The 144,179-nt window shown below is 31.2% G+C and overlaps 8 protein-coding genes across 9 annotated transcripts in view; 3 read left to right on the top strand and 5 right to left on the bottom strand.

Moving 5' to 3' along the window:
* Positions 1-3,372: 3,372 nt before the first annotated feature.
* LOC134684703 (retinal homeobox protein Rax-like) lies at positions 3,373-22,880 on the bottom strand. The gene is made up of 4 exons (XM_063544008.1): positions 22,718-22,880; positions 4,874-5,061; positions 4,349-4,465; positions 3,373-3,549 (listed from the first exon to the last, which is right to left on the bottom strand). The coding sequence occupies exons 1-4, from the start codon at positions 22,872-22,874 to the stop codon at positions 3,373-3,375; spliced, it is 639 nt and encodes a 212-aa protein (XP_063400078.1). The 5' UTR covers positions 22,875-22,880.
* Positions 22,881-27,564: 4,684 nt separating this feature from the next.
* LOC134683041 (uncharacterized) lies at positions 27,565-29,550 on the top strand. Its single transcript, XM_063542063.1, has 2 exons — positions 27,565-27,687; positions 28,432-29,550. Exon 2 carries the CDS (start codon positions 28,671-28,673, stop codon positions 29,526-29,528), a length of 858 nt encoding a protein of 285 aa, XP_063398133.1. The 5' UTR covers positions 27,565-27,687; positions 28,432-28,670; the 3' UTR covers positions 29,529-29,550.
* Positions 29,551-37,488: 7,938 nt separating this feature from the next.
* Positions 37,489-56,470, bottom strand: LOC134683040 (transmembrane protein 117-like). Its single transcript, XM_063542062.1, has 6 exons — positions 56,396-56,470; positions 49,669-50,729; positions 46,623-46,858; positions 45,953-46,210; positions 43,437-43,560; positions 37,489-41,366 (listed from the first exon to the last, which is right to left on the bottom strand). Exons 2-6 carry the CDS (start codon positions 50,687-50,689, stop codon positions 40,795-40,797), a joined length of 2,211 nt encoding a protein of 736 aa, XP_063398132.1. The 5' UTR covers positions 50,690-50,729; positions 56,396-56,470; the 3' UTR covers positions 37,489-40,794.
* A 111-nt stretch (positions 56,471-56,581) lies between these two features.
* LOC134683039 (endoplasmic reticulum-Golgi intermediate compartment protein 2-like) lies at positions 56,582-72,017 on the top strand. Its single transcript, XM_063542061.1, has 11 exons — positions 56,582-56,680; positions 57,523-57,646; positions 60,655-60,763; positions 61,301-61,347; positions 62,323-62,551; positions 63,061-63,156; positions 66,806-66,864; positions 68,161-68,259; positions 69,615-69,712; positions 70,749-70,911; positions 71,811-72,017. Exons 2-11 carry the CDS (start codon positions 57,532-57,534, stop codon positions 71,987-71,989), a joined length of 1,194 nt encoding a protein of 397 aa, XP_063398131.1. The 5' UTR covers positions 56,582-56,680; positions 57,523-57,531; the 3' UTR covers positions 71,990-72,017.
* Positions 72,018-76,802: 4,785 nt separating this feature from the next.
* Positions 76,803-84,566, bottom strand: LOC134683038 (probable methyltransferase-like protein 15 homolog). The gene is made up of 6 exons (XM_063542060.1): positions 84,548-84,566; positions 82,922-83,117; positions 81,642-81,778; positions 80,598-80,792; positions 79,720-79,911; positions 76,803-77,261 (listed from the first exon to the last, which is right to left on the bottom strand). The coding sequence occupies exons 2-6, from the start codon at positions 83,099-83,101 to the stop codon at positions 76,832-76,834; spliced, it is 1,134 nt and encodes a 377-aa protein (XP_063398130.1). The 5' UTR covers positions 83,102-83,117; positions 84,548-84,566; the 3' UTR covers positions 76,803-76,831.
* Positions 84,567-85,964: 1,398 nt separating this feature from the next.
* On the top strand, positions 85,965-118,773 carry LOC134684702 (uncharacterized). Its single transcript, XM_063544007.1, has 9 exons — positions 85,965-86,065; positions 96,018-96,610; positions 97,564-97,616; positions 102,413-102,483; positions 102,994-103,092; positions 108,062-108,394; positions 112,811-112,891; positions 115,291-115,361; positions 118,046-118,773. Exons 2-9 carry the CDS (start codon positions 96,067-96,069, stop codon positions 118,771-118,773), a joined length of 1,980 nt encoding a protein of 659 aa, XP_063400077.1. The 5' UTR covers positions 85,965-86,065; positions 96,018-96,066.
* A 9,817-nt stretch (positions 118,774-128,590) lies between these two features.
* On the bottom strand, positions 128,591-140,654 carry LOC134683037 (uncharacterized). Of its 2 annotated transcripts, none has more exons than XM_063542058.1 (9): positions 140,090-140,654; positions 137,075-137,242; positions 136,173-136,282; positions 135,572-135,713; positions 134,517-134,636; positions 133,926-134,111; positions 132,597-132,749; positions 132,130-132,205; positions 128,591-130,318 (listed from the first exon to the last, which is right to left on the bottom strand). In XM_063542058.1, the coding sequence occupies exons 1-9, from the start codon at positions 140,142-140,144 to the stop codon at positions 129,976-129,978; spliced, it is 1,353 nt and encodes a 450-aa protein (XP_063398128.1). In that variant the 5' UTR covers positions 140,145-140,654; the 3' UTR covers positions 128,591-129,975. The 2 variants fall into 2 exon arrangements, with proteins under 2 accessions (XP_063398128.1, XP_063398129.1); XM_063542059.1 differs by lacking the exon at positions 128,591-130,318 and adding an exon at positions 130,827-130,936.
* Positions 140,655-143,225: 2,571 nt separating this feature from the next.
* The window catches only part of LOC134684701 (uncharacterized), a 10,147-nt gene continuing 9,193 nt past the window's right edge, over positions 143,226-144,179 (bottom strand). The window contains exon 9 of the mRNA XM_063544006.1: positions 143,226-143,763. Within this exon, the coding sequence (XP_063400076.1) occupies positions 143,439-143,763 (325 nt within the window). The 3' untranslated portion in view covers positions 143,226-143,438. The remainder of the gene's footprint in view (positions 143,764-144,179) is intronic.

Below are 144,179 nucleotides of genomic sequence, written 5' to 3'. Positions count from 1 at the left end.
ACCGCAATTCAACTTTTGTAAAAAAATGATCGATTTCTGTAATTTAGTAAATTTTTATTTTGATATTACCTTTTTTTCTCCTATTAGTTCAACAGAAAAAAAGTAACTTTACAAAAATATATGCTTCTTTCGAATGTAGATTGTGAGCGTAAATAAAAGGTGTTCCCATCTTTTTATTTTATTTTTGTAGAAAAATATAGCGAAATCCTGTATAAAATAAAATTTTGATTTAGATATGCGAGCCACCTTAATGCAGCATACAATGAGTTTAGGTAAATCTCAATGGGATAATTATATTTTGTGGCCATATAATTTTGATTCCAATGATACCATATTCTAAGTGCTTAAATTACAGGATAAAATTAATAAATCATTGTAAGTTTTGTTCAATAATATTTGGTTATCGGTAATATATTTCAAACGGGACACACAGACGATTGCTTTTACAATTGCTAAAAACGAAATATCATATTATTCATTGCAAAAACGAGTCGCCTTTCTTGGTTTGAACTGTCATTTTTCTTAATGTAGATGTAAGGTTACCTGCACTATGGTAGAATATTCTTGTAATCGGTTTTGTAATAGCAATTGCTTGTTTTAATGTATAGTTTAAACACAATGCATGATCGGTAGAAAAGTACACGTATTAAGTTTCCATACGGCCTTCAACAGTGTTGATCACTTGCCTACAGCAACATTTCGCGTGTTTGGTGATATTACTTAAATTACATATCAGACTGTTTAATTAACACATATCATCTTTATTTCATCAGCCAAACTGCATATTAGAAGAAAAAGAGAATGATGATGTCCGGTTTAAAGTACATGTCATGGTCAAATATAATATAAGTCGCAATACAACCATTACATATAGTTGCGTGTGCATACTATTCACCACACATGTCCGCTTATAAATTAAGAACTTACAGAAAAGCGTACAAACTCTCTCTGGAAATGTTGACATTTGATCAGTTTTTGCGAATACGCCATTGTAATCAAATAGCTGTTTAAGTGTTTAGGCAGTTATACATCTTTTGATGGACGTTTCTGATGAAAATAAATCCAGAAAAGTGCTTTGGACAAATTCATAGAGTGGTATCAAATTAAAGTTCGGTTCAGCAAGCGCGCTCGATATCAAATGTCATAATTAGATTGGTTGCAACACCTGTTTTTGGTAGAATTCGTTTATATCACATGTCTTTATTAGATTGATTGCGGCACCTGTTTTGGAAGAATTTGTTTATATTACATAAAATTGAGAATGGAAATGGGGAATGTTTCAAAGAGACAACAACCCGACCATAGAAAAAACAGCAGAAGGTCACCAACAGGTCTTCAATGTAATGAGAAATTCCCGCACCCGGAGGCGTCCTTCAGCTGGCCCCTAAACAAATATATACTAGTTCAGTGATAATGAACGCGATACTAATTTCCAAATTGTACACATGTCTTTATTAGATTGGTTGCAGCACCTGTTTTTGGTAGAATTGGTTTTGCTCAATCTTTATTTTGATATGTCATACAAGTGAGAGGTTTAGCTAGCTATAAGACCAGGTTCAATCCACCATTTTCTACATAGGAAAATGCCTGTACCAAGTCAGGAATATGACAGTTGTTATCCATTCGTTTAATGTGTTTGAACTTTTGATTTTCGCCATTTGAGTTTGGACTTTCCTTTTTGAATTTTCCTCGTAGTTCAGTATTTTTTGTGTTTTTACTTTTTATATATGAAGCGTCTTTTAAACTTTTTGTGTTTTTGTGATTTTGTTTTTTGTCATGGCATTGTCATGCTGTCTTCAATTTTATAAATGCTGATTCTTTTCTTTGCATCTCTGGCCTCTTTTTTTTAACCAAACCGATTTGAAGAGCTCAAAAAGAATTCCTCAAATTAAATAAGCAATTGAAATTAATTATTTTATTCGTGCCAGTATAGATTTCTACTTAGTGAATGGTATTATATGAAAAGGAAATAATCATGCTTGTAATGTTTTTGCATATTTGTTTATTGAAATCAAATCTAGAAGAAATAAAGAAGTGTAGAAACACATAGTATAGGTGGGTTTAGTTTGTAGTTGCTTATAAGTGGGTGAGTAATGTTAAAGTGGTTGCATATACGATAGGCAATATAAAAGTGGATAAATTTTCATTGTTTTAAAAAGTAAAATTGAGAATGGAAATGGTTAATGTGTCAAAAAGACAACAACGCGACCATAGAACAGACAACAGCAGAAGGTCACCAACAGGTCTTCAATGCAGCTGGCCCCTAAACAAATATATATACTAGTTCAGTGATAATGAACATTCTTTATAACGACACATGTTTTAGAAACAGATCTAGAACCTAGAGTTTTAACGCTCCGGTCCACAACGACAGAAAGTTTAATGCAGTTCAGTGTATCAAACATAAAAGTCAACCTTGGCAAAGGGAGCTGCAAAAAATAACTTATAAATCAAGCATTCATGATCAATGGGAGTTATTCAAAACATGCCAGTATGTGGTTCATAAAAGTACTTTTATCTTGGATGACATTAATATACTAAGCAATTGATTTTAACTAGACTACAAAAAGACATGTTTCAATCAAATTCAATGCATTGTTACTAATGTTAAATTAAAGTACATGTATTTAAAGCATCCCACTATCTACCAACTTTGAATAAACTAATTATCCACATCTTCCTCAATTGAGTGTTGACCTTTTTTTACATGTTTACCGTCTTCGTGTCTCATCAATAAATTAAGAAGAAAGATCAAAGTACGAACAAAAGAAAGGAAATCGAATACTTAAACAGAGGCGGCGTCGGATGCAAAGACTCAGACGTTACACTCAACTAATAAAAATCAAATGGTTAAATAGAATAAGCAATGAGAAGGCAAAAATCCTAAAATATTGCCAAATACAGCGTAGGTATTCAATTTCTTCGGAATAAAATCCTCCGTCTTTCGAAAGATTGTTAATTTATTATTATGACCATATCTATGATAATACACGTCAACACAGAAGTGCTGACTATTGGCTGGTGATACCCCACAGGAAAAAAAAACAGCAGTGGCATCGACCCCGTTATAGTAAATATAATCATCATTTATACCAGGATAAAAATTGCATATGCCAGCGGCGAGTTGTTTTGTCTACAAAAAGCTCATTATTGACGGTCGAATGAAAAATGTTGAAAAGACCAGATAAACAACGAAACTGAAGAGCAACGAGGATCGACCAAAATCCTCAATGTTTTGCCAAATACGACCAAGGTAATCAATTAATGTGGTAGAACCGATAACACAAAATGTATTTTCTGAACTTTGTTCATATTTAATTAAGTTATCAAGGACGATCATTCTCCGTTCTTAAGGCACTATATATTGTTTATCTAGATTTTAAAACTCTTCAAGGTCTGTGGCGATGGTGGGCAGTGTTGAACAGCATCAGTTCTTGTAGCCATACTCTCCCGTCTGACGGCTGAAGTATATTTAAATAAACTAGATATGTGAGGGATTGGAATTCTTGTCGTCGCATCCAACTGTGCAGTCATCAGTGTATACGGATTCTGAGAAAAGATATATAATAGATATAAATTGTTTAATCAAGTAGCTAAAATACGTATAAAGAGGAGTATATTCTCATTAGTATTAATTCAAATGCCTTTTGTTATCAGTTAACTTCGATTACAGTCTGAGATAGTTTTATCAATATAGTATGTTTCCCTCTGTGCATTGAATTTTTAAACCAGTGCCATTTTTATATACCTTTCGAATTTTGTAAAAAAAAAAAGTACAATACCACAGCCTCACAAATATATTTAATACATTTAATGAGTTGTGTCTTATTTGCAAGCAAGTATGAAACAAAAGAAGTATACTCATAAGTGGCTCAATTTTGGAATTGTATCAGATGTCAGACATTTTGTTTGTTCAGAAACACTAAAAAACTCAGATTTACGTAATAATGTTCAGATGCAAACTTATCATTTTGGTACTAGTTGTACCACGCTTGAACTATGATATTTTACAGGACATTTTTTTACTACGGATATATGTAGAATTATATAAAAGATTATAACTTATAATACATAATATGTACTCTTTGTCTCGTCTGAAACCACAGTCTCGTTCCTGGTTTTTGAAATGTGTATTGATGTATCAGATGCTGATGTTTCGTCCTCTTTTTCCTTTGTCCTTCTTCGAATTAGTAGTTTGTGTTGTTTACGAGAACTTTATGAATAGCACAAAACATCACGCACAATTAGTATTTCTATTTACACAAGCAAGAATCATTAGAACAAAAACTATTTATGTACATCAAAAATTATAACAAATGTCAATTTATAAAATTTAACAAATATTTACCATAAAAGTTCTCCCAGAATTCCAGACAGGAAACTGAAGATTACACGAAAAGGTACTAGGAGAAGAACAAAACTTCTCTCTTTTTCTCCACTTTGCTCTTCTGTTCTGGAACCAAACCTTAAAGTACAAACAATATTGTGTGCAGTTTTGAATACTGGAAAATAATATATATATAAGAGTTAAAAGATAAACTCAATTAAAAATCAAACATGAATTAAATTCTGTTGTTTTTTTAAATGTCCGATTGTATTACTATTACTGAGGTTTTTTTTAATACTTGTCGTTTCTGCCTCAGGGATAGATTTCTTTAGTTTTATTTAGCCTTACAATTGGTTTGTCCCAAATAATTTGACCAGTAGAGCTATTAAAAGGACTTGGAATTATAACAAATATGTAATATGTTATTGTATTTACTTTTCGTTTGTTCTTTAAAGAACAAACAATTAAAAAATGCTTTACAAATGAGTAAAACAGACATCAGGAAACACGTCATTTCTACACAGCATACATGTATATGTGACATACTTGTATTCTCGATTCTGGAAGTTTAACTTTTGATGCTAATCTTTCTCTTAGGAAAACATCTGGATAATGTGTCTTTTTGAATACTTTTTCAAGTTCTTGCAATTGCCTCGTGGAAAATGTTGTCCTGTTACGTTTATTCTTAATACATACTTTAACCTCTGGTGACGGTTTTGGTGTTAATACAGTTTCTGAAAGATAATAAATAGAGAATTGAAACTCTGGAAGCACAATAGAGAAGAATTTATTTCGAAAGTGTCGCTTTGTAACACAAATAATATTACTATTAGGGTAAATCGGTCCTACCTTGATCAAATATTAAATATGTATTTTTCTATCTTACACTGTATTTTGTTTTACTGTTATTCAAAAGACCATATATCTAGTTTAAGAGTCAATATCAATTTTCATTTAAAGTATACAAGATCTGTTCATTACATTGATTTAATGACTGAAAAGAAAATCATATTATTTTAATTTTTGAAAACATAATAAATTTTCTTGATGTTTGGAAAAATGGTTTCAAAGTTTGGAACACATTTTTGATAGTGAATATATTTTCATCTAAAAGTATTGTTTACACCAGAAACATACGTTTTTTTTATTTGTATGTAAAAACATATATGATCACAACAACAGCAAGGTAATAAATAGCGAGCGGAAGGGTTTTCATTTTCAAATATGTTTTTTGTTTGTCAAGATATATTAATATCAATATATCTGTGATTTACATAAAAAAAAATTGCAAATGTAAATGGTCATCAAAACATGACCATGGTGACGGCTGTAAAATAACAAATGTGAAGTTTCCGTTTAAAGATTACAAGAAACATTTATATAGAGTATACAACGTGCTAGGGCACACCAATTGATATTGAGATTATTCTGAAAGGCCTTTATTGTTCATAGAAAATAGCTTGTGCTTTTTTTTAATTTGAAAGTACAAATGGCATATGAAAAAGAAACAAATCTGAAGAAAAGACATTTCTTAGGAATTTGTAAAACAAAAGTCAACAACGATAAAAGTATGCAATAGAACGAGACAGAAAACGACAAAACATTAAAATGAAAAAGAAGAACGATGCCCTTGGATCATATTACGACTACCAACAATAGACCTTTATTAATGTTCGTTCAATACTATTTGCATACAGTAGCAAACGATTATCACTTGTTGTTGTGTAGTAAAACATAAAAGGGTTAAATGTTTAAATCCCTTATTAAAGAAATGCATTTCAATATCATAACAAGCAATAATTGATGTTGATAGAAAAAAAGTACGACAATATATTTGATATTCATGTCAAAACCGAAGAAGTGCTGACTACTGGAGTGATGATACCCTCGGGTGAAACATTAACCAACAGTATCGATCATAGACCCAGTGGTGTAAATAGTTATCAAACCAGCCTTATATTTTTTACGCAAGACGCGCGTTTCGTCTACATAAGACTCGCCAGTGACGTTCAGATCAAAATAATTAGATAAGTTTGGTATCATTGGTCAGTTTCTCCTATATAATAATATATATTTCTTGTGATATAAGATTTAACTATAATGTTCAGCTATTATATATATACCATGCTCTTTTCAACAAAGTCAATACTTGTTAACCATGTTAACAATGATTCATATAAAAGATAAGTTGATCTATTTTCAACATATGATACAGACCAGTATTGATATAAGGATTAAACTTAAGTGCGTACACGTGTTGCTTTGTCATGTCAATTTAATATAAATCCTCAGAATATTTTCTTTCGTTTTAGATATCAAATGTGAATAAAGACAAAAATGCGTGGTGAATGAAACCAGACAGAGGTTAAACAACGCAAAGTTATTTCATCTGCTAACGGAAAAGTTATGTGATTTGAGACAGGAATAAATGGACATAGGCATATACAATATTAGGTCAATGACACAAAAATATATATTTTTTTGTATGAGGCTGATAAACTGGGGAAGGGCGGGGTTCTACTGAGTCCTTTCTCAGTTTTGCGCCGAAAACAAAAAGGTTTATTTTTTCTGACATTGACCTTATATTGTTTTTATACTGCAACTTAAAATAATACATTGATTGCTATTTTAATTGTAAAACTATTATTTCAAACTTATGTTCATCATTTATTTTTCAATTCATTGACCTACTGTTCTAAGTCAAAACGGAAGTCACTTTTGTCTTTGTAGTGAATGTATTTCAATTATTGACTACACTCTTTATTATACTTTGGCAGTTTTGGAGAATTTTCCATATAATTTCAAAAAGAAGATAAGATTATGACTCATGGTACCATTGCTACAAATGCTGTTTTGTAACCACTGAACCAGGACCATATAAACATGGTATCTACTCTTTCGTGTGTTCTTTTCTAGATTTTAATATAAAGAAATAACATTTGTTTTTAAATATATTTTACTTTTTTTAAAGGTTAATCGAAAGGTCATATAATAAAAAAAAACATCTTGACAGTTCGACAGTAGTATATCATCTCAAAATTCATGAAACGATCAAACGAAAACAAATCCGATCACAATCCAAGACCGAGGGAAAAACACATCAACTATATGAAGAAAACAACGGAACAGAAGCACTGAACTGCTACAAAACCAAACGCCAACATACATAGAAACGCAGTGTTTGATAACCGCTGTCATTGTCCTGACTTGTTACATGACAATTTAAGAAAATTAGGCTGAGCCTGGTTGTTATGGCTGGCCAAACATTCCGCTGATAGGGCAATATTAAAATTACCACTAAAATAACATCATTACGTGAAAGGAATACAGAACAAATAATAGCAAAAACCACGCGGGACAGAAAAATACACAATTGAATAATAGAATAGTACATGTAAACCGCAGAATAACAAATGTAAATTTATAAAATAAGTATAAATTTGGATTACGTTAGTAATGGCATTATTTCATGTATTTTAACCTTACAATGAAAATAATATAGAATTGTGTAATGGTGTATTTTTTTTGTATTTCTGACCATACAGATGTGATTTTTATTGATTGGTAGATAGACAGTGTTTAAATGAGCAGATGTGAGGCTGTAATGTTAGGTTTGTTTCATACGTTTTGAAAAGAGAAAAGGTCAAGTTACTGATAACTTACTTCATTGGCAAAAATCGTTCAATCTTATCATTTTTTTTTTACATTTTACAGATTCATAGCTTCTTGGGTGTACTTTAAGGTTGTAACAGTATTTCAAATTATATCGAGTCATGTTAAAAATAATTGAAGGCTTAAAAATGTCTGAAATGTCTAAAAACTGCAGTTTTGATTATCTTGCACAATGTTCAGTATTGGTAAAGATAAAACATTCATTCTAACCAAAAACCAAACGTTTACAGTTATAGTATATATGTATAATTTGAAATTATGTCTAAAAACGTATTTTCAGCAGCTTTTAACAGATTTGAACCACGTATTGAATGTTGTGGTATACATAAAATTGCGTCAAATTCGTTTACAGTAAATCGTTGTGTAGAAGAGGGACGAAAGATACCATGCAGAGGGATAGTCAAATTCATAGATTGAAAATAAATTGACAACGCTATTGCTAAAAATAAAAAGACAAACAAACAAAACATACAAATCTAAAGACTAAGCAACACCAACCCCACCAAAAACTGGGGGTGATCGCCTTGATCATCCGTCGACAAATTCAGAAGTTCTTTAGACATTTGATTGTATGTGGATTTGGCTAATCTTTTCATATTCATTTTAGCTATGTTGAGCTAACATATTTACAAGTACCTATAAAACCTTTTTCTAATGTGGAGGTTTTAGTCCTTTCTGTGAAGATCAATCCAGCTAGGCACTTCATTTGCATCAAATTAATAAAATTATTTTCATTTAGCTCTATGCTATTCTGATTCACTACGTTGTTTTCTATTTATGAATTTTGATCTCTAAGTCGTGTGGGGACCAAATTTGCTGGAAATTACGAGAAAGTTTGTAAATTATATGTCTTCCTAAGATTCTCTTACGTAACAAATTTGATTTATATTCATTCAGATAATTTAAAAGAGATATGGTTTACAGTATTCATACAACAATCAAATAGATATCTTAATGGTAACCTCAATTCTACATAAAAAAGTTTACACGTCCTTGTTAATAAATATTCCGTATCAACTTCTCAAATAATGCACGATGGTCTTGAAGAATAGATTATGGGTACTAACGTCGTTTCTCATCTTAATAACGTGTTATACAATTTTTTACTTTTCTTTATATTAGTTATATTACTTTTACTGTTAGTTTGCTTTTATTGGTATCAATTTTACGTGGCTCGGTACTTGTACATCTCGTCATTGTTTTATTGTTATGTGATATTTCCTGTTTTCTTGTCTTTCATTTTTGCTAATGTGCTTTGTCTATATGTCTTTTGATGTTTCTTTGATACGTATGACGTTGTTCTGTGATTATACATCCCGTTATTGTGCTTTGGTAAAACATTTTGGTATGCTTGTCTTTCGTTATTGCTAACGTACTTTGTTCATGTGTCTTTTATGTTTTTTTGATACATATATGGGCGTTTTTCAATAATCTTAAGCGTGGACTAGGGGCTATAAGGGCCATTTTTGGCCCCACCCCCAAATTTCATTTAATTTGTCATGTTGTAAGTCTATACCATAGACCTTCTGAAAATAATCAAATTTTGAGTCTAGCTCGTTTATTCTGTTGCCTAGCAACCACTAAAATGGCGGAGTTAAACTCATCAAATATGATTATTATACAGCTTTAATATATCTATATTTGAAATTGAACCTGTTTAGCATGTAGTGAATTTTACACTTGTACACTATTTAAATATTACATAATTGATTGCACATTTTTGCCAAATTCACTGTTGTTTCTCCCTAGCAACACATCTGTGCCCATGGCAACCGCGATTTGTTTTCTATTTACAAGATTTAATTTTAAATATATTGAAACAGAAAGGCAATTTAAGATCTAAATTGTAAAAAGAAACAAACTCCAAGGTAAATATTAAGGGGGAAAGCAATATTGAAACACCAACAATCAAAACAGAACACCGGGTATTGCTGATATATACAGATTGTGCATCTGATGCTGGGTGGGGTCTCACTTATCAGCGACAAGAAGAATAATATAAAGACAAGACACATTTAGCGCTAAGAAATCTTAATATTGATTATCTTAAATAAATAGATACAGACACATGCATTAAAGGGTGTTTTCAAAAGTCAGTGTATTTCCATGACAGTAGTTATGTTTCAGGAAGGGGTTGGGGTTGAAGGGGGGCACTTCTATTTACACCTTTTTTTAACTTGAATAAGTGAAAAATTAAAAAAACTATCAGATATATATGATATAACTGTTTTTCCTACGCAATTCATGAAAAGGTATATATTTTTAAAATGTAAAACTGGGTAAGGTGACAAACCGGCGGCACCCCTATCAATTAAGTATTGAAGAACACCCCCTCTAGACTTATGTAAAGGATCATTAGGGTTGACTTTTCGAAATTCATCTTATTTTTATTATCTATTTCAGTCATCCAGACCTATAACCGTATCATTCTATAGAATTACAAAACTGGAACATGCTACTATATCAAATAAATCTGCATGTATTCTTAGATTTTTTCTATATTCATTATGTATATACATGTATATGAGCCAGTCCATGCGAAAAGGTACATGTATAAAAAGTCCTTTTGGTAAACTTTACAGGACACGTTATCAAAGTTTGTTATAGTATTTTTGAAAAACGGTTTTATCCGATAAAAATTACATTAATGTAAACATTCATAAAATTGTCAATTCTATCCCGAATTTGTCAATCAAAACAGAAAAAGACATAGAAATATCTAAATTTTTTGTATGTGAGCAAGAGTAAAATCATTTGTTCCCCTGACTAATGCTTTACCGACCAGAAACTTTAAAAACTACGATACTATACAGAGACAAAAGTCAACAATTTCAGTCAGTTCTACAGGTTCAAAGAAAGTAAGACAACATTAAAACATGAGGGAAAATACAAAAACTATGTCATCTTGTGTTTTAGAAATTGAAATTCATCTTGTGTTTTAGAAATTGAAATTTAAGTTAAGTTAAGTTATTTAATATTATATAAATCAACCTCAGTTGAATGGGATTCGAACCATTGCCCGGTTTAATTGCATTGATATTATATATATTGATATATAAGCGAGAGCCTTATCCCCACTGCTATCTGGGCTAACATTAACAAGTGGCAAATCAAGCCATTTAAACCTTACTTTGAAAATGATTGAAATTTATGAAATATTTCATTAAATTTTTTATAAAACTAAGGGGGGGGGGGTCCCAGCACTTGCAGGTGCGTGTAGCCCACAGCTTGATGATATGAGGAAAAGTAAATGCGTTTTATAAATCACAAGTCTACTACCAATAATTATATGCACACTTTTTAGAATTTCGTAAATTTTTCGTTTTTGTACCTTTTCGCATGGACTGGCTCATATATAATTTGTTTTATTGTAGTTTTTGTCAATGTGACTAGTTTACTTTTCTCCTTCACTCATCTTAGTGTCGTATGACTTTGTCTTTGATCATCATGACAATATTCATTATATATTCGTGAAAATTAGTGAAAACAAGAATGTGTCTTTAGTACATGGATGCCCAAATTGCAAGACTAACAATGGCCAGGAAATCCTAGGTTAGGACAGGCCCAAAAAATCGGCAGATTTAAACATGTTACTTTTGCAATCTCAAACCCCCTCTCCCTTTACCTCTAGGCAAAGTAGAAAAAAATCAAACACACAATACACACAGTAAAATTTACTTCAAAAAAGTTTTGAGTCTGATGTCAGATTCAACTACCTTGACCAAAAACTTAAACCTGAAGCGAGACACAAGGACAACATGACGAACAGACTGACATACGCACGGAGGAACAGACGCATAGACCAGAAAACATAATGCCCACAAATGGGGCTCAACAACAAAGCCGGGTCACATTTTAAAACTTTCACTTAATTTTTACGCATGATTATAAAACTATTCAAAACATAACCTTTAAAAAGGTAACAGACATGTAGTATGCTTACAGACTTCAGGCTCTTGTTTCTATGCATGGAAAGGTCAATTATCCATATATATATACATTTGCAAATTTACAGATCTTACATTGTTGGGTTGATGTTTAGACGAGTTGTATATACATAATGTACACAGCCATGTATCACCATCACTGCTGGTGATCCAATGGATAAATCTGTTGTAGAGTTGTCACAGGCTCAGGCATACTTATATAATTATATATATATACGTGTTTATACGGATATATGGATAGTCTACCTTATGCCGTTTCCGTTTTTTTTACCATCAAATTTTATAGAACTTGTTCTCTATGCACATTACCCACAAAGACACATCCAATTGGAATATAGGTAGTTTCATTTTCAAAATAAATCTCGTGTTTTTCACCAATTATGGAAATTTAAGTACCCCCCCCCCCCTTTCGTTACATAAATCATGAATCTGACCCTAATACCAGAGAGAGAAGATTGCCCCATTCAAACAACAAATTTTGAATTTATAATTAGCAAAAAGATCAGAAATGTACAGATTTTGTTATATTGAAGGTCTATTTAAAATTTCATAATTAAAAAAAAATGCCTTCAAAGTTGTTATTGACTCCCTAACACATGAAGTTCATTGCTGTCGGATTTTTTAAAGAAATTTAACTAGATAAACTTACGGAAATATAATTAGGAATACACTTTTCATTCATAAACCAAAACAATAAGTTTCTATAGGCATAAGAATGTATAAACTTAACTTTGTCAGATGAAAAGGTCCAATTTGGATGGCAAATTTCAGCTTTTTATTGCTCCGCTTGGCTATGAAAAATATAAATTTAACTATCGCACCAACCTTGCACCAAAAAGATTTTTTAACCGAAATTTGATATGTATGAACTTGTCAAAATGTTAAAATTTCTTATTGGTGCAAGCATGGTGCGGTGGTCAAAATTTAGAAAAACCATCAAATTTTCGGTATTTTTGCTTATTTTCCCAATTATGACGTCATTTGCACCTACCATTGTGACGTCATTGAACCTTTTTTAGTTAAATAAAAACATTTTTTTTAAATCATTTACTCATATTCTAATAATTTATGGAGAAAAATCTGCTCTGTTAGAATTTTTATTATCTTGTAAATGTGGGGCCATTTTAGGCCATTAAAGCCCCTACTCCTTTCAGACCTAAAAAAAATGGAAAATCAACTTGTCTAAAATTTAATTTCAAGAGTTATTTTGAATACCTCTATAATAGACCTGTTTGTAAACAAAAAGTGCAATCTTAAATATTCTTTAGAATGATATTATTTTCATAATTTGTGTACTGTTTCGTAGGGGACAAAAATGAAACTTCTTCTAAACACACATTTTTTGCAATTTTAAATGTTTCCTATAGACATTCGAGTTTGTTTATCATTTTTTTCTGAATTGGAAAACCATTTTTATCGATAAAGATTAGACAGTACTTCATATATGAAGGTTCAACTCATGTAATGTAGTGGACATTTTGATGCGTTTCGTAGTGGACAAAAAGTTTCGTTGTTGACATCAACCCTATTATATGTTAATAAAAACATAATAAAAAATACATGAAACTAACCCTTGTTATTTGTTTTGCACGAATATAATTGAAAAAAAAAGATTAAAAAAAGACTGCATGGCAGTGGTAGTGTCCACTACGAAACGTTTTTTCTCCCATACTTGTTTCGTATGGGACCGTTTCGTAAGGGACGTATTCGCATGTTGTTGTTTTTTCCCACAATCCCTATATTGCAATAGTAACAAGACTGGTTGTATTCATCAAAGCAATTATCAAGCTGTACACTGATATTTTTTTCATAATTTTAAAACCAGATCCTGAAGGAGATTTGACCCGTTTCGTAACTGGACATTAACAAAAATACGGTATCACTCTGGTCCATTTGATGTGCTAATTTTTTCTTACCAACAATTTAATTGTCGTTATAAGAGCATCACTTCTTTTGTAAGACCCAAATGTTTATATCTTTTGCAAACAAAAATTACATTGATTCTATAAAACTGTTTATTGGCAATTTTTAATGACTTCGTTTCGTAGTGGACATTTTGTTAGGGACACACCTTCTGAAATTAATAAAAACCTATATTGAAGCTGTTTGTTAAAATATGTTGGCTCTGAACATACTTTTGAATTATTAAAGAACTTATGTAAAGTTAAAATAACATTTATTTCTTCATTTTTTTACGATATTTTAGAGTATGAATGTTGAAGAGGCGGTCTAGGGACATGCCATTTTGGTTGTTTTGGACCATTCAGGAATCAATATCTTATCAATCCATCTAAAAATAAACTGTTTCTTTGCTTAACAATGTTAAATCTAATTCAATGTACTGACTACACAAAATTTTACTTGCAAAGATCAAACTCATTTTTTTTTTAAAGTGGCTGGGACAAGAAAATACGTTTTTATTGAAAAAAACGCCCATATATGGCATGGCTCTGTACATATGTATCCCGCCATTGTGTTTTAATTGTACTATCGTAAATTTGTGTATTCTTGTATTTAACTTTTGCTAAAGTACTGGGTCTAAATACCATTTTGTGCTTCTTTGTTACTTATTTGTTTGTTTTTATAGTGATGAGGATTATACCACAATGTTGACTGCTGTACCCCCTTTATTGACATTTTTTACCTTTTATAAAATTGAGAATGGAAATGGGGAATGTGTCAAAGAGACAACAACCCGACCAAAATAAAAAAACACAACAGCAGAAGGTCACCAACAGGTCTTCAATGTAGCGAGAAATTCCCGCACCCGGAGGCGTCCTTCAGCTGGCCCCTAAACAAATATATACTAGTTCAGTGATAATGAACGCCATACTAATTTCCAAATTTTACACAAGAAACTAAAATTTAAATAATACAAGACTAACAAAGGCCAGAGGCTCGTTTGTTCTGTTCACACATCATTGTATATAATGGAATTTGATGCAAATTTTATACAAGTGAGAGGTTTAGCTAGCTTTAATTTATTAAGAAAATCCCAGTCAAGAATATTTAGCGACACACTCAATGAAATCGGCTCTAAAAGGTCTTGTAAAAACGTTGACACATTTCTGATTATATAGTTCATCTTTGGCATTTGGGAACTTAAAATTGACGTAGGGATTTTCAATCCAGGACTTTTGAATTCTTCTAATATTTAGATGTAAACTCTGAATGAACCTTCTCCTTTTAAGTAATCGTGTTGATTGGCGTTAATACGACAGTAATGTGTGAATGCCTAAATTACAAATGATATTTCCATAATACCCCCTTGATGAATTTGTCAATGAGGCAGCTTACAACGTGTAATGAGATTCATTGATTTATTAATTATTGGTGTATAATTTAATTGTGGATGTAACGCGTCTTCTGATTGGCTGACGTTATTTTGTTATGAACCCATAGACATAATTTAGTCATGTGACCGTGACGTCATCAACGTTTTTTCATGGTTTTCTACGATTTAAAATGGAATTTAAAATTAAATTCTAAGAATTGACTGTAATATTTTTTACATAAGAAATGTGGTGCACACTGTTAAATAACCCGCTACGCGCGTTATTCAGTGAGCACCAAATTTTTTATGTTATTTCATAGACAGAAAAATTAGTACAGTCATTCTTTATTTAACCACACTTGAAACATTTAGCTTTATCGTGGTTGCCAGCTTTTATTGATAGAGCAAACGGTCATCGGAAGGAAATCTTGCTTTTTATAACAATTAATTTAGGAGTCAATATACCTTCGATGAAGAAAGTTCTAACTCACAGCATCTGTTCGTAGAAGAAACACACATATCTCTAAAAGTACATATGTCTCAGCCCAGTAGTCATCACTTCTGTTTTGACTTGAATTATCATTGATATGTTCATAAGTATAAATTAAGGAATTTTTAATTCTCAATGCTCTTCAACTTCGAACTTCATTTGGTCTTTTTGAACACTGTTTTATTTAAGCGTCACTGATTAGTCTTTTGTAGACGAAACGCGCGTCTGGCGTAAATATAAAATTTCAATCCTGGTATATATGATGAGTTTATTGAAATGTACATAAGGTTCTATGGAAACGAAACTGTTTAGACTTGCCTACTTCATTTTAAGCGCCGAGCGCTAAAACTTTGAAACAAATAATACATGAATAAGTAAAAGGTTTTATCACCAAATTGGACCTAGACAGAACAGCAAAGTCCACGTAAGGGCATCAGAGCAGCTGAAATTATCTGCATACAACGTTTACTGGTGTTATAATGAAAGTTGTAGAAAATCATCAAAGACAACAGGTTTATAATTTATTACGCAAGACTCGAGTTTGGTCTATAACAATTGGGCTCTAATCCGAACAATGTAAAGTCAAAGTCAATTATAAGGAAGGATTAAAAAATCCACAAGATTGTGTCAAAATTGTCTAAGGTCGCATATGCATGGGAGTAGAAAAATCCGTGGTGATTCGTGTGGTTTTAAATATTTCATAAACATTAAATTAGTAGAAAGTAACAATATTAATAATACGATCAAAAACTTTATAAATAAATATGTACAATTGCATGCATGCTATATGGACATTATATAATCATTTAATCATGCAACTATGGAAACACTGGCTGTTTGGTGCATGGGACCCTTAGATAAGATTAGATATGATGAGGAAGCAACTATTTTACTTTCAGGGGATATATTTTTATCTGAGTCTGAATTTTATCCGCACAAAGCGCGAACAAATTTATTTAGTTTTTTTACCCTATAGATAAAATACTTTCTTTTTTCAAAATTTTATGCCATAAGGTTTGGGTAAAATCTGCATTTAGAATATTTTTTATTGTCATGTGCTTGACCAGATTTTTTTTCCATCAAATTGAGGATCAAAATATATTTTAGGAAAAATCCATAATCTTCCTTGAACTTAAATGGTCGTTTCCTTAAAATATTACCTTGTAAATTGACATTTTGAGTGAAAAATAGATATTTAATGGTTACAATGGTCACTTACGTTATATTTGAATATTATAATATAAAAAAGAAGATGTGGTATGATTGCCAATGAGGTAACTATCCACAAAAGACCAAAATGAAACAAACATTAACAACTATATAGGTCACCGTACGGCCATCAACAATGAGCAAAGCCCATACCTTATAGTCAACTGTAAAAGGCCCCGATAAGACAATGTAAAACAATTCAAACGAGAAAACTAACAGCCTTATTTATGTAAAAAAAATGAACGAAAAACAAATATGTAACACATAAACAAACGACAACCACTGAATTACAGCTCCTGACTTGGGACAGGCACATACATAAATAATGTGGCGGGGTTAAACATGTTAGCGGGATCCCAACCCTCCCCCTAACCTGGGACAGCGGTATAACAGTACAACATAAGAACGAACTACAAAAAAAAGTTGAAAAAGGCTTAACTCATTAGATAGACAAAATATACAAGTGGACGTGGCCGGGTACTTATAAATCCCGACACAAAAAGACACAATGAACAGATCTGAGAGTACTCGCAGTTATATGACAGCTAGTTCAAAGCCACTAACAACTAATATAAAAATCATGCCTCTAAGACTAAACACTCAATCCGTACACATCCAACATACAATGGATTTAGTGTAAAGACGTCATAAACAGCCAGAGAAAAACATGACCTTGTGCAATGCCAAGTTACAGGTATCGACAAATTGTAGATCCATGAATGCCTTTTTGTTAAAAACATCAAACCAAAAATTATGTACTCTTTGTTACAAATGAATTAAAATATTCTAATGTACTAGTGTTTGTATTCATAAAAATTCTATAATTACAACTTAAAGTTTGACAAATTACTTAGATGTTCGTGTCCATTTGTTTACAGCTGGATTTTTCATGTCTATCGATCTTTTCTGTGTCTTATATACCTCTATACGAGTGTGAAAAGGTTAAATGTACTTCACTACGATTTTTCATGTAATATTCTCAACTCTTTGTAACTATAATGTATTTGAATTTTCTAATGTATTGTTGTTTGTATTCATCTAAATTCTATAATTACAACTTTCATAAGTTACTTAGCTGTTCGTGTCCATTTTGTAAAGCTGGATTTTGCATGTGTACGATCTTTGACCGCTATAAGAGTATGAAAAGATTAAATGTACTTCACCGCGATTTCAATTAACGGCTATGTGTCATATGTTGTTAATGGAATTGATAATTATCTAACATGAAATTAATATTACACTTTATTTTAGCAGTACAAAAAGGGCACCTAGAAGTCACAATATTGGCCTCATGATTTTTTTTTTTTATACATATAGTGTTTATGGTCTCTTGGACTTGCTTGTTTTTCCCTCCGTCTTCAATCTTCTTACTTGGCATAGTGTTGTCTATTCTTATTCGAGTGATTATTTTATTGGCAATTTGCCCTTTTGGGGTTTTTTTCGTGATCTTTTTAAAGGTTATAATTATCGTCCGACTTGCATATTTGAGGGACATACGGTCCTTCTTTCGGAACGTAGTGGTTTTGAGCCTTAGTATTACGGGAATTTGGGATTTTCACCTCACTGATTCACCTATAGGTACTCGGAGTTTAATAAATAATTCGGGATGGTATCCTCTCCTACCATTCCTCAAATGTTTACTTTCACTGTTACTCAATCTTAATGTCAATAATAGTTTATCTGAACAACAAATGGAAGTTTTTAACGACCTTGACTGGCTATACAGCCCTGTACCGTTGGCTTTTATCTGAATAGTTTCATTTCGTGAATAAATAAATTTGGTGTATTTACTGTCTTCTGATTGGTTAAAAGTATTACTTTTATTTTCAATGTTGTCAATTTTGTATGGCGACACGCCCACTCTGACGTTGTGTATTCATACGACAACATGAGTATACGTTGTCATTGTTTTAATATATTATATGACAATAATTAATTTTAAATTTATTGAACCAAAATAAAATTAATTTTTGACTCTCACATTTTACATAATCAGCTTGACAATACGTGGTGTTTTGGTTTCGAAAAAAAAATATATATATATTGTTAGCACTAATTCCTGTTGGATTGAGATTCCATAAACAGTGAAAAAGACCTATAAACGATTTTTCCTTTGCTATTCTCTTCTGTGGACAAAGGGAAGTAACTCAGGTTCAACAGTCGTATTTCAAATAATAAAAAAAAAAAACTAAAAAAATTGACGAACTGAGCGTGGAAGATTAAAAAAAATGTAATTTGGATATTCTAGCCTTTTGGTTTCTAGTGACGGCGTGCACAAAGCTGAGTCCACAAACGTATTCAAATAGCTAAAATCATATACGACGTCGGCTTTTCCCCCCAGAAAACGTAAGCGTAACAAACAAACTGGACACGTAGTTTATCACATAATTTTAAAAATAAACGTACAGCATGTTTAATTTTTTTCGAAAAACAAAGTACAGCAAATGCACATTCTGAAAATCTAATTAAATACATACTAAGAGCGGTGTAAAGGAATGAAAAAGCGACTATATCGTAGACCCTTTTCAGAAAATAGCCTTAAAACGTCATTTCTTTAAACTGTAACATAATCGCTGGACATTTAAAAAAATAAGATTTTCGGCCTGGACTATCGAATCATTCATATTTTGCAGATCTTTTTAAACCTCTTGTTATACACATTTGGAATATCGAGTCATTTCGAAATAAAAAAATAATAGCAAGTACATATTTTTTCACCGATTCTTCCATTTGCTAATATTAATCCTTCCAAATTAGTACTTCTTACACATAACTAACTACATTCCAAAGTCATTCACAATGGCCGATTTTTATTTTTTTAGATGAGGATCGTATGATGTCATAGTCCGAATACGGAAAAAAATATTGTATGAAAATGCAGGAATATACGTTGAATTTTTACCAAATTCAGGTCAAAAACTATACTTTATTATTATTCAATGTTACTAGTTACACATATGTTTGCCGTTTTTTTTCATGTTCATTTCATTCTTTATAGATTTAATTTTGATAATCTTATTAATTATGTGGAGTTGTATAGCTGGCTCTAAACATTTTATCATAAAAAAACCTTCCTATATAAAATATATGTTTAACACGGTTGTATAAAGCTACTCTTAAAAACGCATTTTACAGTGGCCGTCAACTTTGTGCACGCCGTCAGTATGTACTTCGTTAACATTTTGAATGCCCGATGATACGATACAAGTGTTACTAATGTGTGTTATTTCATTGTTAAATCGACAATAAGTAGAGAATGCATTGAGTTTAACATTATAGAAATACACGATGTATATGAAGGTCTGGATTTGGCCCTTATTTTCTATCCTTCAATTTTTACGTATTTTTTTCTATTCTTTTACTTTAGCATCTCGTTATTCTGTATTCTTAAAATCTCCATTTTTCTCTCATTCTTTATATTTTTTTCTATTATTCTCTTTTCTGTAAACTCCCATCAACACCCTCGTATATTGATGACAAAAGGCAATTAAAAAAGCGGTTCTAGTATTAAATACACATATCATTAAAAAAATTGGAAAAAGAAGCACAAAAATGAATGCTAATATTGTTTTTACAAATATGAAATTTGTAGATCAATTTCAATACTATTAATGGCTTACACATTATAACATGACATAAAGAGGACATTCAAGCATGAATCGTTCGTTTTTTCCAGAAACGACCTACTATGTTCCAAAATCTAAACTTTACCAAACATTCTATATAGGACTGTAAAACCATTCAAACGGAAAACCAACGGTATAATTTATATAAAAATTGAGAAACGATGGACTGTACATATTTGCATTCGAAAAATAGTAATAAATTCAAGATAATAAACTTTCATCAACATTTATTTATCATCAGTAGTTTTCTTACAACAATGGTGAAGTGTAATGAATGCAATATTAAAAAAACCCTTTATAACACAAATATATAGATATCATTAATTGGTGTTAACTTTACAGTCAAAATCTAAAAGTTGCTAGTTCCTATAGAAAATGTAGTATCAAGTATAGTGTCTATCATATACGAAAGATTTCTTCAATTTCAAAACATCAAAATATTGTGTATTTATATAGATTAGACCGTTGGTTTTCCCGTTTGAATGGTTTTACACTAGTAATTTTGGGGCCCTTTATAGCTTGTTGTTCGGTGTGAGCCAAGGCTCCGTGTTAAAGGCCGTACCTTGACCTATAAGGGTTTACTTTAATTTATAAATTGTTATTTGAATGGACTGGAGTTGTCTCATTGGCACTCATATCACTTCTTCCTATATCTACTTGTTAGGTGACTTATTTTTCCCTGGCGAATGTTACCTTGTACAACTGGTTTGTTTTAAGAAACGTTACACATTTTTTTGTTTTACGAACTTTTCTGATCTGATCAATAAGCCGGCTTAGTGAGTCAATTGATCTTGCGCACATTACACGAAGCAGGGTTCATATCTTATTTTCAGTAACATATTATCTGCCCAATATCATTGTAATATTTCCCACGGGACGTTGAATACCCGTTATTCAAAATAAATATAGTTATTTGTGGAAGTTCGGATCCATTGCATTCATTTTTTTATAATATGAATCTTATGATATGAAGAAAACTAACACGTTTTAAGATAGTGCTTCCCTATTAGTTTTATCTCTAAAGATGGTATATTCCTATCATTCTTTATCAATTTCAATATGTCGTTTGAATAAAATAAAATTAATGTGTCTTTTGTTTTTCTGCATTGACATTCTATTTTGATTATTATTGTGCACATGATTGTGTCCAAGATCAGTTTAATTGAAAACACTATATGAAATCCTATTTCAGGTTCAGCTATCGACATGAAAGTGTTACTGTATACATATAGCACTATATGAAATACGGTATCAGTGTGATTGAAACAACTATCTACCAAAGTTCAAAGGTGGATTTATGCAATTATAGGCAACTGCTTGAATTTTTTTATATCAGCAGATACCTTTCGTTAGTAAACTGGTGAGATTACAACGGGTATTGCACATGGAATCTCAACGATATCACTACTTCCCTGTTTGCTCGTATGCCTGTCCTTATGTGTTATCTCAAATCTCACATTTTGTTTTCGGCGCATATAGCATTTCTTGTTCAGAGGCAAAATAAGTCAATTAAATATTGTTTTAAAATCTTTGGTATAATTTCTGTATTTATTCACAACTGTTTAAAGACTCGACGTATAAAACAATTTTCGGTTGACGCTTAATGTAAAAAAGAAGATGTGGTATGATTGCCAATGAGACAACTATCCACAAAATACCAAAAATGACACAAACATTTACAATTATAGATCAATGATCCATTTGTGTCGTTGGGTTGTTGACCTATTTCTAATGTCCCTTTCTTCACAAAGAAAAACAGTTGACATATATTAAAGATATGTAAACCAGTATTTGCGTAAATATTGCTGTATTTCCCCCAGATGAATTTAATGTTAATTGACCACGTCCGCCGCACACATTTGGAGATAATAAGAGAGAAAAAAATAGCCTTTAAAAACGAATTTAACATACTAATATTAAGGTGATCTTTCAAACGTGTGGATATGTTTTTCACTCGGTGTTAATTGCTCCTTGTGCATACCTTTCAAACTTGTGGATATGTTTTCACTCGGTGTTAATTGCTCCTTGTGCATTACCCTAATGGCATTTGGGTGATCTTTAAAGGCGTTAAATTGTAAGTCACGCATTATTTTTTATCAAAAAAATCTTTCAAATTCACAGCTGTTTGAACTATAACTGAAATTTAAAATAGGAAGAAGAAATGTTCCTTACCTTTTTGCACTGTTGAAGTTTTGTCGCTATCGACCAGTTGTAAAATGTTTCTTATTGAAAATTTAAGTTCATCTTCGGGAATCTTTTGATCAGGAACACTAAGGTCAACTGAAATATTTCCCCCAGAACCAAGACTTTCTTCATGGTCACTCATCATATCATACTATCGAGCAAAACTGACCGAGGAGTAGAAGTTTTGTTCCTAATGTTATAATTTTAAATCAAATAATTTCATTACAAGAACCCACATTTGGAAACCTTAAGAATTGTATTTAATATCCTCCATATCATAAACAAGTTATAGCAGATACATTTCAAATACATAAATTTAGAAATTAAGAGGAATATTACAACAAATAATTTTTGTTCAGTGCTTCTTGCTCATGTCAAGTAAGAAGAGGACGCGTTTTACCTTATGAATATATGGCTTCCATGAGGATATTTGATCCGAGAACTCTTCCTTTATATGGGAAATTAACTTTCAATACATTATATTTCATTGCTTTAATTATTGAGAAGAGTTGGATTAGAAATTTAGTCAAACAGTGTTAAGATGATGTTGGTAATTAACCGTCCTTGTATGGATTTGCAATTAAACCAGTTTTATGGCAAACTGGCGGTATAATTGTAATAAATATTATATTCTTAAATAAGACGAAAAGAGAAAGCATGACACAATTCTATATTAATATTTATTAATTGTTATGTCATTATAAGTAAATGTCTGTACTAAAGGGACCAGGATTATTTTTTTCTAGTATTTTAGAGCAACATCCCATAGAGTCAACAAAAGACGAGGGCATCAAGGGACAAATAAAAACAGTCATATTAGAACTTGACAAATATTATATGCTGTCTATATAACTCCGATGATATAAGTTTGTATATTTTGTTCTATGCTGATATTTTTTTTAACGTTTGCCAGATCAGAGGAACAGAATTGATATTTTGGTTGGCAAAAAGGACTTCTTTAAGCCGCACATGTATATATATGCAACTGGGGCCTGATGGGTGTGGGGTGGGGTCTCATCACGATTCACGAGTTGATTTTTTTTGTGGAAATGTATAAATGCATGTATTTTTTGCTTCGTATTGATCTGGCTATTTAAACTGATCTTTATATTTTGCTCTCATGTTGTACTATAACACTTCTGTTACAGGTAAGGGGAAAGTTTGGCGCTAGCAAACTAGATTAAACCAACCACATTCTGTATGTGCCTGTTGAAGTCAGGACCATGTAAGTTTTTCTTTCAAACTGATCACGATAGTAAAAATAACCCATCAGGCCCCTCGCATATGTTAGAATCTCGAAAGTGTTTTATTGTTTATTCATTGTTTTTTTTTCTATAAGTAGAAGGTCTGGGGTATTCTTTGAGAAAAACAAAGGCCTTGTCTTTTGATTTAATTAACACAATAGTATATTGTTAAGTATAACATTGAGGATGGAAACGGGATATATGACAAAGAGACATCAACCCGACCAAAGAGCCGAAACCAGGTCATCAATACAACGATCAAATCCCGCACCCGGATGCGTGCTTAAGCTGACCAATAAACAAAAATGTCTTCTATAAAAAAAGAAGATGTGGTATGATTGCTAATGAGACAACTGTCCACAAGAGACCAAAATGACAGAGACATTAACAACTATAGGTCACCGTACGGCCTTCATCAATGAGCAAAGCTTATACCGCATAGTCAGCTATAAAAGGGCCCGAAATGACAATGTAAAACAATTCAAACGAGAAAACTAGTATTTATATAAATATACTTATCTAGTTCAGTGATAATAAACGTCATACTAAATTCCGAAATATATAAAAGAAACTAAAATTAAAAATTATACAAAACTCAACCGACGAAGGCCAGAGGCTCCTGACATGGGACAGGTGCAAAATTGTGACGGGGTTAACATGGTTAAACAGGGTTTTCTATAGATCTCAACCCACTCCGTATATACATCTAGCCAATGTAGAAAACAACCAAAAAGTAATAATACGCAGAGGATAAAAGAAGCCTATAGTTGTTAATGTTTGTGTCATTTTGGTCTTTTGTGGATAGTTGTCTCATTGGCAATCATACCACATCTTCTTTTTTTTATATTACACTAAAATTCACAGTATTTATTTAATTTGTGTACTAGTATTTGATGTTAGAACAAAATTGTTGGTTATTTCTATATATGTGACCGACCGTCACGCAAGGGCTGTATAGCCAGTCAAGGTCGTTAAAAACTTCCAAATGTATGTGAAAATATTATTAGTGTCGAACATGCGAACAATATATCTGATTTTTTTTGTCAAAGTTCAAGTGTTATCAAAAAATGTACGTTGAAGTGTATTTATATATATATAGCTTATAATTCAACAAAAATACTGAAAAAATATGTATTTATTTACCACGAAATCGCCCAAAAAATGTTTCGCCTCGCTCCACTCACCGCTAGTGATTTACACGTTCCTACTGCAGCTCATTATTCAAGATTACCCTATGCATTTTTACATAAATTATGATATATAATGGACCTGTTAAAAATATAGTTCGTTTTTTTAGGGGAAGGGGGGTCTTGCAGATTCTATTGAAAGCATTCTTCTAAAAAACTTGTAATTTAATCTGACGGCTACACAGGCACTTGTCTCAGAAAAAAATAATCCCTATACTAGTATACCTTAATATAACATTAAGGTATAAAGGAAAAAAAATTTCTGGCACTTGTCTCAGAAAAAAATAATCCTATATACCTTAATATAACATGAAGGTATATATAGGAATATTTTTTTTCTGAGACAAGTGCCTGTGGATACGGGGCGCCGAATGGGACTCTTGTGGTTTTGTACAAAATTCAATTCTGTCATAACAAAATCATTTTTGTATTACAAAACTATGTGCTACATACTTGCTTTGTGAGAACTTCAATTTTGTGATGACAAAATTCATTTGTGTAGACAAAATTCATTTTTGTAGACAAAATTCATATTTGTCATGACAAAAGTCAATTTTGTCTAAAAGGTATGCAAATATAAACATATTTGCATACAAAATTGACTTTTGTTACCTGATATGGAAATTAAATCACAAAAGTCAATTGTGTGAGATAAGATTCAATTTTGTGAGACAAAATTGACCTTTGTGAAACAAAATTAACTTTTGTGAGACAAAATTAACTTTTGTGAGACAAAATTAACTTTTGTGAGACAAAATTAACTTTTGTGAGACAAAATTGACTTTTGTGAGACAAAATTGACTTTTGTGAGACAAAATTCAATTTTGTCATTTTTGTTGAGACAAAATTCAATTTTGTCATTTTTGTTGAGACAAAATTCAATTTTGTCATTTTTGTTGAGACAAAAGTCAATTTTGTCAATTTTGTTGAGACAAAAGTCAATTTTGTTAATTCTGTTGAGACAAAATTCAATTTTGTCAATTTTGTTGAGACAAAAGTCAATTTTGTGACGACAAAATTCATTTTTGTGACAACAAAATTCATTTTTGTGACGACAAAATTCAGTTTTGTAACAACAAAATTGACTTTTATGAGACAAAATTGACTTTCGTGAGACAAAATTGACTTTCGTGAGACAAAAATCAATTTTGTTGAGACAAAATTGATTTTGTCAATTTTGTTGAGACAAAATTCAATTTTGTCAATTTTGTTGAGACAAAATTCAATTTTGTCAATTTTGTTGAGACAAAAGTCAATTTTGTCTCACATTGGTCAATTTTGTCTCACAAAAGTCGATTTTGTGTAACAAAAGTCGATTTTGTGTAACAAAAGTCGATTTTGTGTAACAAAAGTCGATTTTGTATGCAAATTAGTTCACAGAAACCAAACTAAACTAATTTGAAAACAAAATTGACTTTTGTCGCTCAATTTTCAAATTAGTACAACAAAAGTCAAGTCTGTGTAACAAAATTGAATTTTGTCATGACAAAAGTGACTTTTGTCCGCTGATAGATAATTTTGTATGACAAAATTTTAAATTTGTTGTATGATACAAATTTTGTTAAACTGAACTCATTTTTGTTGAACAAAAGTCACTTTTGTCCGTACAAAATTGAATTTTGAGTACAAAACCACAAGAGTCCCATTCGGCGCCCCGTAGTGGACGGCTATATTAAAATGACAGTCATCACGGGGAGTCACCATCAGTAATAGAAGAAAAAAACACAATACATGTCTTGAAAATGAGAAATAATTATTATATTCGTCAATGAATGGACCAGTAAAATTCACACATGTAATTCCCTTTAGTCTGCCACCGGTAGGAAATAGAACATTTTAAAATATAAAAAAAATTGTGAAAAGTACCATTTCTGTCATTTAATGAGGTCTTTCACAATCAAAATACAGAATCAATAGCTGGAACTTGGAATTAAAATAAAAATAAAAACTGTAAATATCCTCATCATGAGTCATGATTATCGAGCTGGGCTATATACTTCTCTTATAACTTGAATAAAAGAATCAATCTATTTAAATTAGGTCTCGCAATTCACTGACATATATTTTTTATAAAACAAATCAGCTGATCATTTAGCAACAAGGGTCAATACCTAGGTCATACTTTTGCTGATGAAATACAAAGTAATATTATGTCTATTAATAGAAATTACCGTGTATGTCGAATCTGAAAGTAAAAGATAATTTTCTCGGTATAAAAACAAATTAACAATGACTTTTTTACGCTTCCAATTGAAATTGTATCCTGTGTATTTTTTTTAGATTTTACATTATCTTCATATATATGACAGTATCATAGCGTATTATTAATTACTATTGTAGCAGGTCGATAATAAAATTTCATTTACTTTACATATTCTAAAAATAGATTTCGAATTTATTATAAATATAAACAACTTTGTTGTTAATAACATTATATCTTAATACGGCAGAAAAAAAGACGAAAATGAACGCTTAAAAAATAAAAATAAAGCAGCCGATTGTTCGAAAGAACTAAAGTGAGACAAAGGTAGGGCAATATTATTCTTTACTTAATTTATATGAAAATGAATAATTAATTAACAGGTTTTCTAAAAATAATACTTCTAGTTTAATAACACATATATCACGGCCGTCAGAGAAAAAAAACTGCATCATTTTTTAAAAACTTAACAGTTTTATCTACCCGTTTACAACCATGATAGGCTACACACTGCGCAACTAAGTTTGGAGCTTTCTTTCGTATGAATGAAGTGTCGTACCGTGACTGTCGTAGAATGATTTTTCAGAGATGGAAACATTGGGGAGAGGGGATCATATAATTGTTCAAAAAGTAGTAGAAATATCTCTTGGCAAGTGGGTTTCGTTTGAAATTTCACAGTTTGTATACATTTGTTTTTTCGATGAGGGATTGGGGAATTAAAGAAAACCTTAAATGGGATTTAGACACTAACCTTTACCATTGTTTAAGGGAGCAAGAGAGAGCAGTAGAGTGACCGTAAACTGAGTCATAGGCCTAATGTTCTTTGGGTGGTATATTCCATTGGTGGTTACCCGCTAGGCCATTGATGGTTACCCGCTAGGGACGTGACAGATGTATACATTGTTTTGTATACCATTCTTTACTTATTCATATATTTATAGTCACCGAACAGAATTAATTGGAAAATCATATTTATATCAGCATTTTAATATCACTCAATGATGATTTAACAATTTTCAAAGTTCAGTGCCAGTTATGTAGATAATAATATATATTTTTCTTTATTTATAGATATTAATGTATTTGTGAGTGCAGTTACAAATGCATCACTGTCCAGAAAATGCTGAAATGAAGCATTACTAAATTGTCCAAATGTGGAGGTTTATTCAAAATATGACCATCAGAAAGTAAATGGATAGCAGACTAACCAAATGGTTAGTTTGAGAATGTATCCTGATATGCAACATTGGCCAACGTAGGTTGTTCATGTCGGCTGACCTTCCAGGGTTGGCACCAAATATGCCGCCACCATGGATCGACACGCTAAATCCGGGATGTTGGCCGCTGGCCTCATCTCCGGAGTTACCGCTTTCATCATCTATCGACCTCATCTTCAAAGAGCACTCCGTCGTTTAACTATGTGGCTGATGGAAACTTCAACAAAGCCCATAGGACAAAACATGGACGAACACATCACTTCACCACAAACTGATTTACCATACCGAAAACAAAACGTTAGCGAAAACATCGCATCACCACAAACTACTTTACCAAATCTAAACCAGTCTTCTACAAATAATTCCGAAAGCTCCGACAGCATCAGCGAAACAGATGAATCAACATCTTCAAGCGACGAAGAGGTAGTCCTATCTAATAAGATAAGCCTAAAATCCTCAGTCTTTCCCGGTGATTTACCAGACGAAGGGAAGGAACTTCTTAAAAACTTAGAAAACTATAGTATTTTTACTGAGACTGTTAACTACAAACCTAAGTCAGACCGTAACAGCTCTGATCAAACTGTGTATTGCAAGAACTTGTTTCTAAAAGATAGAAAAGGCAAATTCTACTTCTTTATTTGTCGAGAGGAAAGCAACGTGCTTCTTCGACAACTTAAATACAAACTTAAAGCTCACAGGAACTTTTCCTTTGCATCACAAGTAGAAGTTGAGGAAAACTTGCATGTGTTGCCCGGATGTATAACACCATTTGTATTTCTATCTGAGACCGTCTCGAGAGATATTCCCGTGGCAATTGCACGTGACTTGATTCTTGAGAAACGACTTAACTTTCACCCTTTACATGCTGACTTTGCAACAAGAATTTCTTTCGGACATCTGCTAAAATTGTTTGGCCATCTTAAAAGAAAGTTGATAATCATAGATGTATGAATAAAAATGCTTCTTAAAATGTTTTGATCTTGAAAATTTTGTTATGTATGCGGTTTTGCATATTATTATTTTTTATGAAAAAAAGTTAATCACGAAATATATGAGATAGACACGGGACAGACACAGTGAAATGTTTTGTTACGTTAACTTTTAAGTTGACGAGCGGAAATAGGTTGATGGTAATATGGTAGTTGATATAATTTTGGCAATACAGGTTGTCCCGATCTACTAAAATACCTTCCGAAGTTTGAACGTAAAAGTTTGAAAATATGAACCAACATAAAATAAATTAAAAACAACCACACACAAGTAAACAACATAAAAGAAAGCAAACGTTAGTTTGGACATTGTTGGTTTATAAAGAGATCACCAATTTATAAAAAGTAACGTGCACATGAATAAACCCACATGTGTACGATCCGTATGAAATACATTGATGGTTTACGACAACAATGCTAAAGCGGGTGCAATGTCAGAAAACCGCATTTCTAACAAATTTGGGCAAATTTTAAGTACGTATTCGTAAAATGTATAAAAAAAAGACATCGTTTATAAAGACCAAAATTTCTGTTTTTGTCACTCATAAAAATATTTTCTTCTCATAAACATGTTTTCTTTCGTGTTCTATTGACTCAGAGCATTCTTTTGTGAGCAGGGAGTTAAGTGTTCAATATGTTTTCTTAATTATGGGATATTATTTTTTATTTTTTCAATTCTCTTGTCATTAGAATTTTTTTGGATACTTTTGTCGATTATCAATTCGGTAATTCAAATTTGTTTTGATAACACTTTCAAATATATTAGCAACTTGTATACTTGGATTGACATTTTGTATAGACATATTGTTTATGACTGTTATACTCTTCTCCTAGGTACCTTTTTTTTTGTTAACCATTGTTTGTTTGTGTACCATAATTGATTGTTGGTTGCTTAACGTCCAGTGGCAAGTATTTCATGCATATTTAAGTTAACAATAAATACAATAGGTAGGTTGTTGTAATAGAGGCCATCTAGGATGATGGTCGGGGAAATTTGGACTGCCACTGGAAAAAGAGGGTATATTGGATAGGGACAGACATTTTGCCTTGCAACAGGCCACCTACCATCTTATTGATTGATTGTTGGTTGATTAACGTCTAGTGGCAAATACTTCATGCATATTCCGACAAACAATTTTGTATTTAATCACTAGGAATGTCTTGTTATAGAGGTATTATGGGATGACAGACAGGCTTTAATATCCACTTGAAAATGAGGTTATATTGGATAGAGAAAGTTTGCCTTGCAACAGGCAGCCTACTTAATCAAAGAGCTGAATAGCTCTGAGGGGAAAGACGGACCTTGTTTCTATTTAATTATGTTTTTGGAAAAGGGGGGGGGGGGTATCTTTTGATAGTTTTCATATGAAGAATGAAAAAGAGAACAGCTAGAACATGTAGAAAGGTTGACAATATTGAAATCAATTGTTGTTTATGTAATTTCATTTCCTTAGTTTAGGATTCAATTTGGACCAATGGAAGAGATCTGCATCTTCTAAATCTAAACATTTGATTAAAGTTGATAGCTAATTATCTAAAACTCAACTGAATTCTGTCATTTCGCGACAACTACAATATTTTTTGAAATCTTGATTGTGTACCACTGAACTGCAGGCTAGGGCCATTTTCCATTTTTTGTGACAGTACTCTTGGATTTTAAAGTTTTTTCTTTAGAAAGTGTGGACTGAATAATCTATTCAGTTTTAAATTTCCATTGTTAAAGTTCTGAGTTACAACTCTCATCACAGGGAAACAGGTACTAATAAAAAAAACAATATGAGTGTTGTAAACTGTGTGAAGCTTGTTTCCAAATCTTAATTTTGAAATATTTGTAAATAATAAATATGTTTAAACTACAAAATGCAAATTTTTTTTTTTTTTTTTTTAACCATTACAATGATTATGTAGGTACACAAAATTCAGTTTTAATAGAAGACTACTTATCCAATGAAATGTCACATTTGAAGTGTTTAAATACATTAACTTTTATTTTAGTGGATAATTACTCATTAATTGAGGTGCTCCTGAATTGGAGGAAGATTCTCAGAATTTTTACAGAAAAAAGTGGTCTCACTAATTAGCGACAAGAAGAATTTTAGCGTCAAAAGCGACAAGAAGAATATTTTTTTCTTGTCGCTAAATAGTCTTCTTGACCCTTCGTGTCGCTTTTTGACGCTTCTTGTCTCTAATTAGTGAGACCCGAAAAAAGTAACAAAATCGTTTCTTTCCCCTGTCTCATGTAAACCCACGATCTTTGTTTATTTTGAAAGTTGTTGACCTACAAATTAAAGTATTGCATGTTGATGTTTAAATCATCTACAGTAAACAATATTATGTTATAATAGATTTAACAAATACGAATTTGTAATTAGTGCACGATCTCTAAGAATGATTTAAATAACCAGTGAACTGGTGAAGGATATCCCTGCTTCTTCCATGAATGACGTCACTATAAAATACAATGTAGGTTGGATATATTTAGAATATCTCGTCATACTAATTTTTCCGGATTGTAAAATAAACGTAAATAGTGTAAAGGAGAGTTCAAGGTACGATAATTTCGTGAGAAACAGAAGGGAAATGTGTAAAAAAGTGTTTAAAGTCAAACTATTCATTTCTGAGTCTACTTCTCTTCAATCTAAGTAAGATTTGTTGTGGGGTTTTCCACACTATAACATGTATAAAAACAAAATGAATGATGTGAGGGAGTGTCACTCTGGTCAATCCCATATGGGATTGACGGCTTGAAGCCGTCTTTCCCCAAAAATCACAGAGATTTTAAGCTGCAACGAGTGTGGCCATGACTGCCAGTACTTTTACATCCCAGTCAGTTTGGCAAGATTGTTACAGCCGGTTGTGAGAAGAGTAACTATATTTCTATTCACCGGTTATCCTTGGGAATGTTAACTTCGTATCTCCTGTTATTTAGTTAATGACTGTACAAAGTCATAATGTGCAAAACAATACAATGAAATAGAGGGAGTCTGATTTTTAAATAATTATATTTGTTTGTGCTCAACCGATCCTGTTGCTTTATGTTAGATACTTATTTGATTTTTATACGTTCTACCTTTTAAATGTTTTATATTCGTGTTTGAAGATCTGGTTCTTGGTTCGAAGAAATGAAATCACCGGCGGGAGATCAGTGACAGATCCAGAAATTTTCATAAGTGGGGACCCACTGACTGCCTAAGAAGGGCCCGCTCCGTTCATGCTTCAGTGATTCCCTATTTAAGCAACCAACCAAAAAGGGGGGCCCAGGTCCCCGGGCCCCCCTAAATCCGCCTCTGGAGATAATCTACTCTGGGTCCTTCCTTTCTGTATTCCTTATTAATTATGCCATTTCTATTCTATAAACATTTTACCCATTATTGTCTATTCTTTATAATTGAGCACCACAGAATTCTCTATTTCATATTTTTTGGGTCTATTTTCTCTTATTTTTTTTACCTTTACTAGTATTCTGTATTCTGTAAACTATATTGTCATGGTGGAAAAGGCAAATAACAAAACTTTATACTAGATACCCACATGATAATTCAGCCTATATTTGGTTTAAAAAAGATTCAATGGGTTTAAAAACTAATTGAAAGAAGACAGACAACAAACATTAAGAGATTGAAATGACTTCCATGGCTTCTAGGACACAGTGAGCTCAAAATACCTAAATGATAAAGCTTACTATAATAAATTAGTGTTGCTCATTATTGAAGGCAGTATGGTGACCTGTAGTTGCGTCAATTGGTGGATAGTTGACTCATTGACAATCAAACCACCTCTCTTTATTTTAAAATCAAAATCAAAGAATTTTGTCTCTCCTCAAGCTATTCAATTTTTCTAAGTTATCAGAATTCGATCTCTGTCTTTGTGTTGTGGTTATAGCATTTTGTGTGAGTTTCATATACTTTGGTCAAACAGTGTTAATTGGTAAAGAGTTGGAGAGAAAAAAAAGGCAAACTGTAGAAACATAAAAATAGCAATTTTCCAAGGTATAAAGGGGCATAACTCCAGAACAGTAAATAACTCAATTATGAAAACAATATTTTAATATAACTTCAGTTAGGCTAAGTGAGCCTTAAATCTCACCAGCTGTAGGATTCTCTTCACTGTGTTGAATACCCATTGGTGGCCTTGTGCAATTTTCTGCTTTTTGGTCAGGTTGTAGTCTATTTGAGATATTCATTGTTTCTATTCTCAATTTAAAGACATTGTAACATCAAAAACACTAACTTAGTGTGGCAGATGCATATGAATGAAAAAAAACAATTCTTCTAAACATATTTTTATTTAACTACTAAAGATGGCATGTTACTAGATGTAACCTTGAAAAAATAGATCAGTTTGTTTGAATGGTAGGCACTACAATTGTTTAAAGGAGATCAATTATTAACATTAAATCTATTGACCAGAAAATTATAATAATATCATATGTGTACTAGCTGAGTTATGACAAGAGTGTCCCCTACTAATCCTTTTTGACTGAAGACACTAACATATTGAATATTCAACCCTTCTTTTTATTCAAAGTGGCTTATCAATTTGACTACTTGTAAGGTTCTTGCACAGCAGGTCAAAGTAGGTAATTATCTTTTAGAGATTTATTAAACAGCACTTTTTTTTTAACCAAATTTCTGAAAATCATTTTTTAACCTAAAAGTTAAGATTCATTACTGCCATTGCCAAGTATCTATTTAAGTCAAGATTTTTTCAAAAATTTTGATACAATTTTCATTCATATTGGTTAAACATTTTCAGTTGCACAAGTTAGTCTTAATTTTCCCAAATTTTATAGGAAAAAAAATATTCAGGAAATTTACAGCAAATTAGATCAAATTCTCCAAATAAATAACCAACCGTTACTCTGGCATAACTCAGCTAACAAAAATTTAAATAAATGTGCATTTAATATACTAATTATTCACCTGAAATTATTTATTTGTGATAATTTTTATCTTACCCTGCTTTGTGTAGCCATGTTAAACAAAATTTCAGCATATTTTGAAATACAGTTTTTATGACTACAAATATTTATAGCCGCAAAACAAATATTGAGTAAAAAAATGAGAATCTATCATAACGCAGGATGCTGGTGAAACAGAATTGGAAAAAATACTAACACAAACAAATCACATTGCTTTAGTTTGACACAATTATTGATATAACCATCTGAAGTCAATGTTGTCTTTTGAGATTGATTCTACTAAAATTAGCTTTTGGGTTTTTGTTATTTTGGATTTGGGTATATGCCACCAAAGACCAAAAGTTTGTAGAAGCTCTTGTTGATGGTTGTTATTTGAAAGTTACATGATGACATTTTTTAGACATATATATTTATGCTATGAGAGTATGAATGTTTTATTTACTTCAATTCTTTTTTATATAATTTTACTCCTTTTTTTTGGTATTTTGATACATAAACTATTTGTTCTAAATAATGCATCTGAAACCAACATATAAAGGGTAACACTTTTTCAAAAGCATGCCATGTATTAAGAAGATTGTCCTAAAAAAAATTCACAGTTTAGTAAAAGTCAATAGCACTGATATAAGGAAAATGTAAAAATAGTAGATGTGTGTCAGTGGTGGATCCAGGGGAGGGTTCCAGGGGTTGAACCCCCATTTTTTTGGAGGATCAATGTATTTGAATGGGGACATATAGTTGGAACCCCCTTTGTCCTTGGTTGGGACCCCCCCTTTTAAATGGCTGGATCCCCCCCTGTGTGTTAACTCATCCTGCATTGCAAAAAATTCCCTTGTTTTTCTTGTTTCCGAATCCCTGTATTTCATATTGTATAATTATATTTTGTGCACTTCTTGAAATAAAATATTGTTTAAACTAAACTAATAAATTCCCTTCTTTCATTATTTACAGTTTGCCATTTATTTCTAATTGGTTACCATTTCATAATGGAAACAGAGCTCCATAAATAACTTGAAAATACATATTTATTTTATCACTGTATATTACATTTTAATATTGTAAATAAAAAAAAAAAAAAAAACCAAACATCTACAAAATTGTGTAACTATGACTTAAACTAGCGTGAAGTCATCTTGCTTGCATTAATATCATTGTTTCCTCAAAAACAACTAAATCAAATTGTTGAGAATATAAATTTGTTAATTATAATGACTGTGGAAATTTATGTGCTTTAAAATGAAAATTGATGTCTTTCAAAAAATAAGGACTTGGCACAATCTTATCCTACTGTCCAAATATATTTTATTTTCTGAAAAATAGATTATGAACTACAAGGAATAAACATTTAAATTTCATAAAAAAACGAAGATACAAGGAGAAAAATAGAGATCTCATATACTATCCTAACTATTTCACTAAAATAGAACATGGCTTATATATATTATACATAGTTTTCAAATCAAAAAATATACACATTCTTATCTTCTGTCAAAATCAAATAACCTAAAGATACTTAATGTAACAAATTTTGGCATTCAAACATGTCAAATAAAACAATCTGTAAAATTCAAACCTAGAAAAATATATCTTTGCCATTTTTTCTTTAAGCATTTGACTTGACTTATGGAGATCAGCACTATTTAAATTAAATATTTTAGTTTCTTGCAAAAGAGTTAATGGCTAGTATATCCATATTTTTATAACAAACTACAAAATATTGTGATTCGTTCAGCCAGTTTTCTATATTTACTAAAAAATATCTGCCAATTTGCCATTTTTTATTGATCACTTAATGAATTCTTGATGACAAACATGGGTTTAAATAATTCTGTTATGTAATTTGATAGAAAAACAAAAGATTTGTCAGTAAAAACTTTATACTGTAGTAATCCTTATATAAAGACCATTGGCAGATTCTGAACACTCTATTTTTGTTCATTTGGACTTATCATACCTTTTCCCTAGTCCTTTTCAATGGGAGAACCAGTAATAGTTGGTAGGAAAGGGAAATAACTCAATTGTTTTAGTTTTTAAGTTATACATAGTCAATAAATCATAAATCAATGTTTGTAAAGAGATATAAGAAAATAGAAAGAATAAAATTAAAACCAAAAATAACTATGTTTTTCAGACAACCCATATCAGATTTGTTATATAAAAATAAAAACTTAAAGTCCAAAATGTTGTCAATAGTCCATTTGCCAATTACCAATTAAATTCTGTTATTACACACTTTTTAAAACAAATTACTTCCCTTTGTCAATCGTCAACTTGTTCCATACCAGACACAATTGGCTTTTGCCAATGCACAGCATGATGGATTGTGAGTGATGTATCGTCTGTTTAACTATTTTTTCCCCATAAGGGAGACAACTAAAAAAAGGATATCTAATTACAGGGTAAATTTTTACAGGAATTGGCAAATAACCTATTTCCACAGGTTTCTCTCTATATATATATATCAGTAGGTTATCATACAAATTACCATACAAATAATTCAAGTATATATATATAAATATGTGTAATACTACATAACATGTATCGTAATACAATATTGCACCAATACCATATAATGCTTTTTATATTGTATTTAATATACACAAGATACATAAATACATTGGGTTCTTATTTCATATATTAAAGTTTATACAACAGTTAATTTGACTATATCAAGAATTAATACATAGAAGAGTTAATATAGAAAAGATGTTGGTAAATACTCTACTTTGGACCCGTAAACATAACATTTTGTCATTTTATAATTTTCATATTATCCAATGAAATTTTGCAATAGCCAATTCAAATTTTCTTCAGCTCTATGATTTAGATATTGCAAAAATAATCAAACCATATAAAATGATTCAAGTTCAAAATTGAATTTTTGATCAAATTTAATTTCTAGTTCAAAATTTATACAAAAATCCCTGAACTTAAAAAACAAACCACAATTTAAAAGGACAACTCCCCTCTTCCCCCAAAAAAATTAAATTTAATGGTTTCAGTTTTCTTGGTCCCTTGTTTAGGTAAAGGTAAATATAAATGCAGTACAAATGTACTATTTAAAGTTTTGTACAGTTGATTAACTACAGTAAAAATTAACAATTTTTGTGACTTGGTCAGGTTGTTAATAATACAGTTACTATGTGAGGTAGATCTATGCTTGTGTTAAGTGAAAGGACTTTACTCTATAAATACTGAGGAAAGTCACAGGCCTTGAAATTCTGGTTTGTTATAGTGTATCATACCAGCATACTGTGGATTCATTTATTTTCGTGGGTATCAATTTTCGTGTATTCAGGAAATCTCACATGTTTGTGAATACTTAATTTCATGATTTTGCGGAAGTCAGCATATAATCCTATAGGAAATTTGTCATTTGGTTTTTATTTAATATCACGATTCACTTGTACCTGCCAAATTCACAAAAATTGGAATCCTACGAATAAGAATGAATCCACAGTATATAATTTCCCAATGAATTATACAAATACATTACAACTTTTTGTCTCTTAAATTCAATAATATATTGAGGATGGCACACATTTCTGGGATTGTAAGTTTTATATGCCCTCTAACTTCAGTTATTTGGCCTTCCAATTTGTTTTGATTTGATCCCAGCGAATAAGTGTTTTTTAAGATGAAAAGTGCAACTAGAATACTAAATCTTTGATATCTATTTTCCAGATTTCTGAAAACTATTCCGAAATTAAGGAAAAGGATCTGTTATCTAATTAACATACATGATAGGCTTTTGCTAGGAAAAGGTTATCTTTACCCTCTAACCTAGAACAAGTAGAGCCGTGTTAGAATTATATAATTGTTTTTTGCTATTAATTTTTGGAGAACATATAATCTTAAAAACAGTTAAAAATAAATGATTATGGAATCAGAGTACATATATTTATAAAAGAATTGTAGAAAATTATTTGTTTAAACAAATTTGCCTTAAGGAATTATTATTTTGATGTAGACTTTAACTTTTGGTTATCTACATCCATGAAATCATCAAAAATAAGTACTCTCTAATATTAATGAATTCTACATACACAAAAATCTATACATCTATTCAATTCAGAAAATAAGAAAGGCAAATTTACATTTATATGTCACATAGAGAATGTTCATAATGAAAAATGTTTGAAAATATAATATACCTTTGTCATCTTTATATAATATATAATGACCATATTTCTACTATAGAATATACACATATGAATTAAAAATATATTATATGGGGAACATAAAGGCACATACCATATGAATTTTATGGTTTTAGAATAAAAAATATTTTCTGAAAATAAGGAATAACAAGAAACAAATAAACAAAGCACCAAACTTCATAAAATATAATCTAAAAATACAAGAACACAATAAGGAGTTTCAAGGAATATCCATGTGTCAATTTGTTTGTTTATCTTTTCTTCAACTAATAGCTCTATTTTATATATAAATTTTAGGGGTCAGTTTATTTTAAATAAGAAGAATTTAATGATAGAAATCTAAATATATAATAACAAAAGATTTAGGTAAGTAGACACATAAAAAGCGGTATAAAAAGATAAAGAAAGAAAGAAGTGTAGGGTTGTTTTAGCTAAAAATTAATGTGAAAGAATGTCTTGAAAATGTTATGAAAAATATATAAAATTTCTTGAAAAGTATCAAGAACATGAATAATGTGAAATTAACAATACATATGAAAATGTTTTTTAAATATCAAATAAATTATCACAGGGATAGGAAAGTAAATGAAGAATAAAAAAGTTAAAAAACAAAACAAATATAAAAACATCAACAGAAAAGAATCGTTATGAACATAGAAATAACTGTTTAACAAAACTAAGATTCAACATAATGTTATGTACATGAAAAATAAAAAAAAAATTGGTCTCATTTCTAAATTTCTGTTAGAAAGATTTCAAACATTGTGATACATATTTTGTACTTGACGTTTGACTATAAAATGTACAAGGATGAAATAAATAAATCATATTTATACACGCAAGAATTCATATTTAAATAATCTAACAGTTTCATGATTATCTATGATATAAAATCTTCTGACATACCGTTAATATAGGACAATCAGATGTCAAAAAGTGGTACAATTGTTTTGAACTGTTCACCATGTTCACTGAAACAAGGTTTCTACTCTAAATTTTTACTCAAACATAATTTCCTATTGCAAATTATTCTTTTAACCATTTGATTTTGTAGCTCCTAATGTTTATTTGTCACATTTCTATGGCTTTCTCAAAGAGAAACAATCTAAATGCAGCAAATCTATATGAGTAATTTACATCGGATATGAATAATGCAACAACTTTTGAAGTAGAATTCTTAACATTAAATTTGGCCACATTTCAAATTCTATTCAATACGAACATGAAGGTAATGCTTTCAACTAATTGGCTATACACACAACTTTTGTATAACATGTCAAGCACTAAGACAACGAATGTACTTTTTTTGAATAACTATCAATAGTATTACAATTTTAAATAGTAATTCTATTTTTTGAACATGAAGAACATGCTTCTACTTCTACAAATCTATAACACATATACATACGACTTTTATGTAAACATTTTTATGTACTGTGGATTCATTTATTTTCATGGGAATCAATTTTCGTGGTTTGAGGAAAACTTACATATTCGTGGATATTTAATTTCGTGGTTTTGGCAAAGTCTACACGCATTCCTGTACAAAATTTGTATTTCGTTGAATATTTGAATTCGTGGTTCTCCTGTACCCACGAAATCCACAAAAATTGTTATCCAACAAATATTAATGAATCCACAGTACCATATTATACTATATTTGAACAACTATCAATATATTACAAAAAATTAGCGCAGCAATAAATGACAAAGCATTAAAACAACAGACGAGGTATTAAGATACTTTGAATCTATTTTAAACCCAAAGAATACTGTAAAAGAAAAGAGTAGGCATATTGAGTCCCACTAAAACTATACATCTTATCGATATTAGAAAATCAGTCAAACTTTACCCAAGAATCTGTCCTGCTTGAACTTTCGATGTCATACAACAATCACTTTTCAATTATGGTGTCAGATATTTTCTATTATCATGATTAAATTTGCCTTCAAAATTTTAGGGAAACTTTTGTGAAGTCCAGTAATGGAGGACAAATAGTGATAATGTTCATTGTAAAACTAGATTTTGTACCTATAATAATTTTATTATTTCAAGACTTCATTTTTTTGTCTAATGTATCAAAGTAATATGGATATATACTACGTGTCATGGTAATAAGAAAATAAATTTCATACAATAATTAATTCTATGGTGCTGGATCAGTAGATGGTCGATCGTTTTCTGGGAAATCAGCCTTTGTATTTGTATTACGACGACGAGTAAAAGCAAGAAGTTTTGGAACAGCCTTCACTCTGTTTCTGAGTGAAAACCTCTTCCCAAAACCTGCTGTAAATAGTCTGAATGAAGATTTCTTCTTTGGTCTTTTTAACAGCCTTCCTGCATATGGATCTGTCTTCGATGGTTTGAATCGCCCAAACTGCCAAACAAGTACTCCAAATGTGATGAAAGCCGCTATTGCAGGGATAAAGGCAATTGCCTTCACTGCTAAACTATTATCATAAAACCGTGAATTCATTACGCCATCTTCAGTAATATATGACTGATTGGTCAGTGGGTTGATGGTGGAATTCCTGTAACTAAAACTCATCAAGGTTTCGTTATGGTTGTCTAAGCTAAAATCGTCATTCACGGTATGAATTTTCCCGTCGTTATCAGTATATTGTCCATAATCATACGGAGCGTAAAATATCTGATTCTTCCACATGTTTAGGTCAAGTATCATAACAAGGAACAGGATACCATAGTTGAACCATTTACCTGTAAGACAACATTTTGGGGTTACTGTGGATTCATTTATTTTCATGGGTACCAATTTTAGTGGATTGAGGAAAACTTCCATTTTTGTGGATATTCAGTATAATTGATAATAGATTTGGCAAAGTCTGCATATATATTCCTTAAGGAAATTTGTGATTTGTGGAAAATTTTACTTTGTGGATCCCCTGTACAGACTTTGGGTCAATTACATCGGAATGTAATTAATTAAATTACACATTACATTGCAAAAATGATCAATTACATCAATTACACATTACACTGTTTTTGAAATGTAATTAATTAAATTACAATTACTTTACTAAAGTAATTAATTAAATTACACATTACATTTCGTCATGGTACTTTTTTTAACAATATTATACATGCATAAATAATGCATGTGTAAAATATTCATGTAAGCATAGTTTAAGCGTTGCATTTGATAATCATTAGCTATTTAATGTTTTGTCACTTAGTCTGAATCTCTCTGGTCTGAACACTTTGACAGCAATTCTAAATAGTCTTTCGACACGAGCTAATGTGGCAGATATTTCTTGATCAGAACATGGAAGTTCAATGATCAGAAGATTGTCATATTGAAAGAATGGGGAATTGGTTCCTTTTAACTTGCAAATACATCAAGGGGTATTTTGACATTACAGAAATGAAGTCATTTAAATTTAAAACATAATATAAATAAAGATATTATATATGAAACATAAATATTATTTTTTACACTAAAAATATCAAAAAGTGTCTTGTCACAATATTGAAAATCATTTTTTGGAACAAATAATGCATGTAATATGTCTAAATATTAGCAATATTTTGCTTATTAGATAAAAATACATGTAACAGTGGCATTCCCCCTGGACATTTAAATCTGATTAATTGCTGTTTGTTTTTACAGCTGTTCATTTTTATTTCTTTAATCCTTTTGTGTATACTAATTTGACAAAATGATTGTGTGCAGTGATTTTAAATTCTAAATGAACTGTATAAGAAAGATTTTTCTCAGTGACACTTTTTTTTGGTTTTTGTTTAACAAGGGGATTAATTACTTATCAATCTATTTAGTTAAGATATCTTTCTTTAAATTGAACCCTAATATACAATTCTCAATTTTTTTTAATTTATAATTAAATGATAATTTGAAAGAAAAAAAAACATCTGTAGGTAAAATAAATATAAATATACATTGTAACTTCAGTATAAATTATAGACTTCATATATTAAAAAGTATGTGATATCAATATTTGAAAAAAAAATATTATTTTACAATTTATATTATTAAACACAAATCCTTATTTTTAACACCATAAAAGTATATGTAATTGAAATGTAATTCAAAAGTAATTGAGCATTACATGCTTTTTTCAATGTAATTAATTAAATTACCATTACATGTAATTAAAATAATGCTCAATTACACATTACATTCAATTACATGGAAAATTGTAATGCATTACACTTAATTACCATTACATTTTCAATTACCCCATCCCTGCCCCTGTACTCACAAAAATTGGTATCCAATGAATATGAATGAATCCACAGTTTACATGGTATATTTCTTCATTAAACCAAACAAAATCTATTTTTTTATTTTGTTCCCAGAAGTTACCAGATAATTGTTTTTGTCTATCATAAGTTTCAAATATTTTCACCAAGTACTTGAATAATACTCAATAAAAATAAGTAATATTGGTACTTAATTAGTGATGCTGAAATTTCTAGTTACAGTTAAAGGGAAAATACTATTCAAAGGATGATTCAAATTACTGTAATCCATACCTATATTTCAGTGGCTGTCGTTTGTTTCTGTGTTACATATTAGTTTTTCATTTATTAATTTGTATATAAAACTAGGCTGTTAGTTTTCTTGTTTGAAATGTTTAACATTTGTCATTTCAGGGCCTTTTATAGCTGACTATGCTAGAATTTGCTCATTGATGAAGAATGTACAGTGACCTTTAGGTGTTAATTTCTGTATCATTTGGTCTCTTGTGAAGAGTTTTCTCATTGGCAATCATACCACATCTTCTTTTTTATATACATATTTAAACATACCTGTTATATGGATCTGCCATTTATCTGGTCTGAAGCATTTAGGAATGTCAAACCTGATATGGGCTGTGTTTATACCAGGAAGCTTTATATCGATAGCACTCACAAAATATGGAAAGTCCCAATCCTGAAATAAAAAGATCTCTTATGGAAAGTTGTCTCAATACCAACAGTGTTCCAGCTAGACCGTTTTCAGAGAGCGCAGCGCCCGCCCTTTGCCGAGTGGCGACCTTTGCCCTTTTTACAGTTTCCAGGGCGCCCTGCCTTTTTTGAAGATCGATTGCATATTAATTTGTTCATATTGATATGATACGCTAATTACTAAATTTTACCTGGGGAAAAGTTTATGACTTTGTTTACCACCCCAAGCTAATCAACGGTTACAACTGGTGTCATAATCTGTTGTTATAGGTAATCCGTTTTATATCGGATGGGTCATTAATGATCATAAACACTAATTCATTCAAATAGAATAGGTCTGTCGGCAATTATCTTTGAGGAAATGTGCATACAACTTGGGCACAATTTGCGATGTTTACCGTAGTTTCATGGAGGAAACGTAATGACAGAAAGTTGAAAACCATAATAAACTCGTTGAAGAAATTGTTTACTTGTTTTCCGTGAAATAAACAGAAAATTCAGACGTATTTGTCATTGACTGCCTTCATTTTGGATACGAAAATAACAAAATCGGCCGCCATATATTGTGATCATATTTACATCATATTTATGTACTGTTTATAATCCTCCAAAGAAGGAGCACACCCAAATAAAGAAAGATAACTCAATCTGAGTTTTTCCCTAGCATTGAGTAAGGCAGCAACCATTTGATTTTCTGGGGGGGGGCTATGGTTTTTTTTGGAAAAAAAAGTTTGTTTCCAGGTTTTGGTGAAAAAAATAATTTGTTTTCGACCCTGAGAAAATTTTTTTGTTTGTTTCACCCGCAGCTGCCACTATATATATATGTAATGCTAAAATTGAAAGAAATTTTTTTTTTTCGGTTTGTCGCTAAAAAAATAGATTGTTCTTCGCCGAAGGCAAAAAAAAAAAGTTTGCACAGAAAAAAAAACATAGCCCCCCCCCCCCCCCCAGAAATTCAAATGGTTGCTGCCTAACCCATTTACATATTCTATTATATGTCTACATACTTCTTGCTTTAGAATATATATGTTTAGGTATTTATTTTGAGTTATGGGAAAAGTTAAAGAGGGTCTTAGTAGCAGTGTTGGTAGGGTGCCTTGGTTACTTTTTCTGTATTCTTTATTTTTGATACAATTTAAGCACAGCAGGGGAAGAAAGGTGAAACTGGTAAAATGTGGCAGACCATAGAAACAGTATGAAACATAGCATCTTTCAAAACATGCTGCATATAAAGTTCAACTGTGCCAAGCAATGATAAAAAAACTTGTGTGACAAGCTGCTTGACAAGTTTTTCAGCCTTAAAAGTAGAAAGATAAAGTTCTATATGGGCTAATGATGTTGTTCTTGTATAACCTGTGATTCAACGAATAAACACAATGTTTGATTAACATCTTTTATTAAAATATGCCCTTTTCATATTATCATATCGCGTGTTAAATGCCCTTTTCCAGGATTGGCACCCTGCCCTTTTGAAATCCTAGCTGGAACACTGACCAACCATAACACATCTTATTTTTATAAGAAAAGAATATTGAATTAAGGTTGGTGAACAATAAAAGAATATGATATTTTTATAGGTTAGTTGGTCATCTCAACATGATTGATTTTTCTTGCTTGAGAAAGAGTGAGAAAAACAATCGAGTAACTATAACCAATGATAATCTGTTTATCACTATTTTGTCTATGATGACATCGGTTTACATTGGCAAAAGCACATGCATCCTTAGTTTCTAGCCTTAATTTTTCATATCACTCTACTGTGCTCAGAAAGAAAATTATCAGTCAGTAAGATCAAAGAAAAATTTCGTAAAATAGCAATAAATAATATTATCAAAATTATTAATCAGAATATTTTCCCATTACATGAGTCTGCTCACAAGATGATGTAGGTGTCTTTTGAGATAGTATTAGATCAATTGTTGAGCTGTTTTGATCATTCTGGTAGAAATAGTTTATTAGAATTTTTTTGTAGATCTAATTATGCATAGGAAGCAGGGTCAATTCTTACAACATCTCAGTGGAGTGTCAGCAAAGGACAGTAACATCAGTTACAAGGAAGCTTCACCATAACCATAGATTTCAGAGTTTTCAAATTCAAGTCTTAATGTTAGCTTTACCATTACAACTTTATTTTGATATTTACAGTTTCTTTTATATATTTTTGAGTTTAGTATGACATCCATTATCACTGAAGTAGTATACATTTATGTGTTAGGGGCCAGGTGAAGCATGCCTCTGGGTGTGGAATTTCCTACTGCATTGCACACCCATTTGTGGCCTTCGGCTGTTATCTGATCTTTGGACGGTTTATTGTCTCTTCGACACAGTCCCCATTTCCATTCTCAATTTTATTTGTGTATATTTAAAATAAATATTACCTGTACAACAATTAATATATCCATGACCAATATAAAGGATGCTAAGAAAGCTCGGGAAACCTCGTTGCTGGATAAGAAGTCTCGATGAAGTTTATCCCATTGTATATAATCTGTAGCGATGGTGAACAGAACAGTGAAAGAAGTAACTGATGTCACGATCCAGAACAAAATAATTCTGTTATATTTTCTATTCCACCATTTTCTGACTGGTCTGCCCCAGTAAGGATATAGCTTCTCTTGAAGCATCATATCTGTAACCTGTTGAATTAAGAAAAGTTTGACTATTTACAATTTGCATGCAAAACTTCTATTGAATATACATGATATAATTTGGTTTGTAAAAAGTATATATTAAGAGCAATTAGAGATAAATTCTGTTCAGAAGTGTTTAAATAATTTTGTGAAGAAAACTATCAAGTTCATTTAACATATTGATATATTCAAAGTATTACTATTAGCCTTTACCCTAATCAATACTTATTCTCAAAGTTCAGAATTAAATTTTATTTTAGAATACCCCCCTCCCCCTCCCCCTCTTAAAAATAAATGGTCATTTCCTAAGGAAGAAGCTACATGAACTAGCCTTTTTATATTGGACTTCAAATTCAAACAAGAGCACGCTTTATGTATATCTATTTGTCAAAAACAACTAAATAATGAATACAAGTACCATCCAAGCAGTAAAAAAATCTCCACACCAGGTTCCAGTGGCAGCTGCCTTCATAAAAATAGAATTGGATAATCCTAGTAATCCAGATATTCTATAATCTTCTGTGGAACTTCCTCCAGCTAGGAGGAAAGCATTATACAACCAGGAAAAGATAAATACACTGATCAGTGAGGATAAAAACATAATCATCCAAGATCCTTGGTCTTCACAGAACATCTTCAGTCTCAACAGTTTACCTGAAGAAAAAAATAAGGATGTAAATAAATGGAAAACAAGTTAAAATCAATATTTTGTAATAAAAGATTTTGTTAAGATTTGACAATAATTTTTATAATGACAGGTGCAACAGTTATCTAAGATTAATTTGTTGAGATTTATAATTTTCAATGATCTTCAATGTTTTGTGCATAAAATTCATGTTCATATACATTAAAGATCTTCCTTTTTCATAAAAATGTTGTCTTTCAACTCTAAATTATTATCAATCTCCTCATTTCCAAATTCCCTAAATAAATATAATTTAGTGCACAGATGCAATAAAATTCCACTCCGAAAAAGCGGCAATAAAAGTCAATGTTACCCAAGTAAACAGGTCAAATAACTTTTATAACATGCTTAAACTTGACATATTACATGTCTTATACATGGTGTATTTGTATGCATACTTATTTTATCAAATCCAGTTCACTTGTACACAGAATATAGATTATTTTGAGGCTCATGCAAATGATGATCTATAACCAATTGCAAATGCATGATAAATAGTGTAATCATGGTAATTGAAAACAAACTTAGAAAATGACATGCATTTAATTAAAATACATTTGACATGCCATTTTGTTCCTTATGTTAGATACCTAAATGTATTATGTATTGTACTTAAGAAAATAAGAAAGACTTTCTTCATATAAAAATTATCAAATGCATTGGTTTTTTGGGTGGTATTGCATATTACCACAAACTGATGACAGATTTTCAGTTTTATACAATAAAACTAATATTAAAATTTAGAACCTGATTTAATTCTAAATCTGTGTTATCATTTTACACTGACTGACACTTGATTTAATGAGGAGTTACAAGTGTGCACAGCAAAACAGCATGCAATCTTGTCAATGTTTCGGTCAGTCAAAAGCTAAACAAAGATGTTTGAAAGTTATTTTGAAGGAAATTGAAAGAAATTCAACTTGACTTTATGTTATGCTGTTCATTTCAATTTTTCAATTCCCTTTTTTTAAATGATCCTTATAAGTTACCTAGGTCGATATAACATGAAATTATGCATAGTTTTTTTTTTTAAATTGTCTCCCTTTTTTAAGAACAGTTCACACAAGGTGAATCATTTAAATTCACTATGTAACCATAGTAATACAGAGATATTTCATAGTGGATCAATATATGCATGATTTGCTGAAAAATTCATTGCAAAGAGTGAATTTTATTTAAATCACCTGCATTAAATATGTGCCTGAGACATGGTTTGCAAAATACACCATGATGACACATTCCATACATGTTCATAAAGGCTAGCCATCATACCATGATTCCTTCTTTCAATCACAAATTTATAAAATCAGCTAATAAATGTGTGCTTGCATTTGCAATTTGTCAAACAAAGCTCTACAACTAGTACAAGTTGGGAGAAGTGTACTAGTATCTGCAAAGTTTTTTTTTCTTCCATTCAGTAAAGGTGAAGTCTGGTTATTTTTTATTTTTCCTATTCAATTTATTTCAAAGACAAATGAATGATATAGAATTAAAACTTCTTTACAACTCCTCCCTACTTCCCTCAAAGGAAGAGAGCCTTGTTAGGAAATACAGTACACACAAGGCAATTCAATCAAAAACCTCTTTTAGTGGTCATTTGTGAATGCTGGTGATCAGTGATGATTCCCTTTTAAGGTGGTACCCAACACTTTCACTAAAATGTATTTGGCTCTTTTAATTTTCATAAAATTTTGATTAAGTATTAACTTTGACCCTTTAACAAAAATATAAAAATTTCAAAAATTTTGAACCAACCGTTTTGTCAGAAAAATTACACTGGTTATATAGTAGTTTGACAAACACCAATTTTTATCTCCCTGTATTGTTAGGTACTACCTTAAATACCTTTCTCAGTTTCTTTAAATATTAAATAAAGTAAGTACTGTACATTCATTTATTTTCATGGTCTTCTTAAGCATTTTAAAAATTGTTTTCAGGTGGATATCAGATTTTGTGGTTTGCCAAATTCTAATTATAAGTCTATATAGAGAATTTGTACTTTGATGAACCTTTCAATTTGTTGTTCCATCATAGCCATGGAAATTGGAATCCCACAAATAATAATGAACCGAAAGTTTGTTAAAGAGTCTTTAATCTGGTTTATCATCCCAAATTACCAGCAATCACCCTGATTTACTGAAAATTGCCAAACACCAGAAAAAATGATTTTTGTTTTTTTCTGAATATCCTTGTGAGTATACTGCAATGTTTCATGTGTGTTGCATGTTTTATATATATGAAGAAAATATAAATATATTAGCATTTGCACTGCATTGTAATATGTACAGATTCATATCATAAAGAAAAAAGTGATGTAATTAAAAACATTGAGCACTTACCAAACTGTTGACCATAAGGGGTGAAAATATTACTTCATTATAAGGAATGCATAAGATGTAGTGATCGTTTAAATTTTCTAATTCCTAGTACATACATGTATTATGTAGAACTATCATGACTATAAAGCCAATGTAATGGTATTATCAAATTGGCATGACCATATGCATGTTTTTGTAAGTTATACATGTACATGTGTAATATAGTCTATCATTAACTTATCTTGTATTACATGTAGTATCTTTTATTCTTTTTTTAATGTAAAACAAAACCCTATGAAATGTATTTCTGCCATTAACCCTAATAAAATAGTTGTAAACTAAAACTAATAATCATAAATATAAGGTACTACTAATTTTATATAAATGTGTCTTTGTTATTATTATGGTTATAATACTTAAAATATGTATATATATATATATATATATATTCATGCACTTACAGAAAAAAAGCTTGTGGACTACAAGCTTCCCAATGATCATCCCAACAATTATAGCAGAAAACCACAAAACAACTTTTAGTAAGCTCCATGCGTTTGATGGGTACCTTGTACACACAAAAGCAAAGTCATTCCCAACTACTGGAATATTGCATTCTTTTTTACTGTGGGCTACAGGATCTTCAGCATAAATCAAGAAATTGCAAAATGTTACAAAGTAGGCTATAAATAACCTAAAATACGGGTGCTGGAAATAATATTTGAAATCTTTGGCTTCTTTATATGAGAACTGACTCAATGCATCTAATTGGTCTTCAGCTGTAACCTTGGAGTAGCCGTCTAATTCATCAACTCCAGCTTCAATAGTAATTTCATCTATTTTATTAGTTGGATTGTTTAGTTCTTTTCCATTTAATTTTATAGATGGTTTTTCAGAATCTGTTCCATTTGTAGAAGGTTTTTCTGAATCTTTTTTTGTGTCTTTAGCTGTTTTGGGATTTTTGTTTGATTCTTTTTCATCAGTGTCAGTTGCCTTTGTATGTACATGATGTATATGAACAGTCATATCTTTCTTGGTTTTGCCTGAGTTTTCATTCCTCTGTTCCTTGCTATTTCTCTTGTTTTCTTTTGGACTACTGTTGTTAATGTCATCGGTAACCGTGGTAGCTTCGTTTTCTTTTATTGATCTTTTCTTCTTTTTCTTTTTTGGACTTTTACTGCTTCCATTTCTCTGAATTTCTTTGTTTTCGTCATCGTTTCCTTCCTTCTTTTCAACATGTTCAACTAGTATGTCTTCCTTTGCAACATTCTCCTCTTCTTTGCTTTCATCTTTCATAATGTCATCTTTCCCGTTACTTTCCTTAGAATCATTATTATTATCTGCCATGACAGAATTCTGTTGATTTTTTAGATTATCATCTAGATCTATGACCAGTAATTGGTCTTGACTAGAAACGCTGTGTTTGTCATCATCGTGGTGTTGTACATCAACTATGCCAGGAATTGAAACAGAATTGTTCGCCATTTTAACCTCATCATATTCCACCCATCATGCACACCAGCTCCTGAAATGATAAAACACCAAAATAGATCATTTATAGATGTTTCATGTACATACAAATGTACAAACATAGATTCAGTTCCTGACCAGGCAAAGATGGTGTGGTACAAATGACAAAAAGTGCTGCAGTTTACATGTATGGTTAATCATCTTAATTATTTTTTATTTAAATCCTATATACATTTACATGTACAAGTGACATGAGTGATCAAATGTTGTTTTTTTATCAGGTAATTTATAATCAATGCAGGATATTATTATCCACATGACCACAGCCACAAATACTAGTTCCTGATTTTTTTCCACCTATATTTTAACAAGACTTTGAGAGTATAAGGTGAGAAGATCAATCGTTGTATAAATATACAACTTCCAAGCAATCATTAAAAATATTTTTTGTTTCGTATTAAAGGAAAATTTATAATTTGTCTTATAGAATCATGAGAATAGCACATTAGAAATATTTGGCCAAATTTTCGACAAACTCATACAAGTGAGAGGTTTAGCTAGCTATAAAACCAGGTTCAATCCACCATTTTCTACATTAGAAAATTCCTGTACCAAGTCAGGAATATGACAGTTGTTATCCATTCGTTTGATGTGTTTGGACTTTTGATTTTGACTTTTGATTTTTGATTTTCCTTTTTGAATTTTCCTCGGAGTTCAGTATTTTTGTGTTTTTACTTTTTAACACCATGAACATATTCTATTCCAATAATAAAAATTACATGCAACTAGACAACATTTTCAAAACCATAAACAATTCAGTTTTCATTTAAGTGGGGAGAGTTGGCAGAGCTCAATATAAAAAAGAAGATGTGGTAGGAGTAATCATTAGCAATGAGACAACTGTCCACAAGAGACCAAAATGACACAGACATTAACAACTATAGGTCACCATACGACCTTCAACAATGAGCAAAGCCCATACTGCATAGTCAGCTATAAAAGGCCCTGATATGACAATGAAAAACAATTTAAACGAGAAAACTAAAGGCCTCATTTATATAAAATCAAAGCGCGAAAGCGCTGTAAAGGCAGTTAATTACAGGTTGTGTGTATTTCTAGTCCAGTTATATCATTATCTTCCATAGAACAGAGGTGGTTTGTAGAATTTAAGATTTAGAAAATTAGGTCAAGGTCATATGACACCTACCAGGTAGACCTGTACACCTTACAACCATGCCATACACAAAATATAGAAGACCTATTGCAAACAGTATAAGAAAAACAGACCAAAACTTAACTATAACCACTAAACCATGAAAATGAGGTCAAGGTCAGATGACACCTGCCAGTTGGACATGTACACCTTACAGTGCTTCCATACACCGAATATACAAGACCTATTGCTTATAGTACAAATGTAGTATCTCAGATATGGACTTGACCACCAAAACTTAACCTTGTTCACTGATCCATGAAATGAGGTCGAGGTCAAGTGAAAACTGTCTGACGGGCAAGAGGACCTTGCAAGGTACGCACATACCAAATATAGTTATCCAATTACTTACATGTATAATAAGAGAGAATTTAACATTACAAAAAATTTTAACTTTTTTTTCAAGTAGTCACTGAACCATGAAAATGAGGTCAAGGACATTGGACATGTGACTGACGGAATCTTCGTAACATGAGGCAACCATATACAAAGTATGAAGTATCCAGGTCTCCCATCTTCTAAAATATAAAGCTTTTAAGAACTGAGCTAACATCGCCGCCGCCGTATCACTATCCCTATGTTGAGCTTTCTGCGACAAAAGTCGCAGGCTCGACAAAAAAACTGCCCCAACCTGGATTACCAAATCACCCTACTTGAGAACTGTGTTAAATCCTGTTAATATTACTTCTGCCAACTGGTCCCATCTAATGAAAATGGGTGAAATCTAGATAAATATATTATTAACCAGGATGAATTTAGTAATGCCAACTCGCCCCACTTATGGAAAAAGATGTTATTCCATTTAATATAAGTTAAATTCCTTATATTGCATTTTGATACATTTAACTGGTTTCTTTTCAATTGTTATGCAAATAACTAAGCTTCAAAACTTACAGTTATTCTTCAACAATCATTTTTTTTTTAGAATTATAATCTCAGTATATATCAATAATAGTAATTAAATTAATTTTTGATTTGTTTGTATTCTGTGTAGATTAGTTTTCATTAAAGTGGTGCGAGTTTTTATTTTTAATTGTATATATATTAATCTAAATATTACCGTTTTTTTATAAGTAGGGCTAGTTGGCAGGAGTAATATTAAACAAGATTTAACCAATTTCACATGTGGGGCGATTTGATAAATCAGTTTGTGGCGTTTTTTTTAAAAAGTGGGGCGATTAGCCAGTGGGGCAACTTGTCCTGCTTTCATTTGAAGGCCCCCTTGAAGGTTTTGTATGACTGTATGGACCATCTTTCACGTAAAACCCCCATGTGCATTTTGAAAAGTTGGCAGATATGTTTCTAACTCCAGGCAAAATCAACCGGTATATATGAATGAAAAAGAAGTTTTCAATTAAGGCTCTGTGGCCATAACAGCTGTCTCATTAGCATTTTAACCACTTCCCATATTTACAATTAAAACAATAGAAGAAAATTATTCAACGCAAAAACAAAACTTGCTTGTAAATATGAAATTCTCTTTACGGTATGAGTTTTTTCTCATTGTTTGAGATTGTACAGTAGTACCTGTAACTGCTTATACCTATTTCTTATTCACTTTTGCTTGATAAACTCACTAAATATCAAATACATTGTACCACATCTCCATATTTTTATAAGCATTCCAATAACATGAACAATTGGAATTCAATTCTATATATACCAAAGCAAAATGAACTGCACCACTTCCATTCACTAGTATGCATCTTTTGGCAAAATACCAGTTCTTAAATGACACAATATATATTTATTGATAAAAAAATAAAATTTAGTATACAACTCTTTAACAGGTATAAAAAAAGCACAGCTGTGTCATAACATGTGAAATCTGTGCTGAAAACATAGACATTGATGGTATTTGAGTAATTCCATATGTGAAGCTCAACATTAGCTCGTCAGTTGGTGGTGGACAGTTATAGTTCCTTTCTGCAGGCTAGGATGAATGACTTTTCAGGAAAACCAATTTCACAAATCAAAACTTTCCTCTAGATTTCTCCTACAATATTCATCCAGTTTAGTTCTTTTGTTTTAATTGGACACCGTCCTGATATTTTATTTTGCAAACCATTCAGTCTCTTGCTTGCAAATGGTGCATGAAAATAGGATGGGTATGGCAGTAGACAAGTCTCTTTAAAGTGGGTTTGTGCCCTGAAAAAAAGTTTTATAACTTAAGTTTTTTTAAAACGTGTGCAACACACATACCCAAATAACTATAACATAGAAGAGAGCATCATTCGTGTCAATGTTTTGTTCCTGTTTACATTGTCATTGATATTTTTTCAAAAAGCCTGAGGCATAACTCATGAATTCCTGTCATTACATCCTAAATTAACATAATTACTGCTAGAATAATTATCAGTATGATATACGTACACTATCATTGTACAGCCCATTAGTCTTCAGTATATAATATAATTGTTGCATTCATTCACTCCTGTATTCAGTCGTTCAAAAATATTTAAACATCAACAAATGAACTTTAATGAGGACAAGAAAACACTAGAAAAGATACGTACATACAACCCGTGTTTAAGTGTATTTGAAAGAGAAATATATCTGGTTAAACGATGTATAAAGGAGGAAAAATTGTAGATATTGCATTACGATGCTTTCTACCTAATAGCACGTGGATATGTTTACATATTTAGACTTGACCCAGTATGACCCGTACCTTGTAGGTCACCTCCGTCGTTTAAACACTAGACTACAGTCGTGTAAGACAATAAAAAGCTTAAAGTAAGCCTGTACTATTTGTGTGAAGTAAATGTGTTTGTTCTGTACATTTAAATTGTTTTACCTGATAGCAAGGACGTATATCTATCCGTTTCCTTCTCAATTCACTTTGTCAAATTCTTCGAGCTTCTTCAAAACATACGTATTACTGCGCCCGGAAGTAGAAAAATATGAGAAATCCTCGTAAAATAATGCTATTTTCAATTTTGTGGAATCCATTTTGTTATATTTATTATACAAAGATAAAAAAAGTTACGATTAATTATGAATTTGCATATCATTATACGGAACGTTTATGGACTATTTTCCATAGCTGTAAATCGGTCATTTTGGCGGGAAATCATGTACACATACACACGTAGATTGGCTGGTACCCGATCGTAATGTTACACATCACATATATCAAATAGCTAATACCCGGAACGTAGTACCGGGAACCAGGATAATACGTAGACAACATACAAACTAGAACCGAAATTGACTATTTTCCATAGCTGTAAATCGGTCATTTTGGCGGGAAATCATGTACACATACACACGTAGATTGGCTGGTACCCGATCGTAATGTTACACATCACATATATCAAATAGCTAATACCCGGAACGTAGTACCGGGAACCAGGATAATACGTAGACAACATACAAACTAGAACCGAAATTGAAAACGCTGTACGGTTTCTCGTTCATAAACCGAATTCCGCTTTGAATTATAGAAGATGCAATATTAATCATGTTCAGTCGACTTTTCATTGTTATATCAACGTCTGAACTAATTAAGGAATCTTTAGATGTCAGATAACACTCGAAATTGACCCGACCTCTTTCCACACAGAATACACATAATGATAGTTTGTAGTCAGGTTGACTGCTTATAATGCAAAATACACACTAATAACAAGTTCTATAAAACGAACAATACACACTGATCGTTTCATTAGTCCCCAATGTAAATGAAAGAAACAAAAACCATATTATATCATAAAAAGAAGAGGAGAAATTCGAACATTTCCAGATCTATTTCTGGCCAAAAGACCCCCTGCAAAGATTGCGTATGAAAAGATGAACCTCATGACTTAAAAGTCAGGCCTTAAAGCACTGCCTTTAAAAAATGATAAAAAACATATAAACAAACGACAACGACTGAATTACAAAATCATGTATTCATTTAGATTTTACTTTTTTCATTAAGTAGGCAGGAGTAAATTTAGCAGGATTTACCCCTTTTCACATGCATAACAAGTGGAGCGAATTTTGTAAACCATGCAGAGTGGGGCAATGTTTTTAGACAGTTAGTAGGTGGGTCGAGTTGGTGAAAAATGGGGTGATTTGGTGTGGTGCGATTTGTTCTGCTACCTTATATGATCTTATATGAATAAAAGATTGTTATAGTGTCACCTGGGACTATTATACTTATTAATTAATCATAGTCCCAGGTTTCACTATACAAATCCTTGTATTAATACTAATAGTGTCACCATGGTCACAGATTTCACCAATTCTTACACACATTTTACCTCTCAATAATAAAACTTTATGGCAATAAGATGATGGATTCTTATTTGTCTTGTGTTTGACTCTTCATATATTTGACCAAGGCACACCCTTACATACATGTACATCAGATAGGATGGATTAACAATTTGATGACACCCACGTACAAAAATGTTATGTTGCTAGCACCATATTCTGTATGTTTGTGTTAGGTAATAACATATATAGTAAAAAAAATTTGTGAGTGTGATATCTGTTACAGTAACTGATGAGAAACAATATACCATTACGGCTATAATAAAAATCTTGACAGTTTTATGTGTCTGGCATGATTTCACATAAGAATGTTGACATATTAGTTTCGTATTTAAAGATATTTATTTATTAAAAAGTAAAGGAAAAACTTATCAATGAATAAATATGAAGATTTATAAACTTCCAATAACTTTAATTATAAATTTCATATAGATCCGTAACTACCATAGTAAATAGCTAAAATGTTGTAAACTTCCGGTTGAAGATTGTTGATGATGTGGGAAGAGAAAATTGGCTAATTTATAATTCAAAAAGTAGTTGAAACAATAAGAACATTATCTAGTATTGTTGTGAATTAAGTATCTTAAATCTGGTCTCCAATTTGAGGACAAATCTCATCTGACATGCTATACCAAGTAAAGTCAAAATTTGACAAAAATTGAAATATAAAGAAAAAGAAGATGTGGTATGATTGCCAATGGCAATGAGACAACTATCCACAAAAGACAAAAATGACACAGACATTAACATCTATAGGTCACCGTACGGCCTTCAACAATGATCAAAGCCCATTCCGCATAGTCAAAGTAAAGCACATATCTTGTATAATCTACAGTCATGACAGTGTATTTATTTCACAAACATCAAAGACAATACACCTTATCGCTATTTGTCAGCCATAACTGGACATCACACAGAATCTAGTAGAAGTTTTACTCCGTAATACAAAATATCGGACGTGACATTGGAAAAGTGATTGTTACAATGAATATGACATCAATAATTATAAGGGGCCTCGGTGGCCGAGTGGTATACGCAGTTGCTTCTGTAATCACTTAACCAGTCAACACTGAGGTTGTGAGCTCGAACCAAGCTTGTGCTAGTGCACTGGACTCCAATCTTAATGGACTAGGATTGTCAGTTTTTTACTATTGTAGGTCAGTGTTTTTCTCCTGGCATTCCGGATTACTCCACCAATAAAAACTGCATGGCCGCCACGAAATTTGGTCACTGTTAATACAGAATTAAGATGAAAAGACTTACAAATACTACACAGAAAATTGAAGGTTGAGCAACACTAACATGACTAACCTGACTAGCAAGACCAAAACTGGCAATCAATCTTGCATTATAAAATTATTTTTTCTAATTTTAGAATAAAAGAATGAGGCGATTGAATGCGGTAAACAGGAAGCAAGCTTTGAAAGTTGTCAAAGAACTGGATGCTTTCCCTAAAGTCTTAGATGATTACAAAGAAACCACAGCTACTGGAGGGGGAGGTTAGTAATAATAGATAGTTCGTCACAAGATGTAAGTTGGGATGCAGTACTACAAATGTAGTTGTTTCCCTCGGGCACAAAGTTGGAGTGCAAATTTTCATATTTGACCGACTAAATTAAAACATTTATTACGAACATTTCTGATTTGGCCACATGACGGTGGAGTGCAAACCAATTTATTTCCCTATTTAACAAACCAAATTAAAACATTTATTATATTTAGTAAAAAAAACATTCTGATGAGAGACCAATAGTATAAGTGGTGAATGAAGATTGTTCAGAAGACTGTACATCTTTCTTTTTTTTTTTTAAGTATAGCAGTTTTTATAACCAGTTGACTATGGTTAATTTATGAGTTCACCTCCAACATTATTTCAAAGGGAAATAGCTCTGGCTCAAACTAATTCAATCTAACACTTATATATATGTATAGTGCTGGCTTTGATTTTGTGAAATACAGAAGTGTTATCTCTGTCCTTGTTGTGTATGCCCTTATCATACTTATGTTTTACAGTTAAAAATTGGTGGCTGTGTATTAGCATAGTTGTCTTTAATATTGGCAATCATAAAACATTTCTGAAATTTTATATGTTCAATTGTTATTCTTGCAGTTCTTATAAGAATTGAAAAACTTAAAAATGTTAATATTAAAATTGTGTTGACCTACAAACTTGCAGATATAAGATTGAATGTTAAGTTAATGAATGTATAAATTTACAGAAAACTAGTTATTTCCCTATGACATGTATGAGGAATAGAACATGTAGTAAGTTCCAATGTTTATGTATTATAAACATACAAAACATCTAATATTTCAAAATACAAGTATTTTTTAGCTCACCAGTTCCTACATGTAGTTTGATTTTAACCCGATGAAACACATGTACATCATGTACATGTAATTGATTAAAAGTTGCAATTTTAGATTTTGATTGGTTGTTTTTCAAAACTTTTTCTTTGAAACTAAAAGGCAAAATGTTTTGAAACTGCAGTGACATTGGTAAAACAAAGTTCCCATTGAAACCTAGAAAATATTTAAACATATTTTTGCTGTAAAATAATCTTATGAGTCCTCCACCGACAAAGTCTTTAGGTCTGGCATAGCAAATAATTAAATATTTATAATCTTTATGGTAAAGTCTGTCTCGCAAATAAGTTGTCCACAATTTTTTCTTGGTCTTGAAAATATTACATTAAAGGAATATTTGTTTTATTGAATTGAATTTATTTATTTGCAAAAAGCATTTACATGCTATGGCATGTCACAGACCAATTTAAGGTGGTACCCAACACCATCACTAAAATTAATTTTGACTTGTTTAATTTTCATAAAATTTTGATGAAGTATTCAATTTGACCCTTTGACAAAAATATAAAAATTTCAAAAAAATTGTACCAACCGTTTTATCAGGAAAATTACACTGGTTTTATAGCAGTTTCACAAACACTAATTTTGATCATAGGAAGCTTAAATATTGCATTCACAACACAACATAATTTATAGATTAGTCCACCTAAATACATAACCATTGTTTTATTTCCTGTTATAACTGATGATGTAATAACAGGGTACTTAGCATGCTTAGTAAATGTCAATGTTAATTTGACAGTTTGAACTAAGTCTTTAAGGTATCAGTGAACAATATTTGCTGATAGAATTTGATATGAAGGACTTGCATATACATGTAACACAGATTTGTGTTCACTAGTGAATGACGTTTGTAATCCACTTGTTTAATTAAGTGTCATTACTGAAGTGAACACTTAAGTTTAACTCAATTAAGTTCATCATTATGTAAATAGATTTTAGCACTAAAAGTAATTATTTGTGTATTTGCAATTTTCATCTGTATTTGTAATTTTCATCTGTATTTGTAAATAAAATAGCAATACCGGTAACTTTGTTTAAAGTATTTTTTAAATGAATTAAAAAAAAAATGAGATGCATAAGCATTTTCATATCATTATCAAGAGAAAATTTAAACAATCTGCCGTAAAATGTAGATATTTTTAAATGAACAATTTTTTTATATGCTCAGTCTGTGGTTAAAGACGTAGAGTATTTTTGTTTTAAGTCAAACCTTATGAAGTTTTTACCATATTTTTAAAGAATCTCTTTTCCTAAATAAAGATAGCATTCTGAGCAAAATTTAGATAGGAAATATTAAAATTTGTATTTTGGGCATGATATTGTTAATCAGCATCCTGCATATATGCATTGATGTCAAGCTGTCTCAAACAACAAAACTTACAACACATGTTACTTTTTTCAGTGTTAACCCCTTTGTTAGTGTTAAGTGCTTGACTGTGAAGCAATGATTAATTGCGATCTTTAATAGCCTGTCATATAGTTTGTGTGTAATATCAGTAGATTTTATAAAGTGTTTTACTTACATGAATTTCCACCACAACTATTCCTGTTAAAAAATCTACAAAGAGTTAAATTTAAACTTTTTTTTATAAATCCTATAAATACAATTACAAGTTTAAAACAGGTATATACATGTACATGTGTGTTGAAGTTTTGCAGGTCTGTGCATGTTGCATTTAAATTTTGTATAAAAAAACTTTGTACACACCAACAAATTTTGTCCTTTGCTCATGAACACAAAATTACCTTAGTTTTTTTAATTGTGTATATTTTGTGAACCAAATATGGAGTGAGAGGTTTAGCAGCAGGCAGAATATAACCAAAACTTAGCTGATAAATAAACTTTCTGACTCATTGTTTATTCTCTTTAGTCTTATTTTTGTAGCAATGCTCTCCAACTTAATATTTATTCTACTAGTCCTTTAATTTGTAGTGTATAACTAATAAAATATAGATTTTAAAGAAACATGTGGGGTCAATTTACATGAAACAACTACAGGTATGCTCCAAATTGGAATTAATTTTGTTTCTGATTTTTTTTTATTGAAAGTGGCAAAGAGGTGACCAACTAGGTACTGCAATACTCAGCAGTGAGAAGCATTAAAACATTTTGAAACTTGTACATATTTCATTTTAGTATCATTGGCAGTGTTTGGTGTTATTATCATATTGGTGCTTTCTGAGGTAATCTATTATGCCAGGACAGAGCTGAAGTTTGACTATGAAGTTGACACACAAATGGATGGGTGAGTTAAATAACAAAGGGAAGTAATTGCTGAAGTTTAAGGATGATTGCTATTCTGTTACAAAATAAATAGCTTTGTAAAAGACTTTTATAAATTGATACTATCTAAATTAACTGAAAAAGCAGAAGATGAAGGTAGCAGTACAGTGAGCTTGTTTTCTTGATATATATATATAAGCCATTTTAAATTTGGCAGGAAAAAATTCTCTCTAGATTTTTCATACACTTTTTCGAAAATGATAAAAAGAAAACAAGGATATTACTAGATGTTCAAATATGGGGATTCAAACTATATGTAATCAGATTATGAAAAAAGTAGGGGTTACTGGGTAATGGCCCTACATGGATAAAACCATAGGACTCTTAAAATCTGGCAAACAAATATTAAAAAGTGTAAGTCTGTGAGTCTTTAATTTTGTTTCAAACCTTCTCACTTTTGATTTGGTATTTATATTGTTAAACTACATAGACATCATCATATTACTAATACCAGTATATGTTCTGATTTCCAGTTATAAATTTTTGTTATTTATTTTAGAAAATTGAAGATCAATATAGATATAACAGTGGCAATGAGATGTAATGGTAAGTATTCATGGGGGAAGCCTTCAAGGGAACAATGAAAATTCTATCGTGTTAGTCCATGTATATACATGTACATGTATGTATTTATGTTCCTTTCATATAAAACTATTTTCATTATTTAATGCACATTTCAAACTATACATACATAACACATAGAATGTAACCCTGAAAATAAAAATAATTCATCTGCACTGATTTTGGAAGCTGTTTGAGACATTGTTGAAATAAACCTTTAATATTAACAATGATTAACTTCATAATTATACACAAATATGGCAAGAAGTGTACATATGATAGTGCTTACAATGTAATTTTCCATTTATTTAATACCTTAAAGTGGCAGAACTCTTTAAAAAAGTATAAATAATCAGATTTTATTTTTGAACTTTTCCAATACATTATGAATTCAAACCTTTGATATAAATTTGATGAAATATCATTGCAAGAATTGTACATGTGGGAGTTCTAAGGGCTTTCAAGACAACTTAATGAACATCTTAAAAGAAGCATAACCCTTGTTTAAAAAAAATGATTTGGCTCTGATTTTCGAAATTGTCTACGCCATTGATAATATTTTTGACATAAGTTGGATAAAAATCTGGCAAGAATTTTACATGTGGGAGCACTTACAAGACTGGATGGATAGACTCTGGGTATCTTTGGTTTCCTAAAAACTGATCGTGTGAGGGAAAACTAAGATATACACAGATCGGCCATGAACTGAAATGAGAACACAAAAAATATGAAAAACTGGATCACAAGCATTTCAACAGAGAACAAATTTTGAAGATAAAGTTATTATAATATAAAAGATACTAATGATTAATTACTAAGCTAAGTATTCAGAATTTAATAAAAACAGAAAACTTATGACAAATTTTGCAAGGGTTGTTCCTCAGGAAACCAATACACTGAGATATGAATGCAGTGAACCAAATGAATTAAGTTGTTAACACCATTTTGTTCTATTTATAGCTTTAGGAGCAGATGTTGTTGATTCTACAGGACAAAATTTTGGACATCAAAACTTTGGTAGTTTAGAGATGGACGACACTTATTTTGAACTTTCAACAGAACAGAGACGCTATTTAGATATCATACAAGATGTCAATAAATATTTGAGAGAAGAATATCATGCCATACAAGAACTTATGTGGTTATCAGGTTCTGTTTATACATCATTTAGAAAAGGCATGCCAGAAAGGTGAAATTCATATAAATCACACTGTGGATTTAATTAGCAATTTTTATGGATTGAGAAAACAATTTTTGCAAAAGTGTGCATATAACCTAATTAAAAAGTGGTAATTCATTAAACACTTAATTTTTTAATTCTCCTGTACCACCAAATCCCTGAAAATTGGTACTGAATGAATAATATTGAATCCACATTAATCATAATGCATTAAGAATTAAGCAGGTGTGGTATGATTGCCAGTGATTGCACCTGAGATCATAGGTCAATATGTACGAACTTCAACAAAGAGCTAAACACATACTGCAAAGCAAGCTAGAAAAGGCACTGAAAAGACAAATGTAAAACAATTCAACCAAAAAAAATTGGCATGATTTATGTACAAAACAACAAATAATAAAAAAATTAACAAAGTTTAAATTCATTGAGAAAGCAAACTAATATGCCACAATATTTTGCTTGAATTTTTTTTCAAAATGTAATATTCTTTTAAATATAATATTATTCTTTTTGTACAGGAAAGATAAACCATCCCACCGTCCAGATGCCTGTCGTATCCATGGAACTCTGGTTGTCAACAAAGTGGCAGGAAATTTTCACATCACTGCTGGAAAGTATGAACTGAATGCAAATGTTAAAATATCTATTCTTTCCATAAAAAATTGTCACAACATTAACAAGGCTAACATAGGAATCCCCTCAAAAATATCAGTTTTCTTTTTTACAAATTCGTTTTAATTTGTCAAAAATAAAATCAATCATTCAAATACTGGTAATATCTTCTATCATACCTCCTCCATTGAAGTTTTCTTCGAATTGTTTATAATTACAGATATTAACTTTAGTTTGTTCACAACATATTTATTTTCAATTTGGTAAACATAATATTGACAATGAAATAGTGTTTTAAAACACTTCTTTGTTACTTTGCAGGGGCTTATCCAGCAATTTAAAAAAGGGGGTGTTTGGGGTTCCAACAATATGTCCCCATTCAAATGCATTGATTGTCCCCCCAAAAAGAAGTCCTTATTTGCCAGTTGTAGAAAAGTCCATATAAAGAAAGAATTATTTGACTTTACGTGGTTCATCCCACTAGGGTCAGGCCATTTTAACATAGGGAAATGTAGCTTTGTTTACAAATATTTTTATGTCTATATATTTTTGAAATTTACTTACATCAACGAACGATTAGAACGTGATATAATTGTTTAATAATTGTTTTACTTTATTTGAGGTGACTTATAGGTCCATTGGGCCGGGTGTATTACTATTTATCATATATTATATGTTTATAATCTGTACATAATTTACACATGTCACTATAATAAATAATTTACTTACTTACTAACTTACTTGTAGCTCAAAAATCATTTGTCCTACAAAAGACTATTCCATTGTCAAATTAGGTATATTTTATGAAGTGCAATCCATTTTAAAAAGGGTAAATCTTATTTATAATGGTACATGCCAAAATAAGATCAGTCCATTTTGTCTCTGAATGAATACTGTTTTCAAATCAGAGTATCAATCAGAAATGATTGGCTGATGAGTAGCAATAAAGAGATAATACTTGTAACTAGTATGACTAAAATTTTCTCTACAAATCATTGATTCATTGATCGTGTTGAACAGTTTTTAGTGATGACATCTTACTTATATTTGATCGTTTGTTTACAAAATCAAAATCTAGATATGTATTCACTTCTAATGTTTACTCATGATGAACTAATATTAATGTAATATAACTTTTTAATTACATCTCTTTTGAAAGGTGTTTAAGTTTGATTTTATTGGCGTTTTTTCGTCGTCCGTCTTCGTTAACTTTTACAATAATCTTCACCTCTGAAACTACTGGGCCAAATTAAACCAAACTTGGCCACAATCAGCATTTGGGTATCTAGTTCAAAAAATGTGTCAGATCACCCAGCCAACCAACCAAGATGGCCGCCATGGCTAAAAATAGAACATAGGGGTAAAATGCAGTTTTTGGCTTATAACTCAAAAAACCAAAGCATTTAGAGCAAATCTGACTGGGTAAAATTGTTAATCAGGTCAAGATCTATCTGCCCTGAAATTTTCAGATGAATCTGACAATCCGTTCTTGGTTGCTGTCCCTAAATTGGTAATTTTAAAGAAATTTTACTGTTTTTGGTTGGGCCAAAATTAAAAATATTTTCTTTCCCCATCCTCCTACCGGGTTAGAAATAAGCCCCCAGGTCAAAAAATTATTTTCCACAAAAAAATCGAAATTATTTTTTTCCTGAAAATAATTTGTTTCCATTTTTGGAAAGTGCTGGAAAGCAGAGGGATTGATAATCTTAATAAATACACTCAAATTGAGCACAAACAACTGATAAGTGGCCTGGACTGAACAACTCAAACCATTCATGTGACCATGCTATGACAATCGCATCCATGACATCAAGTTAAAAAAAAGAAAAGAACCTGCCTTCCTGGTCTGTTTACAAAGGGTAGAACTGGGGGAGGGGAAACAGACATTCTTTTAAATGTGGCCTTATTATCTAGAATATTATTATAGATAGAGATAAACTGTAAACCTCAATAATGTTCAGCAAAGTCAGATTTACAAATAAGTTAACATGACCAAAATGGTCAGTTGACCCCTTTAGGAGTTATTGCTCTTTATAGTCAATTTTTAACCATTTTTAGTAAATCTGAATTATCTTTTACAAAAATCTTCTCCTCTGAAACTACTTGGCAAAATTAATCAACACTTGGCCACAATCATCTTTGGGGTATCTTGTTTAAACAATGTGTCCGGTGACCGAGCCATCAAACCAAGATCCTCTGAAACTACTGGGCAAAATTAAACCAAACTTGGCCACAATCAGCATTGGGGTTTCTAGTTTAAAAAATGTGTCCTGTGACCCGGCCATTCAACCAAGATGGCCGCCACAGCTAAAAATAGAACATAGGGGTAAACTTCAGTTTTTAGATTATAACCCTAAAACCAAAGCATTTTAAGAAAATCTGACATGAAGTAAAATTTTTAATCAGGTCAAGATCTATCTGCCCTGAAATTTTTCAGATAAATCAGACAACCTGATGTTGGGTTGCTGCACCTAAATTGGTATTTTATGGAAATTTTGCTGTTTTGGGTTATTATCTTGAATATTATTATAGATAGAGATAAACTGTAAACAGCAATAATGTTCAGCAAAGTAAGATTTACAAATAAGTCGACATGACAGAAATGGTCAATTGCCCCCTTAAGGAGTAATTGTCCTTTACAGTCAATTTTTAACAATTTTCCACTGAAACTACTGGGCCAAGCTCATTATAGATAGAGATAATTGTAAGCAGCAAGAATGTTCAGTAAAGTAAGATGTACAAACACATCACCATCATCAAAACACAATTTTGTGATGAATCCATCTGCGTCACTTGTTTAATATTCACATAGACCAAGGTGAGCGACACAGGCTCATAAGAGCCTCTAGTTTTTAAATTATCCTAAATTTGTTCTAATTGGCAATACATCTTTTATTTTATTGATCACAAATAGTAATAGCATTTTGAAACTTTTAGTAGAGCAAATTTTGCATTCAAAATACCACTGAGTGCTCAGTACAATTATATTGAAAACTCTTAATATTGCACAATTTCTTTTTGCCTATCCCTACTTCATGTACAGTCATGGGACAAAAGTGAGTTCTCACTCAAAAAATGTCCAATCATTTCAACCAAAATAGATATTTTTCAAAAAAATATTACCATTTGTAACGTGTAACTGGGCGGGGACGTTTAGATATTTTTATTATTGGAAAATCGCTCATACATTTACTTTGTAATAAATTTTTGAAAAATATTGATTTTAGTTGAAATGATAGGACTTCTTTTGATTGGGAACTCACTTTTGTCCAATGACTGTACTTGCATACATTTACAAAAGTGTAAGTGATCATGAAATAATTTGAAATCAGAAAATATTGTAGAAAACCATTTCAATTTAATATAATTTCTGTGACATTGATGGATTATTATCTCCCCATCCCACTACACAATAAGGAGGAACTATGTATTTTCCTAACCCTTGTCTGTTTAACCATCCCTCAATCCATCCATCAAACCTTCCTTCCCTCCATATTGTTGTTGAACAGTGACATTTAGATTTGATATAAGGCATTGTAATGTCACTATAACTTGTACATACATGTATCCAAAACCAGCAGGGGCATCATCCTTGTCTAGCTTCTAATTGTTACTTTTTCAATTGCTTTCATGATTATTTATTCTTTTCAGATCAATACCAGTATTCCCAAGTGGTCATGCTCATATTTCATTTAACATTGGAGATAATGGTAAGAAAAAATGATTTAAACTGTTCCAAATTTACTTGAACACTACAGGGAGATAACTCTGTAAAAATCAGCAGAACATTTTAATCATGTTTTATTGCTAAGAAAATATTAAGCCTTCGATTATCAAAATATCAAACTGCTATATATTGTATGTAATTTTTTCGACATAGTTTGTGGTTAAAGTTTTTTTTTAATAATGAGAAAACCCTGGACATGAAAGATGTACAACAATTCAAATGAGAAAACTCATGGCTAAATTAAATATAAAACAATTGAAGAAAAAACAAATATGACAGACTTGAATTTACACATGTTACAACAACCCCTGAACTACTTGAGACAGGGAAATAAAGAATGTGGCAGGGTAAAAATGATTGTGAACGCTCAGTGGGATAGTGGTGTACAGAAACACTATAAGGACAAACTTTAAAAATCAGTTGCAATTGAAAAGTGAAAAGATTTATACAAAGCACAAAAACAACAAACATAAAAACAAGACACAAAAGCACTGAAAGAAGAGCTCTTGCAGAATTTGAATCTAGTTTAATTCTTATTACAGCTTATAACTAAATCATGTTCTCTTAGACTACATAGTTGGTCCTTTATGTGATTACTCAAACCTTCATTTATTACTACAACAACTATGTAATTGATTTCATTATAGTCTAAAGATAAACTAAATCTTTTTCTTTTTTCTAGCTCACATGAAAGATATATTTTTATGCCCCACCTACGATAGTAGAGGGGCATTATGTTTTCTGGTCTGTGCGTCCGTTCGTCCGTCCGTCTGTCCGCTTCAGGTGAAAGTTTTTGGTCAAGGTAGTTTTTGATGAAGTTGAAGTCTAATCAACTTGAAACTTAGTATACACGTGCCCTGTGATATGATCTTTCTAATTTAAATGCTAAATTAGAGTTTTGACCCCAATTTTAAAGTTCACTTAACATAGAAAATGAAAGTGCAAATTTCAGGTTAAAGTTTTTGGTCAAGGTAGTTTTTGATAAAGTAGAAGTCCAATCAACTTGAAACTTAGTATACATGTTCTCTTTGATAAGATAATTCTAATTTTAATGCCAAATTAGAGAATTTATTACAATTTCACGGTCCACTGAACATAGAAAATGATAGTGCGAGTGGGGCATCCGTGTACTGTGGACACATTCTTGTTGATAGAATTTTGATACATACTTTCTTAATATGCGTTTGTTCTGTTTGTTGTTATTTCATGTAAAAAGTAACAAATAAAATATATGCTGTATAAATTTGTAATCTTTCTTAACTCGTATGATTTATTTCAGAGATGAATTATACCCATCGTATAAACCATTTATCATTTGGAGATATAGTCCATGGTGTTGTCAGTCCATTAGATGGAGAAGAAAAAATTACCAAAGATAGTAAGTTAAAGAGAACAGACTATGGTTATAGGATAAGAATTTTAAAAAACAATGCTACAAGTACCACTTTCATTAAAACATACTTTAAATAGTCTAAGCTTTTGAAACCTACCGTTGTCAACTTCTATATCATTTGGTCTGTTGTTATTAACTGTCTTATTGGCAATCATACTACATCCTCTTATGTCTTATATTCTAAGAAACATACATGAAGACAAATTTAATAATATACAAAACACTCATGTTTAATCTGAAAATATGCTTAAGTGTACAAAATGTTGTGACTTGGATGGAGAGTTGTCTCATTGGCACTAATACCACATCTTCCTATATCTATAAAAATATGTTGAAAACATCTGATGTTAATGTTTGACATCAGAAGTGACTTGTGACATCATAATGTTCAGGTGTAAAAGACAAGGGCAATATTTCACAGAGGTTTCCTTTTTTTGCAAAAAGATAATTTTTACTAAAAGAAAACTTGTTTTATGATGACCTATATTTGCTAACATCCACACCATTTGGTCTCTGGTGGATAGTTGTCTCATTGGCAATCATACCACACCATCATTTTTTATATTAATAAAATCTATGCCAATTTATGTAATGTGGTATAATTCTTATATCTTTTGCATATCTGTAAATACTTGAATTGGATTGGTCAAATAGAACTTTTCTCTTGGTTTACACTTCGATAAACCATGTTTCCGAAACTACTTTTGTAATCTATCCATGCACGATACACATTCTTGCAAAGATACTGGGATTTTCAGCAAGTTGGGATTATAAAACAATTGCATAACAGTTGTTTATATTTTAATGCATATATAACCCAAAAAATAAAATAAAATAAATGCACTAAAGCTTCGAAAATGTATAAAAATAAAATTTAAATAATTTCACGAATGATTTGGCGAATTTATGTCATGGCAAAACACGACGTCATACGATTGAAAACTTTCAGACGGAAGATTATTTCGTTATTTGTACGCTTCAAATTCGGATAGTATCTGATTTAAATGAAGTTTATGAGGTAGGAGCTAGTTCATTTTAGATTCTGTTGCATTTATTGAACATTTAAGCTTTTTAGAAAGTCAAGATGGCGGCGTACTCCTTAGTCACTACGACATGCCATTGTGCTTCTGATGGTACATATAGTAGCCACCAATTGAAAGTAATAATGTAAATTAATAATCGTGTATGTTTGGCTGAAGAATTATAAGGATTAAACACATTTTTTCTAGAGGTTATTGATGTGTAAACCAGGTCTCTAACTCACAAACTTGACATAAAAGTCCTTCCTATAATAATGGTTTACTGGTATACATTGTTACCAAATTTTTTTTTTTTTGTAGATTATCATTTATTCCAGTATTTTATACAAGTTGTACCCACAGAAGTTAGAACCTACAGAGCTAATGTTGATACCTACCAGTATGCAGTTACAGAAAGGGTAAATTATTAATTTATATGTTGAAATATTAAGGCTTTTTTCAGTCCTCAAGAAATGCTTATGTGCATACAAAAATTTCTACCATTATGAAGTTGTTAACTTAATTTATCAATTTGCCACATAAGTATCTGAAGGACTTTAGGTAATTTCAATGTTTGTACCCTGAAATTGAAACTATTGTAGAGTCATTGAATTCAGTTGTTTGAGACATTAATAGCTAGTCATTTTGTTTTAAAGTAAGCTCAAAACATTATGTGGAATACTTCAGATTTTGAAACGACAGAATTAATGAAATCAAAATAATTTCCAAAGAGTTTTATCCATTTATGGTTAATTGTTCCATTTCCCTTTACTATGAAGGTTTGAATCTAAACACTTACTACATGTAATGGTAGTTATCTCCTTCAGAGATTGAAAATAAAACCAAACTTGGGGATCAATTTTCAAAATGACTTTTCAACAAGGGGAAGTAACTTTTTTTTCTCAAAAAAAATTCATTAGAAATTCTTAGTGACTGGAAATATAGCATACATTTATTATTGTGATTTTCAAGAATTGACAAAACTGTGACTTAAATTCTTGCCATTTCTTAAACATCTGCATATAGGTATATGTTACAGTTATCAGAATGCAATTTTTTATTTCATGAAAATCACCCAGATGCATTATTCATATTAATAAAAATCTGTAATAATTTCTGAATAAACAGTAACCATATTGGTGTTGTATATCAATATTTAAGGAATGACTGTAATATTTTTTCTGCCTATGAAGAAATAACATAAAAAATTTGGTGCACACTGAATAACATGTGTAGCTGGTTATTTCGAATAGCCAGAAAAAATATTAGTCATTTCTTATAATTTAATTCTAAATTCCATTTTAAACCATAGAAAACCATGTAAAAACGCTGGTGACGTCACGGTCTCATGACTAAATTATGTCTATGGGCTGATTACAAAGTAACGTCATCTAATCAGAAGACCAAAATTTAAATTTTGTAGAAATATCATGATCTTTTTCTGTTTACTTTCAGAATAGAACAATAAATCATGCTAAAGGAAGCCATGGAATCTCAGGAATATTTTATAAATATGATTTAAATTCATTAAAAATTCGAGTACGAGAACAGCATCAACCAATATGGCAGTTTTTGGTCAGACTGTGTGGTATAATAGGTGGTGTATTCTCAGTTGCAGGTAATGTACTTATCATTGTAACTGCATCAGTGTAATTTCTTGTTCATAACATACACATAGTTTACAAAAAAAGTAACTTAGCTAAATAAGTATTGCAATGTCCACAGGGAAACAATTAGAAAAAAAAAGTACATACAAAAAAATAACCTCCTCTTGTTACATTAAGTGTGGATTCATTATTGTTTATGGTTTAAATACTAATTTTTATGGATTTCCTGGGTAAAGGTGAACCATGAATTAAAATATTCAACAATTTTCTAAATTTCCTAGACTTATATGCAAATCTGAGTAAAATTATAAAATCAAATATCCACAAAAACTATTTTTTCGTCAATCTCCCAAAAAAAATCATCAAGAAAATAACTGAACCCTCAAGACTAGAAATATACATATGAAAGAAGTGGAGATTGCAACCCATGGACCAAACTTGAAACAACAATAAACATTACAAGCAACAAAATAGTTGTGAAGGGAGGGAATCAATTTATGTAGCAGAATAAGTAAACAAATTATGTCATTAGGATATACTATAAATAAAATACTCAAATATTAATAGAGGTCTGAAGGACCAAACAAATAGTTTTTATTTCTGTCCCGCATAAAGTTTTGGTCAAGTTAGTTTTTGATTAAGTTGAAGTCCAATTAACTTGAAACTTTTAATAGTGTACATGTTTAATATGAGCTGTCTAGTTAAAGTGCCAAACTAAATTTTGACATCAATTTCACGGTCCACTGAATATAGAAAATGATAGTGAGAGTGGGGCATCCGTGTACTATGGATACATTCTTGTTTTTGCTTTTAATGACATAGAGTAAAGAGAGTACCACTAATTAAAAATAAAAGGTTTCTTATTTAAATAGTTTTACATGAATTTTTCTTATATTTTTTTTAATTTCAGGAATGATGCGAAACTGGAGTGGGTTCTTAGCTGATATAATTTGCTGCAGATTTCATTTAGGAAAATATAAAGAAAGTGACAGTTCTTCATCATCTTCACAAATTTTAACACAATCATTGACAGATGACAGCAGTTTTAACAATTCACCAACAGTTAATTTATTACAATCTGGTACCTGATCTGAAATCCAAAATAAAATAATTTTTTCAAACTCTGTATTTGTCCTGGCCGTTAATAGTTTATAGTGCAGCAATATATGGTAGTTCTGCATATTTGCTATATTAGTTGTAGCAGATTTGAAATTTTAACATAATGTGGTATGAATGCTAATGAGAAAACTCTCTATCCTAGTCACAATCTATTAAAAGTTAACGTTTATACATTAAAGTATGGACTTCAACACAGAGCCTTGGTCACAAAGAAATGCAATTTAAAGTTAAAGGACCCTAAACCTACTAGTGTAAAACATTTCAAAAAGGAAAAACAACTGTCTTTAATCTATATAAAAAACGAGAAACTATAAACACCTATGAACAAAAGGCTCCTCACTTTGGACGGGTGCATAACAAAACGGGTTTGAAAGTTTTAACAGGTGTCAATCTTCATCCTAAACAGTTTGATTACAGAAATATTCCTTCAGTCCATCCTTTTACATATCACACAATAACTGTATAATGCTTTAATCAAGTATCGCCCGTCAACGCTGAGCTTGTGAGTTCGAACTCCAACCTTAATCAGTTAGGAGTGCCAGTTTTTCTGCCAAAGGACAGATGTTTTCTCTGGTCACTCCTTTCCCACAATTAAAAAACATGCTGCCAAAAGTCTTGTGAAAAGTAGTTAAATACCGATTTTCTATCCATTAATGAAATTTTATGAAACTTGTATGGCATAAAGTTGGCTTTTTGATTTGGTTTTAAACGTTTGTTGTACCATAGTATATATGTGACTTCATCCGACTTAAGGGGACTTGTAGCATATCACAAATCAATTTGTGTTTGCTTGGATCAATTTACTTGAAACTTTAAGGTTTAGTAAGGCTTGGTGTAATTGTCTTCAAAATAATCTGGTTTGTCAATTCAGAATTAAGGGCTATAAACCAACATCATATTCCTATCAATTGCACTTTCTAGAGTGTATTTAACTTGATTTACTCATGTTACTAGTAAATTTAGTTTTTCTGATTTGTACTAGTTGCCTACTATAAGATTTTATAATTTTCTAAGCTGTCATTCCAGAGTTAAACAATCCAATTTAAGGCTAACTTTCACATGATGGAAGTGGTTGGAGTATGCTTGACTCAGCTTAAATCACTCTTCAAAATGTTGTTTGGATGTTTTGACATTAAAAAATTTAGTTTACAAATATTAGGCAATTTGATAAGTCAATAAGACAGTTCTTATCATTGTATACATCGGTCTGTCAGTCCATAGTTTGTGTGATTACTACTGGTACTATAAAATTTCTTGAAACTTGCACAAAAATTTAGATAACCAAATTTAGAAAATAAAATACCATGTCGGTCTATTTGCCTTCCATTATTAATGTTACAAAAATTCTCAGGAATAGTGTTAATTTCGAAATTATTGCAAGGTTTTTATTAATGTGACATGCATATGGCAATAATAAGAACTCATTTCGCAATTATTAATCTCTCATTTTTGTCCATTTTCAAAAAATTGCTATAATTTCTGATTTACAGTAATGAAACTTCTCACCAAAGCAGTTCACCATTAAGCAAAATAGTTTGGTCCCACTTACAACTGAAAAATATTTAATTGGCTGGTACATCAGGGCTGTTCCATCAAAAGAAATATGGTACATAGGTAAGGTAATAAAAAAAAAAGAGTAGCAATCAATAAAGTAATTTTGGAATCCTGCATACCTGTACAACATAATATAATGCATCCAACCAAAGTGGCAAATTTAAGATTCTAATATGACGTCCTTATTATGCTTTGTTAACAAAGCCGTGTTCTAATGAGCATAAAAAATATGTTTGACACATGCGCACGAACTTACTGTGTATATACACGTTAGTTCCATCGTTATTCTTAAAAATGTATACATTTAAGCAGCTAGCATAAACTTTTATTATATATTTTTATAAAACAACATATATTTACCCTGCTCGGTGTTTTAAAATTTATCAAATATGAAATGTAATGCACAGACTCCTCAGCGATGAAACGGGAAAAGCCAAACATTTTTACGGTATTTTTGTACGCTTCGACCTATCAAAATACTGTATTTGTCCTATTAGAATCGAAATAATTCCTTCATGTCATGCTCTATGCTCATTTTAACATGGGTAGGCATTATATTTGACCACATTTTACACCTCGCTAACGCTCAGTGTAAAATATCGACAAATATAATGCCTACCCATGTTAAAATGAGCATGACATGAAGGAATTATTTCTTAATTCATTTCATTTGTCCCTGGTATGTTTTATGGAAAACCCTGACAAGTCAGGATATACTGCTTGTTTTCTGGTAACCTCTGATTTAATGCCTTATACATTCCATTTAACTCTTGCAATAATTTCAAGATGCATACAAAGGAAATTTCCTGGCACAGCTATTTATTAAAAATTACAACAGTACATTAACTGCTGCCTTTCCAAAAGAAAGTAAAAGAACAATAGACCTCATTGCTATTTGGAAATCAGCACCTCTTGAACCATTGTAGCATCAGATATTTTCAATTATAACCTAAAAAATTTACAGGAACCTTTGTGATGTCCAGGAACAGCAGACAAATAACTTATGACCTTGAAAGTGCATTATACGAAAGATGATTCTTTGCACTTTATTAACTAATTCAACTTTAAAGGTTTTTCAGAATACTCCTTCTTCAAAAGTTGGGTTACACCAGTTTTACATGCATTTCCAATAAAATGTTAATCAAATATTTCTTAGTAAATTACAAGTCGCACCTTCCTGAAATTTGGTAGCAAGCTTTGTGTAGGGGGCAAAATTCATTCACAACTTCTGCAGATTCTGGCAAGATTTGTATAGATAATTGTCTTTTGTTGAAGACCAAGGGTGAAACTCTAGATATCTTATGGTGTTCTTGTTGTTAGATTTGTGTCTCACTGATTTATACCAAACATCTATATTTTTCTTTGTTTTGTTGCTGACAAAAGTTGAAGCATGTGAGAAATAAAGTGGGTACCCTGAAACAGTGCTTTACCAAATACTCCATGTATATAGAATACTGTAAACCAACTTATTATCACAGATACTTTATTCTGCATTTAGTCCTTCAAAGCCCACTTAAAAACGCTGTAGGGTACAAAAATTTAAGAAAATTTTAAACAATTTTGTTTTCATTACATATTTTATTTATTACACTATCAATTGCTACTTTATGATATGGTACAAAAATCAACCAAAAAAATCGATTTGTTTTGGCCCCAGATGACTTTTAAAATGTTTATATTATGAAAAAGCTCTAAATTATCTCCCTTTGGTGCAAAAATGTCATTTTTTGGCATTAAAATTGAAATATCTTTTTTTTAAACATCAGTGACCTATATTTTTTATTATTACTTTCAAAGAAGCTGTACTTACAACTAAACAATTGTAAAAATTGGACCATTTCTGTAATTAAGTTCTTATTTTATTTTGATATTACCTATATTTCTCCCATTAGTTCAATAAAACAAAAGTATCTTAATAAAAATGCATGCATTTTTTGGAGATAGATTGTGAGCTTAAATCAACATTGACCCCTTTTTTTTCATTTCTCTATTAAGTATTAAGTTCATTTATAGAAAAAAATTGCAAAATCTTGTATTAAAAAACAAGAGTGCACACTCTGAAATGTCTCGCCTTCTTTACTTATCATTGATATAATGTTGATAGTCCTAAATATAAAGCTTTATTACAACTGTCACATAAATTTAACATTAACCAAGACAACTAAACATTGACCAAATTCCAATGAACCATATAAAAATGAGGTCAAGGTCAGATGGACAATGCCAGGCAGACATGTACAGCTAACAATTCTTCCATACAATAAATATAGTTGACCTATTGCTTATAGATTGAGAAAAACAGAACAAAACACAAAAACCTAACACTGAGCAATGAACCGTAAAAATGAGGTGAAGGTCAGATGCCACTTGCCAGCTAGACATGTACACCTCACAATCATTCCATACACCAAATATAGTAGACCTATTGTATACAGTATAAGAAAAACAGACCAAAACACCAAAACTTAACTATAACTACTGAACCATGAAAATGAGGTCAAAGTCAGATGACACCTGCCAGTTGGACATGTACACCTTACAGTCCTTCTTTACACCAAATATACAAGACCTATTACTTATAGTATCTGAGTTATGGACTTGACCACCAAAACTTAACCTTGTTCACTGATCCATGAAATGAGGTCGAGGTCAAGTAAAAACTGTCTGACGGCATGAGGACCTTGCAAGGTATGCACATACCAAATATAGTTATCCTACTACTTATAATAAGAGATAATTTAACATTACAAAAAAATCTTAACTTTTTTTTCAAGTAGTCACTGAACCATGAAAATGGGGTCAAGGACATTGGACATGTGACTGACGGAAACTTTGTAACATGAGGCATCTATATAAAAAGTATGAAGCATCCAGATCATCCAACTTCTAAAATATAAAGCTTTTAAGAAGTGAGCTAACACTGCCACCGCCGTAGCCGCTGCCGGATCACTATCCCTATGTCGAGCTTTCTGCAACTAAAGTTACAGGCTCGACAAAAATGATTTATACCCACGAGCCCCTTTAACAGCAATTTAATTTCACCATTTTGGAATTAACTTGATGTAATTTAATAGGGTAAGACCCAAGTGTAATCCTTTCACAGCAATTTATGTTTGCATTATTTTTCTAATTGTGAAATCACAAAAATAAATTTCTTGTGAAAATAAGTTGGTTCACAGTATGCTTTAAAAGATCATACATAAAACAGCAATATTTATATGAACTTCTTTATTTTATTGTTGATGATTACAAAAGATGTTATAATTTTCTGGCAGCTCTAAGTTTAGCTGATCTAGCTCTGGGATTCTCCTTGCACTCTTCCTCATTAGGATGCATAATTTTCTTAGAAATTGGAGACCATTTCTTATCATTTAACATTATGTTCAAACTATCTACATCATAGGCATCATTGAATTTTCTAAATTTGTCACTTAATCTGGATTTATCTCGTAAAGACATGTTAAGTTTCTCGTCAATGTCAATTCCATGAAAATGACGTTTAACAATCCGATCTTCCAAGCTATGAAATGTTAATGCAAGACACTTCCCTTCTGGTTTAAGGAAATGATGTGCTGCTACGAGTCCATTGTGTAGTTCATTCAGCTCATTATTAACAAAGATCCTCAAAGCTTGAAAAGATCTTGTAGCTACAGAGGCCCTTCTATTTAATTTGTCCTTGTGGTATTGCCTACAATATAAAAGAATATATTAATCCTGGATAAGTAGAAAGGTAATTATTTATGTAATTAAAAAATACTATTTACAAAAAGAAGATGTGGTATGATTGCTAACGAGACAACTCTCCGCAAAAGACCAAAATGACACAGAAATTAACAACTATAGGTCACCATACAGCCTTCAACAATAAGCAAATACCAAACTGCATAGTCAGCTATAAAAGGCCCGAAATGACAATGTAAAACAATTCAAACAAAAAAAACTAACAGCCTCCCAAATGATGTATATATTGTACAAGAGTGCACACGCTGAAATGTTTCGCCTTCTTTACTAATCATTGATATTATGTTGATAATCCTATAAAAAGCTTTATTAAAAACTGTCACATCAACTTAACATTAACCAAGATAACTAAACAAAGACCAATGAACCATGAAAATGAGGTCTAGGTCAGATGAACCATGCCAGGCAGATATGTACAGCTGTAAACAATGCTTCCATAAAACAAATATCGTTGACCTATTACTTATAGTTTAAGAAAAATAGACCACAACACAAAAACTTAACACTGAGCAATGAACCGTGAAAATGAGGTCGATGACAAATAAAACCTGCGCGACTGACATAAAGATCATAAAATATTTCCATACACCAAATATACTTGACATATGGCATACATAGTATTAGATAAAAAGACCAAAACTCAAAAACTTAACTTTGACCACTCAACCATGAAAATGAGGTCAAGGTCAGATGACATCTGCCCGCTAGACATGAACACCTTAAAATCATTCTATTCAACAAATAAAGTAGATATCTTGCATAAAGTATGAAAAAAACACACCAAAACACAAAAACTTAACTATAACCACTGAACCATGAAAATGAGGTCAAGGTCAGATGACACCTGCCAGTTGAACATGTCCTTCCATTCACCAAATATACTTGCCCTATTGCTTATAGTATCTGAGATATGGACTTGACCACCAAAACTTAACCTTGTTCACTGATCCATGAAATGAGGTCAAGGTCAAGTGAAAACTATCTGATGGGCATGAGAACCTTGCAAGGTACGCACATACGGAATATAATTATCCTACTACTTATAATTAGAGAGAATTCTACATTACAAAAAATCTGAACTTTTTTTTCAAGTGGTCACTGAACCATGAAAATGAGGTCAAGGACATTTGACTGACGGAAACTTTGTAACATGAGGCATCTATATACAAAGTATGAAGCATCCAGGTCTTCCACCTTCTAAAATATAATTCTTTTAAAAAGTAAGCTTACGCACCGCCGTTACCACCGCTGCCAGATCAGTATCCCTATGTCGAGCTTTCTGCAACAAAAGTTGCAGGCTCGACAAAAATTAATACTTTAAGAATTTGGTGCATCCAGAGCATTGGATTTACAATCAGGAACTCTCAATCCAATTATTTTGAAAGCCAAAGATGTGTAAATGTTTTTTTTAAATACTTAGCTGCGTCACCAATACAGTATATTTAAGAAAAATCCAACAATGACACTGTGTTATGCCTAATGTGCTATTTTTAATCAAATCTCATTTGATGTGAAAGCAAGGATACAGTTGGTTTTCAGGGCATGTACAAGCAAGTTTTTTGTAAAACAATTGAAGAAAAAGATATATAAAGACAATCAGAAATCCTTAGAATAAGAAACAACATTCAAGACAATAATTTTATGATATGTATTTTTTTCCCCTGTTTCAAAGTGCCATTTTTATATCAAAGAACCTCACTGTTTGAGGAGGGAAAGTCCTCCATATTGAACCATTTTGTCATCATTTTAAACATCATGTATGATTTAAAAGTTTTATAAGTAGAGAGGAAGGGGGAGATATATAAAGTATAAGGAGAGGGTTGAGATCTTGCACAACATGTTTAACCCTGCCAAATTTTTGCACCTGTCCCAAGTCAGGAGCCTCTGGCCTTTGAAAGTCTTGTAGGTTTTTAATTTTACTTCATTTGTATTTTTTAGTACACAAGTTTATTAAAAGGCCAGCTGAGGACCACCTCCAGGTGCAGGATTTTCTCTCTGCATTGAAGACCCATTTGGGCCTTTGGTTGTTGTCTGGTTTTAAGTCGGGTTGTTGTCTGGTTTTTAGTCGGGTTGTTGTCTCTTTGACATATTCCCCAATCCCATTCTTAACTTTATAACACAGAAACCCATTGGACCGGCGGGCCTAAGCTTTTTGAACTACTCCTACCAATCTGCATGCTGTACAACTTAAATCAAATTCTTTCAGAAAAAAAAAAGATTGAAGATTTCAATTTGTAGCAGTAGTACTGTATGGTGAAGAGTCAAGGATAGCTGCTTTCGTTGACTGGAAAATTTGAAACAAATTCAGCAAATTTTAAATAGGCTGTAAAAGTACAACTATTATGACTTTTACTTTCTTAAATGATCTGTACGAGTACGATTACAAACTTTAGTTATACACTCACTCTCCGAAAACTGATTCAATAATGTCCACAAGTTGTTTTGTTTTTCTGATTTTACCAAACATGTATCTCCACTCAACCAGTGCTCTAGCTATTTGTTTTGCTTTTTTCTCATCTCCATACTTTCTCAATATTTCTGTTAGGTCTCTTTCTTCTAAGTTATTCACTACATCCATGGCTGACACAGTATTCTCTCTTTAAAAATATATTTATATACATGTACAGAATTATCTAGTGCTACCTCTGATTAAGTACGTTCAATGTTAATTAATTGTTTGTACTTTTTAGAAAAATTTGTCAATCCTTTGGTCTTTCGAACAAAAGAAAAGATCCGGAAACATTGTCTATTCTTATACTTTATATAGTGTTGTCTAATTGTTGTCGCAGTGACATATATGTCATGTGACATGTCAATTACTAAAGTTAAACTTCACATGTATCTTTATTCTTTGTCAAGAGTAAAATTGTTCATTTCAATATCAATTTGATTTAATAAGTATCCCTCTAATGTTATGTTTTTATGGACATCAGGAACAAAAGAATCAAAGATATCCAAATCTTTATTTGCACAAACAATTTTGGTTTCAGGGACATAACTCTTTGAATCAGTTATGTGTGTAACCTTTATAAAAGTAAAGATTCATTTATGCAATCTAAGCGTTTACCTGAAATAGATTGAAAATAATCTATGTATCCTAGAAGTTTATAATACATTTATGAAAATGATTGACACAAATGTACTGATTTAAAGAGTTATTTCCCTTACCCCAGTCCTTAAAGTGTGTAGAAATGTAAAAAAAATGTTTGCATGTCAGGATTTGATAAGGTCAAAGCTAAACACAATACTACATTTGCCAAAGAAAAAAATAATTGCATGTTACCTGCCCTGATCCATTCTCATATCTAAGCTTCCATCTTTAGACAGACTGAAGCCTCTCTCTGGTGTGTCAAACTGCATAGAGGAAGCACCAACATCAAATAGGAATCCATCTACAGATTCTGCTTCTATGTTTAGGTCTGCCAATATCTTTGGTAGGCTGGAAAACGTTCCAATGCAAGGCATGATTTGTCCTGGGCTGTGGAATAAGTCAATGTGTAATCATGTTTCAATTAGTAATATGATGGTGCAGTTTTAATTCTGGTAAAACATGTATGACATAGATTGAATATTTTTTATTTTCTGTAAATCAACAATAAGTTAAGTGCAGAATTAGGATAAAATACATCTTTCCTTCATACGTGCCAAGAAGCCCTGATGCAGTGGATTCCATACTAAGCTTTCTTGGACAAACTTTATTGGTATGTTATCATGAATGTTTTGGTTGACCACTGTTTACTCTTACTTATAAAAGATCCAATTTTAGTCTCTCTATTGAGGAATAAATGATAAAACCAACAGCCTCACATACTTCTGTGGATTCATAAATTTTCGTTGGATACTTATTTTCCTGGATTTTGGCGATACAGGGGAACTACGAATTTAAATGTTCAATGAATTACAAATTTTCTAAAGAAATGTATGCCAACTTTGCCAAAATTACAAATTTAGATATCCATGAATATGCAAGTTTTTCTCAATCCACAAACATTGGTATCCACAAAAATAAATGAATCCACAGTTTATAGGCAATCCCACTACAACAAGTCACAGAAGTGATGTTTTATAATACCTTGGCATATATTGTATATTGAAAATCGACACTGCTGTCATTAGGGAATTTTCATTAAGTACCTACAAAACAACCATTATTTCTAGTTTATCGTGCTCAATGACGATCAATAAGACACTTGATGAAAGTAAATAGTGCAGGGATACAGGCGACCCCCTCAATCTGGTAAATGACTCATAAAGGTGCGTATAATTGACGAGTTTTTACCATTGACGGATGAATTCGAAAGTGGTCTATTGTGTTATTTCACATTACTTGTAAATTTTGGACAAAGCTAAAGCTGACTCGTGTGCTTTTGGATCCTGGTCAAGACAAACAATTCTTGCTTCCGGTGCTCTTTGTAAAATTGCTTTTGAATGACCTCCAGCTCCAAATGTCATATCAACATATATCTGAAAGTATAACATAAAAACATTATCCTTGGTATGGTAAAAAATCAACAGCTGTGGATCAATTTGATCAAATTGGGGCAAAAATTAAGCATGTGAATTTCTATAAAATTAATATCCAAGGGCATATAACTCGTTTAAATATAAAAGAACAAAGTTTCACTGTCAACCATGTTGCACTTATGTAATATTTCCAAGGGGCAAAATGCTTTTAAAAAATGTTGATTTCCACAATTTAAGAACTTGTCGTAGATACTGCTGATATTATCTACAGTAAAATTTTTATAAAAATCTGGCAAGACTTGTACCAGTGAGAGGGCTAATAAGACGGTACAGATAGCCAGTATTTCAATGTCCCCACACGTCACACAGGGAAAAAAAGTTAATTGGCACTGATGTTAGAACTTGTCTGAAACCTTACTGATAAAAACCTCTCATATAAGTTTGATTTAAAATAGGCAAAAATGGTACTTGTGAATGTGCTTTTAATGCAATTTTCCTTATAATTTATATTTGCAAGTGGCATAATTGTTTTAAACATGTTAAAAATAGCTGATAGGCATTGACATTTGTACACATGTGCTAGGCATTGCAGATACATTTTGTATAAACCTCTGATTCAAGTTTGATATAAATCTGGAAGCATGGTTGATGTTCCAGTAAGAATGCTTACAACATGTACAAGACAGAACAGAAGGTTGTACACACAAAAATAATTTAGTACTTCTACACATTCTAGGTCTCCAGAAATGTGTTGTATGGGTGATAAAAAAATACTTCAAGTTAAGGTTGGGGCCTGTAAAAATGTATAAACCCGCTGCATTTGTTTGAACCTGTCCTAAGTCAGGAATCTGATGTTCAGTAGTTGTCGTTTGTTGATGTGGTTCATAAGTGTTTCTCATTTCTAGTTTTTATATAGATTAGATTGGTGTTCTTGTTTAAATGGTTTTACACTAGTTATTTTTTGGGGCCCTTTATAGTTTACTGTTGGGGGTGTTAAGGCAGTACTTTGACCTATAATGGTTTAGTTTTACAAATTGTGACTTTGGTAGAGAGTTGTCTCATTGGCTCTCCTACCGCATCTTCTTATAAATATCTATTTAACATTATATTAAAATACCTTCTCTGAAAACACAAAGTACTTACATTTGAATCTTTGGGGTCAAGAACATCAACTACTGTGTCCACCATGACAGGGATATGACCACCATACATCTCTGTAATCAGTTTAGATGTAGATGATATACAACTGTGTTGGGTCATCTTCATGGTCAGTCTCATTCTATGGAGGACCGACCAAGTTAACATTCTGCTTCGTTGTAACATTTAATCAAAGTTTTCTCTGAAAGTAATTTACATAATAGTTATTAAAATGATTAATGGTTCACAAAGGTTGCTTAATGAATTTGTAAATCCTTTAAAAGCAACTCTATAACAATGATGGGGAAAATAACATAAAACAGTTTTTAGAATTTTACTTGTTACAATGATGATCCAAAGTAAGTAAGTAAAATCAATAATTTTTTCTTCAAGTTGTGCCTTAAACAATGTTAAACATGTTAAACAGCCAATCTATCCCTTTGGTCTTCAAAAGTGGTCAGAGTTGTCTTCATCATTAGCAATGATTAGCATGAGGTGTCATAATTCCTTTGTAATTACAAAACATTGAAGACACTGCATGCATGTATGGCCCTAACATTTGGGCTCCTTTCAACATGTATTTATAAACTAGTCATTTTAAAGCTGTTTATCATGTTTATAGATTGCTGTTCATGTGAGCTTCTACTTCTACAATGTTCTAGCTGTCAGATAAAGGCCACAAACAACCAACTGATTATATGGCCATGTAGAATGTATTTGGTGCACATACTGATCCACCCTTCTCCTGGAAATTTTGAATTTAGTTCAGCTTTGTCATCAAGGCTTTAAGAAGAATGCCCTTTACCGTCAGACGTACAACGATAACTTCAGCTTCCATTAGCATCAATTTGTTTAAAATTTTACTGTGATTCGTCAGAGATTTCAAATGATTATCGTAACGTTGAAATCCAGAGGTCCTGAAATTGTAATAAATTTGAATCCCGAACACATGGAACATACCAAAATTCGAAAAAAGAATTCCCAGATCCTGAAAGGTCAATCCCGAAATCCTGAGCTTAAAAACACCCAATCCCCCTTCTGTTAACAAACCCCTGTGCAAAATAGATCTAAATAAAGTTTAATGAATCATTAAACACCATAACGCAGGATTGCCAATTTTTTGTAAGGGTGTCACATGAAAGTCAAATTATTGTGACATGAAAACAGATAATGAAGTCTAGCGGGACACAGGAAATTACAAAAAAATGAGAATTGCTTACGCAGAGAGTGTAAGCAGGATACAGGAATCTCACAAAACAGAAAGCATGATCCGAGATTAGTCCAAATAATTATGACGTCTTGAAAGTATAATTTTTTTCTTTGACGCCCTTTGACGCCTGACGCCTTACTATGTAAGGCGTCAAAGAAAAAAAATATAATAGCCTTTCAAGACGTCATAATTATTTGGACTAGATCCGAGATCAGAAACCCCCAGTGAACTCTCTTTTTTCTATTTATTCTATTTTAGTACATATTCATTCAAGTTAAATGTATTTAGTGTGTTTTGCTCGTATCGATGCGATTTTATAATAAATAAAACACTAAAATACAGAAATTCACAATATAATTATATGAAAAAAAGGGGGGGGGGTCCATTTCCCAGTTTCTGTAGCTATCTAGGGCTATTATAACTTATGCAACGTTTTTACTAAAACACTGGTACACTCTTCTTTAGTCTTAATATTAATGACAAGTGAAAAGACATATATCATTAAAACTTTCAACGAAGAAACACCAACCGTGCATTCAATAATCGAGCGGGTCTCACTAATTAGCGACAACAAGCGTCAAGAAGCGACAACAAGTGTCAACAAGCGACAACAAGAATTATTTTAGCGACAACAAGCAACAAGAAGACTATTTAGCGACAAGAAAACATTTTTTTTTATTAGATATAAAGAAATTTGTATGTAATGTTTTTTTTTAAATATACGAGCAGATATGTTTATATTAGTATATTCAAATGTTGGAAAACTGTCTTTGATAGCTTTTACTAAAGCCCTTTTTCTCATCTGAACCAATCACAAAATTGCTATAAGTAAGTAAGTAAGTAGTAAATTTTATTTAGAGTCGGCATATATATACATTATAACAGAGAAAACATGAGCTCTGGTGAGCTCTTTAACCGACTATAACTAAGCAAGGTATCACTTATTGTTGTATCAAGCACTGAGGCAATATGAGCAAAAAAACGTTGGTAGGTGTGGCAAGCACCATCCCAATGCAAATAAATTGGTCCCATTATTATTGGGTTTGTGTTTTTCCCTTTGCGTTTTCACCCTAAGGTAATAACAGTACACACAATGTGGAACATCAAATGAGATTAACGACGCGCGTGTCCCCTGTTTTATTGCTACAATAACATCCAATTAACACCTTCAACTTTGTACACGCGTCAGACTATACAATTACACGCGCCAGAATATACAATCATTGTAAATAATGAACACCTGTTGAAAACTAAAGATTGTCATTAATTTCCTTTCATCTTCAATCAATATGCATAAACACGATAAATATCGTTTAATGAGGCAATAAACAAATAAAAAGACGAAAACATTCACATTTTAATTTTCTTTTCGTCTTGTTTGATTTCAATTCTTTGTATTTCAAAATTTGTGTCAATATTTTTAGGATAATGATGCACAAATAATTCATTTTGCGAGCTTAATATATATTGCATGAAAAGAGTTTTAAAAAACAAATTATAAGATAAATGATATGTTCTAAAACACAAGGAAAAGTAATCTCATAATACAATAATTAAACGTAATACTGGCTGTTATACATAATTGATGTTAAAATATTATGTAAATAATGTTTCATTTTTTTCTATCAATTTTAACTTTCTTGTCGCTAAAATTATTTTCTTTTGCATATTCTTTCAATATTTGTTGCAATAATTAATTTTAATTAAAAAAATATGTTTTCTTGTCGCTAAATAGTTTATTGTCGCTTGTTGTCGCTAAAATAATTCTTGTTGTCGCTTCTTGTCGCTTGTTGACGCTTGTTGTCGCGAAAATTCTTGTTGTCGCTAATTAGTGAGACCGAATCGAGCAAACCAGGTGGAGATAATGCAAAAAATTCACTTGTTTAGTTCCCGCCACATTCATGAAATAGGATGCTAGACATCTAAAAGTACATTACAAGGTACAATTAATAAACATGATAAATGTATCCCACAAATACTCATTTTGGCTGTTTTGTAGGAAATGTAAATCATCATGGGATACATGCCTATGACAAGCAACTAGGATGTAAAAAAAACCATCGAACCATGCACTAAAACGAAAGTTAATTAAGGTACAAAATACTTTTGATCCCACTAATTTGAAATTTAATCGAAAAAAACACATAATCGCATTGTTGCAATCAATTCTCGTATGAAATAGTGTCCCTCTTTTCGAAAATATTGTATTCATCAATTTCATGGTATTGCATCACATTTCTAGGAAGTAAAATGATCAATTCTTTATAAATTATTTGTTACTTTTTGGAGGAAATGTAGCCAATTCAAAAGATAATTGTCACCATATCTTCACAAATGAATCTAACACATAGGGGGATCCAGGGGGGGGATTTGTTTGATTATATAGGGAATCATAGGAGCTAGCATGACTGGAGCCCCCCCTAGGAAAAGATCTGGATCCGCCACTGTAACATATATATATCTCAAACAAGGCTAATTAAATGGAGCTGCCACAAGATTGCATGCCGATATTCCAGTTACCATGATTTACTCAGCAATACTAGTCGGGGCCCCCCCCCCTTTCTTGGGAAAAATTTGGTTGATTAAATAGGGAATCATTGGAGCATGACTGGAGCCCCCCCCCCTAGGGTCAGTCAGCCGCCTCCCCCCCCCTTTAGGAAAAGTTCTGAATCTGCCACTGTAACATATATATATCTCTACAACAAAGGCTAATTAAATTGAGCTGCAGGGGTGGATCCAGCCATTTTAAAAAGGGGGGTTCCTAACCCAGGACAAAGGGGGGTTCCAATTACATGTCCCCATTCAAATGCATTGATTGTCAAAAAAAAAAAGGAGGGGTTCCAACCCCCGGAACCCCCCCTCGGATCCACGCCTGAGCTGCCACCAGATTGCATGCAGATATTCCAGTTACCATAATTTACTCAGCAATACTAATTCAATGGAAGTACAGAGACAGCAAATTAATTTACAGAAAGGAGAACATGACATGTACATGTACTTTAACCTATAATGGTTTACTTGTTAAATTTTTACTTGGATGGAGAGTTGTCTCATTGGCACTCACACCACATCTTCCTATATCTATGCAATCTGAATTGGTGCATGTATATATACATGTATCCTGCTGGGATTTATTTTTGGGATCCCGCTTTTTTTTCTGGGAATCCCAGTATATTCCAATCAAAATCCCAGTATATTTCCATCAGGATCCCGCTTCTTTTACGGTAATCCCGAAATTTTATCCAAGTACATTTACATCGGGATCACGCTTCTTTTGCGGGAATCCCGAAATTTTTTCCCAGTGGGATCCCAGTATATTTCCACTGGGATTTACATCGGGATTCTCAAAATTTTATCCCGGTGGAATAAGGTGGGATCCCAATTGGAGTCCCATCAAAATTCCAGCTGGGATTCCAGTGGAATTCCAGATTTATTTTCTCTTGGGTAATGGCCCACATCTTGAAATGCCACAAATACACATTACAGTCAGGGGTAGTCCAAAAAATTATGACATCTTGAAAGTTTTTTTCTTTGACGCCTAACATGTCGCAGGAAGGCGTCAAAGCAAAAATTTAAAATAGCCTTCCAAGACGTCAACATTATTTGGACTAAGTCAGGGGTATTGTTATCACAGAACAAATATAAGTTGACACTACTTTTACAAGTATTTATCATTTACGAAAAAGTAAAAAAAATATACACATAAGTAAATTATAAATTTTTGAATAATCTCCCTTAATTAATCACATAAAACAAGTAAGTGTTAACTATATAAGTATTGTTTTCCATCGTGCACTATAATTTAAAAAAAAAAATATAGAATATATTAAAATAGAACAAAAAATATACACAGCTGTCTTGTGAAACAGGTGGTGAACATGTTTCAGGGGTGTGTGGAAATATTTTTTGTTATCACCTGTTCCCTGGGCAAGTGAAATTGTAAATTTTTACTTGACCAGAAAAAAAGTTACTTGCTCTGATTTCTTAATGAATATTACATGTATTAAGATGAAGAAATATATAGTATTCATGGTATTTGTTTGTATGTAAGAATGATAAAAAGATAAGTAGAGTATACACCAATGAGAAAAAAAAAAGAAAAAAAAACTTTAAGGAGGCTCGATGGTACAAAAAAATGTGTAAAAGTTGATTACATATTTTATTCATTACACTACATGTATATTATAGTGTTATTAACTGGCTGTTTCTGTATTGGCACTGGTATAGATTCAAGGTTTGCTGTATTGGCCTCGAGACCCGTAGGGTCGAGGGCCAATACAGCTGACCAAGAATCTATACCAGTGCCAATACAGAAACAGCCAGTTCATAACACTTTTATTAAATGATTATAAGAGAATTAAAAACCGGAAGTGGGCCCATGGGCCAATACAGTTTTTTCCCGCTTTTTTTCTGTATTGGCCCTGTTTTTTCCGTTTCAAAACTTTAAGACGTAACAAAACATTGCACATAATTTAACCTGTTTATTTGATGTCTTTAATTTAAAAAATATTATACAAATGTTTTTATGCATAACAATACTTCCAAAGTTAAGTAATGGCGTAAGAAAATTGAAAACCGGAAGTGAACGTCCTGTATTAGCCCTAGGGCTAATACAGCTTTTTTCCCGCTTTTTTTCTGTATTGGCCCTGTTTTTTTCCGTATTGGCCCTGTTCGAAGAGCAATATTAAATCTTGATTTATATCGACAGTGGAACGTTTTTAGTATTGCACATGCTGATTTATCCGTATTAGGGCTTATTTGCTCATATTATTTAATAAAAGTTGTTACTACATGATATGATACAAAAATCAACCAATAAAATAAATTCGTTTTGGCCCCAGATGAAAACATTTATGTTATTGAAAAAGCTCTAAATTATCTGCCTTTGGTGAAAAAAATGCCATTTTTGTTGCATTTAAATCGAATTATCTTCTTAACTTGTCGGTGACCTATATTTTTTGAAATAAATCGTACGCCAAGTAAACCATTGTAAAATTTTAGTGATTTCTGTAATTATTACATGCATGTATTACATGTATTAACATGATTAAGGGACGACATTAAAAGTTCAATGTTGGATAATTCATATAGTTTTTTCACTGACCCCTTACCACCCTTTTAATTTAATTTAGGAAAAATTGATTGACCAATAAGGATATATATATATATATAAAATAAAAATGTCAATTAAACAAAAGTTGCAGCAATTTTGACCCCCCTACCCCCAAACTATTTGAATTAAGTTTTTACCCTTCATTGATTTTTTGATGTGGTCCCTAGGTTCTTTTTTATATATTTTTTCGTTATAACTTTTTCTCCCCCTATTAATTAAACAGAAAAAAATTACCTTAACAAAAATACATGCTTCTTTCAAAGGCAGATTGTGAGCCTAAATGAAAGGTGACCCCCATATTTTTATTTATAAATAGTTTTCCATAAAGTATATGGGCAGGAATTCGCTAATGCTCCTTTAGTGTGACATTGTAAGAAAAAAATAAAAATCATTATAAGCTTCTAAATTTTTTACAAATTATTGCTACAAATGGTGTCCTTCTATTTGTAACCAAAAAAATAATTTTTAAACTTGCGTCAGTTTGGAACCAAAGCAAATAATGAATTTGGAGCATGTAACATGGACACTTTTTCCAAATTGAGATTAATGATTCCTTAACTTATTCAACATTCAATATCATATATATTGATCACAAAACATTGTCTATCATCAAAACTCTAAAATGTATATTTTCATTTCTTTCAGAAATTTTGTGAAAACAAGTTTCTTCTACTTTTCTGTCAATGTTACATGCAATGTTTAAGAGAAAAAATACAGTAAGAATCATTTTCTCTCTGAACATGTAAAGGCTCTTTTTCATTGTGTTACCCTCACATTAAAAAATTGTATTAATATTTTTGCAATTATCTCATTTCTGTCATAAAATAGTGACTTAAATGTTGCATGTAACGTGGACACAAAAAATATGAATAATGAACCATGCCAGAATTTACCTTAAAAGATATAAAAAGCCTCCAAACAACCATCTGAATGTAAATTAAACAATAATACTGCCACATTTCTCATATATGATATTATTTAAATAGTGGTTAATACCAAAACCATTCACCTAAATTTCAGACAGCAGACATATTTTTTAACTATACCAGAAGTTATGCTTGTTCATCATGTTCATGGTGGTACACTATGGAAGGCTAAATTTAAAGATATTCAAATGTCAAAATAACCAGAAAAATAAAATTAAGACCAAAGATAGATCAATTGATGAAGGAGTCATCCAAAATTTCCACAACATGAAACATTTTTATATCAGTAAGTAAGCAACCGGTTTTTTTATGCACAGGGATGAGATTGATAAGAAGACAACCACACAACCATCAGCATCCACAAGTTTCTCACTCAATAACTAATACTGACAAAGTAAGGGTACAAAATGATTACATGTATCCCTCATTCATGTGACACAGTTACACTTAAAACTAATAGTATGAAAAACCAAGACAAAACATGGACAAATCTACAAGAGGTTGATACAGCTGCATTTATTGAGAATCTTATTTTCAATCGTTTACATAACTTCTATAAAGAACAATTTGGGTTTCATCTTTGAGGTTGTTGTCTGATAGACATATTACCCCATATCTCGTTATTTCTGCTGGTTAATCTTACATTTATGATAACTTTTTAAGGTTTAAACAATAATTTTATTTCAAACATTCAAAACAAGTTTCTTGTTTCTTGTTTTCTGTCTCCAACATCTTCAACTATCTATCTGAAAAAAGAAAAAAACAAAACAACAATTAATCTACCCTCAAACAGAACCAAAATCCATGCATAGATTATAAAATTTACAATAATATAGAAACTCTCAAATATCTTGTTACGATTTTTCAATGCCATTTCATCTTGAAAACTTGTTACCTAAACTACAGGAAGCCACAATTTAAAGGGCCCCATAATGACCAGTGTAAAACAATTCAGAAGAGAAAACCAACACCCACTAGACCATAGTCCTGTTTTCAACTTTATTTTGCCTTCTTTTACTTTTTTGTTTCATTGGCGTCACTGAAGTCTTTTGTAAACGAAAAGCGTTTCTGGCCTACAAAATTTCAATTCTGGTATCCATGATGAGTTTATTATTATTATTTTGAAATCAGAAGGAGCCTGAACCTCTTATAATGCAAAAGATATTCTGGAATGTCAATTATTGGCATAACAATTTAAAAAAAAATGTTACAAATTGAATTTCTCATGATTTCTATAATGAGCATCAGTAAATACACATGATACATGTGTTGACTGGTGATTGAAAAGGGATAAATAAACAAGATTTTGAAATAACTATCTTCTACACTGCTGTAGAATAGTTAAATTGGAGATCACTAGTATGTCTGCATGCACAGTCACCATCATCTGGTTTTCTGACACAGAAAAACACTACTATCTGACTGGCTGAAAGGACCGTCACCACCTGACTCACTAATAGGGACCTTATCAGACTGGCTTACACAGACATCATAATCTGCCAGGCTGATAGGGTTATCACCATCTGACAGGCTGAAAGGGATATCACCATCTGACTGGCTGACAGGGACATCACCATCTGACTGGCTGACAGGGACATCACCATCTGATTGGCTGACAGGGACATCACCATATGACTGACTGGCAGGAACATCACCAACTGACTGACTAATATGAACATCACCATCTGCCAGGTTGACTAGGACATCACCATCTGTTGGCTGACAGGGATATTACCCTCTGACTGGCTTACAAGAACATCACAGACAGACTGACTGACAGGAACATCACCAACTAACTGATTGACTGATATGTACATCACCATCTTCCAGGCTGACAGGGACATCACCATCTGTCTGGCTGCCAGGGACATCACCATCTGACTGGTTGTCAGGGACAGTATCTTTTTGCAGCATCTTCCTGAGAGTTTTCTTCATCACATTTATTGCTGATCATCTTTTTCTTTCTTTGGTTTATTTGCCTGTAGATTTTTTTTATTAAAAAAAGCATGTAAATTTTCAAGACCGACACCAATTTTGTTGTCAATGAAGAAAATACACTTCTATAAAGAATATTTATATTTAGAAATAAAGATGAAGTTTGATGGTGGTAAAACAAGTTAAATTATCAATAATCTCTTTATAGAGCAAAGGAGTTAGTAAATGTTATCAGTTCTGTTCATGCGTGTAACATTGACAGAAAAGTAAAAGGTTGTATGTCAATGTTACATACATGAAGACCAGAAGATATAAGTGGTGTGCTTAATAGTCAACTTTGGAGAAATAATATAATTGCTGCCCAGTAATATCTAATTAATCATTTAGGTTATAAAATGTTATATAAATGTCTGACTTTAAGGAAGTAATACCTTTGCATGTAACATAAAATAATCTTGACACAAAATATTGTTGTCAATGTTACTAACTAGTGTTAAAAGACAAATTAAAAAGGAAAACATGAAAACGCTTTAATTTTGTAAAATAAAAATAAGATAATAGCTCCATATGGCAGTAAGTTTTGTTTACGCATGTAACACTGGCCTGAACATGTAAAAGTCTAAATAATAGACTCTGTCAATGTTACATACACAATTTCTTAATGAAAAAAAAGTTTAATTTGGGTTTACTTTATACATTATTTTTTAAAATAAGTATCATAATAATAACTTTGAATATTAAAAATTAGATTAACTGTTGATTTTAACACAGTAAAATCTTCTCATGTAACACAAAAAAGACCTGATACAAAAATCGTAGTCCATGTTACTCATAAAGTTATCATAGGAGCATCAAAGAAATTGTGTAATGACAATATTTCAGATGTTAGTCATTTATAAACTCAGATAAACTCATTTTAAAGCTCATAACAGAGGTTTGGAAATCAATGCTTTTAAAACATTATAATTCTGGGTTATGTATGTAACATTGACAGGAACACCAACAAATGATGAGGAAAAATTGCTGGTCAATCAGGAAAAAATAAACACAAATAATTAAAACTCATTTATTTCTTTAATATCATTTTAATGAAGCAAATTTAAATTTCAACAAGATTTTATTGATTGAATAATTGTATGCACATTTATTAGGTTGTAGCATGTAACCTGGACGCAGAAGATGTGTCAATGTTACATGCCTTTAAACAATAAGAATTACAAGTAAATATTGTAAAGTCTAGAAATCAAGAAAGATCAACAACTTCTCTGTTTAGAATTCAGCAAAAATTTACATTTGATTTAATATTATGCACTGGCCAATTATGCTTTAAGTGTAATAAAGTAATATTGTTTTTATTCTGGTGTCAATGTTACATTTTATGTTTTCAAATTAAGTGGCCAGTTATCTTTATAATGCTGAGAATGAATACAAGTACTAGTTAATCAAATTGGCAATTAATCTGTGGTATTTCATGTAATAAATTAGATTGATAAGGCAAACCGTACAAAAAAAAGCTTTTGCATGTATCATAGACACCTTTCCTTGGTAAATATTTTCGTGTCAATGTTATGTACAGAAATCTCTCCAGCAATAAAATGGATATCGTAAGGGTCAAACCTGTTTAAATACAAGATAAACTTATATTTTTTGACAAAATTGCAAAGCAAGTCACACATCATTATCAAAGAACCTAATTTACACAGAAAGTGCATGTAACACTTCATTGTGAGGTTAAATTAACCTGGTCCCACTCTCTTATCATCTGCTTGATCACTGGTAGATGCCAAGTGTGAAAGATGGCAAAGCCACATTTTAATGTAATTGTCAGTGGGTTGAAATGTGAAAAAAATAATTATGGTAATGCTTACTATAAAAAGTATGCAACTGTTATAAAAAGATGAGTATTATTGGGCAGTATTGACACGAAAATGAAATAAATTTTCTTACCTTCTATATTTTTCAAACTTCCGTTGATTGATAAAAATCATGAAATCCAAATTGTACCCATTGTTGACAGCTTTCAAAATTTGTCATGCTGGACCAATAACTTGTTTCCAAAGCTAATCAGCTAATGAAAAGGTGCATGTAACATTTGTTGACCCGAAAAGTTACATGCACTTGTCCATTTTCAAACGTATTTTATTTGCAGCAATAATCGGATTCTGTACAAAATGGGGTTTCTAAATGATAGACTGATCATTTTGCAGTTGATTTTCAACTATTATAGTAGAACAATTCTTCAGGCATATTCTAAATATGGCTAGGGGTTTTGCCACTGCAGAAATGTCACACTTTTTGTCTACAGTTTTCAACTGCCAGCACTTAACAAGTGCTGATTTTTTGTTGATTTTTTCAATTGGATCCAATTTTTTTGCATTTGGCAATAAAGACTAACCCACTTTGATATTTAAACAATGTTTATTCTCCAAATTTGCATGATTTCTTTATTTTTTAATTGGATAAACACTATTGACCCTAAAATTTCACTAGCGAATTCCTGCCCATATATTACATGATATATACAATAAATAGATATAGGAAGATGTGGTGTGAGTGCCAATGAAACAACTCTCCATCCAAATAACAATTTTAAAAAAGTAAACCATTATACATGCATGTTATAGGTCAATGTATGGCCTTCAACACTGAGCCTTGGCTCACACCAAGCTATAAAGGGCCCCAAAAATTACCAATAACCATTCAAACAGGATTTTTTTTAGAGAAATCCTATGTTTAAAGAAAAAAATGGTTTATACCCTCGACATCCCTTAAACTACATGTATTACATGTATTACATGCCAAAGAATCTAGAGGCCAATTTTGCAAAGTTTTTAAAAAGCAAGCTTACATGAACCTGGAAAATTATATCATGACTTATTCCTTTTTCACTGTGATCCTGTAGCCATGGCAGCCATGGGAGGTTTTAAAGTTAATGAAGAGATGATCAAAACAAAGTTCTTTCTGAACAATTTTTATTTTTATGACATGTACATGTATGAGGTGTCTCTTCTGCTTAACCTACTTGTCTGGTCATTAATTTTTCTTTTTTGTAATGTCAAAAATAATAATTAATGGTCAGTCAGGTGTAAAGCTGACATAACCTAATGAACAATCAAGGTCAATGGGCAAAACATATTACATGTAATGAAACCATTGGTCCACATACTTATTTTTTGATTTTAAATAATCTATCTATTTTTTAATTATTGATGGTTGTTTTTGATGACCTCATGTCCTATTAACTTGAACATGTTGAAACATAGTACACAGGTTCCCTATGATTTATGATCTTTCTGCTTTTCAGTTTTAATGCCAAATAATAGCTTTGACCCCAATTTCACAGTCCATTGAACATGTTGAACATAGAAAATGATACTGTGAGTGGGACATCTGTGTACTATTGACATTCTTGTTTATCATGTTTATATATAATTGCCTTTCCACTAAGGGAAAAGGGCATTAATCATGTTAATTACTGTAACTTAATTTGTTTGTCTCAATTTCAAAATAGGATTCTTTAAGCTAACTCTCATACTAAAGTTCGTCTCAGTCAAATTTTTTGAAACTTATACACAATGCCTAATGTTACCACTAAATATAGAATAATAGAAATTTCATGATGATGTATACATGCAATGGTATAAGTGCCAATGAATTTGTCTGAATTTTGGTGGTGTCACTTATGCACAGTTTTCATGAGATGTCCCTTCACTGACTCACAATTGCATTTTTTACAAGCAGGGACACAAATATATCAATTATAAAACTTTTTTTACTATTCATATTCATTTTCATACTACATGTATAATTAAATCTGGTACCATCCTGCTGAAACTTGAGCAACCATAAACATGATAATTTATATTAAATAAAGCAACTTTTATATTTTGTTTTACTAATTTTGTAATTCAATTTTAGGCATATTAAAAAAGCTGTGGAGATACATGTATATTCATCACCAATACACATGGAAACAGGAACCATCAATATCCATGATATCAGCAATGAAGTATTCATCAATGATGTATTAGGAGTTTTGAAATTCTTCCTTTTGGATGTAGTCGACAGGTCAAGAGTTACTAGAGCTGAACTGTACAAAAGAGTTAATAGCCACAATCTAAGATGTAGAGAAATGCCTTACAGGACAAGAACAATTCTTGATGAAGCAGTCATGAAGCCCAGACACGAAGCTGACATAACAGAACTCAGTACTTTAATTAAAAATTTAATAGTTGCATCTGATTTTGGAAAACAATTTGAATTTGAGTTAACATTGCATAATGTTGTGAGAGCTGCAAAGGGGTTGAGAAATCAATTAAGACATCCTAAACATCCGGGACAACCATTATCAAAACAGCAATGTGTATCAATTTTAGTGCAGCTTATGAACCTGGCATACAGATTGAAACAACTTTTTGATGAAGTAGAAACTGAATATTTTCAGCATGTCATATATAAAATAATTGACAAATTTTTCAACCCTGAAAGAAGGAAGAAAGTTATTGAAGATGGTATGAAAAGTAGAATTTATTCATTCTTGGTTTTTATCCTATCAGGAATTTTCTATAATTTAATAGATGTTGGGTGGAATTTTGGGGAGCATCTTATGGTGGATGAGTATTTCAAATCCTGCAATCTTTAAAAAATAATTCATTAGTGCTAGGGGGCATGATTTTGTATTGATTTTACCATTAGTTTGTCCTTTATACGCCAAATATTTTAAAGGGTGGATACCTTTTAAATGAATGCGAATTATTGACTTGCAAGCAAACAATATATTTTTATGCCCCACCTACGATAGTAGAGGGGCATTATGTTTTCTGGTCTGTGCGTCCATTCGTCTGTTCATCCATTCGTTCGTCCATCTGTCCCGCTTCAGGTTAAAGTTTTTGGTCAAGGCAGTTTTTGATGAAGTTGAAGTCCAATCGACTTCAAACTTGGTACACATGTTCCCTATGATATGATCTTTCTAATTTTAATGCCAAATTAGAGATTTGACCCCAATTTCACGGTCCACTGAACATAGAAAATGATAGTGCGAGTAGGGCATTCATGTACTGAGGACACATTCTTGTTGAGCTTATTTTGAAAAAAATGAACAAAACTGATCTCTAATCAAAGAAATATTAAGTCTCCTTTAAACTCAACTGGCCTAAAAGTTGCATTACAATGCACCTGGTTAAATGAAGGTAACCAAGTTTGAAAAATTAAGAATTGTAAGTCTTAGCACACTATTTGATAAATACAAATGCTTGTCACCTTAAATTTGATATCTATGTTATCTAAAAAAAAAATATATCTACAAATTAAGTAATGATGCTAAAGCTGATAAATTAAGACAACAATTTTTTTTTATCTAATCAGCTTGCTTCAACAATGTTAAAGTTTTATGTTTAGCCATACTATACATATTATTTTGAATAACCACAACCAAATTAATTATTTTCTACATGTACACATGCAGTTCTCAGAGAAGAGTCTGACGTGAAAGAGATAAAAGTGATAGAAGAGAAAGAGGTAAGTCTAAAAGCTTAACACTTCCAATTTTTTAAGAAAAGGAGTAGAATATTGATACCAATTGATACAATTTATATATAAATATACATTGTATAAACTAGTCTAAATTGAAAACAATGTTCCTTTAATTGTGTTGCATAAAAAAACACATTTTTTGTACGTGTGCATGTAAAACAAATTTCTTGGTAGGGGCCAGGGGGGGGGGGGGGGGGTCACTGACTTTACTGTTGGATATAACTGTTCCAACAGCTCTTGCCAAAACACACCCTGTTCTAACCAGAAAACATTGAAAAACATACCCTGTTTTAAAAAAAATATTGAAAAACATACCCTCTGTTTTAGACATGTAGAAAATGTATACGATGTTATAAACCATATAAAATAGATGCTGTTCTAGACCCGAGTTCTAGACTGTATCTTTAACAGTTAAATAAGCGATAATGTCATGACTGTACTAGACAATTACTTAGTTTAGGAAATAGACCCTGTTCTAGCCAGCAGGCATGTAAAAATAGTCCAGTTAAACTAAGATTTAACACAAAGGTTCCTGGTTCGATTCCCGTTTGGGATAAAAATTTCAGGAACTCAATTTTCGGCTCTCCCTTGACACCATTTGCGAGTATGGTCTTGAGGAAACGATGATAGTCCGTCGGACGGGGACGATAAATGGCTGGCCCGTGTTAAGAGAGAGCCATATCTCTTGCACGTTAAAGACACCCTTGTAGATTTCGAAAAAGAGTAGGCTAATGCCGCTACAAGGCAGCACTCGCACCCGCAAAGTGGAAAGGGATTAATATAAGTTGTAAAACTTGTTTCCCAATCCACTATAAATAAATATGTTTAAACTAAGATTTAACCTCAAACTAATTGCAGCAGTAAATGTTTTAGTTCTAATCTATAGCATTATGCCCTTAACCCTTTCAACCCTATACACGGCATATGCCCAGATGAATTACGTCACCTTACCACTGCTATTCACAGCATATGCCATGATAACAATGGATTTTTCATCAGGCATTCTGTTTTCTTTCTGGTCCTCTCTAATTTTTCCTCGTATGATTCAAGGATATGGACCATAATTTGGTATTCGGCCTTTGGTTTCTTTTTGTATCCTTTTTTATAAGTTCTAAAATTTTAACTTTTATTTTGTGGGTTGTGTTGGTGTTAGAATAGTATGAATGGAACAATTGAGTTTTTCGAGAAAAAATTAATACATTTTGATTCACCGTTTACGTGACATGAAACCAAACAGGAAACCAATCTTTATTTTCTTTATTTTGCACAATATAATTCAAAAGGCATAAATAAACACCGTTACTTGTGTTACTTGCTTCATGTTAATATTTAATTTTCCATATTTTCTTCATTGATACAGGATACCATAATCGTTGTATCTTGATGTTTAAGCCAAAAAAATGTATTTATATTTGGTTTTGATATTCCAGTTATATACAATTTATTCCAAATCATTGGCAATGTAACATTCTTTAAATCCAGTAAAGAAAAAAACTTTTAACTTGGAATTAAAATCTTTAAAATAGGCACAATGTGATACTTGTGACCTGTACACCATCTACATGGTTTCCACATTTTAACCTACTTTAGTGGGCTAAAATCAATAAAGTACTTCCTTTCAAGTCATGCATGGTAAAAGTTTACTTCTCCTTTGACAAGTTTATTGCGTTTCTAATAAGTGTTTGCAGAACATGAATAAAAAATATTAATTAAAAACTGTGACAGGATTCCAACTTTGTACATTCTAAGTGTAACGGTATATTAACATGTATTTGTTATTAAATTATATTTATTCACCTAAAATATCCAGTAATTTTTACTGCTGAAGTTAAATCAATCCAACGAGCATTGGTACAATGATAAGAGAAGTAATTTCGATTGATTTTTCCAAGGACTCTTCACGTCATTATCGGGAAACGAAGTGTGTTCTAACGTCTGTCAAATATGAAATAGATTTTGTTAAGTCATTGGGCATTTATTTTCACACAGGATCGTATGTAACATTATGCACATAGGAAAAATAACAGACCACCGGTGCAATCTCTTTGACAATTGTATTTTCCTCTTTTAAACAAGACGAAACAAGTCTACAGATTATGTTTGCTAACATCCCGTTGGAAACAAAAACAATGTTTAGACCTAGTATTTCGTACATCCAGCCGTAATGGCGTTATCACATGTTAGTCACATGTTTCACGTATGACCGAAATGGTTAGAACTTCAGGACAAAAACAATTTTAATAAATAACTGGACTTCTGTTTCGTGTGAAATGTAACGCATAACGACAACGTAATTTTCTTACTTAAATATTACGAAGATCAAAACAAGAATGTAAATCATCTCGGATGTACCTGTTTGAACATCTCGCGAGAGTTCATATTTGCATATTGTTTTTAAGAATTCTATTACAACAAAGCATATTACATCATCTAAAAATTGCGTTACGAAATCGGACACAGAAATCACGCCACTGTTCTTACATCTGCTACATAAATACTTATAGTTCTCGGCATTTTCTACTCACTATTCTAATTGGTCGATGTTCTTTGTTATTTGAAAGCAAAAGTTACGAATTTGCCGGTGACGATTATCTATAAATCAGTCAGCGTTATGCTCTTCGGAAGCAATACGTAACGCGAGAAACGACACAAAAATACGGTTGTAGAATCTTTGAAATTCGTATATTTTAATTTTTTTTCTAGGGAAGAGTAGCATACACTTGTGTGTAGATAAAAATAATGGCATCTTTAGATGTAGTTGCAACTTTTCTTACAGTAATTCACATTTTATCACTTTTCTATAGTTATAGGAAACGGAGCCCAATAGCAAATTATGGTCCATATACAAGTTCTCATTTGCTCTCAAAATCACGGTAATTTTTATAGTAAAATCATGCACTAAAAGGAAAATAGAAGGAAAATAAAAACAAATATTTTGACAATGCAAATGGCGGAAATTGGAAACGAAGCTGCAAATATGGAAATATTTTAATATTTCAATGGCGAAACTAACCTTGAGGATAAAGATTTCTTGTTTATATCTCAATGTGTTTATTACATTTTATTCGTGTGGGAAATATGATTTAATCAATCATTACGAGACTTAGAAAAAGAGGGGAAAATGGAGGTTGACTGAAATTTTCAGGACAGAGCCAATTATTTGTGCCACGATTATATAATACGTTGTGTATAGTGCAATATTACGCTACAGAATCGAGCAACTAGTGTGTTCTATATTATATGACAGATAACAACAAAATAAAGGAAGACTAAAAGAAGTTTTTGTTCAAAATTCAACACAAATGTAATAAATTACACCTTTTACCTGTTAATTACCTGAAAATGCAGGTAACCTGTTAAAAATTTTACTGAAATAATTGCCTAACAGCATTTACAGGTCATGCTCTCGTAAGCATTTTTCATGCAATAACTGTCTAAATATAATAAAAAAGATACAGCAGTCTAAAAAGGAATATACTGTTCTAATGAATGAACACAAAAAAAAATGCAGCAACAGCAGCCATTTTTCTATTTTTTGTGTAGCGTTGAAAGGGTTTATATACATAGAAAAAAGTCCCATAAAATCTAACTTGAGGAAAACTCAAAATCAACATTGTGAATTTCCTATGGAAATTAACATTGGAAGGGGAGATAACACTGCAAATATAAGTCTTTTATGGTCAATTTTTGGTTGATTTTCTGGAAATTTATGTAAAGTACGATACTTTGATGGGGTTCTAAGTTTTTATTTTACTGAATAATATAATTTTCTGCTCATGAAATGTTCAAAATGGAAGTGTTATGGGTAGTTTTGTTTTTTTTTGTGCATTTTTCATTAAAGAAATTGCAAATTTGAAGCTTTGTGACCATTTTGAAAAAATAATGTGAAAATTTGATATTGTTTATTGAGGATATTATATTTTTCAGCATCTTACTAATCTTAAGAAACTTTAAACCACAAAAAGAAAAATAGATATAGGAAGATGTGGTGTGAGTGCCAATGAGACAACTCTCCATCCAAATACCAATTTAAAAAGTAAACCATTATAGGTTAAAGTACGGCAATACATGCTTAATCATTTTAATTGCTTTTTGAAAAATTCAAAAAATTATTTGAAATATTTTTGTTTTGGTCATACATATGACGCTATCAATTTCATTTAAAGACAAACACCTGGAAGTACAATGTTATACAAATATGAATCAGATTTAATACAAATCTTTTTAATTACAATGATTCTAATAATTATATTTTTCTGATTTGTAGTAATTAGAACAAGTTGCTATATATAAAACTAGTTTAATCATTAAGTAGCATTGGCTGTCTTATTAATTTCTCAATGTCTTTAGAGGTTTTGGTGTTGATGGAAGATGAAGATAAATGCTAATAGACTGCTTTATAAGTTTCTGTGTCCTTTGGTCTCTCATGGAGAGTTGTGTCATTAGCAATCATACTACATCTTCTTATTTTTATATTACATCATATATCAATATGTATAACCAAAATAAAAATGTTATTTCAAATAACTTGTTAGAGAAAAAAATATACAACAATTTTTTAATTATTGAATTATCTTAAACTGTTAAAAACATGATGGATTATTATGATCATGTTCAATTATTTAAGATATTCCATGATCTCATATGAAATATGACATGTATCCTTAAATAACTAAATAATACAGTTTTATATTGTTTTGACCTATCATATTTTATAGAAACTTCAGAGCAGCAAAATTAACTGTGATTGTCAATACATGTAGTATAAATTTGTTTTTCAGTGTGTTAAATTCATTCTATGCGAAGTTGGAACAGAAAAAGATGACAGCAAGATCGGACCCATGAATCATGAGTTAGTAGAGGTTTATTTTAGTGTTTTTTTTACATGTATCATCTTCAAGATTAGAAGGAAAATTATTCTTTTTAACTTTTTTTTGATACTTCTGAATGGTGGAGAGTTTTTAGAAAAGGTATCACTCACTTGGATTGATATTCTTTGGGCCAAATTTTGCAGACTTTTTTGGACCTTTTCACTCCCCTTGTTGCAAGATTTGTATCAAATAAATGCAGATTGTTGCCATTATGACTCAAATATGATCTGATCTTTCACCATTTACATATATATATTAGAAATCAAATCTATAGACATATATAGAAGACACTGTTGGACCATACATATGTATATGCATGACACAAACATAACGCCATATGTGTTTGAAATGGAAGGCAGGTTGTTAAAACTTATCACATATGAGTGCTAATTTTCCCTGACAATGCATGTGCAGGGTATAAAGCAGTGAGCAGTAGCTAAAACTACAATTTGTTATTATTAAGTTTTTGCATGATTTTTTTTCATTGACAGTTTGGAAGAAAATGCAAATGAAGATGTTAAAAAACACTGTCATGCAGAAAGAATAAAACTGGGCATGACAAAGACCAGTATAGATGAAGAAGAAAAAAGGTATATCATTATCATCATTATCATCATCATCATCATCATTATAAATCATCATAATCATCATTATCATCATTATAAATCATAATCATCACAGAGAATATGGTCACTGTAAGTGATGAACATGGAAGGTTAAGATAAATAATCCCCCTAATAAAGAGAGTCATAATGACTGGTATAGATATAACAGATACAAAGAAACCCACTTCAACAACTTCATTATCATCGTCCCCTTTGTTGTTGTTGTTTTTGCTGCCCCCATAATTTTCATTGTCCTCATCATCATCATCTTCATAGTTTATATTGTCTTCTTTGTAATTGTTGTCTTTTAAGTGTCAGACCACCAATTACTCCCTTCAAGTTGGAACATATGTAAAAGTAAACCTACTCTGACACAAAATAGTGCTTTTGATGTCCTTGTTTACTTAAACTAACCGACAAATTTGCAGAAATTAAACTTTTGTTGAAAGAAAAATATATCTTGACCATTTTGAGCCAAAATTTACTTGTCTATGAGTTTGCATTAAAAATTGAGGATTAATGCTCTCCATAGTATACTAATTTAAGATTTTTAGAAAAACAGGGGTTATTTTTGGAGTATCTCTGTTTAAAGGTCAGTTATTTTGTAAGAAGGCTTTAAGGGCATACGATACAGTTACAGGGAAGGTAATGACGTTGCTAACGTAATTTGTTATTTTCGCGACGTCAAACTGTGACATATCGGGAAAAGGTGCATTTTCAACTGATTTTTATCATTCAAACTGATTTAATTTGAAAACGAGTTCATGGACCCCTATTTTTCAAAACGGCATTTTGTTTCATTTTGTAGGGAGATTATGTGACTCAAATTTTATAAAACTGTAAATACAGGATTTTTTTTAATTTTGATAACCATGCAGTAAAAAATGACGTTTTTTCCTCAAATCATGAACATTTGATAAATCTGAGTTATTTCTGAATAAAAAATTGCATATTTTTTTACGATATTTATAAAATACAGAAATTACCGTTTGTTTAACAAAAAACAATTTGTGTTTATCTTTTATAACAAAAAAGTTATGTCTTTCTTTCGAAAAAGAAATTACGGCCACAAATCTGAATTTCGAGCAAATATACAAAATTTCGACCTCATTTTACTCAAAAAGTAGCACATGAAGGTATATTTTTTTATTACATATTTGATTTAATCAGGTAAAAAATAGCCTATATGCAAATTTTCATGAACTTGTAAATACAGGATCAAAACTGTATCGTATGCCCTTAAAGGTATGCTGAAAATTGGCATGTAGAAAGCTGATACATGTACAGTTCAGGATATACCTGGTTTCTATGAAGTTAAACTTAAGGTAAAAAATTTTAGAAAGCTGTGAAAATTGCAAAATTTGGTTGAACAGATACGGACTTCTAATTGGTGGTCAGAGACACCTTTATTATGCATCTTTATACAAAAAGATAGTACTACCTGGTGAAGACATATGTAAATTTCATTAAAAATGTTCTCATACCACCAACCTCTAATTGAATAAAAATATTTTACTTTCCTTATGGTAAAAGGTGCATCTAAGAGGTGTTTTATTTTATTTGAATTATTTGAACAATTGATAAAATAAGCCATTTTCCTAACCAGCACAGCACTATGGAAGTCAAAGAGATTTTTTCAATTGGGTATTCAAATTGCCATATTTTATGTTTTTATAAATCAAGTTCCCCCTGAAATATTGTAACAGGCAACTTGCTCAAAAAGTAAAATTGCACTATGATTTGGATATACAATAACTTATACCAAACCATATTAATACACAACATAACATTCTTGTGTCTGTCTGTCCATCAGTCCCTCTGTTCTGCTTCAGGTTAAAGTTTTTGGTCAAGATAGTTTTTTGATGAAGTTGAAGTCCAATCAACTTAAATCTTAGTACACATGTTTCCTGTGATATGATCTTTCTAATGTTAATTCCAAATAAGACTTTTGACCCCAATTTCAGAGTCCACTGAACATATAGAAAATGATTGTGAGTGCGCAGCATCAGTGTACTATGGGTCACACATTCTTGTTAGATGAATCAGTTAATGGAATAGTTTTTCCTGGTTACTCATTTGCTTTTTAAGCTCACCTGGCCCGAAGGGCCAAGTGAGCTTTTCCCATCACTTGGCGTCTGGCGTCGTCCTGCGTCTGTCGTCGTTAACTTTTACAAAAATCTTCTCCTCTGAAACTACTAGGCCAAATTTTACCAAACTTGGCCACAATCATCATTGGGGTATCTAGTTTAAAAAATGTGTCCGGTGACCTGGTCAACCAACCAAAATGGCCGCCATGGCTAAAAATAGAACATAGGGGTAAAATGCAGTTTTTGGCTTATAACTCAAAAACCAAAGCATTTAGAGCAAATCTGACACGGGGGTTAAATTGTTCATCAGGGAAAGATCTATCTGCCCTGAAATTTTCAGATTAATTGGACAACGCGTTGTTGGGTTGCTGCCCCTGAATTGGTAATTTTATGAAAATTTTACTGTTTTTGGTTATCTTGAATATTATTATAGATAGAGATAAACTGTAAACAGCAATAATGTTTAGCAAAGTAAGATTTACAAATAAGTCAACATGACCGAAATGGTCAGTTGACCCCTTTAGGAGCTATTGCTCTTTAAAGTCAATTTTAACCATTTTTCATAAATCTTAGTAATCTTTTACAAAAATCTTCTCCTCTGAAACAACAGGGCCAAATTAATCCAAACTTGGCCACAATCATCATTGGGGTATCTAGTTTAAAAAATGTATCCGCTGACCCGGGCAACCAACCAAGATGGCCGCCATGGCTAAAAATAGAACATATGGGTAAAATGCAGTTTTTGGCTCAAACTCAAAAACCAAAGCATTTAGAGCAAATCTGACATGGGGTTAAATTGTTTATCAGGTCAAGAACTATCTGCCCTTAAATTATTCAGATGAATTGGACAACCCGTTGTTGGTTGCTGCCCCTGGATTGGTAATTTTAAGGAAATTTTGCTGTTTTTGGTTATTATCTTGAATACTAATATAGATAGAGATAACTTGTAAACAGCAATAATGTTCAGCAAAGTAAGATTTACAAATAAGTCAACATGACTGAAATGGTTAATTGACCCCCTAAGGAGTTATTGTCCTTTATAGTAAATTTTTAACAATTTTCATAAAATTAAATTTTTACTAATATTTTCCACTGAAACTACTGGGCCAAGTTCATTATAGATAGAGATAATTGTAAGCAGCAAGAATGTTCAGTAAAGTAAGATGTACAAACACATCACCATCACCAAAACACAATTTTGTCATGAGTCCATCTGCGTCTTTTGTTTAATATTCACATATACCAAGGTGAGCGACACAGGCTCTTTAGAGCCTCTAGTTTTTCAATGTTGACCTTTTTTTCTTAATCATAACTGGACATGTTTATCACATACATAACCCATCTTCAGTAAAGGGTATAATTGAAAGTTGCATGATAGGAATTGAAATGAGTTTGAATATTGACTTGCAGAGATGAAGAGAGCTGATTGCTAAAAGAGGTAGATTATTTCAAAATTTAAAACTGTTATATGAGTTTCAAATTCTAATTTTTGTCACCTTTTTTACTATTATTGCAGATATTAAGTTGCATTACTATATTTCAGTACATATCAATTTCAGAAAGAAAGGCAAAATATTTCTAAATCTTGTCCTTAAATGATTAAAACTTAAACATTACAATACTTTATTACATTGTTTGCAATAAATTACATTGATTTCCCAGATAAATAAAACCGATAATTTCACATGTGAAAGAAACATGGTTATTTCACTCTTTGACGTCATACATCAATAGGCGTTGTCAAGACGTCGATAACTTCGGATCAAAACAAATTGTGAATGCGTAGGAAAAACATATAGTTCCTTACATTTTCTACATTAATTTCATAAAAAATGCAATTAAAAAAGTATAACTAATCACTGTATTTGAATATCAAGTATAAGACAACTTGTGACTGCATGCGCACTCGTTTAATCCATGCGTCGTTTGGTCACACGTTGTCTTATTTTTAATATTCAAATTCAGCGATTAGTTATACTATAAATATTTTCAAATAATGGTTAATATAATCGTTTAATGATTAATTTTTTACCTCTCTAGAGTTACTATTTTTATAAATTTTTACCTTAAGGATGAGGAGCCAAAAATTTCTAGAATTAAACTTTTTTTCTAACCCTGTTTTTTGGGTTCATATGACTGTAAAAAAATAATTGGTGAAGAAAAAATCATATGGTGGTGCACTTCTTTCTTTGCTACGGCCCTTTGAAAGTACCCAATTTTGATGATTTTCTCATTTTTCATCAGTTTTTACCTATTTTTGGGCTATAATCATGAAAAAAATCACATTTCCACAATTTAACTTTTTGTCATACTTTCAATAAAGATAAAGGGGACCAATCTGAATAAATTTGAATTACAAAAACTATAGGTAGGTGTTGATATAAGAAAGTTTTATCATATTTTGATGCTTTTTTGTGCCAAATTTACCATGTTGTCAATTTAGTAAATTTGTGATTTTTCTCCGTTTTAAGTACAAATTGCATATTTTTTTCAACTTCTTTGTTATATATGTTTGAAAACATACATATCTAAGAAATTTGAAAAGAAAAAAGGGATGTGGGATGTACATGTTTCTGGTAAAATATTTTTTTGTATCCCTCACCCATTTTCTCGAAATTTTGGCTAAAAATACTGACTTGATTGGTAATAAAATTTGAAAAATTGATTACTCAAAAACTACTCATTGGAAATACCCAATTTTTTCACATAGTTGAGTTTGATTATAACATTTTTTAAATTCAGTCATATTTTCCACTTGTACCACATGTTTTAGACATAATTCCAGAACGAGATTTCAACGAGACTGAACGAGACTGAAATGTCAGAAGAATACATCCTTAATATGATTTTTTTTCTCTTTATATTAGTCTTGAAGACAATACTTATGAAGCTGTTAAGAAGGACTGTGATACTGAAAGGAACATACTGGGTAATAGTGATTGGAACATACGGGATAATGGCGAATGGAACATACAGGGACATGGCGAAAGGAACATACAGGATCATGGTGAAAGGAACATACGAGGTCATGGTGAAAGGAATATACAGGGTCATGGTGAAAAGAACATACAGGGTAATGGCGAATGGAACAGGCAGGGTGATGGTGAAAGGAACATACAGGGTCACGGCGAAAGGAACAACCAGGGTCATGGCAAAAGGAACATAAAAAGCATTAGCAGCGTCAATGACAAAGGAGAAAGGTACATAGTCATAATTGTCTTTATTATTACAATTTATACATCATTTTAGATCATTAGATTTACATATCATAGATCATAGCATCATGGATCATTACAATTAACACATCATCCTAGATCATTGCAATTTACACATCATCGTAGATCATTGTAATTTACACATCATCGTAGATCATTGCAATTTACACATCATAGTAGATCAATGCAATTTACACATCATCGTAGATCATTGCAATTTACACATCATAGTAGATCATTGCAATTTACACATCATCGTAGATCATTGCAATATATCTATCATTGTAGATCATTGTAATTTACACATCATCGTAGATTATTTAAGAAATAATTCATGGGGGCTTGAATATACCATGATTTTACCACGGGTTGTCCCTTTATGCAGATATTTTACCCCCCGCTATCGCTCAGGATAAAATATTTGTCATAAAGGGTCAACCCGTGGTAAAATCTAGATATGGACCATAATTTGCTATTGGGCTCCGTTTCCTATAACTATAGAAAAGTGATAAAATGTGAATTACTGTAAGAAAAGTTGCAACTACATCTAAAGATGCCATTATTTTTATCGACATACAAGTGTATGCTACTCTTCCCTAGAAAAAAAATTAAAATATACGAATTTCAAAGATTCTACAACCGTATTTTTGTGTCGTTTCTCACGTTACTTTTTGCTTCCGAAGAGCATAACGGTGACTGATTTATAGATAATCGTCACCGGCAAATTCGTAACTTTTGCTTTCAAATAACAAAGAACATCGACCAATAAGAATAGTAAGAAGAAAATGCCGAGAACTATAAGTATTTATGTAGCAGATGTAAGAACAGTGGCGTGATTTTTGTGTCCGATATGATAACGCAATTTTTAAATGATGTAATCTGCTTTGTTGTAATAGAATTCTTAAAAACAATATGCAAATATGAACTCTCCCGAGATGTTCAAACAGGTAAATCCAAGATGATTTACATTCTTGTTTTGATCTTCGTAATAATTAAGTAAGAAAATTTCGTTGTCGTTATGCGTTACATTTCACACAAAACAGAAGTCCAGTTATTTATTAAAATTGTTTTTGTCCTTAAGTTCTAACCATTTCCGGTCATACGTGAAACATGTGACTAACATGTGATAACGCCATTACGGCTGGATGTACGAAATACTAGGTCTAAACATTGTTTTTGTTTCCAACGGGATGTTAGCAAACATAATCTGTAGACTTGTTTCGTCTTGTTTAAAAGAGGAAAATACAATTGTCAAAGAGATTGCGCCGGTGGTCTGTTATTTTTCCTATGTGCATAATGTTACATATGATCCTGTGTGAAAATAAATGCCCAATGACTTGACAAAATCGATTTCATATTTGACAGATGATAGAACACACTTCGTTTCCCGATAATGACATGAAGAGTCCTTGGAAAAATCAATCGAAATTACGTCTCTTATCATTGTACCAATGCTCGTTGGATTGATTTAACTTCAGCAGTAAATATTACTGGATATTTTAGTTGAATAAATATAATTTAATAAAAAATACATGTTAATATACCGTAACACTTGGAATGTACAAAGTTGGAATCTTTGTCACAGTTTTTAATTAATATTTTTTATTCATGTTCTGCAAACACTTATCAGAAACGCAATAAACTTGTCAAAGGAGAAGTAAACTTTTACAATGCATGACTTGAAAGGAAGTACTTTATTGATTTTAGCCCACTAAAGTAGGTTAAAATGTGGAAACCATGTAGATAGTGTACAGGTCACAAGTATCACATTGTGCCTATTTTAAAGATTTTAATTCCAAGTTAAAAGTTTTTTTCTTTACTGGATTTAAAGAATGTTACATTGCCAATGATTTGGAATAAATTGTATATAACTGGAATATCAAAACCAAATATAAATACATTTTTTTGGCTTAAATATCAAGATACAACGATTATGGTATCCTGTATCAATGAAGAAAATATGGAAAATTCTGAATAAATGGTACTAATTGTTTTCAAAACAAGCACATATTTAGGAGTTTTATAATACTGTTACATTTAAGATGGATTTTAAGAAAAAGTATACTGTTCAGATTATTTTAAGCAGATTTTGCAATAAAATAAAACTAAAAAAATGCGTTTGGTTTCTTATGGTTTCCTGTCAGGTTTAAAAAAAACTTTAATATAACATTGAAAATAGATTTTAAATATTAACATGAAGCAAGTAACACTAGTAATGGTGTTTATTTATGCCTTTTGAATTATATTGTGCAAAATAAAGAAAATAAAGATTGGTTTCCTTTTTGGTTTCATGTCACGTAAATGGTGAATCAAAATGTATTAATTTTTTCTCGAAAAACTCAATTGTTCCATTCATACTATTTTAACACCAACACAACCCACAAAATAAAAGTTAAAATTTAAGAACTTATATATAAAGGATACAAAAAGAAACCAAAGGCAGAATACCAAATTATGGTCCATATATTCAAGCCCCCATGAATTATTTCCATTCTAATAGGACAAATATGGCAATTTTTTTGGATTGAAGCGCTCTATGTGGAGGCAAATATTTGCAGTTCCCATAAATTAACGCACTTTTAGATTGGCGTAAACAACAGAGCAAACAGAATAAGAGACATGCTCAAACTATTTACAATAACGTATTTAGATGAATTTGAAAAATGATTTACTTATATGTCTTCTATGTATAAAGAAAATGGGCTTATACCACATTTGAGCATCCTTTGTTTACGTTTCCTTGTGATGATTTTCGGAATCAGAAGCGTGTGTTTTCCCGTAAAATGCTTATATTATAACGTCATCATTCTATGACGTCGGGTACTTCATTCATAAAAAAACATATGACGTGGGAGTTCGATCCGAACAGCCAATGCAATATATTCACATTTTACCACGGGTGTGTACTCAAAGCGTTTGAAGGACGTCATGTTAGAATGTAATTTACACATCATCGTAGATCATTAAAATTTACACATCATCTTAGATCATTGTAATTTACACATCATACTCATAGTAGATCATTGTAATTTACACATCATAGTAGATCATTGCAATTTACACATCATCGTAGATCATTGTAATTTACACATCATCGTAGATAATTGTTATTTACACATCATAGTAGATCATTACAATTTACACATCATAGTAGATCATTACAATTTACACATCATAGTAGATCATTGTAATTTACACATCATTGTAGATCATTGCAATTTACACATCATTGTAGATCATTGTAATTTACACATCATAGTAGATCATTACAATTTACACATCATAGTAGATTATTGGAATTTACACATCATCGTAGATCCTTACAGTTTACACATCATCGTAGATCATTGGAATTTACACATCATTGTAGATTTTTACAATTTACACATCATCCTAGATTATTATAATTCACACATCATACTAGATTATTATAATTTACACATCATCGAATATCATTGTAATTTACACATCATTGTTGTTGGAAATTACGCACAGAAGAGAACGTTTAACCTAACGCGGCATTATTGTATTTCCAATGTTGTGTTCTTATGACGTTATCTTGTACCTTTAGTCATCAATACAAATTCATACAGTTTAGACGTATTACATATGCAGTTTTAGTAAAACCACTTTGCGATATTGGTGCCGTGACCAGGATAAGATGACTTCAAAGCTGAAATCTATACGAGCGGGACACACAAGCGCAGTTTCTAGGATTTTAAGAAGATTTGAGGAGAGAAGTGAAACAGAAGACAAACAGATCATTACAATTTACACATCATAGTAGATCATTGTAATTTAACATCATCGTAGATCATTGTAATTTACACATCATAGTAGATCATTACAATTTACACATCATAGTAGATCATTGTAATTTACACATCATAGTAGATCATTACAATTTATACATCATAGTAGATCATTGTAATTTACACATCATTGTAGATCATTACAATTTGCACATCATCGTAGATCATTGTAATTTACACATCATCGAATATCATTACAATTTACACATCATAGTAGATCATTGTAATTTACACATCATAGTACTCCATTACCACAATTTACACATCATCGTAGATCATTACAATTTACAAATCATTGTAGATCCTAACAATTAACACATCATCGTAGATCATTACAATATACACATCATCCTAAAGAAGTGACATGTGTAGAAAAGAACATAAAAAGTACTAAAAGATTCTCATTGTCTTTCTTCTCTGCTAGATGTATTTAATCATTGCTCTGGGCCAAAAATTCAACAGAGAGAAATAAAATGCAGAAAATTGATTGAATGAATGAAAGAAAAAAGCTTATGGGTCAAATGGTTATTACACACCCTACCTCACTAAGACCAAGGATACGGATAATAGTTTATTGAATTTATTGTAGGTATGAAAGATATAGTAATGACTGTGAGCTGTATGCTTTGTCTCCAATAGATAATAAGAGCAAACCAAGGACTAATGATAAGTGAGTATATATATATTTGTCTTAGTGATGTTTTTTGAATATTTTGATACCTTAGAAAATAGACTTAGTATAAACTTTTGAAAATGCCAAAAAACAAATATTTAATAAAATTAAGAATGGGAATGGGGAATATATGTCAAGAGACAACAACCTGACAAAAGAGCAGATATACTAAATCATGTTCATGCAGTAAGAAATTTTTAGATATGGCCAGAATTTTTTTTTGTATCATATATTGGTATATATGTGTTGTAGTTGGTGTCTTTCAAAGACTCGTTGGGTTACCAGACAATAACTAAAGTTTCAATAGGTGAACGGATCTCTATGAAATTTTACTGGATGGTTCAATTTTACAAAAGGATGGTCTGGGATTGATTTTGGGGTTATGGTACCAACATTTTGCAAATTAAGGGGCAAAATACAAGCATTATTGTTGTTTACAGACACTAACTTGTGTATGAGGGAATTAATCTTACCAAAATTGTACTACACAGTGCCAAAAGGAAGGCTGGGATTGCGTTTTTGGGTAATTGCTCAATAAGGTGCCATTTTATAGTTTCCAGACAATAACTTGTGTTTAAGTGTATGGATCTCTCTGAAATTATATTGCAAAGTATCATACCACAATTAGAAAGATGGAATTGAGTTTTAGGGTAATTGCTCTTAATGTTCAGCAATTAGGGACCAAAAAGGGTGAAAAACAAGCATTTTTCTAGTTTTCAGACAATAACTTGCTTTTAAGTATATGTATCTCTCTGAAATTGTACAGCAAGGTACCATACCACAAATGGAAAAATAGGATTGATTTTGGGGTAATTACTAAATGGGGATTTAGGGGGATTATTTTTTTCATAATTTTTTTTACTTTAAAATTTTATATTTTTGCATTGATTATTTCTGATTTATATATAAAAGCCCAAAATACTGACATGGCAGGAGATAGACAACAAACATGACATATAAATTATATGAAGTATTCCATAATAGCAAGAAATCGTCAATGACACAGTATTGCATAATAGCAAGAAATCTTCAATTACACTTTATTGCACAATAGCAGGAAATCATCAATTGTGTAGTATTACACAATTTAGCAGGAAATCTTCAAGTGCACAGTATTATGCAATAGCAAGAAATCTTCAATTGCATAGTATTGTGCAATACAAAGAAATATTCAATTGCACAGTATTGTGCAGTACAAAGAAATATTCAATTGCACAGTATTGTGCAAAATCACAATAGTGCACAATAGCCTGAAATCTTGAATCTCTTAATATTGCACAATAGCAAAAAATATCCAAATCTTTCACCACATTTATTTTGTGTCAGAAACCTATATTATGTCAAGAATTTTATCACAATCTAAATTCAGACTGTATCAAACTTGAATATTGTGTCCAAATTAGCACTAATTGTTTAGGGTTTGACCTCTGTGGTCATATCAGGCTGCACTCTGTGAAACATTATATTCGTTTTGTGAATGGTATACTTCAATTTAGTTTGGTACGTTTTTATTCAGTTTCTGGTCATAATAATGAGTAAATATTATAATAAGAAGTATAGTTTTACTATGTAAATGATTTTCAGGTCTGCCAAGTTGTCACTTTCTGTTCCAGGTTACTTTCACTTACATTCATTATAGTTCTGACACATGACTTAGTCACAGATAAAATATATACCAAGCCAGGAATTATCTTAGACAATTAATACAAGAAAGTCTGAATTATCTCACAAAACAAAATGGGAAATTTGTACATATTAGGTTGTTTAAAATCTTGCCATATCTTGTTGAATTTTATAAAGGAATTTAAAAATTGTTATGTGAAAATTTGATTTTCTGCCTTATTTATGATATTGATAACAATTCACAAGGATGTACTACGTGTAACCTGTACAAATAGAGTACAGCAATGCTGTTAACACTCTGGCAATAAACCAAGTTAATGTTATAAATAGGCTTCATTTGGCAAATCATAAATTTTGTTATGATATAGGGTATTTGGAGTAAATTTCAAGACACCAAATTTAAATACTGACCAATAAAACCCAAATGACATCCAAAATTCAACATAAAGTACCTGTTTTTGTCCATGTACTAGTAATGTTTATTTCTTTCAAAAGTATCTTGCAGTGAAAATGTTTAAGTTGTCTTGATTTATGATAAGTAAAGATGTTGTGTATAAACTGCAATTGTTTGCTCCAATAAGAAAGGTTTGGCAAGCCTCTTATAATTTTGTGTTCCTCATTTTTGTTTTAATCATTTTGCATGAACTTACAGATTGTGTACACAGTCATATATGTATTCATTCAGAACAAGAACAAGAACCTCAACATTTTAATTTGCTAAAAGATAAATGAGTATATTTAACAAATTGATTTTAGTCATACTTTGGTTTCAGAAAGATGACAAGGTCAAATACAGTATGGCATATAACAAGAAAAAGTGAAAATGTCAAGTACTTGATGGAAGGTAAATACTAATATATATTCTAGATAGCTCAGAAACTACTGTTAAACTGTATATATAAGCTTCTGCTAAACTGTATCAAGCTGTGTTTGGTTTATATTGTGATCATTATTGAGATGGAGGAAGGAATGTTTTATGCAAACAGAATTATATGACATTTCTATCGGAAAAAAATCAGTCTTCATCTTTGGTCCAGTAGTCCTGCAGATCTTGTTGCTGGACTAAACAGACATAGCAATAATCATCCCAACAAACCACATCATGTCTGAGTGGAAAGGGATTAATATAAGTTGCAAAACTTGTTTGCCAATCCACTATAAATAAATATGTTTAAACTAAATATCATGTCTCCCTGGTTGACATCTTCTCATAATTTGAACTGTGAATATGGCCTCAATTATTGTCCTTGCTCTGAGTCAAAGAAATCTTGAGTGTATTTGTTAGTTTCTTCAGCTAATTTATTAAAAAAATCATTATTCATAGTTAGACAAAAGAAATCTGTCAATTCTGGATTCTCCCCAACATCAAAATTCAATTTCCTCTCAGCATTGAAAGCAAGAGTGCTTGTATCTTGGTTTCCACATATCAAAGTATCCCTAAACAGCCCCATTTCTTCCTTATTTTCTTTATCATCATCAAAGCCTAAAGATTCTTCATCTGAATCATTGATGTGAAGTATTTCTGTGACTGAAAAGTGATTCCCATATCTACTTGCTCTAGAAAGGCATTCCCATCTGCTACTTCTCAGATGACTTCCATGGATTCAAATTTAGATGTAAACAAACTATAAGGTCAATTTTGTCATCAAAATAGTTTAAAGAAGAATAGAATGCAAGAAGCAACCAATGAAAATATCTTTCTACCCCAGGGTTCGACACTAACGCTAGCCCGCTAGCCCGAGACTAGTAACTTTTGTGTCGGGCTAGTAAATGTCCGTAGTGCGGTAGCCCGAGGGGCTAGTAAATTTATATGTCATTGAACATCAAACTGTTGTACTTTCGGCAAAGTAGAGTCCAAACGCCGGTCATATCTGACAACTTCGTCGAATATTGTCTACACTGGTTCCGCTACCTCTTTATTTACATACAGATACAGGTACTGGAGGGTAAAAATTCTACCGTAAACCAGTCGCTTTATACTGTCAACTCGGCCTATTAAGATTACTCGTCCGATAAAGTAAGAATGCACCACGTTTCAAGATTTTGAAATAAATATTAATATTAGACTGCATATACATTTTGGTTTCATTGTATTTTATTATTAATCACCTTGATATATCATAGATCCTGTTAAATCGCGTGCGTATTTTTACCCTTATCTATTACACACTGTGACAGTCGTCGCGTATTGAAAATAGTTAAAATTGGAAATGTCCTTTCGTTCTTAAAATAGAGGGTTAAAAGGTTCCCTGTTGAAATTTTCCTTTACTCCAAAGGTACACGTGGTGATGAAAACTTTTCGATCTTCTCTGTCTTTATCGAATTAGCGTTTGTCATGTCGTCATAATTCTTTCGTATTGCTCGGAACTTATCATTACAATTGCAATGGACTGAAGCGAAAGTAAATTTCCGGTAATATTAAATGTGCATGTGATTACATGTAGCTTCTTTTTGAGAACTGGGGGGCGATGATAATAGCAAGACTAAGCCATTGGTATCAGAAAGCGTTCTTCACACGTACTGAAATGTATGCATGTCTTAATGCATTAACGAGAACAGGATGACCCAAATCAGTTAGAACATGAAAACTCGGCTTCAGAAACCAAAAGTAAAATAGGGCAAGGGAACAAGTCAACTTATTTATGTAAATAAAATAAACAAAAACATTGTTTGTTTTTTTTGAATTTGATTATTTTAGTTGATGAGTTAACACACATATTTGTTTTGATGTAAATGTAGATTGTAGTATGAAATAGGTATTTTTCAGACTGAAAACATCTTCTTAAAAGGCCTCAGAATGCAGGATTTTGCATCTAAATTTCAAAAAAAATTTGGGGGGACATGCCCCCATACCCCCCTAGCTTGTTCGCAGGCCTACCGGGGTACCTGACACAGAACAGGGCTAGTTGAATATAATTTTTACTAGCCCTGCGGGCTAGTGCCTACAAAAGATAGTGTCAACCCCTGTACCCTGAATTCCTTCCTGTGAAGTAATATCCACAAAATATGAAAATATATGCATGATTTGATTTACTAGAAATCAAAACCTCTACATTATATAAAAAGTCAATATTGTGACAGATTTTAATTCATCTAAGCATTTAATTTTAGGTCATTTATATGTTTTTGAGTTTAGTGTGACATCTATTTTCACTGAACTAGTACACATTTTTATTAAGGGGTCAGCTGAGGACCATTTTTCGGGTGCAGGATTTTATCGCTGTGTTGACGACCCATTGGTGGTGTTCTGTTGTTGTCTACTCTTTGGTTGGATTGTTGTTTCTTTGGCATATTTTCCGTTTCCATTCTTAATTTTATATACAACAGGAATTGAATGAAACACCAGAAGATTTCAATATGTAGATGACTTGTGGTAGAGTAAAGTTATAAGGCTATCACTATATTGATGTCCTGCAGTACTAAGGTTAAAATAAAACCAAGAGGCTATATATAATATCAATGCTTCAAAATGAGAAGTATTGTTTTTCAAAATATATGTACGCCTTTTACATTTATTTATCTTTGTAGATCCTGTAGTTAAACCTGACATTTGCTACATGGAAGAGGATCCTCCTCAGGGTGAAATGCAAAAGATGATTCAACTAGAAAAGAAGCTTCAACAAAGAGTTTGTGGATTGAGCATGATTTCATCAAGGGAAGTCAGTCGCCCAGGAAGACCAGTTCTACCTATTTTAACCCAGACTGACCCATTATTGTTTTTGTTGGGAAATGAAGATATTTCATGTCGTCTAGCATATCAGCTTCAAGTTGGATTAATGTATCATAATAAAATAACATTTTTATTATTATCACAACTTGAAAAAGCCAAACAGCCTTCATTTCATATAAACAAATCTGAGAGTTGTAAAAATTATAAGTATGACCTACTTATATGTTATTTTCTAGATGACAGAGAAAAAGCTATTAGAATTAAGAGCTTGATCAAGGTTGCTATTAATGATGTTAGCGTAAAATTATATGAAGAAGTTGCCACCCCTGGTGGTTTTAAATTTGAGCTTCCACCAAAATCCAGAAAATTCCTGATACTTATAACAAAGGGTATGATTGAGGATAAGAGTTTGATTCATGAAATTGAAAATTTCATTGTTGGGACGGCAAATGAAAATCTTTTGCCACAGGATTATTTTGTGTCAGTGGTGGATAATCATGCAGAAGTTCCAAAATCATTCATTGCAATCAAACAGTTCCCTTTAGCTAATATTGCAGATTTCATAGACTGGTATAAAAGGTCTTGAAATCATTGCAATGTTCAGTACTTTTCATTTGATTAGAATTCTTTGGAGAGAAAAAGAAGGACTCAGAATGAAAGTTTGCAAAAAAATAATGCTAAATTTAGGAATCAAATGAACTTTTGCTAAGAATGAAATGAGTTAATCAAATTTCTATGGATATATTTTTGATTGCCTATTATTTTTGTATGTGTATTAGATAGAATATTTTAAAGTCATTTTAACCGTTAAAAGATACTTAATATATTTTTCTTTAATTTAGCTTTATTTTTTGAAAGGTATTATATATCCATAAAAAAAACTGGTAGTATTTTTTTTATCTTTTATCCTATTTGATCCTATTTGAGTGAGCACACAGGGATAGAACAAACTTCCCTGAAACCATCACATTATAGTTATAAAAATAGCATTATAAGAGTATTTGGAGATTTAATTTTCATCCACTGTTTTCTCAACTGGCACAGGGAAAGTAGAAACTGTTTGGTGTAAATGACTTTATATAAGGTTATGTTTTTAGTAATACATCAGTTAGATTTTATAGATTATATCCATCCTGCCATCGAATTCAAGTTAAACTCGTGTGTGAAAACAGCTTTGTACTTTAATTTGTTAATGGGATAGTGCTAGAGTGTCCTGTTGACCAAAATTGATGTTAGATTTTTAGTAGCTTTATTGTTAAAACTAATTTGTTAGATATATAATTATTTATTTATTATTGATATTTTAGCAAGTGGTCAGTTTTTTGGATAATAGTATAGTATACATGCATTTTTGCTGAGAACTAGGAACTATCAAAATAATAATTTTTTTTGACTTTTTTTCAGAAGACAAGAGTCCATTCTGTTCTTTTTTTAAAATGTATCCTTATTTACTTTACAATCCACAAATTTAATTTTGAATCCATACCTAATCATGCTAAATATAGACAGATGTGTTTGAATCAAACTGCAAACAATCAAAGATTCTGAAATCATGGTTATAAGGAGTTCCTAAATTGCACAATTTCTAAATTCACAACTGTTAAAATAAAATATCTGATTGATTGTTTATTTTTTCTCCATTTATAGAATAATTTGATAAAAGTCTATGCTTATTATGTATTTGAAAAAGATAGGTGTCTGAAATATTTTAATCCAAATTTTAAAAGAAGACCTTTTAATACAACGTTTAAGTAAATATTACTTTTTTTCACTGCAGGCATCATCTGTTGATATAAAATGTGATTGTTTTGTATATTATTAAATATATAGAGCTTTTTAGCTCACCTGGCCCAAAAGGCCAAGTGAGCTTTCCTCATCACTTGGCGTCCGTCGTCCTTCGTCATCCGTCGTCTGTCTTTGTTAACTTTTACAAAAATCTTCTCCTCTGAAACTACTAGGCCAAATTAAACCAAACTTGGCCACAATCATCATTGATGTATCTAGTTTACAATTTGTGTTTTTTTACCCAGCCAACCAACCAAGATGGCCCCCATGGCTAAAAATAGAACATAGGGGTAAAATGCAGTTTTTGGCTTATAACTCAAAAACCAAAGCATTTAGAGCAAATATTACATGGGCTATAATTGTTTATCAGGTCAAGATCTACCTGCCCTGAAATTGGCAGATGAATCAGACAACCCATTGTTGGGTTGCAGCCCCTATATTGGTAATTATAAGGAAATTTTACTGTTTTTGGTTAACTTGAATATTATTATAGATGGAGATAAACTGTAAAGAGCAATAATGTTCAGCAAAGTAAGATTTACAAATAAGTCAACAGGACCAAAATTGTCAGTTGACCACTTTAGGAGTTATTGCCCTTTATAGTCAATTTTTAACCATTTTTCGTAAATCTCCATGATCTTTTACAAAAATCTTCTCTGAAACCATAGGGCCAAATTATTCCAATCTTGGCCACAATCATCATTGATGTATCTAGTTTAAAAATTGTGTTTTTTGACCAGGCCAACCAACAAAGATGGCTGCCACGTCTAAAAATAGAACATGGAGGTTAAATGCAGTTTTTGGTTATTATTCAATAACCAAAGCATTTAGAGCAAATCTGAGAAGGGATAAAATTGTTTATCTGGTCAAGATCTATCTGCCCTGAAATTTTAAGATGAATTGGACAACCTGTTGTTGGGTTGCTACCCCTGAATTGGTAATTTTAAGGAAATTTTGCTGTTTTGGGATATTATGTTGAATATTATTATGGATAGAGATAAACTGTGAACAGCAAAGTAAGATTTTCAAATAAGTCAACAGGACCAAAATGGTCAGTTGACCCCTTTAGGAGTTATTGCCCTTTATAGTCAATTTTTAACCTTTTTTTCGTAAATCTTAGTTAACTTTTACAAAAATCTTCTCCCATGAAACCATAGAGCCAAATTTTACCAAACATAGCCAGAATCATTATTAGGCTATCTAGTTTAATAATTGTGTTTTGTGACCGGGCAAACCAACCAAGATGGCTGCTACCGCTAAAAATAGAAAATAGGAGTTAAATGCAGTTTTTGGCTTATAACTCAAAATCCAAAGCATTTAGAGCAAATCTGACAGAGTCAAATTGTTTATCTGGTCAAGATCTATCTGCCCTGAAATTTTGAGATGAATCGGACAACTCGTTATTAGGTTGCTGCCCCTAAATTGGTAATTTTAAGGAAATTTTGCTGTTTTGTGTTATTATCTTGAATATTATTATAGATAGAGATATTACTGTAAACAGCAATAATGTACAGCAATTTAAGACTAAAAAATAAGTCAAAATGACCAAAATGGTCAATTGACCCCCTAAGAAGTTATTGTCCTGTATAATCAATTTTTAACAATTTTCATAAAATTTGTAAATTTTTACTAACATTTTCCACTGAAACTACACGGACAAGTTCATTATAGAAAAAGATATTTGTAAGCAGCAAGAATGTTCAGTAAAGTAAGATGTTCAAACACATCACAATCACCTAAACACAATTTTCTCATGAACTGTCTGCTTCCTTTGTTTAATTTAAATATACCAAGGTGAAAGACACAGGCTCTTTAGAGACTCTAGTTTAAAAAGATAATGACACATACCTAATTTATGAATTGTTTAGGTGTCACGAAAAACTTCAGATGTCCTTCACTTTTTTGTAGAATGGGTACAATTTGGTTACCTTGGTGTTTAAGGGAAAGTATCTGGTAGATTGTAAAAAAATATATTTGGTCCATTTTTGTTTTGCATTTTTAGCATATTTTCTTTTAATCAAACAAAATTTGCTAAAATTAATATTATGTGCATTGCCATTTACATATATTTGTTCATAGTGTTTTCATTGAAAGCAAATTGCCCACTAAGTTACATTGTACTTCATAATCTTGGCCATCGCTTTTTTGTCAAATTATTAAAGTCTAATCTTGTAAGCATGATAAGACAAAAACTTAAAAATTCAGGAAAAACACAGAACTGTTCGACCAATAATGTGACAATTCACATGTGAATTCTACTTTTTTTTACTTTGACATGTATTCAACTTGATAAATAACTAATTTATTGATTAACATATCTTCTGTTGACAATTTCTTTTTTAATTACCCTTAGCCAGAACACATACTATATTGTTCTGTTTAATAAATAAAGATGTAGATAAAAATGTTAAAAAGGAAAACTGATAGCAGGACAAGTTCTACAGTTATTTCAACATGACTGAAATTGTCAATTATTTCTTTAAGAGTTATTATCATTTCTTGATGAATTACCAAAACATAGCTAGTGTTGGACATGAAGGTGAGCGACACAGGATCTTTAGAGCCACTAGATAGTTGATAGCTTTTTAAAGTGTATTTATTTTAATTTTGAAACAGTTTTAGGACAATTATTATCTTTGCATGTACTCATTTTTTTAAATATATTATTCATTATTGATTTAGCATATTCCATAAATTGATACTGTTTTGTTTTTGTCTGTTATATATATCATTTTTTTTATTCATATTATAGTCATTGGCTTCCAGTTCATACATTTCCAGCTTTTATTTTGATGAGAAAAATCCTTCTAAGTTTAACTGCTCAGTAAATCACATTTACATTTACTGTTTTAGGTCTGAGAAGGTTACATTTCACTTAGGCAGAACATATAAATCGTTTTTAAACATTTGCTTCACTTATAGTTAAGACTTTAATACCTTAGCCTTGTTTTTGTCATATCTATTATGCTTCTAAGATTTTAGGGGAAAGAATATACACATATTGTTACATCAGGATATTCCCTTATATATAAACCTTGTTTCACTGTTTTGCCATGTGGAAGATTATAACATGTAATGAAAATTTTACCAGTGCAGTACAACTTTACATATTTTAAATCTGAAAGCAGGAAGGTACATATAACATGTATTATAGAAAATCTGTCATTAGCTGGAAAAAGTTTTTTGCTGAAATTTTGAAATATTTATTATAAACTCACAACTTCTAAAATTTCTTTTTTTTGAAAGGTTTCTTCCAAAGTAATCCTAAATTTACCCTGGAATTGTGCACTAATTGTAGGTCATTCTATTTGTATGCTTGTTGTGAAGAGTATTTTCTAACTTTGTCAAACTTTTTCTGTTTGTTTTGCCAAGAACAGGCGAAAAAAATGAAGAAAACATTGTACTTGTTAAATATTTTATGCACAAGTATACAAGTGTGAGGTCACAATTTCTATGTTATAATACATGAAATACTTTACACTCCAGGCATTGTGTTTATGCCAGATTTACAACATGTGTCTTGCTTACACTTAATTTAAAATGCTTTAATGTATTTAATTATAGGCCCAGACATTTCTTATGTCTTGAAATATGGATATTAAGGTCTGTCAACACAAAGGGAGATTCTTTATAATGAGTAGAATTTTAAAGCTCATAAACATACCAGCTTCCAAAATGTGTCTAGATGGTAAGCTCTTACTTAAAACACAAGTACAAGATATATTTATATGCAAACTTATAGAAATATATCTTTTTCTTATCAATAAAATAGCTGTTTATTTTATAACAATGGATTCAGGAGAAATACACATGGGACCAACAAAGCTTTTTCACAATGGTAGACCAAAAGTGTTTGTTATAGACCATGTTGCCAACACAATTGACCATAACATTATTGTGTTGAAGTAATACATAAAAGTTTGTTATCATCATTTGCTGTTTAGTTGAATTTTATTTTGATTTTGTTAATTTTTCTTATGTGCAATCCTAGTTAATTTTTATTTCTTTTAAAAGTTTATTTGTGTTTTTTTTTTGTTAAAATATTTTGAAATTTATTATATTGTCCATTTCTAGTCTTGTTCTTGGGATCAAAACAGAAACATTTCTTTATAACCATTTCTTGTTTTCTTCTATTATTCTTATTACACAAAGTAACAATCAGTAGTAATATATTATGATATGTTGTCAAAATGTGCAATAACATTTTAACAGAGTGAATCATTATTTTTTTTCATTAATTGATCTCTATCACATGTTATATGTTTATAGATTATATTTGTTTTGATTTGTATATGTTGGTTGTTGTATGGTTGAGACTTTTATAAACTTAAATGTAAATCTATGAAATGAAACGCCCTGTATTTCTAATAAGTTATAATTTTAGAAAGACTGTTGTGCAAAACTCCTTTTCAGCTTTTAATACTTGAAAAATACTCTTATGCAGCTTCATAAATTATTTTATATTTCTATGCAGCTTTATATTTGTATAACATTCCTATGCAGCTTTACATTTTTTATTACATTCTTATGCAGCTTCATATTTGTAGAACATTCCTATGCAGTTTTATATTTTTTATTACATTCTTATGCAGCTTCATACATTATATTATATTTCTATGCAGTTTTATATTTTTATAACATTCTTATGCAGCTTTTATATTTTTTACAACATTCTTATGCAGCTTTATGAAATGTATATTCTTCTTAAACAGCTTATTAAATCATACTATATTCATTTGCAGCTTTTATACATTCGATGTCTAAATTTTAGATTATTTATGTCTGAATAAAAATAGATCTGCTTGTGTCAATATTTAATAATTTAATTTTGGATGTAACATGTCTTCTGATTGGCTGAAGTTTTTTTGTTATGAGCCCATAGACATAATTAAGTCATGTGACCGTGACATCATCAATGTTTTTTCATGGTTTTCTACAGTTTAAAATGGAATTTAGAATTAAATTATAAGAAATGACTGTAATCATTTTTCTGTCTATTCGAAATAACACACAAAATGTGGTGCACACTGTTAAGGTAGATCATAAGTAAATGTTTTTTGAGACAGAATTTTCTTATAATTTGCCAAAATGAAGATTTTACTATGCTGTTTTCAAAAATATAATAAAAAGTACGGGTCACCGTGCTATTTTTCAAGCTATGAGTCGTTGAAAATTGCCTAAATTTGGTTAGTTTGTTCATGGAAAAACACATAAGAGTGCAAAAAAAAAGTTCTATGAAATAAAATTTTGAAATAAATTGTGAGAAGATAGGTGTCATAATATACTTTAAGAAAATAAAAAGAAAACAGGGTGTCACCAAATTTGTTTTCTTTCCACAAGTAAAAATAAAAAATTTCCCTATTAGCCTAGAATAAATTTTGTACTAAAAGAGTTATCTCCCCTTTAATGTCTCATTTGCAAAAAATGATTTTTAATACCAAAGAGTTTGATATTTGTTAACCATAAAATTGCCAATCTGTTTCCAAATTTGCTGATTTGGGCAAATAACTAGACCGATTTTGTACTGTGATTGTACAATCCAAGATGGCGGTATACCATCAATCTACCTTAAATAACCCGCTACGTTCGTTTTTCAGTGTGCACCAATTTTTTTATGTTATTTCTTCATAGACAGAAAAAATATTACAGTCATTCCTTAGTTATAAAAATAAGGCCAACATTTTTACTGGTGGGAAAATAATGTTTTAGCAGCACATCAATAAAATCAGTTATCTTTTGTTGGCATTCATTTCTCGAAGAGTGACAAAAGAAACCAGAGGGAGAGTCAAACTCTTAGATAGAAAATAAACTGACAACGCCATGGCTAAAAATAAAAAGACAAACAGACAAATAAAAGTACAGATGACACATCATAGAAAACTAAAGACTAAGTAACACTTACCCCACCACAAACTTGGGGTGATATCAGGTGCTCTGGAAGGATAAGCAGATCCTGCTCCGCTTTAGGCACCTGTCGTGGTTCTAGCATTATTACAAATCCGGTTAATAGTCTAATTCAGTAGGTCATTTTGGTGAAAAGGGAAGAGTATTGTAGTTACGACATAATGAACATTTCTGATATCATCTGTAAAACGGTTATTCCACAATGATCAACCAACTCGTGATGGCGTCCGTAAAATTTCCGAAGGGATGACTTCAACTTCACCATTTGGAACTCTTGGTTTAATAGCTTCCTTGTGAGTAGGTTCTCAAGATGGGAAGGTTCTGTGTTTATTCCCGGTTAGGTTAAAATTTAAGTATAATGAATTGGTATTTACAGCTATACATTGCGAATGATGTACCTTTTTTGAGTAATTGAACACACCGTTCAGCTCTGAATTGAAATAAGTTGTGAGTTAGGGTAAACATTAATGTCAGCCTGTTTTACCTTTTTTTACTTTTACCCTATGAACTAGCATGATAAAAATGTGATTCATCGTATCATCTAGTATACACACTGTTTCTTATCCATCCCACATTATCATTGTCTCTAGCTGTCCTGAATGTATATACATGTAAATTTCCTGACTTCTGTAGATTCTTTTTAAAAACACGATGACTTTATCCTGAAAATGCCTCAAAATAAATCTTATACTGCTAATACCAAAATTAGATTATAACGAATTTAGAAATTATTTATATTTAGTTTAATCAGTAGCAGTAGTATGATGTGTGGGGTAGACATCAATGAACTTTAAACTATCAAAGGCAGGAAGTCAGATATATTGCAGCGAAAAAAGTGCAAGAAATGTTGTTTCTCCTCGAAAAGGATAAAATGATACAAAGCAAAATTAACGGTCTTGTTGTAATGGAGATGAACATTTGGTTAAATCTTGATTATCGTAGAAAAGGTTTGATATTATTTGATGTGTCTCAAATAACCTTCGATCATCCATCCACAAATTAAGGCATAATTAATACATCCAATATCAACTTCGTATTCAAATATTTATCTTTTCATACCAGAACTTATACACAAATAATATATATAATTAACATGAACCATTAAATCAAGGTGACCATGAACAATGAACAGTATGTTCTCGACTGTTAAATTTGTGCAAAAACGAACCTCTTTAAAAACTGACACACAAGCTGATTAAGGAAATGAATATCCAGAAACTGATTTTAAGCAAGCAAGGAATATGACAGTTTTCCATTCGTTTGATGTGTATATGCGTTTGATTTTACTATTTGATTATGGATTTCTGCTATGAATTTTCCTTGGAGTTTGTTATTTTTGTTATTCTACTTTTTTTAAATAGTTCTTCAATATTCTTTAATATATTTTGATGCATTTATTTCAAGTGACTTTGAGACAAATAAATAGACAAACTTTTTTTTAAATCTTTTACGATTGCCAACTGCAGTCTAGATTTTTTACAAACGGTGTGAATTTTGTCAACTCACCATCAGTCAGCCCAACTCATAGCGATAATATATCTCAGATTGTGAAATGTTTTCAGAAAAATGCTAGGACCGATCTAATAGTTTGAAAAAAATCTATAGGTTCAATTGATTACATGTATTGAGATTTAACTAGCAATTATACATTTTAACACAAACACTTCCCAGCAAATTATTGAAGGCATTGACTCAAAAAGAGACATGTTTTCATAGTATTTAACCAAACCCTCAATTTTCAATCTGCATCACATTACTATCGAGGAATTTTGTCAGGTTTAGAAAGTTGTGTACTGCATACATGATAGATAGAGATGTTTTCCAGTGGACACGCGAAGTCTCGCTCCTTTATGAGTAAAAGCATTCCTAATAAAAGCCTGTCTTGATAAATGAGTTTTGTACACATTTAAACTACTGTTCCATTTATTTAACTCAAGCTAAGTAACATATCTTTGAAAGTGTCTGAAGAGTGATCAGAGCTTTAGAAGGTAATGTTTATCGTGTCTTTCTCCGTGTTTTACCCTGTTTTTAACTCTGTATATTCCATTATGTCTACTTGAAATTTAATCTGATGAAAAGTAAAATAACAAAAAGACAGAACTTCTCGAAAATTCAAAACGGATAGTCCTTTATCAAATTGAATAATCAAGAGCTCAATCACAACAAACGAAGGGAAAACAACTTTCATATTCCTCCCTTTGTAAAGGCATTTCATTATGTAAACTATGGTGGATTAAACCTGGTTTTAAAGTTAGCGACCCTCTGAATTGAATGTTGAAAACCACGCCTTATAATGTCATATATATATGCCCCCTATAGAGTTCATCATAATTTCGTCGGTTATATCCGTATTTAATTCTTTTTGTAGTGTGTGTGTATTTGAAATACGGAGGTCTTGGTCATAAAAACACTGATTTTTTTTTACAATTCTCATCAAATATACCAGGATTCATTTTTTTTTTACATATCTGTTAGATAACATAAATTGTACACATTGCTATGTATGTACGATTTATAATCCACCTTTATATATTTCCAAAATAGTGTAAATTAAATTATTTAAATTTTTACCATGCATTACCTGATGAAGATCAAACAGTCTATACATCAATATACAGAAAACTCAATCAACAAAAGTCAAGTTCAGTGGTCGGATAACATGTTACTACTCAACTAGTGTCACCCGTCGTGTTTATATAGATAAATATAAATCGTTTTCTGTATTTTGGCGTTATCGAGGAAACGTTTCCTTAAAGAAACAGCGGCTTACATAAACGAAAGAAAGATTTCTAGTTGATTGATACACAAGGGATCAGATATGACTTCTAAACCATATGATAAATAAAACTATTATTCTGTAATTTTTTCAAACATATCGCTGTATAGTAGATTTACCGTCGTCAATGTATTTGATCCTTTTTCAAACATTTGTTTTATGTACGATAAAAAAATTCCGGTTGATTAACAATCAGTTATTAATTGATTAATATTTGGCATAAAAAAGAAAGTTCCAGGGAACTGAAAAAAACAAAAAACAATACGCATTGTCGTCTTGAGCTGTATTTAAGTGTCAACCATAATTTATTTGATATTACATCGAATAATAATCAAAAGTCTAAATCATTGAATGTGTGAATTACATATTGAAGAATAAAGCTAATACATGTTTTTATAATATTATCCAAAGTGTATACATGTTTTCAACAGTTTACCTTCTATTTGGTAGGACACGTGTCCTGTTTAAGTAAGCGCAAATAAAAGAATGAAAATCACGCTTAGTTCATGTAATGCAGGGGGAAATGATATGATTGTATCGTATATCTTAAACCTATTACGACTATTTTGTCTTCCAAATTGCATCGATTGTAATTAAAAAGTGGACTATGGATTAACCATGAAGTAATAACAAAACCTTTTTTATGATTTGCAAGATTACGCCTTTGATAAGCCATTGATTCTAAGGAATTTAAAAAGAGCAATGACAAATGTCCCCTTGTTAAGATTCACACCAACGTTTTAGGTTAACGATAATAAAACTTATGATGATAGAAAAGTAAGTGCTTTTATCATTATACATGTGTATAAGACAAAATCACTCTAAAATATAGATGAATATAAAAGAAAAGAATAATACTGCGAGTCAAATTACTGACAATTACAAAACCATTTTTTTTTTAAAGTTTCGTACTTTTAAAGGACAGTCAGGACCACGTATGGTATTTTCGACAGACGATGCAAAGCTTCCAGTTTTATATAATTTTGTATCCTGTATGAATACTTTTTCGTGTTCAATGTTACATTTGAAGTTACTGTATTTAAATTTTCAGTTTAACACAAAATTATGCCAATAACTATAAAAATGTAGCTAGCGCTTGGGTTTAATTTGAATAAAAGAATATCGTTGGAAACCATATTTATCAAATGAAGCTGTAAAACGTTTACTTTTGGTCAGAATAAATGATCTATTAAATGCTCTGGTAATAAACGAATCAGAGCTTAGCGGCCCAAACTGATCATAAAGTATAAAGTCATCAACATGTTACTTAAGACCTGTTTCGATATGTTTGTATACTTTGTATCATTAAAATACAAATACGCTTCATAAGGGAGACACCTCGTTTATACGAACTGATATTTGCACATAATCTCCCGAGTTAACAGCAAACTGTTTGTCATGTTCCTTTGTATTTGTATGATCATAGTGATCTTCACTTTCTTCAATAGAATTATTAATGTCATAAATATTTCCATTTTTATTTTCTGTCCCATTTTTGCAATGATTAATGTGATCATATTCCGATTGTGTCTGTACACTGTAAATGTTCGAAATGGGCTTGAGATCTGTATCTGGCTTTCTGATTTCAGCATATGCTTTATCACTATCAATAGTCTTTGATGAAGGATGTTTTGAATGAAGGCGGTGTGAATGATTCTTTTTTATCCTAAAATAAAATAAAAAAAGATTTTGATAGTGAAATAATATTTGCTTAATGCATATCATTAGATAATATGTTAAGTTAATTGATGTTATTAAGCATTATTTTATCAATGTTATCATTCTTTCCATCAAGTTCTCTCTCTGAGGTTCAACCACATCATATTTGTATAGTAACTTTAAAAATACATATATGATATACGAACTCTGACAATTGATTCCCAATTTTGTTTTTTTACAAATTTAAAGGCTACCCTCAAGATCATGTAATGCATATATTGAAAAAGAAATTATCAGGTGAAAGGATACATCAATTTGTGGTGACAGATCAGCAGGTTTTAAATAGTTCTTATGCGTAAATATTACTTTCAAAATGTGATAAATATTTGGTGCATTTTTGTATGAAATAATTACTTCTGGACCTATTTTAACAGTCGAACCCCTGCAGAATGTACTTTTTATTCTACAAAAGCTTGTTTAACTTGAAATGGAAGAGATTTCACCAAACGTAAATACCTGTTTTGTGCTGTCGGAACACTGTGAACCAGTCCGTTCTTTATCCAAATAACGGTATGTTGCAATTTTCAGCACAAGTCAGCTTAAGGTATAATTTTCACTATTTTAACTGAAGACAAAATGGCTGATTTTAATATATATAGCAATGCAGTCTTCTTGGATTGGTAGATTTAAGACTAAAGGATGATTGGTACATAAAATTAAATATATAGACCTAGTGGGCAATTTGTTTTAAATGGTCCATTAACAATTATCAAATGTGGATGTCCGAGTTCGTATAAAAGTAAGAACAAGCAGAAATATATATAAAGCTAATACATATATTATTCACATTTCTCATTATTATTTTTTGTTACGTAAAACATGCAGCCAAAATAACATTCATGAATGCTACAAAGGAAATCGATCAATAGTTGTGCTTAATCAAAATGATATTTCATTGACAATTCAAATATGTATCCACAAAAACTCAATCAAATAAGTGATTATAAAAGTTAAGCGTTTTGCTAAAATCACATCTTTGTTGTATTCGTTGTTGCAATTATGGTTGTTTTTCATCTAGTAATATTTTTCATGAACCAAAAACAAGGATACTGCATAGAAATGACACAACTTTACAAGTAAAATGCGCAAAGAAGGCAACATGACTCTTGACTAAAGATCTGAATAATTCCAATTGATCCGGAAGTATGATATGATCTTACTCTTCGTGTGACAATACGATTATAGCTGATATTGCTAGAAGAAAGACATGTTTGAACTATATATATACGAACAAACAAAATTGTTTCTGATCTTTTTAATTTTCCAAAGCATATGCTTTCTTGTTATCTACAACATATTGAAATTAAGGGAAATAATGTAGATTTAGATGTACAAATCTCTCAAATCAATTATTGATTTACAAATTATGATAACAAAAAAAAGACATGACCTCCAAATGTAGCAGATTGATTATGTCAACAAATTGAACGTCTCCTGTTAAGTATCCATCACTTGGCGAGATAATTCAAACTCAAAATATGACGACGGGAGAAAGAACACAAGAATCATATTTACAGTATTTTGAATTTAATGATATTTAAATTATCTCGATGTATTGAATCATGATTTAACATAATTAACATAGAAGGTGTATTGTATAGGATTAAAAGAATATAACCAAAGCCTACGAATCAAATGAAGTATCGACTCTAGCTGAGATTCAAACATTGATTACCATATGAACAACAGTCTGTAAATTTAATTAAAGGTCCTGATTTGAGACAATATAAAGCATCTATTGTTCGGGTTTGTACTTACCTCATACATAAAAGGACAAGTACTAATCCAGCAAAAACTACTACTGATATAAGAACTACTATTAAGGTAATATGATCTACAAAGTAAACACCACATGTAAAATCTCACATCATTATGTTACTTATTAGTCTCACGTAAAATATTACCAGAATTATTTTGTATTCAGGCCTACATCTTGCATACGGAAAAATTGTGAACCTTGGAGTACATTTTGCGGATGTTTTTTTTTTACCTCATTTGCTTTTTCTTTTCTTTTTTATTTTATTATTATCATTACTATGAAATATTTGCCACTGTACGTTAAGCAACCAACAACCAATCAATCATTATTATTATTATTATTACAGTCATGGTGTGTTATCGGTTATCGGTGACAAGATAAATTTTCTGGTGAAATTAATTACTATGGTAAAGTCTTGTATGCAATTTGTCGTATCATAATTGATTCATTTAATTATCATACATACCGCGTTCTACTTCTAAACCACCTGTAGGAACTGTTACATCAGGGTGATTGCATAACGCTGGCAAAGATTTATTACAATCTTCTACATATCGTTCTAGATTACCACTTCTGTCTATTATGGCAGCTACACAGTGATCTCGTGAACTTGTTATGTCTTAAAACATTTTGAATATGTAGACATCAAAATAGATATCATTATTTTCCTTAAGAATAGTTATCACGGTGTATATGTAATTATAGATTATACGCTCAGCCTGGTATTTTTTTTTAACCAAATAAGAATTTGAGCAGATGTTGGAAAACAGAAGACACAAAGTAGGGGGCTGTTATTTTTCAGATAGTTTTCTTAAAATTGATATCGGATTCCAAAGGTACGTAAACAAATCTTACACTGAAGAAAGACATTATACCAGATCCTACCAGAAACAAAATAGGCAAAACTTATCAACTCATCTCTGGTAAATGCAAATAAGTCTCATTCAATGGTTTCACAAAAAAAGTCATAAATGTTGCAAATTTATAAAGATATCAGAGGTATACCTTCAAACCTATGTTGCAGAAAAGAGTCTTTGAGGATTGCATTAAAAATGTTATTAAATTGCAAATCTGCACACTAAATTGGCTTTGTTTTTAAATTTCACTTAAAGATTCTCATGTTCAGTCGTTTGGTTCATAAGGGTTTTTTGTTTCTTATTTTTATATAGATTAGACCGCTGGTTTTCCCGTTTGAATGGCTTTACACTAGAAATTTCTTAGCCAGTGTGAACCAAGGCTCCATATTGAAGACCGTACTTTGACCTATAATGGTTAACTTTCATAAATTGTGATGTGGATGGAGAGTTGACAGTCATACCACATCTTCTTATATCTAGTTTTATAAATGATCTCAAATAAAAATGAAACATTGAATATTATTATTTCGTGAACAAAAAACACGGGAAATGGTGAACTTTATATCATTATTGACGCAAAATCTATTTTCCCACATATACTGCTCCGGTTCCAGATGAAAGAAATCATTAAAGGCATTTCAGCCGCAAAATGTTTTAGAAAGGTAATAACATATAAAAGCACTGGGTAGATGAATTTGGCCTTTATACCGTCATGAGATATATATATATGTCATTGAATGTACGATTTGGGCAATGTACGATTTGAATGGTTTTTTTCTGAAAGTAAATCCTCAAAAACTCGTTTGACGTAATAATTGTAGCGTGGTACTTTCAATTTATTTTGTTTTGTTTGTTTGAGAGATATTGGAAAGTACATTCAATGACATATCTCAAAACTGAAATCCTATTCTTTTTATATAATTTCAAAAATAACATACCGCTGTAAAATGTATATGTAGGACGTCTGATATCACCTAGCCAATAATACGTGTTGCTTATAAGCTGCAGCTTTTGTAGATTGGTAACAGAATACAATCCTAGTTTGCCACTAGAACAGTGCGTGTGAGACAGTGTCCATATATCATGAATTATCTCCGCCGTTTGTATGCCAGTCTTGTTCTTTTCTATAACGAAGTATAATAATAAAAAAAATAATTGCACAAAAAATACGATTTATGAACAACAAGAAACGACGAAAAGACACATACCAGATTTAAAAACACAACATAAAAAACTGGGTACTGAGACAACGTAAATAATACGGCTAGCTTATCTAACAGCAAATTGAACAACAAGTGCAAATAAAAGAACAAACCCCCGAACAATATTATAAAATGAATAACAAAAGAAATCCATTTATTTCAGCCAGGATGTCATTGATTAAAAGTACTGGAATTTTTATTTTAAACTATTATTTGCACATTGAAATTTTTACTCATAAGCAAACTTGATAAATAAGACACACAATGCCCTGTCTGATTATTTAACTTGTTATTTTTACTATTTGTTTAATTTTACATTGATCTTACCATGTTCACAAACTTGGTATAATCTTAAATCACAGCGGTTTGCCCAATAAAAGTCTGTCCCAGCACTGTTCTCTACCATTGTCAAGCAGTTCCCTATTCCTACCTCTGATTCAATTGATACTAAAACAAATAAGTAACACATTTATCTTTTAATTAGTTGTTGGCCAAAAGAAAGTGAAAAATATGTGCACAGAATCGTTTTATATGTATCGTTGATTTACTGGATATTTTGTTTTAAATTCAATTTGTCGTACAGATAAAACCGCTTTTGAAATATTCGGAAATGCTAGGAGAAGTGCCCTAGATCAGTTATAATGACACAGTAAAGAAAGAAACAGGTTTCATCCTTTATTTTAGGACAGTTCTAATCTATATAGTATATTTGTACTCTAGAATACGTTTGAATAAAAAAAAGTCTAAAGTGATTCTAAGAGTTCTCCGGTGAAACAGTTCTATGATAGATTATTTTGACAGTTCGAAAGAGAGGTTAGACTGTCCCAACTGTTGTATGGAATACACTATATACGAAACTAAAAGATGTCTGAAACATATAATAATTACAGTGAAATTGTGGAATACAGATGTGTTAGATCATCTTTTGGTTAACAGGAGTTATTATTTAGAAGCAGTAATTGTTAAGAATAATATTTGGTTAACTTAAGGGAAATATTTTGGAGGGTTGAGTTCAGAATTGTCATTGTTTCGCATTAGTTTTACAATCGACACTGATACCACATGAGCATTAAAAATAAGTTTTTACTAGTTTTGAATAAAATTCCATATATTTAATCAATTCAAAAATGAACAATTTTTAATTCACGATTAAACGAAGTTCGGTGAATGTGTTTCCTCTTATATTTAATGCGTTTCCCTCGGTTTTAGTTTGTTACCCCGATTTTGTTTTTTGTCCATGGATTTATGAGTTGTGAACAGCGGTATACTACTGTTGCCTTTATTTTATTCAATATTTTGCTATTTGTCCAATTTTTTTCTTCTTATATAATTGTATATGTTTTGTGGTAGCTGTGAGGAATGAATAAAGATAAACAACAAACCCTTTTTATATACAGCATACATAACTTCTTCATTATCATCTACACACAAACCATCATTGTCTTGAACACATGTCTTCGATTCGCATCTTTGATCATTAATTTCTACTATAGAATTTGATAACGGGCAAATACATCGGGTTTGCTGTAAAAAAATGTTTCAAGTAAAATTACAAAAATACTGAACGCCGAGGGAAATTTTGTGTATGCGTCAGACACGTGTTTCGTCTGAAAAATACTCATTATTGTCGCTCGAATAAAACACTTATAAAGTTCAAATAAAGTACGAAGTTGAAGATACTTGCTACACATAAAAGAAAAAGAAGTATAACCAAAGCCAGACAAGGAATCGGTGTGTTGCATGAAGAAAATATATTCCTTAAGATTTAAATAGTTTATAGAACTTTGTATATAATATCTACAATGTATACAATTTATTCGTCCAACGTGCTTTTTTCAATTTAATCTTCATCAGGAAAGCATATAAACTTTTTGAATTCTAAGACCAGAAAAACGTGGAGGGTAAAATGATTAACTAAAAAGGACCAAATTATTATAGTTATTTCTTAAAGCTATCTTTATTATGCTATTTAGTTCAGACTACCTGGATTCCTATATACTGATAATCACTGCAAATTTGCAAACACTCATGGACTTGTTTTCCTGCTGTTACGTACGAAAACGCCTTTTTCTGTCTGTTGACTTGAAAGCAACCTGATGAAAAAACATAGAATTAAGCTCCTCATTAAATTTTCTGTTCGAAATGAAATTTAATCGACAATTGATAGGTTTAATCATGCTTGAGGATCCTGTAAGGAAAGATTTATATAATATATCAACAGTCTGAAAAAATATTTGTCCATTGTAACTCAGGTTTTTTTCTAGTGCTTGTTTCATCAGTTTTCGCATACTGTGGGTTCATTTATTTTCGTGGATACAAAATATTGTGAATTGAGGAAAACCTGCATTTTCATGGATATAAAATTTCGTGGTTCTGTCAAAGTGTGCATACATTCCTTTTAAAAAGTTAGTAATTCGTTGAACATTTAAATTTTTGCTTCCCCTGTTCAAATGAAATCATCGAAAATTGGTATACAACGAATTTTAATGAATCCACATTATTATTCGCCCTTGCACAGATCTTGGCTGCTCTACACTTTTTTATTAACGTTTTATCTATAACGCCTGTTTGTTTTGTTCACACATCGTTCTCAATATAATGAAATTTAATGCCACTGCCCTTTATGTGAGGTGTTAAGCTAGCTATACAACAAGGTTAAATCCATCACTTTCTACATAAGAAAAATAATGTACCAAGTCAGGAGTATGACAGTTGATAATCATTCTTTTGATGTGTTGAGCTTTTGATTTTTCCTTGGAGTTCGGTAATTGTTTTATTTTACTTTTTGCAGTAGTTTTATCCACTACATAAACCGAAATTTGCTTTAATTATGTGGTAAGAGATTGTGAAATCCTCATCATTGAGATAATTTAATATGCACATACCTAAGTATTCTATCCATGGGGAATAAGTAGCTTTTGCGTCTATCCATACTGTCTGTATCACATCAGAAGCTGTTTTTACATTACTATCTTGTCCAATCAGCTTACAACTTGATTTTGCCTGCATCCATGTAAAACTGTTATTTGTGACAAATGCCTCATTGGTCTTTACTGTAAAGAATTAACAACGTTTATTAAACACATGACGATGAAAGTCATGAAAGAGGGAATGTTATAGAGAAAATTGGACTTATCCTAGTAAATGTAAAATTCTGCGTGTTCTTAATAAAAACTTTACAACTATGACCTTTAATAAGACCCAGACACTTTCGATTGGAAAGTTATATCTTTTAAACTATAACCAAAAAAATAATCTTTTGGAAGAAGTAAATAAACTAGAAAAGAAAGAACGCATGCGTCGAACTAAAACGTAAATCAAATATGAAGAATGGTTTGCTTTCTTCAGTTTTCAAACAATAAATTTAAGGATCAGGACATAAATTCCACTCTTTACCAAATAATAAAATATCCAATTTGATTTTCAGTCACCAAAGAAGATAATATATAGAAGAACACACTTATCAAACAAACCACGCTTATAATTTATTGTTTCAAACGCGCATTTTGTCTACATAAGACTCATTAGTGGTGCACTAATTAAACCAGTTAGAACGCTGAATGAAAAACGATGTTGAGGAGAACTGATAACAAAAATCTAAAATACGGCTTAGGTCATCTCTTATACAGTGAGCTAACTGTCCCTGGGAATATGAAATATAAATAAATTGAATAATTTAGCATTTAACAATCAATAAATTTACAGAAACAGAACGTATTGATGATCGTTCATGTCAAAATATAAGTGTTGACTACAAGAGTATTATTGGCGTAATATTTTATATAGATATATTAAAAGAAGATAAATGTTTAGATGACAGACGTATGAGACATTTATTTGTGCTTTCATCTTTCAATTTATCATCTCAAATATAACAATTGTAAGGAAATTTTAGTATTTTTTCCATGTATTTCTTACAAATGCGATGGTTATATAATACAATTTATAAACTTAGGGAATAACATATTACGGAAACCTGGAAAACTGATGGTCTGATACAAATAAAAAGATGTGTATTTTGGGTCAATATGTAGATGTAAAGTTTATAGTCTAAAATCTAGTGATGAAAAAAATAAGATTTTTCGCTGGTAACTCAATAGTCTAGCTCTAAAGATCAAACATACAGTGTTGTAGATGTCAAGTCTATTACTGTTTATATATGAAATATGGAAGCTGTAGACATTTGCATTAAAGGTCATAATTCAAGCGCTGTAGGCAGTTACAAAAATATAGAGTTGATGTAAAGTTGAGTACTTGAGATGTTATATACAGCGTCGAAGTAAAGTGCTGTATCTGTAACTTTCAGCGCGTTAATTATAAAGTCAACCGATGTATATAGATCAAGTCACGAGGTGTAGATTTGGATAATCTGGAAATTTAAAATCAAGCACTGGAAACGAAATATCTATCCCTGTAGAACTCAAGTCCGCCGTTTGAGAGGGAAAGTCAAGTACTCCATAAGAACGCTTAGCGCTAACAATATATGTAAACAATAATGCGCTGGGGATTAACGGCTGGCGATAAAAATGTAGAGGTGAAGCGCTGTAGATAAAAATGTAGAGGTAAAGCGCTGTAGATAGAAAATATGTCTCTAGAGATGAAACGGTTAGTAGATATAGGAAGATGTGGTATGAGTGCCAATAAGGCAACTTTCCATCCAGATAACAATTTATAAAAGTAAACCATTATAGGTCAAGGTACACCGAACAACAAGCTATAAAGGACCCCAAAATTATCTCTGGATATGATAATGGCTATGTTTTTCAAAATATATTTAGCGTCGGGATTAATCATTGCAGCACTGTGGTTTAAATCTTTAGCACAACGCGTTATATCTACAGAATTGGACTTGACCAATATAACGCCGGTCTTTGCATCTCCAGCCGTAAACGTTACAGCTATACTCTCAATTTTTAATCTACACCAACACTTAAATATATTTAAGGAATGACTGTACTATTTTTTCTGTCTATGAAGAAATAACATAAGCAATCTGGTGCACACTGAATAACGCGCGTAGCGGGTTATTTAACAGTGTGCATCACATTTTTTATGTTATTTCGAATAGACAGAAAACATATTACAATCATTTATTATATTTTAATTCTAAACTCCATTTTAAACCATAAAAAACCATGACGAAACGTTGATGACGTCACGGTCACATAGCTAAATTATGTCTATTGGCCTATAACAAAATAACGTCAGCCAATCAGAAGACCCGTTACATCCAAAATTAAATCATATACATATAAATCCACCGGGCTCGGATTAACGCGGTTTTATTTTTGTCTTATCAAAAATGCTGAAAATCCCATTTGCAGCGCTTGCGTTTACATGGAATTTGATGCAACTGTCGTATACTAGTAAGCGAGAGTTTTGGTCAGCTATTAAACCAGGTCTAACACCCCATTTTCAACATATAGAAATGCCTTTTATTATTCAGGAACATTACAGTTGTTATCCATTCGTTCGATGTGTTTGAGCTTTTGATTTTGTCATTTGATCAGGGACTTTCCGATTTGAATTTTTTGAGAAGTTCAGTATTTTTGTGATTTTACTTTTTACATCTACATTAATTGCTTTTACATCTCCATCTCAGGTTTTCCACATCTTCAGCACAGGGCTATGTATTTCCAGCGTTGGACGCTAAGCAGAACTCAACATATTTAATGCTACACCGCACGTGAGATTTTAGCGCTAGACGCTACTCTTAACATATCATTCATTTTTTTTTTAAAATACTCTTTGTCTCAGGGCTCGATCTGTTCAAAATAGTGTGAACAGAGAAAAAAAGTAAATGTTTTGTTTTATTAAACGATGTTAAGTTGGCGATGTGTTAACAAGAGTAAACAGAAGATATAGCTTAAATTTCATGCATTTACATCGCCAAGACTTACCTTTAGAATCAACTATATATACACAGAAAATAGTGAGGCTCCACAAAAAATACATGACTCGTTACATCTTTAATGGACAAACATGGCTCACAAATTACAATATAAACGACACACAATCGTTGAACTCTCAATACTTGTCATTACTACGGAAGCAATTGAGAAAGTACCACTTTCACATAATACTTTACATATTGACAGCTACATCCGTCTTTTTGTCATCACTTAGATGTACACTCATAAACCTATAAGGTTTACACTAGGCCTATATGTTATTTGCAGGTTATAATGTTTGATAATCATATGCTTAAACAATGTTCACATGTACTTTTTCTCGTGTCCGGAATAATACATGAGAGATGAAATTTACCTGTAAAAAAGATCAAGGTTTAAATATATAATTTATTCAGAAAACATGTGATTCATACAGTCTTCGTGCGTACACCTTTGCGATTATGGCAAATATAAGTAGTTTGTTTTATTGTATTACATGCAATTTATAACTTTACGGATATTCCGACGATGTTTAACATAGAAATGTACAATCTTTCTTGTCATTTAAAGAAAAAAAAAACATTTGTTCGAAAAACATTTAGTGACCCCTCCCCAATAAAAATAAAATAAAAATCAGAAAACAAACTAATAAAAAAATATTAACAATGAACAAATAAATAAACAATATCTAAATTAAATAAAACGCATTTTCTCCCTTATTTTCCTTTTTTAATACATCTTTAAATGATAGGAATAAAAGCTATATATGCCACAAAATTCCTTTAACTAAAAATATTGTATTCTAAAGTATTTAATGGATGTTTTAAATTCATTTATCTCGTCTACAATATCTTGCTTATTATTTATGTTCCACATACTGAGTGAGGTATTTGACATTCAGCATGATCGAACCAATTAAAAATATTGATACCTAAGTTTGTAACAGCAGATTACATTTTAACTTAAGGTGGTATGGGAGTCTAAAATAAAAATGATAGAATTTGTTCATACTTTGTCAAAATGTAGTATCTATTGATACATGTTCAAAAATATTATAAAAATGATAGGTCACCGTGCATTTTCTCAAGCTACAGGTTGTGACAAAATGACAAATTTTGTATGGATTATACAGGAAAAAACAACATTTTGTGAATAGAAACTAAACAAAATGATAGAATTGTAAAATAAATTAGGAAAAGATTGCTTTCAGACAATGCTTTGAGAATATCAAAAGAAAAGATAGGGTCACCGTACGTTTTTTCAGTCTAAAAGACAAAATAGGAAAATTTCATGAAGAGTCCTTCAGAAAATGCACTGTTTTAGAGTTACCTCCCCTTAAAATGCCAATTTGAAAATTTTCAAAAACAACCAAAAATAATCTACACTTGGAAAAATGGTTAGTATTTCTAAGTTATATTCTTATAAATTGGTTCTTTTAAAGGAAAATTCACATTAAATATCTGCATTCCTGCATCAAATTTTGCTAACTTGATAGAAAATGTGGACCTTAGATTCTCTGTTTTTCACAATCCAAGATGGCGAAAGACACCCATACCACCTTAATTGTTTTTTAATGGGGTATTAACTGTTAAATGAATTTTCACCGAATTTCTCACATTTGATTTGTGACATACTAAAACGTAAGTATATCCAAATTACAAAAAGTCGATATTCAAAAATTGACAAATTGACTGTGTTTCAGTATTTCGGTTGTTATTTAGTCTAGACGCTTTTATATTAACTAGCCAAGACGACGTCCGAATTTAAGGCAATATATTGAAGAATGATATGTTTTACTGTTAAAATTTAGTGAAATAAGAAATCTATTTCACATTCATCAACTAGCATTTTATTTTTTTAATCTGAAAATGAAAAAAAAGATATATGATACTTTTATTTTCAAAGTTGTACATATTTTATCCTTACAGAAGATAAAAGGGATTTCTTAAGATTTAGAGAAAAAAGAAACCAATATGAAACAGACAGTTTTATATAATCTATTAGCAATCCAAACCAGACAAGACTGTGTAACGGGATTATATGTTACAAAAAATAGATAACAACACAAACATGTCATACATTTTTTGTACATGAAATTGGTGGTGAATTAAACTACATTTTCATGAATAAAGGCGTTATATACATGTACATTACATTTTGGCATATCAACCACCCTTTTCACGTTTGCATATTCATTCAATATAACATGATTTTAAAGGTTTGCTCATAGCACATCGTTGTACGAATCTCGAAGAATAGATAACAAATCGGACGAAATATCTCATTTATCGTAATGTTTCTCAATCTCGCTGTTTCGATGGGATGGGATGTATGTTACACACTTCAATTCACAAACCTGCTTTAATTTCGAAAAAGGTATGGTTTCGTGCAAAATTCTGTTGAAGCGTTCAATATTTTAATCCTGGTACTTTTGATAACTGTTTACCCCGATGAGTCTACTCCTATAAAAAAACCCATCTTTTACTTATTATTAAAAAACCCATTTTTTTATTAATTGTTCTTGGAGCTAAAATTTAAATAGATTTTCATAAGAATTAATCTTTACGCGTTGTGGAATATTATGTATTTTACAAAAGTGACAGTCATTAATATATGTTTCATATAACTTAACCATGTTAATTATAACCTTCAAGTTCCTTCACCTATACAGTGTACCTGAAAGCCTGTTATTATATGTGGCTAACTTGTCCCATAAATATACCAATTTAAATTTTATTTTTGCAGCTAATTTATCATTTTGTTAGTTAATTATAAACGGAGGAATTATGTATCAAACAGTTGTGATCATTGTTCAGCATATATTAATTGTTCTATGATATACGTCTGGACATGACGAATTCATAAAAATTTCTGTAAGACGGGAACATACTCTTAAAATCGTTTGCAGAGCATGTAAATATTCAAACTATTTTTTAGAATTACATATGAATTCGTCTGCTTGGGTTCATATAAGTGTTTGCTTATAACATATGATATATTCATCCTATATATATAGACTTGACATCTGCGTGTGACATTAGAACTGTAAATCAACACAACTGAAATATGTACATAATGAACAATATTCTGATTACACTCATATTTACTCGAATAAAAAGAAAATACAATTTATTCAATGGAATTTCTTTATTGATATGGTTCATAAATTGAATCAAATCGTTAAAGATACTTGTTTTTCCTATTGACATCCAAAGAAAGAACACATTGCTTATAACTCTTGAAATAACTATAATATAATAAACAGTAAATATGTTTTTTTCTATCACAAGATATGGATATCCTCCAAAACTAATTATTATCACATTCGATAATTAAACTCCGTTTATAAGTCTTTACTTTATGATGTGTCAACAACCTCAATGACTTGACTGTAACCCATGGAATCGCAAATAAACAAGTTCTCTCCTGTTTCTGATTCGTTTGAAAATTCGTATTCATTTTCTTCCTCGATTATTACATTCTGCATTGTGTCATACGTACTTCCGTCTGGGTTTTCTCGATTACGCCGATGGTCTATATGATCGTATGTGTCCTCTGGTGTAGAGGGCACTGGTGTTTGATTGGTGCTTCCTTTTCGATTAGTTGACTTTTTAACCTTTGCATAAACCACACCCTTTCCAGGCGCTGAATTATTTTGAGAATTTGCAGGTAGTCTCTTCATTCTACAATTGACAAAACGTATGAAATATCATATACATTTAGATTTATTGATTCAGTACACATGTCACATGTGAGCAGATACGGTTTAATCCAACCAAAAGCTTGTGAAGCTTAAAATAAGCATGATTCATTTGGGATAAAAGATGTAAGGATAAAAAAAAACCGAGACAAAAAACAAAACAGTAAAACCAAAATCTTTTAATTGAGAAAAGTACCACTTTATATAATTCTTTTCATAATTAAATAATCAATTTCCCCCCACCTTAGTCGCAATATATCAACTTCACCTGCATATGATATACATTTCCAAACTTATTTGGTATTAAGTGCTTGTAGCTGCTACTCAGACTCATTGTTTGAACAGAAAGTTGATGAAACAAGGGAATGTCAAAGAACGTCTCAACCTTTAAAAAAAAAT

The sequence above is a fragment of the Mytilus trossulus genome, chromosome 9 (assembly GCF_036588685.1).
Source record: "Mytilus trossulus isolate FHL-02 chromosome 9, PNRI_Mtr1.1.1.hap1, whole genome shotgun sequence".
Classification (NCBI taxonomy): Eukaryota; Metazoa; Mollusca; class Bivalvia; order Mytilida; family Mytilidae; genus Mytilus; species Mytilus trossulus.
The sequence above is the reverse complement of the archived record's forward strand: the minus strand, read 5'-3'. Positions and strand labels throughout refer to the sequence as shown.

What these genes read in the sequence shown, in the direction of transcription:
- LOC134684703 (XM_063544008.1), bottom strand. Translation starts at nt 22,874, where the DNA reads ATGATGAGTGACCATGAAGAAAGTCTTGGTTCTGGGGGAAATATTTCA. An exon ending in AACTTCAACAGTGCAAAAAG is followed by an intron (nt 5,062 to 22,717) that starts GTAAGGAACATT and finishes ATTATCTTTCAG; the next exon opens with AAACTGTATTAACACCAAAA. An exon ending in TTCCAGAATCGAGAATACAA is followed by an intron (nt 4,466 to 4,873) that starts GTATGTCACATA and finishes TTGTACTTTAAG; the next exon opens with GTTTGGTTCCAGAACAGAAG.
- LOC134683041 (XM_063542063.1), top strand. Translation starts at nt 28,671, where the DNA reads ATGGATCGACACGCTAAATCCGGGATGTTGGCCGCTGGCCTCATCTCC.
- LOC134683040 (XM_063542062.1), bottom strand. Translation starts at nt 50,689, where the DNA reads ATGGCGAACAATTCTGTTTCAATTCCTGGCATAGTTGATGTACAACAC. An exon ending in AGTCCACAAGCTTTTTTTCT is followed by an intron (nt 46,859 to 49,668) that starts GTAAGTGCATGA and finishes TTTTTTCTTCAG; the next exon opens with GTAAACTGTTGAGACTGAAG. An exon ending in ATTTTTTTACTGCTTGGATG is followed by an intron (nt 46,211 to 46,622) that starts GTACTTGTATTC and finishes TTAATTCAACAG; the next exon opens with GTTACAGATATGATGCTTCA.
- LOC134683039 (XM_063542061.1), top strand. Translation starts at nt 57,532, where the DNA reads ATGAGGCGATTGAATGCGGTAAACAGGAAGCAAGCTTTGAAAGTTGTC. An exon ending in AGAAAAGGCATGCCAGAAAG is followed by an intron (nt 62,552 to 63,060) that starts GTGAAATTCATA and finishes CTTTTTGTACAG; the next exon opens with GAAAGATAAACCATCCCACC. An exon ending in ATTTAACATTGGAGATAATG is followed by an intron (nt 66,865 to 68,160) that starts GTAAGAAAAAAT and finishes GATTTATTTCAG; the next exon opens with AGATGAATTATACCCATCGT.
- LOC134683038 (XM_063542060.1), bottom strand. Translation starts at nt 83,101, where the DNA reads ATGTTACAACGAAGCAGAATGTTAACTTGGTCGGTCCTCCATAGAATG. An exon ending in TTGACCCCAAAGATTCAAAT is followed by an intron (nt 81,779 to 82,921) that starts GTAAGTACTTTG and finishes TTATACTTTCAG; the next exon opens with ATATATGTTGATATGACATT. An exon ending in ATTGAATCAGTTTTCGGAGA is followed by an intron (nt 77,262 to 79,719) that starts GTGAGTGTATAA and finishes TTTATATTGTAG; the next exon opens with GCAATACCACAAGGACAAAT.
- LOC134684702 (XM_063544007.1), top strand. Translation starts at nt 96,067, where the DNA reads ATGGAAACAGGAACCATCAATATCCATGATATCAGCAATGAAGTATTC. An exon ending in GAAGAAAGTTATTGAAGATG is followed by an intron (nt 96,611 to 97,563) that starts GTATGAAAAGTA and finishes GTACACATGCAG; the next exon opens with TTCTCAGAGAAGAGTCTGAC. An exon ending in AAGTGATAGAAGAGAAAGAG is followed by an intron (nt 97,617 to 102,412) that starts GTAAGTCTAAAA and finishes TTTGTTTTTCAG; the next exon opens with TGTGTTAAATTCATTCTATG.
- LOC134683037 (XM_063542058.1), bottom strand. Translation starts at nt 140,144, where the DNA reads ATGTATTTTTTGTGGAGCCTCACTATTTTCTGTGTATATATAGTTGAT. An exon ending in CCCATGGATAGAATACTTAG is followed by an intron (nt 136,283 to 137,074) that starts GTATGTGCATAT and finishes TTTTTTCATCAG; the next exon opens with GTTGCTTTCAAGTCAACAGA. An exon ending in CTTGTCCTTTTATGTATGAG is followed by an intron (nt 130,319 to 132,129) that starts GTAAGTACAAAC and finishes ATTTTATTTTAG; the next exon opens with GATAAAAAAGAATCATTCAC.